General features: G+C 29.9%; 5 protein-coding genes, 1 long non-coding RNA gene and 2 pseudogenes across 8 annotated transcripts in view; 5 read left to right on the forward strand and 3 right to left on the reverse strand.

Moving 5' to 3' along the window:
• The first annotated feature begins 17,260 nt into the window (after positions 1 to 17,260).
• LOC129320786 (putative calcium-transporting ATPase 13, plasma membrane-type) lies at positions 17,261 to 20,754 on the forward strand. Its single transcript, XM_054966386.1, has one exon. The coding sequence runs from the start codon at positions 17,487 to 17,489 to the stop codon at positions 20,568 to 20,570; it is 3,084 nt and encodes a 1,027-aa protein (XP_054822361.1). The 5' UTR covers positions 17,261 to 17,486; the 3' UTR covers positions 20,571 to 20,754.
• Positions 20,755 to 24,131: 3,377 nt separating this feature from the next.
• Positions 24,132 to 28,692, reverse strand: LOC129320439 (uncharacterized). Of its 2 annotated transcripts, XR_008595780.1 has the most exons (5): positions 28,324 to 28,692; positions 27,904 to 28,189; positions 27,209 to 27,314; positions 26,495 to 27,098; positions 24,132 to 26,349 (listed from the first exon to the last, which is right to left on the reverse strand). It is a non-coding gene; the product is annotated as an uncharacterized LOC129320439 (long non-coding RNA). The 2 variants fall into 2 exon arrangements; XR_008595779.1 differs by having other exon boundaries at positions 24,132 to 27,098.
• Positions 28,693 to 49,941: 21,249 nt separating this feature from the next.
• LOC129319645 (putative calcium-transporting ATPase 13, plasma membrane-type) lies at positions 49,942 to 51,795 on the forward strand (annotated as a pseudogene).
• A 10,828-nt stretch (positions 51,796 to 62,623) lies between these two features.
• Positions 62,624 to 66,166, forward strand: LOC129319927 (putative calcium-transporting ATPase 13, plasma membrane-type; annotated as a pseudogene).
• Positions 66,167 to 68,774: 2,608 nt separating this feature from the next.
• On the reverse strand, positions 68,775 to 73,267 carry LOC129320816 (ATP sulfurylase 1, chloroplastic-like). The gene is made up of 5 exons (XM_054966448.1): positions 72,634 to 73,267; positions 70,368 to 70,773; positions 69,887 to 70,147; positions 69,722 to 69,808; positions 68,775 to 69,158 (listed from the first exon to the last, which is right to left on the reverse strand). The coding sequence occupies exons 1-5, from the start codon at positions 73,137 to 73,139 to the stop codon at positions 69,021 to 69,023; spliced, it is 1,398 nt and encodes a 465-aa protein (XP_054822423.1). The 5' UTR covers positions 73,140 to 73,267; the 3' UTR covers positions 68,775 to 69,020.
• An 11,157-nt stretch (positions 73,268 to 84,424) lies between these two features.
• On the reverse strand, positions 84,425 to 84,943 carry LOC129319646 (glycine-rich protein DOT1-like). Its single transcript, XM_054964738.1, has 2 exons — positions 84,637 to 84,943; positions 84,425 to 84,507 (listed from the first exon to the last, which is right to left on the reverse strand). Exons 1-2 carry the CDS (start codon positions 84,941 to 84,943, stop codon positions 84,425 to 84,427), a joined length of 390 nt encoding a protein of 129 aa, XP_054820713.1.
• Positions 84,944 to 98,607: 13,664 nt separating this feature from the next.
• Positions 98,608 to 106,614, forward strand: LOC129320521 (cell division control protein 48 homolog C-like). 2 transcript variants are annotated; one of them, XM_054966016.1, is made up of 11 exons: positions 98,608 to 98,741; positions 99,892 to 100,793; positions 102,323 to 102,927; positions 103,283 to 103,435; positions 103,788 to 103,904; positions 104,025 to 104,129; positions 104,722 to 104,787; positions 104,898 to 104,962; positions 105,264 to 105,465; positions 105,846 to 105,977; positions 106,103 to 106,614. In XM_054966016.1, the coding sequence occupies exons 2-11, from the start codon at positions 100,151 to 100,153 to the stop codon at positions 106,148 to 106,150; spliced, it is 2,136 nt and encodes a 711-aa protein (XP_054821991.1). In that variant the 5' UTR covers positions 98,608 to 98,741; positions 99,892 to 100,150; the 3' UTR covers positions 106,151 to 106,614. The 2 variants fall into 2 exon arrangements, with proteins under 2 accessions (XP_054821991.1, XP_054821990.1); XM_054966015.1 differs by having other exon boundaries at positions 98,617 to 98,741; positions 99,778 to 100,793.
• Positions 106,615 to 136,407: 29,793 nt separating this feature from the next.
• LOC129320532 (protein argonaute 10-like) overlaps positions 136,408 to 144,179 on the forward strand; it is a 10,449-nt gene continuing 2,677 nt past the window's right edge. Inside the window, 18 exon segments of the mRNA XM_054966037.1 lie at positions 136,408 to 136,720; positions 137,726 to 138,120; positions 138,123 to 138,388; positions 138,656 to 138,864; positions 139,104 to 139,253; positions 139,362 to 139,495; positions 139,640 to 139,749; positions 139,849 to 139,955; positions 140,054 to 140,192; positions 140,277 to 140,393; positions 141,354 to 141,461; positions 141,561 to 141,632; positions 142,450 to 142,572; positions 142,667 to 142,826; positions 142,933 to 143,054; positions 143,315 to 143,452; positions 143,545 to 143,687; positions 143,802 to 143,864. Of these exon segments, the coding sequence (XP_054822012.1) occupies positions 137,886 to 138,120; positions 138,123 to 138,388; positions 138,656 to 138,864; positions 139,104 to 139,253; positions 139,362 to 139,495; positions 139,640 to 139,749; positions 139,849 to 139,955; positions 140,054 to 140,192; positions 140,277 to 140,393; positions 141,354 to 141,461; positions 141,561 to 141,632; positions 142,450 to 142,572; positions 142,667 to 142,826; positions 142,933 to 143,054; positions 143,315 to 143,452; positions 143,545 to 143,687; positions 143,802 to 143,864 (2,396 nt within the window). The 5' untranslated portion in view covers positions 136,408 to 136,720; positions 137,726 to 137,885.

Consider the following 144,179-nt stretch of genomic DNA (forward strand, 5'->3'; position numbering starts at 1 on the left):
AATTACAATTGCTTTGATTTATGATTATCATAAGCTATTACCATTAATAGATAATGATTACCAAATTTTTAATCTTAAAACTGTTTTTAAATTAACACAACCAAATAAATTTTTTATTTTATTTTAAAAAATAATGTTAAAAATTATATTGTAAAACAATTTATAAAATAAAAAATAGAAATAGAAATCAAACATGCCATAAAAAATGAGTGATCGCCACAAAATATTCAGACCTGTAATGTCACGAGTGCACGGACGTATCAAGTGTAGTAAAAGAGTAGCATATGGTGAGTCTCTGCCTTTATTTTAAGGAAAACTTACACTTAGGTTTCACAAAAAAAATTTAATTATCAAAAGGCCACATAAAATATATAAAATACTTTTAAATTTTAAATTTTATGCATTTATAATTTGATAAAGGGTATTTATAATTAGACAAAGAGTATTTATAACTTGAATATGAGTTTAATATTAAGTTTTTTTTTGTCCAGTTATAAATGTTCTTTGTCAGGTTATAAATATATAGAATTTGAGATTTATAAATATTTTATACATTTTATAAAACATCTTGATAATTAGATCTGTTATGTGAAACTCAGGTGTGATTTTCCCTTACTTCAAGCATGAGCCATTAATTTCACACCCTCTTTCCGTGTATTTTTAGCGTCTTAGCCACTTGTGAGGATTTTTGTTGGGAAAACTACAATTAAGTTTTAAAATATTAAATTAATAACAATTGAGTTTTTAATAAGTTTTTTTTGGAAAATTAGCTTAAAATATGATCCAGATAATTATAAATCAAATAATTTTAATTATAAATAAGTATTTAAGTAGCAAATGTAAATTTTAAATTTAATAAAAAAATTTATTTGTAACTGTTTGAATTGATATTTATAATTTATTTTATAAAATTTTTTTTCAAAGATCTAACTACTATTAATTCAGTATTTTAGGACCTAGCTATTATTTTCTCTTTTATTAAACAGACAATTACATACTTTGTGAAGGAATTTATAATAATTGAAGGCCATGAATTTTTAAAATGTACTGTCATGAAAGAATTATAGTCTTTATATGCAGTTAAAAATAAATAGTTATTAAAATAATTTGTAGAATGTGGCTTGTGAATTAATGTAAATTAAGTTGTGAATTTAAATAATTTTACTTGTGAATTAATGAAAAGTCAAATATAAATGAATATATAAATTTTATGAAATTATGTATTGTCACTTATGAATTAAAAATACTCACTTGTAAATTTTAAAAAGATCACTAATAAATTTATAAAAATCTAGTTATGAATGAATATATAATATCATGAATTTTTGCATAATTACTTGTGATTTAGAGATAGCCAATTTTGAATTTAAGGCATGTTACTTGTAAGTATATGAAATATTAGTTGTAAATGAATATAAAAAGTTTTAATTGTAAATTAATAATTTTAATTTCATGTTTTTGAATATCCACTCAAAATTAATTTTCTATAAATTTACAAGTAATTTTCATGTATTTACAAACAATTATCCTTAAATTCACAAGTAATGATATATTATATATTTATGAAACTATTTATCTATTCACATTGACTTTCTATAAATTCTCTTTCTTAAAGTTACAATTCACTTTTCATTAGTTATTTTAATAATTAAAACTATTTTAATTATAAATGAAGACCATGATTTTTTTATAATATTTGAATAATTTAAAGTCTTTAATTATCGCTAATATCTTCACAAAGTTTAGGATTGTCGTTTTCCATTTTTATTTAATTTATTTTGGATAAAATCACCCGTTCTGCGCCAACTTATCTCCCGTCTCTTTTTCTTTGGCTAAAATTACCTTTTAGGGTCCCTAACCTCATGATAACATCACTCTCTTCTTTTATGTTGGGACTCACGACTTCTTCTATGATCTATCTCTTCTTTATTTTATTTTCCAATTCCTTTTTCTTCCTCCTCTTTATGGAGAAATTTTATGGAAAAAAAATTAAGTGAATTTTACATTAAAATTTCTGCTGCAATTATATATGAGAAGATAAGATAAAGAATCAATCAATTAATACAATATTTATAAATCATACCAATGAAATCCAAAACTCACAATCATTTAAATGAATACATATTTATTAAAAAGACAAATATAACTATTAATCCTCCAGATTAATAAAATTAACATTGAATATATTTACTACAGTGATGGCATGTTCTAGGAAGCAAATGGGGGATTAGTAATGAGGTTGCCTAACATTTTGTCGTTGTGTGGTGTGATTTTCTATCAATTAATTTTAATTCATTTAATCCAAGTTATCCGAGTTATGTCTTGCTCAAATTAAGCGAAAGTATTAAATTAATGTTCAACAGAATTAGTGGCATATATAGTTGTTGGTATACCAAGTTCTCGTAAGAACGATACTCTATTAACTTATTATTTTCAAAATCGTTGGTGTAAACACATTTTATGATTATCATTAACCTAAATAATTAAAAACGGGTGGATCCCACTGTATTGAAATGAATGGCTCCTTAATTTACTTGGAAAATAACATAATTACCACTAAAAATTGGAATTCATCAATAAGTGAGCAACCTAGAAATTTTAGGATGGGAAAGCAAACTAAATATGCTTGCATTTTATGGGGCATCAGAAATAATATTGTTAAATTTCGTGGTCCCAAAAAGGAACAGAAATATTTACATTTTTTTTTAAAAAGTCACTACAACATTTTTGTTTGTGGCAACGATCAGAGAGTGAAAAATCAGGGAACAGTTTTTAGACGTGGAGCCTACCCTCATTACTTATCGTCTAAGGCAACGGTTTTTCATATTTTAAGTCACAAATCATAAAACTGTTGCCTATAGTAAGATGTTAGCCAACGGTTTTGGGATGTTGAAATAAACAATGATTTTTGCCTATTACCTATTATATGTGCATAGGCAACACTTAAAAATTATTGTAAAAATATTAAATAATTAAAATTTAATTTTTTTTTTTCACTTTGGATCCAAACCCTGATCTGCTTTCAACATGACTTTTTAGTTATTAAAATTCAAAACATTATATATATATATATAGATAATTGTTATATTAAATTTTAAAATTTTCTAATTCATAAATAATAAATTAATAAAATAAAAGAATATAGATAAGCTATAAAAATGAAAATAATTTTTTATTAATATAAAAATGATAGGCAACAGTTTTTAAATGTTGCCAAAAGAAATATTTACAGGCAACCTTCATTTTTTTTGTTGCCTATTTTTAATAGGAAATAACTTTAAAATGTTGTGATAAAAGTGCCATTATATGCAACATTCTTTCATGTTGCCCATTTGAAAAATTTATTACAGCACTTAAAAATTATTGTCTATTTTACTTTAGATAACAGTTTTTAAATATTGCCAAATATTTATTACTTAAAGTAGGTATCAATAGTAATACATAAAAAATGTTGTTTATATCTACATTAGGCAACACTTTTAAAACTGTTGCAACTATAACTATTGCCTGAAGCAAAAAATGTTGTAGTGAGTACACCATGAGCTTTTTTAATTTATTAGTATTATTAACATACCATGCATACATATTCTTTGTGATTTCTTGCATCACTTTCATAAGAAATTGCAGTTGGAACCACATTTCATTTCTTGGAAAGAAATAGCTGATCCGAAAAGCTTGAATTTTGGCTACCTGAGTGTCATCAATTTTTTTTTTGGCTTTAAACAGACATTTATATTCTAGAAAAATGTTTATAGAAAAATGCTCAATGGTGGTTTATACTCTGGTAATTGGTGCATAATTGTGTTTTATGGCCTTTAATTTGGCATTTTAAATGTCCAATGTTCATGTCCAAATCGCAGTCTATGCAAAGGCCTGCATGCAAACAGAATGACTTGCACCAGCCTTCAAGTTTTCAAACAAACTTTCCTCTCTAATACTGCCTAGTTGTTGTTGTGTACTTGAATTTATTCCTATTAGTTTTTTCTATTCTATTCCCTTGACTAATAGCGCAGGATGAATTTGCTTAATCTTGTGGGCTGTCATGTGACCGATTTGGTGTAGTGGAATAGTTATTAAGAAAAGTGTTATTTAACACGACTTAGACTTAAAAGTACTACTTGCTGCCAACACGGATGAAGGATGTTACACCCTAACATTAAAGGTATGATTGGCATGAAATATGAGATAAACTCATATTCCATAAGCCTTAATTGGTCCGAAATTTAGCTAAATGATTAATATATAAGTTATATACAATCATAAAGATTGTGAACTTTTACACGTTTTGTAAAAATTTTGATAGAATCTCTCCTGTAAGTTGGACCTCTCGAAATTTCTACAATAATAAAGCCTGTCAACCAAACCAGTAAAGGAGACTAGCTCTATAATAGCAAGCCACTTACAGAAAAAATAAAAATATGACCTAACTATAATGTACATGGAGCTTTAATTTACGATTACAAAATAAAGTACATAATTTTACTAAAAAAAAGATAAATGTGCTTTCTCTTTCCAAAAAGTAACAAGGTCCCTCAATGATTTGTAGAAGAAGTAAAGTTAGCTACTATATCTAAGATCAAGAACGTTTTCGGTGAGTAATGTCCCAATTTATAATTGAAAGAATTAATAGAAAGTAACCAATAAGTCAAACATCAAAGACTAGATAAATCTATAAACCATGACTATATAAATTCAAATAGAATTATAAGAAGTTCAATTTTTCATTCCTTCTTTTAAATTTCTATGCATGTTTAAACATCTTCGAGATATATGTATATATTGCTCAATATAAAATCAATATATAGTAAAAAGAGAAGTTTTCTTTTCGAAATCAAATTTAAAGAAAATAAGTTTCAAAACTCTTTCTTTAGCGGGACTTAATCAGAACGATTAACAAGCATGGACACACAGTCCACGAGGATAACTAACCAACAAGTGTGAATACACAGTTCATGAGGATAAATAAGCAACAAGCATGGCTAAAAGCATGAAATAATCAAGTGTGGCTAGAAGTCACGAAACAAACGTAGGCACGAAGCCCACGAAACAAGCGTGAGTACGACGTACATGAATATCCATCCCTTTATTTCATGTGCATTGGCTTATGCACAAGGCTAGTACCTCTTATAAGTACCCTACTAGTTAGGTATACCATGACGTGCTAAAAATTAGCGAGACTGTCATTAACAACCAATGTTTTGAAACAAGTCCCCCAATTTAAAACAAGAATGCATGGGTTATAAAGATAAACATTTTTGCTCTTTTCAATACAATCATTATAAAATAGTATCTTTAATACTTTCTCATGCATGAATCATAATACATAATCATTTTCTAATTATAAGATTAATCATTATTAACATAATAAATACTTACAAACTTTCATTCAAAAGATTAATTTCAATTCTTTTCATAAAATTTAATGGAATGCTAGAATTTTCAAATATAGTAGTTGATAACAAGTTTAAATCATAACATCAAATATGTATGTTAAATATGAATATGTGTAATCAAAACTTCAAGGAAAGTAAAGTATTTGCATTTATTGAAAAAAAAAAACAAAATTACCAAAGCTAATAAAAATAAATTCACAAGAGAAAGAAATTTAAATTACAAAATATTTCATACTTAACAAGGTTGTTATTAAAATCATCTCTATAAAAAATATAATATTTTAGAAAAATAATTTTATGAATAAATTAGTTGGGATGTACTCACTCACTTGAGAGATTCTTAGCAATTATTAAGTTTGTCTTCTTAACTTTACAGTTTAATTTAATAATATCCTTAATTTCCTAACAACTAAATCATAAAAAAATCATTTATCAAGTAATTTAATTTAATTTTTCTCTCTTTTCTTCTTCTTATGTTTTTTTTCCCAAGCAATTAGTGAACATTTATATTCAATCCAAACAATATTTAAAGATAATACTCTAATCCATCATACTCAAATACCTTAAAAACCCAATACAAATTAAGTTATAAGCAACTCCATATCTCTCAAGACAATAACCAATTTGATTTATTTCTTTTTTTACCAAAAAATATTAAAAATATTACTATAATTAATTACATTCCAAGTAAACTTGAGTCAATTAATCCATTTGACAAATTTCAATCTATCCTCATACCTCCTTATAGCACATCCTCAATCAAGTACCAACCATCATTTAAAATTTGAAGACTAAAATTTATGCTTTAGAATTTGTCCAAGTATCAACATTTATATCACTAATTTTGCTCCTTAATACTTTAACCACGTCAATCTACTTATGTAAGATAAAATTTTCTCTCAAGCTTTACATCAAACACTTTAGGTGCATCATCTCCAACCATATGATTGAAATTTCCTAACCTTCCATCTATTATCCAACAATTTATCAATAATTATACAATTCTCAAGAATTCAAGTAGTTACATATAATTTCATAATTAATTTGCAACCTATAATTTAAATTCATGAATCAATAACACCAAAACTAACTATACTTCTTACAAGAATTAATGAGATTTCAGAACAATAGAGGCATTTTATCAAACATCTTATGAGCATTAACCATTAAACTAACACCAAACTTCTTTTTCCTATCTACTTTCATCCCTAAAAATTCTATAACATCAACATTTAAGTAAATCAACTTTCCAAGTTCCATTCCTCTAATAGATAAATCAATCTTAAATTAAGAAAATTAAATTCCCATTCTCCACAGTAATCACGACAGTAGTAGAGAAAGGAAGAAAATAAATCACAACCTCAACTACTTAAATACACAACCCATACAGAATAACGAGGAGAAGGGAGAGGGTTGGACATACATGAAGTAAGAGGAGATGATGATGATGAATAAAAACCTGATGACAGAAGTGAAAGAAGAATGACGGTGATGCAGGGGAGAAGAACGATCATCAAGTTGAATCTCTTTCAGGAACCGAGCTCCTTCGTGCCTCACCACTAACAAACAAATGAAATGAGGGAAGAGGGAGAAAGTTTGACAGCTTTGACAATGAAGAAGGATGTAGAGATCGACGGAAACAGAAACAGAGATGAGCAGGTCGACCTTCAACAAAATCTTTATGGCAGCAAACTCACGGTGAACTAATGATGAATGCTGGCAACCAAATCAGAATGGAAAGGGCGAGTAGAAGACAAAGGTTGATCGAAGCTTCTCTCCACTTGGGTTCTGGAGCATTTGATGATGGAGGAGAAGGAAAATGTTAGTTAAGAGGAAAGAGAAATGCAAACGCTCTGTTTTCACGCATGGAGGAGAGAAATAAAATTCAAACATATGATTAAGGGAAAATGACAATCAAGTTTTAAAGGACCACTTTTATGCTAGTTAAGTCCTAAGTAATTGTAAAAAGCCAATAAAGTCATGTGCTGTTTTTCACAAATCAGAGTTATGATAGAAATGACAAAAATGCTCCTATGATTAAATATAACATGTACACTCATTAGCTCCAGCATTTCCCTCTTGATGTGTCTCTTTCCCTCCATTAATGAGAGTTGTATGTAAGTGGTGGAGCTGCAAGTTGAAGAATACCGATTCCTAAAACAGGGTTACGCTTGGAAGAGGTTGAGTTGCCTTAATTATTAATTCAAGGAAGCTTTTATTCTTTGCTGAGTTTGTTTGGTTGGTGCGTTTAGACAATTTTTTTTTTTGCAAATCCTTGCATCTAAACAAAAAGGTTGAGTCTATTAAGGTCTAATTTCTTGCAAAATGGCTCTCATAAGGAAAAAGATGGAAAGCTTTTTTGCAACTGAACATAAAAGATTTTTTTTATTTCACATTTCTAAAGATTTGGCATGAAAATTTAATATTTTGCAACTGAAAGTGTAAGAATTTATTATCGAGTGTCCATATTTTAAGATGGAATGTTGTCACTGTCTTACTGATGCAAAAATTACTTATGTCAAAAGTAACTTATTTCTAAGTGATATATTATTATATTTTATTTTATTTATTATAAGTTGATATTATTAGGTACGATGGAAAGTAGTTATTTAAAAAAAAATTTTTGTTATTTTCATTTTAGTGGAGATATTGTAAAAGATATGCATGGGACAATGCATTATGATGGGGGGAGTTGTAATAGAAGAATGATTAGAGAAGGAATGTCTCTTGAAAGACTTGTTAGATTGATTTCACCATGCTTGAATTGTGATTTAAATGGAATAGAGTTGAAGTACATAGTAAAGTTTGATTGTAATGCTCTTTTAGACCTTAAGGATGATGAAAGGATAAATTAATTAATAAAATTAAATGATAATTTTGCTCATGTGTATATCATTGGGAAGATACAGCAAAGTACAGAGGCAATAAGAGATTTAATTGATGGGTAAGTTTTTTTAATAGTTGCATGATTAATATTATGCTAATATGAATATGAATGGTAGTAATAAACATGATTTGAATGGAAATGCAAAGCAGGATGTTCAACTGGAAATTCACATGCTACACAAGATCTTGAAGTTCTACCATGTGCAATACAAAGTATCCTAACACCAATGCCTAAGTTAAATGCAACAAAGTGGAAGGATTTGCTAGTAAGACCTGGGCAAATTTTTACGAGTGTTGATGATTGTAGAAAGCAATCTATAAGTATAGTATTGCATATAGGTTTGAATATAAATTTGTGAAGAACAACACAAATAAAATAATTACAGTTTGCAAGGCAAAAGGATATCAATGAAAGATAACAGCATATTTATTAAGGAAGTCAATGCCCTTGCTTCATGTAACAACTTTCAAGAATGAGCACTTACATTCTACCGAAGAAGACCTTAAAGTTTCTTACAATATAAGGTGCATACTGACTTCGTATATAATTAATGACGTAGTAAGGTCTAATGTGAAAAAAAGACCCAATGAAATCAAAGCTGACATATATAAAGACTATGGCATAAGTCTAACTTATCATCAAGCTTTAAGAGTGAAAGAGAGGGCATTAGTGAAAATAAATGGGCTTCTTGACCAATCATATATGGTTGTTCCTTAATTGTGTAATAGACTAATGGAGATTGATGCTAACACTGTAGCAAAATGGGTGGCTTTTGAGAACAATAGATTTGAACAATTATTTATTGCATATGATTGTTCCATCAAATGATTCTTGCTTAGGGCTAGGCTTATTTTATATATGGATGGATGTTTCCTTAGTGGTCCTTATTGAGGCACCTTACTAGTAGCTTCAACATATGATGCCAATAATGAGTTGTTTCCATTAGCTTTTGCAATAGTTGGTAGTGAAACTCACGATGATTGGACTTGGTTTTTGCAAAATATTAAAAATATCATTGGTTCACTACAGGTAACTATTGTTTCTGATAGAAATAATGCTATTATTGGTGCTGTTAAAGCCATATTTGGTGGCAATAGACATGCATTTTGCTATCGACATGTCAAGGAGAATTATAGCTTTCAGTTTAACAAAGTTTGTAGGAGAATGGGAAGGAATAGTAAGGAAGAGGCACCAAAGTTGCTTGATCACATTGCCTATGCAAGGCATGAGCATGAATTTCGTATAGCCATGAAAAATTTGAGGATATTCTCTCCATAATTAGCAAGATGGGTTGAAAATCAAGGCGATGTTAATTGGTGGGCACTATCATTGTTCCCATTTTGAAGATAAGATAAGATCACAACCAACTTAGTTGAATCATTTAATGCATGGATTCTTGAGGAGATGAGGCATAATATATGTGTTCTTATAAACGAGCATAGAGACAAGTTGAGCAAGAAATTTTTTACAAGTAAGGCAATCATGAGTAAGTAAAAAAGCATAGTTGGCCTAAATGTTGAAGCAAAGTTGAAGGAAAATATTTTCAGGGAAAAAGTTAGATAGTTCAATTGCATGGCTCACATATTGCATTGGTTTGGATACTATGTAGAGATGTATGTGTGAATTTGATACTAAGGGAATGCATATGCAAAGTTTGGCAAATGTCTGGCATTCCTTACCCATATACTTGTGCATCCATTAAAGAAGTATATGGTAATGTGTATAACTATGTCAAGAAATGTTATCTTCGTAGCGTACAGGAGAAAATATACAATGGCACTATACATCCTATTGAGACCCATGACATGCCAAAACCAAATGCGTTGACAGTGTCTGAGCTCATGAACCAAACATTTTTACTGCCTCTTAGAACATCTTGACTAGTTGGCAGACCTCATCATGTGAGGATCAAGTCTCAACATCAACAAAAGAAGGTTTATCATTGTTTTTTACTGCCATGAAGCAGGTCATACGTGGAAGAGGTGTAGAAATCCAAATCCAAGTTGATGTTACTATAAATGGATTACCACATGAACTTTGATTTGGGTGACATACATATATCGGTAGTTTTAGAGGTTTTTTTGGTATATAGCAGCTCCTCTTTTGTAAATTCAAGTTCATGCTTTTGTGTATGTGGACAACTGATATGTGCAGATGCATTAGATGAATTAATACATGTAGCTTATATGTATAGTTCATATCTTCTGTAATCATTAAAAGTGTGTTGTCTTAAAATTTTGAACAAAGGTTGCAAATTATTCATAAGGAAGTTGCAAAATTTGGTATGTCAATTACAAATTATTAGAGCCATGTCCTAAAATAATTTGGTAGCTTTGCAAGTTCAAGAATTCAATAGTTATATCACTTAAAATTTTGAGAAGGAGTTGGAAATTATTTGTAAGACAGTTACAAAATTTGGTATATCAATTGCAAATTATTAGAGCCATGTCCTAAAATAACTTAGTAGCTTTACAAGTTTAAGAATTTAAAAGTTATTCCACCCAAAATTTTGAGAATGAGTTGCAAATTATTCGTAAGGAAGTTATAAAATTTAATATGTCAGTTACAAATTACTGAAGCCATATTCTAAAATAATTTGGTAGCTTTACAAGTTCAAGAATTCAAAAGTTATTTCACCCAAAATTTCGAGAAGGAGTTGCAAATTATTCATAAGGCAATTGCAAAGTACTGGAGCCATGTCCTAAAATAATTTGGTAGCTTTACAAGTTTAAAAATTCAAAAGTTATTCCACCTAAATTTTGAGAAGGAGTTGCCAATTATTTATAATGAAGTTGTAAAATTTGGTATGTTAGTTGTAAATTATTAGAGCATTGTCCTGGTAGTTTTGCAAGTTCAAGAATTCAAAAGTTATTCCACCTAAAATTTTGAGAAGGAGTTATAAATTATTCATAAGAAAGTTGCAAAATTTGATATGTCAGTTGTAAATTACTGGAGCCATGTTCTAAAATAATTTGATAGCTTTGCAAGTTCAAGAATTTAATAGTTCTTCCACCCAAAATTTTGAGAAGGAGTTGCAAATTATTTGTAAGAAAGTTATAAAATCTGGTGTCTCAATTGCAAATTACTGAAGCATTATCCTAGAATAATAACTTTAAGAATTTAATAGTTCTTCCACCCAAAATTTTAAAAAGAAGTTGCAAATTATTCGTAAGGAAGTTGCAAAATTTGGTGCCTTAGTTACAAATTATTGGAGCATTATCTTAAAATAATAACTTTTTTAAGAATTCAATAGTTTTTCCATCCAAAATTTTGAAAAGGAGTTGCAAATTATTTATAAGAAAGTTGCAAAATCTAGTGTTTAAATTACAAATTAATAAAGCGTTATTTTAGAACATTAACTTTTTTAAGAAATCAATAGTTCTCCTACCCAAAATTTTGACAAGCAGTGAAAAATTTGTCTCGAGATAGTTGCAAAATTAGATACCTAAGTTGTTTGGCAACTTGATCGATTTGGTACAATGTATAACTTGAACATTACAAATACATTTTAATATTAGAAGTTGGGAATAAAATTGTGAAAACAAATTAAGAAGTTACAAAATTGCAAACTTGATTGATTGGGTATAATGTACAACTTCAAACTTAAAATTCATTTGAGTATGTCCTCACTTGTACAAATTACATAGTGCACCTTCAACTAAGACACTCAAGAAAAAAATTTGAAGAAGAAGAAATTTTTGCATAACCGGAATGGTAAATGTTGATGAGAATCAAACTCTTCAGCGAGGTAAATGCGTCACACCCATCAAAGATTAATGACCAAAACAGATTACAAATTAATGACCTAAGCAAGTGATCACTTAGGGCAGAGAAGAGATGTCAAACAAGATTAGAATAGAGATGACAGACAGCTTTACTGGACAGCTTAAGGAAGAGATGACAGAGAGCTTTACTCGCTTGCAATGAGGCAAGAAAGAGACGACGAACAAGGTAGGGAAAAGACAACGAATAAGTAATTGCAGGGCAAGGTAGAGTAGAGAATAAGCAACCTCAAATTTTCATCAGCCAAATAAGGGTGTTTCGATCATTTCTCATTATATTAAAATGCTACCCAAAGATCATGAGACTTAACTGGTATTTTAGAATGTCTTAGGACTTACATTGAATAAAATTAATCCTTTGAGACTTAATTGTCATTTTCCCTATGGATAATTGGGAAAATTACAAGAAAAAGCATAAAAAAATTATAAAAAAAAAGGCACAACAAAAATTATAACCAAGGACATAAATTTTTTTATAATTTAAAACAAAATAAAATCAAACTTTTACTTAGTAGAATTTAAACTCAAACCTTCAAAAAAATTATTAATATAAGTTTTAATAAATTACTACTCTCCACTTATTATAAAATTAAAGTAATTAAATAAAATATTAATTAAAAAAAATTTATTTAAATTTAAATTTAGGATCATTATAAAGGATGCAATCTCCTTGATCATGAGGGGTTGTGAGCATCATCATGCATTTATGGATGTCATTAAAGAAGCTAGATCTTTAACTCACCAGACTTGGAATATGTATTTCAAACATGTGCACATGGAGGAGAATAATCGAGCCGACCTCTGTGCTAATTTGTCTCACAATTTAGACTCTTGCTTTATAATCCTGGATCAACCACCATCTTTTATTACAAGAGATGGAGGATATGATGAAGGATTGTTAGTTTGTTTCTTTTTGTCTTTTTTTCTGAAAGTTACTGTTCTTATCAGTAATGGTTTTCAGTATTACTGGAAAAAAAAAAAAAAAGGATCAAATCTGAACAGTTTGAATCTCATTAAGAATGATAGCAAAAGCTGAATGAAACTAAAACCGCGTCAAGTAAAGGAAGGATCAAAGATGGCACAGTATTATCTTTCAAAACTGTTTCAGCACGTTCTCTCCTTCCAAGAACCACCTTCTGGTATATGTGGAGAACTTTCCTCCTAAAAAAATGATAAAAAAGGGGGAAATGACTGTGTGAAATTCATGAATTATATAATAATAATTTAATCTCTCAAAACAACATAATTTTATTAAAATTTTTAAAATTTTTTATGTTAATAAATTTTAAATTAAAAAAAATATTTGACTCTTATTAATAAGTTATGAATTTTTATTCAATTCTTATAATTTTTTAAATAAAAGTTGTTATCCCATTAAACAAAAGTTATGATTAAGGCTTACTATTTTGAGACCTTATTTTTTAATAGTAAAAATAAAATTTAACAAGTTTTAATTTCTCATTCAAATTTTATGATTTATAAAAAAAAAGAAGTTATGATTAGCTTGTTATTTTTAATAAGAGTAAAATAATTTTTTTACTTTAATACTTATTAACATAAAAGTCTCTAAGAGTTTCAGTAGAATTATAACATTTCAAGAAATCAAATTATCATTTATATAATTTAAAAAATTTTATTGTTATTTTTTTAAAAAAGAGAAGATTTAGATTTTATGTATTTTAAGAAATAGCTCCCTCAAAAATATTCTTTTTATATGGACTCCGTATTTAAGCAGTTAATTAACCTGTTTAACTATAATCAACACTTATTTGTAATTAATATACTTTTTTATATAAAAGACAGTGACTGATGGGCGCAAAATTCAAACCTTCAACTGACGTGGGTATCAAACAAAATTGTGATAATAAGTTTTGGGAGTCTGTAGCCGCGTATTTTCATACACACTTTCCGCGTATTGTCAGCGTGAGGATTTTTATTAAACCAATAATTACAAAGCTTGATGAAGGTATTAATAATAATTGAAGGCCATGAATTATTAAAATGTACAGTTGTAAAAAGATTATAGTTTTTATTTGCTGTTAAAAATTAATAATTATTAAAATAATTTTTAAAAGATGACTCATGTATTTAAGTAAATTAATGTTATTTATGAATTAATGAAAAGTCAATTATGAACATAGATAGCTTTTATGAAATTACACATCGTTAATTAAGAATACTCATTCATGAATTTTAAAAAAGATTATTAATAAATTTATGAAAATTCAATCATGAATGAATATCAAATCTGCTGAATCATGCATGATTGTTAATTTTCCGTTTTTATTTTGGCTAAAATCATGCATTCTGTCCCAACTTTTCTCCAGCTTCCCGTGTGCCTCTTTTTCTTCGCCCTGACTTTGTGGTGGTCCAATGCCTCTTTTACGTGGGACTTTTGTTGTTGTTGTTTTGACCACCTTTTGTGGGGACTGGTGCCTCTTTCTATGATTTGACTTGTTATGATTAATTATAAAAATAATTGATTAATATAATTAATTTTAATTTTAATTTATTATATTATAACATAATTTGTTTAAATATAAAATTAATTTTAAATATATAAATTATCATTAAAAATATTATTTTTAAAATTAAATTATTGATAAAGTTATATTTAATATTATTAAATTTGTTAAACTTTATTTAAAAAATAAAATATATTATTTAATAGTAAAATTGAATCTATAAATAATCTTTCAGAATTTATTTTAAAATGTAATTCTAACTCAATAATTAATTATTAACTTTGATAGCTGCTTAGATAAATTTTGTAAAAATTAATTATTTTGACTCGATAATTGATTTTTGCCCAAAAAGACTAAATATCTATTCCATCTTTTTTTTTTTATTGAAAGTGATTTTATTCAAATACAGTTGAATACTAATGTAAACATATCTTTTAATTAAGATTCAAACTTCTTTTTTTCCTCCTTCATTGTTAAGAAATTGTCTAAAGAAAAACATAGGTGAATTTTACAATAAATTTCACCTACAATTATATATGAGAAGAAAAGATATGAAATTAATTAAATATTTATAAAATATTTATAAAGTATACCAATTAAATCTCAAAGGAAAAAACTTATATACTTAGTTTTATATATTTAAAGTGTTTGTTTTTAATTAAATCATGATATTTGTATGGGTCTTTTATATATTATTTATTTTATTACAAACTCACATATCTTTTTTCGTGCCCATCCCTAACCTAAATAACTGAAGATGGATTCCATTGAAATGAATGTGGCCCCTTAATTTGTTTCGCAAATAACATACTAAAATTTGGAACTCATCAATAAGTGAGCAGCTTGAAATTTTAGGATGTGGAGGCAACTTACATATACTTATATTTTACGGGGCATCAGAAATAATATTGTTAAATTTCGTGGTCCCAAAAACTAATAGAAATGTTCATTTTTTCTTTAAAGAAAAAAGTGCATCATGGGCTCTTCTAATTTACTAGTATATCATCAACTTACCATGCACATTCTTTATGATTTCTTGCAACACTTTCGTGAGAAATTGTATTTGGAACCAGATTCATTTCTTGGGAAGATGATATGCGCGCGCGCGCACTCACACACGCGAAGTCTTTGGAGTACCCTTTAAGTTCTTCCTCAAGTCAAATGGGAACAAATTCGAATGAATTTGATAAATAATTTTCTATGAGGCTCTAGCCCGTGGTTTTTGATTACTTACCAGAACTTTTACCTCACCTTCAAGATTCTTAATTAGTCTTTTTCTGTAATAATAGCGGCTTTTTCTTTCCTCTTTTTAGTTGAAAATTGTATTTTTTTTCATTTTCTTACCACAGGAAATTTTAAAAATTTTAAAATAAAAATACAAATGTGATCGATCTTCCGAACTAACAAATGTATTATATTATTGTTATATAATTAAAATCATCTTTAATTTAGTATATTATATTTTTGTGTGTGAAAAAGTTTAATTAGACGAGTTGAGTTTTGGTATTTCTTCAAGCTCACAAAACACTTGGATATTTATGAGTCGTATATTAACAAGGTCCTCACATTGTTAACATAATTTAAATTAACAATCTTTTAGGTTACCTTACCAACTGAACTAATTTTTTTGGTTATATTATATTATATCTTATTAATAATGACAATTAAAATAATTGTTTTGACATATTTTATTATTAATAATTATTATTCATAATATTTATTCTACGTGTATAATAACAGTTTACTCCTCTTTCTTTCATATATGATCTCAATATTTTCATTCAACCAAATATAAACTCAACCCTCAAACTTTTTTGTGTCTATACGTATACCAACTACCTAAATGTTGATTTCTTTTCCTTTCTTTTATCCTTTTTTGTTAATAGTCACATTCTGCAAGCCAAATGAGCCCTACTTAATTTGTCAAAAAAGTGTATAAAAATGGGATAAATGACAACTGGGTCCTTTGTTCGAAAATTAATGGCACACAAGTCCTTCAAATTTGCAAAATAATTATATGCTAGGGGAAGTGTGGATTGCGTTGAATGATCTCAACGATTTTGTCTTTAATTTGTTGTGTCATAAAAATGACCTTATGTACAGGCATTTGTTTTATGTTAAAGTGGAAGTGCATAAATTATTAATTTTAATGAATTATATTAAAACATGTTAGGAGGTTGGCCAAAAAAAAAAAAGCATGTAGGAGGATAACATGACAGTACCTAACGCGTTTGAGTGAAAGCAATATAAAATATTAGCACCAAATATGTAAAATAATAATCATAGTACTATCAAACTTATGCATAGCGCATTTCTGGTAAATCTTTTAAAATCCAGCTTAAACTTTCGTTTATTCAAAAAAAAAAAAATATATATATATATATATATATATATAAGAATCATTAGTTTAAGTATAGTAATCGCACTTGAGACAAGTTGGGTGTTTTTATATTTTTTAAATTTTTGGATGACCGACATTTTTCCGGCTACACACGAAGACAATTCTATTTAAACCACAATTAGACTTGATGGAAAATATTTTTATATTTAATGACAAATAACAATTGTTTTCTAACTCTCATTAACTTGTCAAGCAAGCTGGGCCTCCAGTCCATAATTAAAGCGACAAAGTACAGGCCCATTTTCTAAGAAACTCCCGCGCCGCGTTAGGGTCCTTTGTGTGTGTACGTATGTATATATATATAAGCTCTCAGTTCATCATCTCACAGCGAATACAAGTTTACGTGATCTCCCTGGTACGTCTTGTTAACCTTTCTGTTCTTCATCTCACTGCGTATACAAGTTTCGGCTATTGCTCGCTGTGTTCTTCAGTTACAGCATCTTCATAATCCTTCATTCATATTTCAGTACCTAGACATCTATAATACATTGTTCAGCTCTGATCTTTTCCTTAACAAGCTCACTGCATATTTTTGAGTTTATTGCTTCTGAAGTAAACATGTCTATGCCCTTCGTCACCAATATGGAGCGTATACAGACACTTTTGAATGTCCCTCACAACCTTAGAAAACCCAAAAGAAAATGGCAATCGGCTTTTTTTAGCATCTATTGCTGTAGAGCTCTCTTTTCTCACTTCACTTCCAATGTTCTTACCACCACCAAGAAGAACAAGAACAGGTCCAAGTTATCACCTTCTTTCTCCTACACTGTTATCGATTTAAACACTGATCTTTCATTCGGTGTTAGCCAAACCACCCTCACCAATCTCGTGAAGGAGAAAAATTCTGAGACACTTCAGAGTCTTGGTGGTGTCAGTGGCGTGGTCTCTGCTCTAAAGATCGACATAGATTATGGAGTCAATGGCGGTGGTGGTGATGATGATGATACCAATGGCGTCAATCGACGACGTGAAGCGTTTGGTTCCAACACTTACCCGAAACCACCTGCAAGAGGCTTCTTTCATTTTGTGATTGAAGGCTTCAAGGACCCCACCATTCTCATTCTCTTGGCTTGTGCTGCTCTGTCTCTTGGCTTTGGGATCAAAGAGAATGGAATCAAAGAAGGATGGTACGATGGAGGAAGTATATTCGTTGCTGTTTTTCTAGTCATTGCTGTGTCTTCCATCAGTAACTTCAGACAGAATAGACAGTTCGACAAGCTGTCTCAGGTTAGCAACAACATCCAAGTCGATGTTCTACGAAGTGGTCGGCGGCAACAAGTTTCTATATACGACATTGTGGTCGGCGATGTTGTGTTGCTGAAGATTGGAGACCAAGTTCCTGCTGATGGCTTATTCTTGGAAGGCCATTCTTTGAAAGTTGATGAGTCAAGCATGACAGGTGAGAGCGACCTCGTTGAGATTAACGGCGACAAAAACCCATTTTTGTTCTCTGGCACGAAAGTGGCAGATGGGTTCGCCAAAATGCTCGTTACTTCTGTTGGTACGAACACAACATGGGGTCAAATGATGTCTACAATAAGCAGAGACAACAATGAAGAAACCCCTTTGCAAGCTCGCCTCAATAAGCTTACTTCTGCTATAGGCAAGGTTGGTTTGGCTGTGGCTTTTCTTGTTCTTGTTGTGCTATTAGTCCGCTACTTCACAGGGAACACAACAGATGAGAATGGGAACAAAGAGTTCAATGGGAGCAAAACCAAGTTTGACGACGTAGTTAATGGAGTTGTGGGAATTATTGCTGATGCAGTCACTATTGTTGTTGTTGCGATACCAGAAGGGCTTCCATTGGCTGTGACTTTGACTCTAGCCTATTCCATGAAGAAGATGATGGCTGATATGGCTATGGTGAGGAAGCTCTCCGCTTGTGAGACTATGGGGTCTACTACAACCATTTGTACTGATAAGACTGGGACTCTCACGCTCAATCAAATGAAGGTAACTAAGTTTTGGTTTGGACAACAACTAATAGAAGAGAAACCTCATAAATCATCAGTCAATTCAGATGTTCTTCAATTGATCCAAGAAGGAGTTGCCCTTAACACAACAGGTAGTATTTACAAGTCTAAATCATTAACAGATTCTGAATACGAGTTTTCAGGTAGTCCAACAGAAAAGGCTATTCTATCATGGGCTGTTCTTGATTTGGACATGAACATGGAGCAGTTAATGCAAAATTGCACCATCCTTTATGTGGAAGCTTTCAATTCAAAGAAGAAAAGAAGTGGGGTTTTGATTCAAAGGAAAGCAGACAATAAAATTCATGCACATTGGAAAGGAGCAGCTGAGATTGTACTCAATTTGTGTTCAAAGTACTACGATGCTTCTGGCAATATCAAAAATCTTGACAATGACAAAAAGTTGGTGTTTGAGCAAATTATTCAAGGAATGGCGGCCAGCAGCCTCAGGTGCATTGCTTTTGCACATTCAGAAGTGACAAAAGAAGATGAAGGAACTCAAAAGGTAAAAGAAGACGGCCTCACCCTCTTAGGACTTGTTGGTATTAAAGATCCTTGTCGTCCAGGTGTCAAGAAAGCTGTACAAGATTGCCAACAAGCAGGAGTAAATGTCAAAATGATCACAGGAGACAATGTTTTCACAGCCAAAGCCATAGCCACAGAATGTGGCATCCTTAAGCCTAATCATGACACAGAAAAAGCAGTAATTGAAGGTGAGGTATTTAGAAACTTATGTCCTGAAGAAAGACTAGAGATAGTGGAGAAAATATGTGTGATGGCACGATCCTCCCCATTTGATAAGCTCCTGATGGTTCAATGCCTCAAGCAAAAAGGTTGTGTAGTAGCAGTCACAGGAGATGGCACCAATGATGCTCCAGCATTAAAGGAAGCTGATATAGGACTTTCTATGGGGATACAAGGTACTGAAGTTGCAAAAGAGAGCTCAGATATAGTTATATTGGATGACAATTTTGCCTCAATTGTGACAGTTATGAAGTGGGGAAGATGTGTCTATAACAACATTCAAAAGTTCATTCAATTTCAACTTACGGTGAATGTTGCAGCACTTGCAATTAACTTTGTTGCTGCAGTATCAGCAGGAGAAGTGCCATTAACAGCAGTTCAACTCTTGTGGGTGAACTTAATAATGGACACTTTAGGTGCTCTAGCTCTGGCAACAGAGAAGCCTACGATGGATTTACTGGACAAACCTCCAGTAGGTAGAACTGAACCTCTCATCACGAACATCATGTGGAGAAATCTCTTAGCTCAAGCTCTGTACCAAATCACAATTCTACTAATACTACAATTTAAGGGTGAGGCTATATTTAAGGTAAGTTCAGAGGTAAATGACACATTGATTTTTAACACATTTGTGCTGTGCCAAGTGTTTAATGAGTTTAATGCAAGGAACCTCGAGCAAAAGAATGTTTTCAAGGGGATTCATAGGAACAAGTTGTTTATGGGGATTATGGGTATAACCATTGTGCTTCAAGTATTGATGGTGGAATTTTTGAAGAAATTTGCAGACACTGAAAGGTTGAATTGGGGGCAATGGGGTGCATGCATTTTAATGGCAGCTATTTCTTGGCCTATTGGTTGGGTTGTGAAGTTCCTTCCTGTCCCTGAGAGACCACTGCTCAATTTCCTAAACAAGAAGAGGCAATGAACACTTGCTTGTAGATAGTTATATGATAGTATTGTGTTGAGGTCTAATCTCCTTTGTTTCACTTTGTATTTTTTGAATTTTTAACATTTCCTTCATTGTAAAGAAAATACTCTTTATGTAGTTTTTCACTATTATTTGGATTATTGTAATTTAATAAGCAGTTAAAATTAATAAGAAGATTCATCTCTTGATCATAATCTCCATGTCCTGTTATATTTTGATTCTGTATCAACTTTATTCTTTATGTGTGAGTGCACTTGGTGTCTAATAGTTTTTTCAATGTTGATCTGTTGAATTAAACTTGTGATTTTTTTTTGGATAAAAATTAAACTTGTGTTTTACACCAAATAATTGTAGCTTGTAGGCTGCAGCAATGGTTTTGCCTCACTGACATCAGTTACCTAAATTTAAAAATTGAACTATCATTACATTTTAGTCAAAGCTAAACAGGCATTCATTATAAAAAATGACAGAATCAAATGGAAGTTGTCACAATTGCTAGACATTAGCAGAAAGGATCTTTCCTTTTTCTCAATAAAATTTGGACTTTGTAAAAAATTGCAAAATAAATACACAAAAGGTCTGTCAAAACAGAAACTCCACGACTCAGACTAAGCTTTAAGAAGCCAAATTTGATACAAAAAGAAATATCACACAACTTATTTATTGCCATGAACTAATTAGAGAAAATGACAATTAAAGACCTCCTAAAAAGTTTAATACCAAATTAAGACCTTTTAAAGATTTTAAGTGCCGGAACATAGGAAGATAAGTGCTGAATTTGTGAACTTAAGTTATAACAAGATCCTGATTCAGTATTAATTTTCTCATGAGGTTCTCAGTAGAGGCATTTCATGAACCTCTCTCAAGTTGCTTGCAGTTTTCAACTTTCATTAAGTAGGACCAGAGAATGCTCATAAATTTGGACATTGATAAGAGAAATCAAGATGGCTTTAAGGTTTTTCCCAATCAGACTCACAAATAATGTACAATAGTTTCAACTAAACTATCATAGTACTTAACCAGATTCCATCAGGAGGACTTTAATTTCCTGGTTCCTTGCAAGTCTTTGCTTCTGTAAACCAGATGGTCTTAATATGTAGTCTTCAGATACCAGGTTTCTTCAATAAACTTCAACAGATAAGTAATTTAATCATTGCCAATTCATCCAATGAGTGTTTTCACCAGTGTCATCGGTGTATGGCAATTCTTCCAAAATCAGCTTTCTTTGCCGTCAAATTACTATGGGGAAATTGCACTTCATAATGCCTTATTGTCTTGACTACAATACAACTAGAATATACTCCTTTCGATTCTTATTATAAGACACTTTCAAGTTTTAGCTGTTCCATGTCTTTTAAGAAATGTTAGTTTTTTTTACATTATTTACCTTTAGATTTAAATCATGATACAATGATATTAAAAAAAGGCTAAAATTGAAAAAAAAAAATAGTTTAATTATTATAAAGTGTCCTACATTTTAAGCCAAAAATTACTCTTGAAGAGTGTTCTACAAGTAGGACCGAAGGAAGGAAATCCTAAGAAAGTATTTATGTGAAAGGAATGAATTCCTACCAATCAAACACATCCTTTTATCTCTAATGTTTCAGTCACTGTTCCAGAATTGGTGAATGAAGTTCTACCCACAGTCCAGCATACAATTAAAGCCAATGAATTTAGAGCTTGCTTGAATTAGCATTTGCATAACTAAAGTTTGCAAACTGAAGCTGGAGGAAAAGTTCGTTACTGTGATATGATTTATATTCAAATACTCTTCTGAAAAAATTGATTTCACAAATTAAAACTTGTGAGGATGTTATAATTAAAAAGCATATTTAAATATATATTTACAGAAAAGCACAAGTTTTATGTCATACACACACATATCATATATAAACTAGATTTAATCCTGTTGCACGGTTTTTTAATCAAGAAAAATGATTGAAGTAATATGAATAACAAAATTTACAAAAAAAAAAAAACAATTTAAGTAAAAATAATCTGATGTTAAACAAAATGAAGTTTAGATCTGACATATATAAAAAATTTGAAACAAAATGTTCTAATCTAAACTGGATTCTGTGTGTTGCAAGGGTTTAAGGTCATACAAATGTAAGATAAATCTTTTAATATGATATTATTTTAAAAATTAAAAAACATTGTAATGAGAGAAGCTATTGTGTTTTATTTTAAAATGTCATTATTTACGTCCGGCCAAAAAAATTATGTAAGTTAAGAAAAACGTTAGGACAAATAAATTTTAATCTTACTTGAATAGCATGCTAATTGAAAAAGACAGATTTTTTACATCTTGAAAGATACATCTATATTTATACTAATGAAGCAATTAAAATATGAAATTTCGGCAAAAAATAAATCAAAATATGAAATTATTTAATTTTTCAGACATGTATGAAATAACTCTATACGTATTAACCGTGGACACTAATTAGCAAGATAGAGGGCAACAATCATCCATATGCATTGCATGGATGATCGGTAATACTATCTTGCGAGAATCTTGAAAAACAAAAAGGACTATGAAATAATTTAGTTAAATGGAATAATTAATAATTCAATAAATTTCAATTGTTTTAGTTATTAGAAGTAATCTCAAATCAAATCTTCGTCAAGAACGATTCTAATTACTTCATGGTTTTGAAAAGGTTGTTTTAACAGATAAAATTCATTTGTTTGTAAGTAAACAATATGCATCCATATGAAATTAACCTCCTATTTATGTGAAACAATATGCTTCAATATGAAATTACACAATATGCATCAATATGAAAAAAGTAAATGGATAAGAAAAGAATTATTCAAAATTGTGCTCATCGGTGACTGACCCTAAAATGTGGATCATCCAAAGCACATCAGGATGGCATACTTCTCCTGTTCGAACTAGGGTTTGAAACTAAATTCTCCTCAAGAGGATAGATGGGGCAATTCAAGTAAAATTCAATGTAGATCCAACTTTCTATTCAATCATGAGATAAAAATCAAAATATTACTTGATGTGAGAAAAGCTTTTCCCATGAATGGATTATTGATTTTTGTTATGAACCCTAACTATTACTCACCCTCAAATCAGCCCTTCCCATGGATTCTTGTCTGAATCCAAATGAATAAAATAACTGTAGCAGTAAAATTGCATGCACATGTGACATATGCCATCCCCATCAAATGCATCGAAGATCCCTCGAAAAAAAAAAAGAAAAAAAAAAAAGACAATTGCCTCTGCTGACAGCTCCAAGAAATAACAACTAAACTATAAGACATAAGTATCATTAGGCACCACTCTATTGATTTATTTGAATACATCTTTAAATAAGATAAGTAATGATCTCCCCCTTCTAATCTGTTTATAACGGGCAAGACGTTGGATGCTCATAGTCATAGATTGAACATGATATGCTTTGAGTTTAAAATTGATCGACCTGCGTCGGAAAGCTATTGCACAATCTGCGATTCAAATAAGCAAAGAAATACTCTTTTCACTGAGGAATGCTATTTTTTCATCTGGGATACGGGACAACACCATTCTGCAATAATTTCCCAACAAAAACAAACATAAAGTATAAATTTGAAATATATGAAAAGATATAACAAATAATTATGTGATACAGTACAGTAAAACAAGTCTATAATTCTCATTTTGCATGAGAAACATGCCCATGGTGCCACTTGACTTCTCCATCACCATAAACCCCCAAGAGTTCCAACAAAAATTCTAAGAATAAACAAAGTCTTCAGGATCATCTGCACTATTACCAGGAAATATAAGTGTCCCTTTAGAATTACAAATTTACAATGTCCCAACCATGGAAAAAGACTTCAGTGACTTGCATATACGAGACCAAATTTTTCTATTAAGAGAAGATCTTTTCCAATAGCAGAAGGATGCCAAAAAAAGTTGTAGAACGTTCTTTGTTGTGCATTGGGATTTTTAGCTGATCCCTCCAACAATGATTTTCTGGGACTTGCTCCCGATTCACTTTCAAGTAGTTCTATAACACTTCTATCACCCCCTAGCAAAATCTATGTTTCAAACGATAGAATGGCATTTAAACCCAAGATACATTGCCTATCCTAAACAGAATTCTATGCCCCAAAAAAATGAGAAAATTTGCCCAAGAAATTAAGAGAAAAGGTGAACATTATTTACTGAAATAAAAGCCCTCTATTAATGATCCTCCATTTCTTCTCAGTCTTTTCCTTCTACTTCGGTTTAACCAACTATTCCTGAATACATTCCCCAACCCCACTCCACTGAGATTCAATTGATATTATGCACCTTATTTCAACGATTTGTTTCATTTTATTTAGTCTGCTGCTATGCTAGGTAGACAAAGTTTTTAAATAACTCAAAAGGTAGACACTTGAACTTCCCAAATGCCTCAAAAAGATAAGGCGAGTTGCTTTTTTCTTTTTTTTTGGGGGGGGGGAGATGAGACCCATACTGTAATTTGAAGAAATATACTTCCCTCAATCACCTCTGCAAAACCAAAAGGAAATAATACAACAGCTATATACATTCAGACAAAACTGTAAACATTAATACTTAAGGGCCAAAGAATTATTTGCAAAAGAAAAGAAGGGGAAAAGGAGTACCAACTTACAACAGCAACACAAATTAAGCAATGACCAAAATAAATTGAAACAAAAAACAAAAATGATATGCACTGATTGAGTCACAACAGCGACACAATTTTTTTCAAGTTATACCGGTCACCAGATGCTAGCCTTAACGTCAATAATCAGAAACCTTTTGGTTGCACAAGCTAGACAAAGCCTCCACTTCTTACACTAACCAAGTAAGAAACCCTCCCAGAACACCTTGACTCATAAAACTCTCGCCGCTTCAACATGCATAGCAAAAGCCTTTTTTTTTTTTTTTTTTTCAAACTTGTCTTAACCGATGGAGAAAATATCCAATTATTAATTATCCAGAAACATTGAGAACTAATTATCAAACCAATAGCCAATGTTTGTCATTTTCACTCACAATAGCCAACCAAGACTACGAATACAAAAGAAGCAAAACAAATTTCAACAATCCCCATGCAAAACACAATCCCATGGCTTCTCAATCCCCCCTAATTAGATGTAATAAACCCATACCACTATCCAATGGGCATATAAATTAAATAGAGTAGCATCAATCTATAAGATGACGTCAATCTCAATCTAATCGTGTATGAAACTCATAATCATCACAGGTAAAGAGGTCTTCTAAATATAAGAAAAATAATACCATTCTGTCCCTTCCTCTCTGTTATCTCTTCTATTCTGATAATATTATTCTGATGAGAAAGCTAAAAGGAAAAGAAGGCAGTAAAGAACATATTAAGTTAATGGAATATGCTTAATAAAAAGAACATATAAAAAATAAATTGCTTACAGAGGCATTCCATAAATTATGAATATGAAGACATTAGCATGCCAAAATGCCATAACAATGGATTGAAAAATATGAATCACGACATGTGAAGTGCCAACAGGAAAACAAAAAATTAAAAAAAAAAAAAATACAAGTACAATAGTGACATCAAGCAAATACACGATTCTGCCCACACCTCTTCATATAGAAATGAGTAAATTGGGGGTCAAATTGTCACTATCCCCTGTTATAATACTTCTAATATCAATATTAACCTTGATTCTGCGCAACAGGCAAGGGTGATGCAGTGACAACTGCTGCTTGGACAGATGATTAAGCAAAAGCATTGACCATCCAACCAGCTATAGAATTAGAAGAAGCTACAGCAGGCGGAAAGGACTACAGCAAATAAATTAGAAGAAGCTACAAAGGTGGCAAGGACTACAGCAAATAGATAAGGACCAAATATTAATCTGAATTCTGCTGATTATTATTACTCACATAGAAATGCATAAAAATGTTCAAGTTTCATAAGATCACACACCATGAGCACCAAGTGATGAATAAACAGCAGGCTTTGCAACTGCATCAACTGGAAGATTGACAGGTGTAGGTGGAAGAGGACCATTAGGAGGTGAACATGTATGATATGTAAATAAAGTCTTAAAATCTGGGTTTGGCCTTTTTTTGCAAAGCTGATGCTGCCAGTTCAAATTGCAATCATTGATAATGGGAAAACAGGGATTGAGAAAAGAAATTGAATGTCACAACAAACCAAAATACCAAAAACAATATATATAAAAGAATACAAGAACTAAAAAATAGAGGCAATGATTGAATCATCATAATAGGAGTAAACCTTAAGCAAAATGCTAAAATACTACAACTATATATGTCAATAAAAATACTTATTCTCGTTGTGATGCAGTAGAGAGTAATAATCAAAAGCTCTCATTTCCTTGTTAATCTAACAACCAAAGCATTGCTACCTTTGGTTGATTAACGTCCTCAATCTCAATGATTTAAGAGTAGGGAGGAGAAGCTAATCACGAAATAGAGGATTTGCTTCTATCAAATTTTTCAGCTGTGTTAGCATAATGCTTTGAGCTGATTTAGTGTCACCATTCTTGGCCAGCTGATTATTCTCCCTGGTATTTTAAAACAAATGCAAACTATTGAATTTTCTTCCAGACATTGGTATCCATGATACTCTGCGTACACATTACTTCAAATAGAGGGTGAAAGTTCAACTACCAACCTACATTACTTTTCAGTATTCAGAAAGTCTGTTTGTTTCAAATGGCAAAGTTTCATTCTGCACGTGTGCCACTGCTACTTGCATAAGATTTCTTACCACCATATTTCTGCAAAAGATTAAAAGAAATGGAATTTTACCTTGAGCAAAGGATATAAAGGAAGAAAAGCTTGCTTGTGCTAGACTTTATGTTATAAAAAATAAAATGATACGGGACATCAGCACAAGGAAAAAGCTGCAAAGGAATTTTAAGCATGGGGAACTGAACTTGCTTTCCAAGGTTATGCTTGATCATGTGTGCAATTTGGCGCCTCAATGCGAGGGCAAAGAGAACAATCCAATAACAAAGTAATATAGGCAAAAAGACAGGAACATAAAAAATGGTAAAGAAGATCATGACAAATGCTATGCAGAAAGCTTTTGTGATAGAATACCTGTAACCAAAATAAAAAATTGTCATCCATATGCAAGGTTTCCACCAATCTATTTTCCATGAGAAATAGGCAATAAATTCAGTGATTCAATCCCCACAATCACATTATCTATTATCTATTTTACCAAATAGAAAGGATACACATGAATATACACTATCAATCACCATCTAAAATAAATAATAATAATAAAAAATTGGAGTGATAAATGAGAAATACTTTATAGAAAGAAAAAAACTTGTATATAAAGAGGAATGATTAAATTACTGTTTGGAGTGTGGTGCGAACAGAGTATCCAACCCTTTTTCTCTCGAGCATGGATCCGTAACAAATATCTACATGACATTTCTCCATAAGAAGAAAGAGGGGGTGAGCAAGAAAAGGGAAGAACCGACTGGAAAGGCTTAGAATGGAAGCACCACTGCAAGGATTGCTGAGCTGGGATTCGATCTTGTCAAGGAAGGAAGATGCCTCATCAAAAGGCCGAGCAAGAGCAGATTTATAACAGCACGTCCCAGTAGGTTTCCCATGAAGCCCAGCATAGACGCCCTATCTTTAATAATAATTATAATATAGTGGTCGCAGAGAAGAAACCAAAATCAGAGACACGATTTTTTAAAGAAAAAAGTAGTTTTTGCGTCCTAGATAACTTATAAAGAGTTCGAATTCACGCAGTCACGCTCTCACCTTCCGTCAATGATCGCAGGGATCCTGACCTTTCGCTTCTCTTTGGTTAATCTGCACCTCTATTTATTCTAGCATTCGAAGGAAAGAACATCAACAAAATCAAGAGATGATTTGTTATCTCACTATCGAGAATAGCAGCGAAACTCCTCTACCCGGCCGACCATCTCCACCGTCGGTAATAGAATACGAATTGAAGGAAATGAAGAATGAAGGGAATGGTTTGTGAAATGGAACAATTGCGCCAGGGGACCACGAAAGAGGGGAAGAACGAAGTACCATGGAAAACTGCAGCAGACAAGGCCACAAAGGGAGAAGACTGAATCAGTTATCCTGTCTCCGGCACGAAAGAAAAGTAACGGAAAGAGGAAAGTGATTATTTTGCCCAAAAAACAGTGGAAGGGTGAGAAAAATGAAAGAAAAATAACATGCAAAATTTATATATTTTTGTTTTTAACTTTTTTTTAAATATGAGTAAATTTTGAAAAGAAATTTTATTTTTAAATTTACTTATTAATTTTTATGAAAAAATGATAATAAAATTTTTTTGAATTATGTAAATGATATTTTGATATCTAAAAATGTCATAATTCTTTTAAAATCCCTAGGAACCTTTTTGTCATTAAGAAATTAATATAAATGATCAAATTATCTTTAATTTAAGATTTCAAATGCGAACTTGTGAATTGTCGTTACACTCTTGTGATTTTAAGAAGAAAAGTTATAAATATTGAAATAAAACTTGTAAATGGTAATTGATATTTGCAACATTTAAGGAATATCAGGATTTTAAATGTGAACTTGTTAATTGCTGTTAAATTCTTGCAATTTTAATTTGAATCTTAGAATAAAATTTGTGAATGATAATTGATATTTGAAATAAGGATAATTTAATTATTTATATTAATTTCTTAATGATAGAAAAGTCCCTAAAGACTTCATTGATATTATGGCATTTCGAGAAATTAAATTATTATTTACATATTTTAAAAAGATTTTATTATCATTTTTTTATTGTCACCTCTTGCTTCTCTTTATTTTTATCATGATATTTGTAGTGTAACTATATTTTGATCATGAATTTTTATTAAACAAGCAATATATTTAATTTTTAAATTAATTAAATAAATGCTAATTTTAAATTTTTAAATTAATTTTCAGTTAAGTGCCTTTAGTTGTAGTTTCAACTTTAAAGATTATTGTATATTTAATAATTTAATAAATAAAATTTTAAATTGGATAAAATAATTTTAAATTATGTTTTTTAATCAATAATATATGATAAAAATTATATATATAATATGTTAAATTGTTAAATTTTATTATATAAATATTTTTATAAATAATAAAGTCATTATTATCTATATAAAATTAATAATTTTTCTTTCTTTTGAGTTTTCTCTCGCTCAGCCAAACATAATGAGAAAAAATTATATCTCTCCCATTTTCTTTGCTCTTCATTCTTCCTCCTTTGCAAGTCAAGCATAGCATTAATGCTTATGTGAAAATTGATAATTACACTAGAAATTTAAAATTTGGAGACAGTGCACGAAATATACAAATTAGAGGTTTTTTTTTTAAATAAAAAGCCACGGAAACACCATACAAATGACATGTTATGTCATGTTAATGAACCAAAAAATTTCTACATACCAAAAAATTTCTACATCTAAGTGATGAAGTTTCAAAAATGTGAGCATTAAAATTATTGGTAAAAGCCTGATGTGCCAATCAATTTGCGCATTTGTCTGCCTCCCTGTAGATATGATCAAAGGTGATTATCCAATCTTTTATAATAAGATTTTTGATTTTATTGATAGTAGCAATTAAAAGATAATTTGTAAAGAACTCATTGCGTATTAATGTGAGAACTTCCATGGAGTCAACGTAGACATGAACTTTATCAATTTTTTTATCTCAACAAATGCTTAATCTTTCCAAAATGTCCAAAAATTGGAGGTGTTTTTGGAATCAGCCAATGACATTTAGATATTTACATGATATCTAAGTCCTTTGTCCGATAAGATTGTAGATTTTTTTGGGCCAATCTTCATCTATGCCATTTATAGTTAATAGTTGATTGATAATTAATAATTGATAGTTAATTGATAGGTGATAATTGATTCATTGATATGCAATTTTATAAATTTTAAAAAATAAAATTATAATTATAAAAATAATAAAGCGTTGATATATTATTGTAAAAAAATATTTGTAAATATTTAAAAATTTAATTAGATCTATTTAAAGAATAGAAATTATATAAATTAGAAATAATAAAAATTAAAATTTATAAATAAAAAAATTTCAAATTTCAAAATAAAAGGAAAGGATAAATGGGTTATTCTATAATTTTAAAATTTAAAATGCATCAAAAGTTGCCAACATCCTAACGTAACAAATGCAAATACTTTAAAATCTAGCTTTTAACCTTAATATATATACAGGACTCCTAAACACATGTATCAGCACATTAGCAAGCCAACTTAGCTCCACCTTTCTCTCCCATAGTGACACGTGGATATTCAGGCTGAATAATTGCTCAATAAGATAACATGTTTGTATATGCAATCAATTAATTTCATTATTTGATTATTAAATTTATGTAAATAATAATCATGGTATTTATGGAAATTGAAATTATGCAACGAATTCAGTTATGAAAATAATTATATATTGCTAATATTTTAAAGGAAATAAGTTGGTGGCACATATTTTTTTTTCAAGAAATTGAAATCGTGCAATGAATTCTTTTATTGAAATCATGCAATTAATCCATTGAATTTTGTTTCTACCTGAAATTTCCTAAAATTAAAAGGAAATTATGTTGTAGTATACAAGTTTATGATATAAAAAATTTAAAAAAAAACATACAAAAAAATTAATGGCTTGTGTTATAAAAAAAACACATATGTAATTGAATTTGAAAAATAAAAAACACAAAAAAATATTTTGCATACACAAATAAATCAACATTAAATTAGAAAATCAATATTATTATACTAATGTCAACTGTATTTTGGATGTATAATGTTTATTCTTAAATAAGCAATATACAAAGATGTATTATTGAAAATTTCACATTAACTCATAAATACTTTGATTGATTTGGTAGCTTTTTAGAATAAGTAATTTGTATTCAAAACACAAAATCACATTATACGGGAAAAAAAAAGTCAAAAAAGCATATAAAAACAGGTTAACTACTCATGTCATAAAAAAATCAATAATTAAATTCGATGAAAATGAATTCAAAAAATAAAAACACAAAAAAAAATCTACATAACCCAAATAAATTGGCATTAAATTAGTGAATCAATATTATTGTATTGATGGTGACTATGTTTTGAATACAGATATTTATTCTTAAAATCTACCAAATCAATCATAGGAATTTCTAAATTAATGTGTCTTAAATAATAAGCAGCATGCAAAGATGGACTATTTTATTGATTTGGTAGCTTTTCTAAGAATAAATATCCATATTTAACACGTAGTTGTCCTTGGTGTAATAATGCTGGTTCTTTAATTTAAGTGTTGAAATATTGGACAACATTTTTTCAATTTTTTTTAATTGTTTGAATTTTTTCCATCTTAATTAGTTGTTACCCACGTTAGCCTCTATTTAAATCAATTACCCACTATCCCAACTATGCCAATCAAGATTTAAATCAGTTGTGATCTCATTTGACTTACTTACTTCAATTTTATTTCGACTCTCAATTCATATTTTGATTTAATTTATTGTTTATAAAGAATTAACCATACTACAACATCCTATAAATTATGGCTCCATGATTTGATATTGTCAACACTATCAAACCACTAGAGAATTAGACTTTGAGTGGTTCACATGTGGACAATGATGGATTACAAGGTGGATTCAAAAAAAATAAATTTAAATTATCATCTTCTTATCAAATCTCTATATTCTTCAACTTTTATAAAGATATTTAAATTTTAGTTATCTTTTACTATTATTATATTGTATCTTTTTTTTATATGTAAACAAGACTTGAGGATTAGAATTTCGGCAGTTCGCATGTTGATGATGATGGGTCATGAGGTAGATTCGAGGTAGATAAATTCAAATAATCACCTTCTTCTCTGATTTCTATTGTTTTCACCTTTTGAAAAGATATCCAAATCTCAGTTGTCTCTTATTATTATCATGATACATTCTTCTCCACATCTCCTAACTTTAGTTACACGTTTTAGTTCATTTCAAGTACTACTATTGAGTAATAGTTCTCCTAGCTTTCACCTTTTATGCTTGAATAATAATTAATTAGTTAGATATGGTGGATACAATGAATATGATTGTTTAGTGAGGTTTTTTTTTTCTAAATTGGTGTTGTACACCACTTTGTGATATATTTTTGGTATAGTTTCTGACATTCTATTGAATTTTAAAAAAATATGAAATTATGAAATTGCAAATTGATTGCTCACTTAGAAACAATTAGAGGATTTAAATTCAGATTAAAATTATTTGATGCAACTTCTTTTTATTTCTATTTCTTTATTCCTTATTGTTGTTTAATTTGTTTTCTATTATATTTTGAGAATTATTTAATATGTACATGTGACCATTTCAAGTGATCATATTCATGGTGTCATGAAGAGAGCTTTCATTTAAAAGTTTTTGTCTCAATTGAAAGAAGGTAAGGTGTATGTAATTTCTCAGTTTGGTATTGGTCAAAATATTAGATTGGATAGAACTACATAAACTTGCAGTTTTCTATTTTACTACCTTTGTGACACGTGGACAATTTGCTTATTAATATTTAATTTTGGCAATTTCAGTTTCTTTCTTCATGATGTTATTCTCTATAGCCCCATTTAATAAGCCTTTTTTTTTTTGGTGTAATATATCTATTGCCTTAACTTTTCTCATCAAATTATATTTGATTCTCCATGCATTACAAAAATAATAATAGTTAATGTTGGGATGTTATTGATATCAATTTTAAATATGCACACGTTGATCCTCATAAAATCTTATTTTCCAATAATGTGTATTTTATTTGTGCATTTTTTTGCCCAAAGTTATGTGTTTTTTATATGTTTTTTTTATATATGAGAAACGTTGTTTTTAAATATGTAATTAATACTTTTTTTTACAAAATGGGTATAAATAATATATACAAAAATACTTAGATATTTAAAATTGTGATTGTATTATATGCAATCATATTAAGTTATTCATTTAAAAAAATTGATTGATTTGGTAACTTTTAAAAAAATAACTATAATTCACACAAAATATATACATAACTTGGAGGAGCATATAAAAATGCTTACTTTTTAATAACTCATGTTATTAAAAACAAAAAATTACATCATACCAAAAAAAACATGTAAAAAAATTATATAAAAACAAATTAACTACTCATGCTATAAAAAACACAAAATCTGTAGTTAAATTAAATGGAAATGAATTTAAAAAAATTGCAATATCCAAATCAATTAGCATAGAATTAAAGAATCAATATTATCATATGAATGTCAACTACCAAATCAAATAGGATGAATTTCTAAATTAATGTATCTTAAATAAGAAGCATACAAAGATGTGTTATTGCAAATTTAACATTAATTTTGGTACAATAATAAGTATTTCTTTACTAGTATTGGCACTCATGATTATGATTATTCCATATATTCATGAATTTCTCTACACTTCATTACGTTCATTGATGTGGGTGATTGTAAGACCTAAAATGAATGGTTGATAGGTTTTCCTCTTCCATATTTTTAGTTATTTTGTTTTCAATTGCTTAGACTCTATAAGTATTGTGTTTAAGCATACAATGTATCGTTTTCAAATGTCTTTAGAAAAATATATGGCTCTAATAAAATTAAAGAGTTGGATAAGCATAGAAAGTAGCAAAAGAGGGTTGATATGAAGCTTGAGGATCCCAACCATGTATATTGTTGTGCATTCATTTTTTCATATGATGATAATAAATTATTCACACTATGCAGGAAGTAACATCTTTATAGTTTGTAGGGTTGATTTTAATCTAACTAATTTTGATTGTAATATTTTATCTAAATTCAAATCAATCACTAGAGGTAGTTGGCAGGTTGCCAACCCATCAGCCAACCTTTTTTTTTTCTTTTATTTCTTTACTTTTATTTTTTAATCCAATTTTTTTAAAGTGAATGGAATCTACTTTTTCTTTGTAAATTAATTACCCACATATTAGTAAAATATTTTATAAATTACAAGAATACCTTTTAAATTAATTATATTCAATAAAATTAGTTTGTTTATTGTTAGCTTCAACAATGTGAGATTTTTAAATAAATTTAACCATTATTGATAGGGGAGACAATGTTGAGAAAACTTATTATCACAATGGTTTTCTCATTGCTCTTATAACTTAAAAAATATTGGATTGTATTAAAAAAGCAAATAATGGTTATTTATAAAAACACATATCTAGAAGAGGGAAGAGAAATAAGGCATTTGATTTTAGTAATTTTGGGAGGAGTGATCAAGAACAGAAGACTTGTGTGAGTAAAGTGAAATTTTAAACAAAAAATAAAGAAAGAAGAACAAGCTAACTCTTGCAAGTTGGCAAGTTAGTCATAACAGATTGAAAATGACTCACTCCTAATTGAGCCCCCATTTACCCAACCCAAATCTATCACTTTCTGACAAATTGATGAGCTCAACCCATATTTTCAACTCTAAAAGAGGAAGCTTGCTCTCAATTAATAATAATGTATAAACTTTAGTACCCCCACATGACATTAAATTGAAATATATAGAAGGCATGAATGATAAAACATATGGACCATGGTCAATTTAGTTGATAAAAAAGCCTGTTGATTTGTGAGATGAGTTAACAAAAATTATATGCATTGCAAAACAAATTGACAATGTCTTAAGTGTTTTTATTGTATTTTCAATTTTGACCATTATATGGGATTTTCCCATCTTATCTCGATCTCAAATAGGAGGAACGAGATAAAAATTTACTCTTTATCCTTTTTCATAATTGGATACAGGATATGGTTGTCATAATCTCATTTTGTACTATCCAGGCCACTACTTATGTCAAGTAGGTATTATACTTAAAAAGGAAAAAAGTAACCATGGGAGATATATTTTAACGTGTTTAATTATATGTTGTGTTATAAATATATTAGTAAATGGCAATTGACAAGTTTTTTTATATGATTATTTGATTGGGTCAGATTCAAGCATTATTGGTATAATTAAGGGCAACTCTCACAAATACATTTTATGCATTCATATAAATTCAAACTCAATATCTTATGCTTAAGTGGCAATATAGCCCATTTTATTGGGATCAATGCCTGTTATTAACAATTGGAGGTTACAATATCCCAATTGCATAACATATTTGTACTAAATTTACTATTTAAGGATTATATATATTGCACAATATTTAAATTTTTATTTAATATTAATTTATATAAAAATGAAGAATATCGCCCGCATTACATGGGTGTATTGCTAATTATAAGTGAGAACAAAAGTTCATTTATTGACTACTCTTAAATATATTTTTTACCCTTAAATAGCTTTCAGGTCTACAGATTACAATTTGAGCTTCTTCTTTTTCTTTTTTATACAAACTACAATTCGAGCTAGCAGAATGGAATTCCAAACAGCCACTTAATGAACTTTTGAATCATCATTAGAATAGCTAGTATTTATTGTTTATAGTATATCAAGTCAAAAAATATTGTAATTGTAATATAGTAAAGGTCAATGAACTCTTTTACTCTGTTTAATCATACTATTTCAAGGTAAGAAAAATAATTTTTTTAAGTGTTATAAAAATATTCATATGAATTCCTTTTGGAATAATCACAGTGTAATCTAACAAAAATAAATTAATGAGAGTTAAATTTTTAATATATTTTTTAAAAAAGAGTTGCAAATATTAGTTCAAAGAGTTGTAAATTCAAAAATTTTAATTATAAATAAAATATTTAAATTCTTAATGTAACTCAAATTTCAATTCTTATGTACAATTATTTGAATTGCACTTACAACTCATTTAAAAAAAAAAACAGATCTCAATATCTTAACTATCATTATTTTTATATATAAATACTGTCATTAATTTAATGTCTCGAGATTTTAGTTTTTACTGCCATCCTCCCATTCTTCTTTGTTTAAAAAATACTCCGAAACTATATCATCTAGAAAATAGAGCTTATTTATTATTCAGGTTAATTCTAATTAATATATATATATATATATATATAATTTGCAATACTCTTAAAAAACTATGAAAGCCTAGAAGGTGCAAGTGACACACACGGTTTCATTTGATGGAATAAAAGTAATAAAGGGAATATAAATTCGGACGCGTTTTTTATTCACCCAAAAAAAAAAAAAATAATAAGCCGCGTTTCATTGGAACATGGATTCGATTATTTGAAGCAGAATCGCCAGAGCTCCGCGAAAATTCGCCTTTCCTTCCCTCTCTAGGCATATTAAGGTTGAATAGGTTGTTGAATGCCAAAAAAAAAAAATTGTTAAATAGGTAGTATTTATTTTTTTTATAGTACCTTAGCTTGGTACCTATTTGTAAATTTTTAGAACTGCTTTTGTGATTGCGAAAATAATAAATAAGGATGAATATCGCAAATAAACAATTATTAAGACTAAAAAAATTATGTTTTGTTTGTAGTTTTAAAAATAATACTTTTATTAAAAGGTCCAGACTAGCGTATTTTAGTCAAAATATTATTTTTGAAATTATAAAAAAAATGACCATGTTCCTACAATTCAATTTCATAATTTGGTTGTTCTAATTGGTTATTTGCAATATTCAGAAATCCTTATTTGGTGATTTTTCCTTTGTAATTTGTTTTGAATAATGAATGTATTCTTTCATTAAAAAAAATATTGCAATTGTAATTTAATAAAGGTAGTTGATGAATTCTTTTATTATTTTTAATCGTACTCTACAGCATTTTAGTTGTTGTTATAAGTATTTTATATATTCCTTATCTGATCTCTTTTAAGCTGAGTAATTTCAAGGTAAAAAAATCATAAAATAAATTTGTAAGTGTTATAAAAATATTCATACTAATTCTTTTGAAAGTATCACAGTTAAGTCTAATTTTTTTTGAAAAAAATTACAAATATCGATTCAAGGAATTGTATATTTGAAAATTTTAATTGTAAATAGGACATTTAAGTTGTAAATATAACTCCTAAGTTGAAACTAAAATTCTTATTTATAACTATATAAATTGATATTTACAATTTATTGTTTAAAAAAATTTATCAATGATCTAATTATCATTAATGAAATGTTTTAGGATTTTACTCTCATTCTCTCATTCCTTTTTGGCTAAAAAATAATCAGAAACTATATCATCTAGAAAATATAGCAATTTTATTATTTAAATTAATTATAATTAATATATATATATATATATATATATAATTTGCACTACTCTTAAAAAACAATGGAAGCCCGGAAGGTGAAAGTGACACATTCGTTTGAAGGAATAAAAGTAAGTAATAAAGAGAATATAAATTAAGACGCGTTTCATTGGAACGTGGAAGCTTTCACACACATGGAAGCCATTTTTAAGCATTATTGATTAAATAAATTAGTTCGACGTTCTCGTTGGGGCAAAAAATGGCAAAGCCAAACGCGAAATGGCTTTGCCGCGTTTACTTGCAATTGCCTTCGCCTCGTAGTTATCCTGAAGGGGAAGTCACGCGGAAAGCTGAAGAATGGCCTCAAGGGTCTGGTTTTGAGTGCTCATAAGTCATAAGGTGAAGTGCATTTGAACCGCCCAGTTTAATTTGGATAATTACTTAGACACTCTAAATTTTTTACAGGTTTTAATTTATATTTATTAAAATAAAAGTTATAAAATTTTGACAAATTTATTTTATTATTGGACAATATAAATTTAATTTGAATGATTCAATTTAATATTTTAATTTTTTATAAATTTTATAAATTAACTATTTAAATGTATTTTGGGTAGTTTAAATTTAAAATTTTTAACTTGCAACTTTTTTTTAAATACTTTTAAAATTTTGGACAATTAATTAACTAAAAAATGATAGATATGACCTCAAAAATTATATAGAACGACTAATAAACTTTTTTTTGTCATTATTTTTAATTTTGGGTCATTTATTATAATTTTTTCTACTTTATGTGATTTCTAGGTCATGTTGTATCATTTTTTAAATGATCAATAAAATTAATGTTTGCCAATAATAGGAATCAAATTACATTAGTTTTAAAAGTTGACGGAAAACATTACATAAAATATGAGCCAGACGCTCCTAAACCTATAATTCAAGGGTTAATTTGTGCAATTACCATTAAAGTTTTGTAACTTTTATTTTAATAAATACAAAATAAAACCTATAAATCTGTACCCTTAAATTAAAAATATGGACAGATGTGGTTCTCATCACCTGACGAGCACAGAACGCTTGAAGAGCTTGAAGAATTGGATGCAATGCACTTGCAAGTAAACGCGGCAATGCAATTACAAGAACACCAAATCGGATACACACGATTCGTACGCGTTTTTTTTTTTAGCCATTTTTCCTGGTAAAAAATATCGAACTTTCCCTTTGTTTTTAACTAATGATTAATTTATACCTTCAATTTTCTAATATTTCGTGCTCAACAAAATTGATAGTATAATTATTTACTTTTTTTTTTATTTTTTAACATAACATGCCAACTATTAAACAACTTATTAAAAACATAAGACAACCAATTCGAAATGTCACGAAATTCCCTGCCCTTTGGGGATGCCTCAACATCGAGGAACATGTACTAGGGTGTATGTGTGACTCATTTCAATCATGGACTAAGACAAAATAGAGGAAATAAATTATTCTGATATCAGTGATCGGTTAGGGTAGAATGGAAAAACTCCATTCACTATCTTAAAACTTAAAAAAAAAAAGAATCTATTAATAATAATAAATATCTTTTTATTGTGTATCAAATTTATGGTTTCGTTGGTGCAAATCTAATCACCTCAATTTGAAATTTCAAATGAGAAAGACTTTTTCACTAGTAGCAAATGCTTATCCATTAAGCAAGGAAGATTCTATTTCAAAATTAAAAAGCAAAAAAATTATGCCCTTATTCTTGCAAGAACGGACTAAGAGGGTTAGCTACCATTAAGTAATTCAGCAATTTCTAATGTTACAAAACAATTCAACAATTACCAATGTTCTAGCACCCTAAACTCAAAACAAAAAATTATTCTTCAATTAGATCATAAATTTAGCTATCATTATATTTCAAGTACTCTATATCCTCATAATGCTACACAATAAATTAAAATAGGATGTCTTAAACAATTAAAAATTATCAAACCTGAATAAAATAAAATAAACTAAAATTTTTATACCTCAAATGGGACAAAAATTTGACCATGAGTCATCACGTCTTTCATAAATTTCATTATGTAGTACCAACAATTATTGTTATATGCTTGGAAGGGGCACCAAAAAATTATCAAAAAGTCATGTAAATTTATGAATCACAAAGTTATTTTTAATAATTCAATAAATTCTGTTAAATATAAATATACTATAATCTTTGTATATTAATAACTCTTAGAGACATCTTTATTTATGAAAAGGGGGATCTCTTTATGATCCCAACAAGTGTTCAATGCCTTACCAAAAAAGAAAAAAAATTAATTAACCATAATTGATACAAATATATATATATATATATATATATGAAATTATAGTGTACAAATATTTTGCACCAAAATATATATGAAAGTGCTGAGGATAACCTATAAATACAGTCAAAGCAAGCACTGTGTATTTATTATATTAAATTGCGCACAAATATTTTGTTCCAAAAACATTATGCGCGAATATCCTCTTGTTAAAACTTAAAAGCAATTATATTTGAATCATGACAGTCTTGTTTGAATTAAACTTCAGTAAATAAATTTTATTGAAGGTAATTTTTCAAAATTTAAAAGTATCAACTAATATTCTAAATAAAAAATTTTTTAATCTTGATATATGTAAAGTTGTTAAAGCGTCATTATAATAAGAAAAAGAGAAAGAGTATAATGCTTACTATGTACAATTGTTTTGATAATAATCCCATGTTCTATCAATATGCTATCTCCGATTTCTATTATAAAGTATCTATGTTTATGTGATCGGAATTAAAAAGAAGTAATTTAGTGATTAATTTCTTTAAAAATGAATTAAATTTTTAATTTTATTTATATTTAAATAAAAAATTTAATTCTATATTAAATTTTTTTAATAGTTAATGACCTTGAATATAATTAATATTAAAAAATTAATTAATAACTAATCAAGTAACTTGAGTACCTTATACTCTCTCCCTTCAAAAATGTAAGGTATTTTTTAAAGAGTTAGATGTTAAAAAATATAAGACATTTTTAATCTTTTAAAGTGTAATCATTATTTTTTTAAAAAAATGCCCTCATTGATAATGACTTTATATTTATTGTAAGATGTTTGATAGAGGTAAATATAAAACGATAAGGTTAGTTGAAAAATAAATAACTACTTTATTAGGAGTGAGATTCGGTTAAAAGGGGATATATAAATAAGAAATAACTTGCCTTGTGTTTTTTTAAAAAATAAAAATGCAATATTTATTAATTAGGATACTGGAATTATCTTTTCATCACAGGCACACAATCACTAATTGAAACAAAATAATATCTACGCGTTGACTGTTTGACCGTATCTTCGAGTTGATTGTTCGACCGTATCTTCGGTACAAACATTGTATCGTACGTGGCGGAAATTGTTTAGATTGGGAATGACGAATGAGTTGCATTAAGTTTCTATCTTTTTTGTGTCGGCCAAGTATCACAATAAATTTTTGGATAGGTACCACATTATTTATAAATTATTTAATTTAATGAAACCATGCCATATCATATGCCACATCATCTATAATTTATTAAATAAAAATATAACATTCAAATAATATTAAATATAAATTAATTATAATATTAATGATAATAAAAAAAATGCAAGAAAATAATAGGCATTCTATTATAAAAATAATTATAAAAATAAATTCATTAAAAATAATGATATACAAGATTTTATTTAATTGAATCAGTACAATTTTATTAAATAGACTATCATTATTACAGGATAGGATTTTAACAATAAGTAAAACATTATTTTAACAATAGTTACAAGATCGATGTTGTTTCAAGGACTGTTAAAAGTACAGGACTTTTAATAGTTGTTGTCTGACTACTGTTAACAATAAATTTTCAATAATAGTTCAAAGTTTGCTGTTAAAAGTTTCATATTGATTTAATTTTTTAAAAAAATGGGGACTTTTAACATTGATTATGACTATAACTGATGTTAAAAGTTGTTTTTTAAAAAAATTAATTCTATTTCTACTTATTTCCTCAATTCTTGCAAATAATAGAAATTACACAAAACTCAAAAGGTATATGCAATTTTAAAAAAAAAACTATGTAAACCTTACATACATCCACAAAATATTGTGCTCAACGTATGAAGATATTGTCAACTTCTTCCTCAAAAAATGGATCTGTAATGTCAAACATCTAAATTAAAGTATAAAATTATAATTAAAACATTAACTAATTCAAATAATAATAAATTATCTTTTAAAAACTATAGTTATCTCATTTATAAATTCAGTCATCCCCAATGTGATAACGTTAAGTATGTGCCTAATCACATATACACTGCACAACCTAGTCTTTTTTGATTGTTTACGACTCTATATAAAAACATATATATAACCAATCGGGAATCAGTAATAAATATTGATAATTGAATAAGTTAATAAAATATTAGTTTAACTTACCTTTGGCTGGATTCTCCTAGGATCCTTTAGTTCATGTGCGTGCTTTTTCAAGACAATTGTTTGATATATTTTCATTACCTTATGATCAACATCACGAGATTTATAACTAATATATCCATAAAAATTAATAGTTTTTGTATAAGTATACTTACGAGTTTATCGTCTTCTTTATGTCCCTATTTGGTTTGTAATAAAGGGAGCATAAGAAGAGGACTATGCTACTTTTTGATGAAAGAACAATCAGCTGCCAGTGGTCCCTACATAATAAGGTGAGTTATTAGAAGAAATTCACATTTAACAAAAACTATCAATCATAAATTGATCCTTATGAGTGCAAATATGGAGTCATGAAAACATCCTTTTTGACTTCACTTATTCATTGCTGGAGGTACTGGGGTCTTATTTTTGAAGTATTCCCTTTCTCTGTCATGTGATAAGGGCAAAGAAATCCAAAATTATCACATTTGCCTGATGTAATGCACAAATGATGGAGGTACCTGTGATAATGCAATCATGTTAGTTAACCAAACTTGATAAGTTAATTATATTCAAGTAAAACATACTTATAGCATAAATAGCTCAACTGATGTTGTGGTAAGTTGACTTTTTAAAAGGAGCTGATTCAAATCTTCCCATTCAATCATCACTGAATTCTCCATACTTACAATATCCTTTTCCTTTGCAAAATTTTTTTCTTGGAATGATTTACTATAAGCCAATAAAATTATCTGTTGCAAAGGAGTCAACTGCAGTGGCTATGGTTACAACAGGGGTTATAGAAGTTTCAACAAGGGATCATTTGGCAAAGGAAGCTAAAAGGGCAAGAGATTGTTAATTAAAAATAATATAAGAAAGAAATATTTAATAAATTGTATGAAACGTTCTCCTTTTAATTTGCATCAAACACATCTACACTTACCTCCCACATCCCTTTCAAGTCTTCAATCAAAAGTCTTAAGTAAATATCAATATCATTTTTAAGTTGTTTTGGTCCTAAAATCAACATGGATAGCATCATATACTTCTATTTCATGCATAGCCGAGGTGATGGGTTATAAATCACTAAAAGAACAAGCCATGAGCTATATACACTGCTAAGGCTACCATAAGGATTCATTATATTGATAAAAAGTCCAAGTCTCAAGTTCCTTGGTTCATTGCCAAATTCAGGAAATAATTGATCGATTTTCTTCCAATAAGGAGAATTAACTGGATGTTAAAGTTTTCCATCAAATATCCTCTTATCTGCATGCCACCTCAAATTCTTCACATCATTAGTATTTGCAAACAAGAGCTTGAAACTTGGTATAATCAAAAAATACCAAAAGACCTTTATAGCAGCCCCCTTCTCTTTGTACCGTGGTGCCTTACATTTTGGACACTTCTCCTTCCCTTCAAGCTCTTCTCTATACAACACACAATCATTAGGGCATGCATGTATCTTTTTAAAATTCATACCAATTAGGCATAAGATCTTCTTAGCATTAGAATAGCAATTTGATAGTACATTTTCTTTTGAAAATATTATTTGGAGTAACTCTAACAACCATGTAAAACTCTTGTCACTCCACCCAACTCTTGCCTTCAATGTAACTAATTGTAGACAACAGACTAAAATTAGTACACCCTAGATATAAAGGCTCATCTGTATCAGTGCACAAATTATCATACACAAGCACTCATTTAAAGGCCTCTTTCCCAATATTACGAATCATGTCCTCTAATTGATCTTCATCCATATCTACTTCATCATTAAGATTATGATCAACTTTCATATATTGAGACATATCATTACGACTTTCCAATAGTTCACCACACCAAATCCATACCGTATAATTCTTGCAAATTCCATCGCAAATCAAATGTTTTCTTATTTTAGCAACCCTTAATCTCCTCTCATTCAAGCAATTAACACAAGGACAATAGAACCTCTTACTATTGTCAACAATATTTTTCTCAGCAAATTTCAAAAACTCTTTCACCCCATTATCATACACATCATTTGTTCGTTTAGCATTCATCCAACTACGATCTATATGTCACTACATAAAGCAGAATAAAATTAATGTGCATGGTATTGTCTTCAAACTATTTCAAAAATGTAAATTCCTAATTAATCTATGATTTTAAGTAATTTAGGAAAAATAATAAATTTAAAAAAATTTAGCAGAGTCTTCCCTAAAAGTTGAACTTCCCAAAAAATGTAACAAATTTTACAAGAAAAAATTTATAATTTTACACCAAATAAATAATCATATGTAACAACCTAAGGCTTTATGAAATCACTAACGGCACTCCCAGCAATAATTAATATCAAGAAAATTTTGGCATATTTTTCTTAAACATTAGACATTAAATAACAACAACAACAATTTAACATAACAATAATAATAAAAGTAATTCAACAATAATTAATTAAATAATAAAAAAAATAAAACTACAATTGAATAATACTTAATGTATATAAATTAATAATTAAAAAAGAAAAGAATAATTACCTAGAGAAATGAAAGAGAACGAGCAGAGAGGGATGCCAAGGAGCATCGACGGAGGGAGAGAGAGGGAGGGGGTGTCGAGAAGGGGGAGCAAAAGGAAAGGGGGGAAGGGAGGCTGAGATAAGGGAGTTGGGGGTAGGGGTGCCGACGAAGGGAGGGGAAGGGGGCCGAGACGAGGGAGAGGATTAAGGAAGAAGATGAAGGGATGATGGAGAGGATAAAAGTAAGGAGGCTAGTTTTTTTTAATATTTTTAAAAACTTTTAACAACAGGTGACATGGCACCCATTATTGAAAGAGTTAACATTTATTTATTTTTATTTTTGTGTAGCACCTGCTGTTGAAAGTTTTAACATTTATTTTTTTATTTCTTGACTTTCAATAGCGAGTAACGTGGACCCATTCACTTTCAACAGTGAGTGACATGTCACTTGAAATAACCTTCACTACTAATTACAGTTAACTAATCAAATTCATGATAAAAAAGGATTAACCTATTTAAGAGATTACTAAGTTTTAATTTTTAAAATTAAGGGATCCCAAGTTTTTTTAAGCTAAAACATGTCCAAAAAAATATCTTAGAGGAGTGAAAAAGATTGAAAATAGTTAAAAAACATCAAGTTTGCTGAAATACAGGGCAATGTGCCATGGCTTGTGCACATTGCGCTGCGGCTCATTTGCCCATTCTCCGCAACATGTTGCATGTTTTCTTGATAGCTGATTCTACTATCATTTGACAGCAAAATCGAACAATTTTTGAAGCACCCCAATTCTTCATCCAACATCCGAATGACATGATCTAGGTGTTTATAGAAAGCTCTTTTCATAAACTAGCTAATAGTATAAGTTTCACTTTCAAAACAAGTCACACCATGAAATTGGACATCCAAACACAATTTGACCATTTTTCACAACTTTTCATAAACAAAGGATGTTCAAAACCCCCAACAAGTATCAATAGCCATTCCTTACACTTAGACTATACTTATTGAATCTAAGACTACTAGTATAACACATCACATGCACACAATTATTAGTATAACATAAAATCATTCTTCAACCCTTTAATAATAAAAAATAGAAAGGAGAGGTAATTTATTTGCATTACCTAAAAAATCATTCATTTCATGATCAAAACAACATTTCTACACTTGCACTGTATTTTAGCCTATCAACACATATAACTTAACATACACAACCACTCAGGGCCTAAAATACAAACCAAATATTTAAAAAATTAATTACTGCAAGTGTAAACGAAATGCAATCGAGAATTTGCAACAATATTCTATTACGCAAAATAAATATATATTAGAGGCATACAATAGGAATATACTAATTCCTAAGCCTCTTGAGCTAGAGCCTGTAAAATGTTAAATAAAGAGGAGTAAGTCTAGCCACTCAATAACTAAGGTAAAACATACCCTATACAGTTATATATTAATTGTAATCAAACATGTGCATAAGAAATCAAATTCTTAAAACATGATTGAACACATATCGTAATTTATTATTCCAGTTAATATATTTTCATCTCATACATGCTAGGTTCATAATCACAAGACACTCAAACATGTGACCATGACTCGATATATCACATGACTTGACACAACTCAAAACATATGGCACATCATATAAATTCATAGGCAATGATCAACCAACCTTATACCCTCCTTACTTTCTCCGATTGAAACTGTGGGCTACAACATTAAATAGGGCTTCATTTGCATGACTGGGCTACCCAAACTTACCAATTGTGAGGTGTGACCCAACCAAAGATCACAGTACTCACTCTTAGACCATAGCTTCCCCCGCTCTCGAATCTCTAGGGTGTCGTATACCCTAAGCTATTCTCCTTGATAAACTGGTGGAGAAAGTTAGGTTCTAGTTTCTCAACAAACTATAGGACAATCTCTTAACAAACGGTGGGATAAGGATATACCCCATGCACCAGAGGCAACCTAAATACCATATAGGTTTTCTTTACTCTCAATCTCTAGGCGAATTCCCACCTACTGATCATGCTATAAATGATGGTCACTCTTTTTTCACATTATTGTTTATTGATTATTACAATCAACATGTTGGGTTCATGACCATGCGTTACCCAAGTGAGCATCCAATACATTCACAACATTATTCTCACTTATCACAATAATTCATTTTATCATTAACACACATTTATCTCAACACAATATCACATTTATCTTCTCAAAAATATATACATATTCATTGTTTGAAAACCATATTGATTTCACATTTTACATTTCAAGTCAAATATGACATTGTCCACAATCATACTGTCAAACATTTATCGAAACTCATACCATGCTTTCGCATTGAAAATCCATTCATACATATAACGTTCACAATTTTACAATAAACAATTAATTAACAGATAACTACCTAAAGTAGAGTTCCCCCAGTTACCTCAAACCTTTAAAAGGTCAAATTTACCACTCAATAATATAGCTTTCAAGTTTAATTTTTCAAGCCTCAATGGTGCTCAAGAGCTAAATCTACAATCAATCAAGTTGGATTTCATCAGCAATGTCAATGACACATGACTCTCAACTCATTTCCTATTTCTAACTTACCTAACTACCACATTGCTTATACTTGGGTCTACTCATTGAGTTTATCAACTCTTTTTAGTCTTGAATAGCATTAATGAGTTATTAAATTTTCATTTATACCATCACAACTCCCCCAACAACCATCATTAATGAAATTTTTTGATATTTATGAGGTTAACCAACTAAAAATCCTAAAATTTATTTTTTATGTTTAGACATTTTAATCTACTCACATTAACTTTATTTGAGTCAATGAATTTAGATCCATAACCTATATGGACCGAAAATCATCTCTCATTATCAAACCCTAACCAAAAACTCATAAATATGGAAGAGATAAGGAGGAATAGAGTAGAGGATACTTACCTTAAGTGTTTATTAGCACCAAAAGGATCCAAATACCATCCAAATACAAACCCTAGCACAGCAACCCGTCTGCTCTTCATTTTCTCCTTTTTCTCTTCTTCTATTTTTGGTTTATTCACAATTTAAAATTGCAAAAAAGGAATTGTGCACCTCAACAGACGCTGCACAAGCCACAGTGCATGGTACAAAAAGGTCTCCTTTCATTCCAATATTTGTCTGTGCACCGTAATGGACGTGATTCACACAGTGGTATATGGCACATTAATAATAAATCTTTATTTTCTTCTCCTTTCGATGCTCGCTTAGCCTAACTCCACACCAAACTCATAAGTAGGGCTGAAACAGAACCCAAAGGAAGTTATTAGACCTCCCTAACCACACATCACATCAAATTGCTCAATTATCATAATTAAGCTTAGTAAATTAAGGGATTAAAATCGGAGATGTTATATCACCCACTGATGAAAGTCAAAAATTTTATTTTATTTTTAATTTTTTTAACTTTTTAACATTAGGTTAAATTATACCCAATGTTAAAAGTTTTTCTACAGTGATTTAATTTTAAACTAATATTAAAAGTCCTACATTGTCTATTAATATTACAAAAATGTCACCACCTCTACTTTTAACAATGGGTGCCTTTTAACTAATGTTAAAAGTCCCTTGTAAAAGACAAATTCTATATTAGTATATGGATGACATGATACACTCAGTCGATCTAAAAATTTCTCATTAAAAATGTAAATTAATTTTGTTATTGATAATGATAAAAAGAGGAAAACAAAAAATTAGGTCTCGTTTGATTATAAGAATGAAATGAAATAGAATGAATTAAAAAAGTAAAGATAAAAATGAGATGATCAAAATATATGGGGAGCCACAATTATAAAGGAGATTGGTAATTTAATTTATGAAATTAGGAATCATGATTTATGAAATTTTTTAAGAATGCGATAATTCTTACATTTGAAGTATATATTTATAAGTTTTATTGTGCTTACTATAAGGGAAAAAAGTGATTTAGTCTATTTTTGTATTGATTTTTTTAATTTATTTTATTATATTCCTTTCTAATGACCAAGCATGACCCTAAAGAGACACCTATTTTAAAAATAAAATCATTAGAAATAATGACATATAAAATTTTATTTGATTAAAATGACACAATTTTAATTATTAGACAGTTTCCAAATACGGTAATGTGTATGCAAAAATCGCTCAACTATCACCCGTGTTAAATACGCAATGAATTCCAGGTTTAAGGGAAAATGATGAGAAAATTGAAGACCTTATAAAAAATTAATAAAAAAACATTTGAAGAGATTCCAATTGTAGATTCCTGAAATATTAAAACTTAAAAATGTCAAGTTGTGCAAACGAAAAATATCTTTTGTAAGTCGTGGAAGATAAATGAGAAGAAATTAACTCGTGTAAATGAATAAGATAGCTATAAACAATTTTTTCTCTCTTTTGCATGCAAAACAATTTGGCCACTTATTGAGTAAAAAAAAATTGAAATTTCCTTTTAATGAAAAAAAAATTATTACTACTAAAAATTTTTTTCTAAAAAGATTTGAACATAATTTTAAATTATATTAAATAATTTTATAAAAATATTTTTATAAGATTTAAAAATTAAAATTGAAAAATATAAAATTAAAAATAAAGCATATAAATTTAAAAGTAGTTAAAAATTAATATAATTTAATTTTAAATCAATTTAAATTAAATAATATATTATAAAATTACTGAGTAAATTATTAAAAAATTTGAAATTATTTTTTGAGGTCAAATAAATTGAAATAATTTATTATAAATTAAGTTTTTAAATAAAATAATATAAACTTTATAAAAGTATATAATTTTGTTAATTTAAGACGTCAAATTCATTATAGCTCAATTGGCAAAAAGGTAAGCACTAAAGGTAGAGCCAAAGTCATGGGTTCTACTTCAAAGTAAGACATATATTTGTAAAATAAATACAAGCATGACATGACATACGTACAGCAAGTGATATGGCATGATGTGGATGCTCATATAATAGATGACATGGCATGATGTGGCACATAGGAGGGAATTGGAGGGGATAAAATTTAATTTTTAATATGTTATCTAAATTTCTCACGAAATTTCTCTTGATATATTCCGTGAGAAATGTCTCTCAGAACATTTCTGAGAGAAAGTTCTCATGAAAAATTTTAAGAGAATATTTATCTTGAATAAAAATTCTTGTGAATTTTAACTCACTACAATTTTTTCAAAGAAAATCTAAGAGAAATATCATTTCTCACAATTTTTATATGTTTTCTCTTAGAATAATTTTGAGAGAAATGTGCTATTTTGTTGCAGTGGTTGTTGCAATACCAGAAGGGCTTCCCTTGGCTATGACTTTGACTCTGGCTTATTCCATGAAGAAGATGGTTGCTAACATGGCTATGGTGAGAAAGCTCTCTACTTGCAAGACTATGGGATCTACTACGACTATCTGTACTGAGAAGATCGGGACTCTCATGCTTAATCAAATGAAGGTGATAAAGTTTTGGCCTGGATAGAAACCAATGGAAGAGAAAGCTCATAAATCATTAGTCAATTCAGATGTTCTTTAATTGATCCAAGAAAGGGTTGTCCTTAACACAATAAGTAGTGTTTACAAGTCTAAATCAATAGATTTTGAATATAAGTTTTCAGGTAGTCTAACAGAGAAGACTATTATATCCTGGGCTATTCTTGATTTGGACATGAACATGAAGCAATTCACACAAAATTGTACCATCCTTCATGTGGAAGCTTTTAATTTAAAGAAGAAAAAAAGTGGGGTTTTGATTTAAAGGAAAGCAGGTAGCAAAATTCATGCACATTGGAAAGAAGCAGCTAAGGTGGTAGTATTATGATGCTTCTGGCAATATCAAAGATCTTGACAGTGACAAAAAGTTGGTGTTTGAGCAAATTATTTAAGGAATAGCAGCCAACAATCTCAGGTGTATTGCTTTTGCACATTCAAAACTGATAAAAGAAGATGAAGAAGAAGGAGCTCAAAATGCAAAAGAAAAAGGCCTTACCCTCATAGGACTTATTGGTATTAAGGATCCATGTCATCTTCGTGTCAAGAAAGCTGTACGAGATTGCCAATAAGCAAAATTAAGTGTGAAGATGATCACTGGAGACAATGTTTTCACAGCTAAGACTATAGCCACAGAATGTGGCATCCTGAAGCCTACTCATGATGTATAAAAAGCAGTGATACAAGGTAAGGTATTTCAAAACTTGTCTCCTAAAAAAAGAATAGAGAGAGTTGAGAAAATAGATGTGATGGCACGATCCTCCCCATTTTACAAGCTCCTCATGGTTCAATGCCTCAAACAAAAAGGTCATGTAGTTGCAATCACAGGAGATGGCACCAATGATGCTCTAGCATTAAAGGAAGTTGATATACAAGATATTAAAGTTGCAAAAGAGAGCTCAAATATAATTATACTGGATGATAATTTTGCCTCAATTGCTAAAGTTCTAAAGTGGGGAAGATGTCTCTATAACAACATCCAAAAGTTCATTCAATTTCAACTAATAGTGAATGTTGCAGCACTTGTAATTAACTTTGTGGCTGCAATTTCAATAGGAAAAGTGACATTAACAGCAGTTCAACTCTTATGGGTGAACTTGATAATAGATACTTTAAGTGCTTTAGCTTTAGCAATAGAGAAACCTCCAATGGGTTTATTAGACAAACCTCCAATGGGTAGAACTAAGCCTCTCATCACTAACATCATGTAGAGAAATCTCTTAGCTCAAGCTTTGTACTAGATTTCAATTCTAGTGACACTACAATTCAAGGGTGAGGCTTTATTTGGGGTGAGTTTAGAGGTAAATGACATATTGATTTTCAACACATTTGTACTATGCCAAGTATTTAATAAGTTTAATGCAAGGAAGCTAGAGCATAAGAAAGTATTCAAGGGGATTCACAAGAACAAGTTGTTTTGGGGGATCATAGGAATAACCATGGTGCTTCAGGTGTTGATGATGGAATTTTTGAAAAAATTTACTAACACTAAAAGTTTGAATTGAAGGCATAGGGTGCTTGCATTTCAATGGCAGTTATTTCTTGGCCTATTGGTTGGATTGTGATGTTCATTCCTGTCTCAAAAAGGCCACTGCTCAATTTCTCGAGCATGAAGAGGCAATGAACACTTGCTTTTAGATAGTTATCTGATAGTACTATGTTAGGGTTTGATATCTCTGTATTTTTGGAATTTTTAGCATTTCCTTCATTGTAAAAGAAAATATTCTTTATTTAGTTTTTCTTGCTATTATTTGGATGATTGTAATTTAATAAGCAGTTGAAGTTAATAAATAGATTCATATCTTGATCATTGCAACTATGCCCCGTAATATTTCGCTACTGTATCAACTTTTTATCATGGTGTCGAATAATTTTTTCAATGTTGGTGAATTTATACTTATTACCTTCATTTATACTGTATTGGCATTTTCTATAATACAACGTAATTGAGATTTTTATTTTTTTTTGCCAACCAGCTAATTCAGATATAATACAATGTGGAAATATCATAAAAAGTCTAGTGATTATATCCTTTTCATTCTCTGAATTAAAATTAATATTTAAACAGCAGGAACTGACAAGTCAGAGCTCTAGCCATACATTTCATATTAAAAAATATGACAGAAGCAAATGGAAGTAGTCACAATCGCAGACAAAAGATTGAAAGACAATACATAATTATACATCTCCCGTTATAATAATAATAATAATAATAACAATAATAATAATGCACATTTCACCCATTTTTTGTCACTCACATTTTTTCAGTGCAATTGATATTAAGTTGAGAGGATTTTAATGGCCCCAAATTAATTCAAATCGAGTTGGATCGTGATCGTTTCGGGTGAAACTACTATTATCAATGCTGCTTAAAAAAAATACATATTTATAAGAGTATGGTGTTGTGTTGCTTCAATATGTGTGTGTGTGTGTGGGGTATGGTTTTAAGACCTATTTGACAATTTCCAAGCATTTTTATAAGTGCTATTTGTATCATAAGATCCATCAAATTTTGGATCATACTCACATAAATTGTTTTTCATTTGAGAAAATGCATCCGGGTGAATACCTTCTTTGTCACCAACTTTTAAAAGATAATTTAAATTTGAAATTCTTTAGTTGTTTTTTTTTTTCATAAACTTCAAGTCCTTAAGTTTCAAAATTGGAATTGTAATTTAATAGAATTATATATGGCACCCGGGAAATGATTCTTTTTTACTTTTCTTTTTGTGTACAACGTAGAGAATATTTGTCTTGAGGTTTTGATAAAAAATAAAAAAAGGTAAAAATCTCTCCCAACGTAATTACTACAGCTAAATTATTATATATATAAGGTTGGAATTCAATCTCCAATTACTTATTTGAGTTATAAAAGCTCCTATCACTCAATTCAATTTTACTCATTTTTTTACTCTTTTTAATCATAATATATAGCATTATTTTATTTATTGTGATCAGTAATTCAGTTTTTTTTTGCCAAAGTTATCAGTATTTTATTAACTCTTATAAGCTAAGTAATCTCATTCCTTCTAGCTCTAATCTATCAAACAAATTTAATTTCAAGGTAAATGAAATCATAAAATAATTTTAAGTGTCATAAAAATATATATATGAATTATTTTTGGAGAAAATACTTGGAAACTATATCATCTAGAATATTCGCAATACTCTTGAAAAGCTATGAAAGGTGAAAATGATCAGTAAAGTTAATTAAATCAAAACACGTTCACATGTAACCAGAAGCGCGTTTCAACGCGAGTTCGGGAAAAACACCCCCTCGCGTCTCTCTCCCCCCAAACCCCTTCTATATATCTATATATATATATATATATAAACTACGTATAGGTTTTAAAAGAAAAAAAAAAGGAAAAGAAACATAACTTTAACGCCTGTACTTTTGCACGTGATTTGTTATTGATTTTTATATATAAACTACGTATAGGTTTTAAAAGAAAAAAAAAAGAAAAGAAACAAAACTTTCACGCCTGTACTTTTGCACGTGATTTATTATTGATTTTTATACTTTATGATGGACCCTATGGCACGGGTGACATAGCATTAATGACAACGAAGCCTGAGGATGGTAATCATGAGCATGGTGACATAGAAGGAGCCCAATACTTCCAATCCAACGTACCTAAAGACCCATTGCAACATATTGGAGGTCCAATGACAAGAGCCCGAACCAAAGCCATGAAGCAAGCCTTGTTCAGTCTTGTGCAAGAAGTTCAAGAGCTTGGAGAGCATTGGGGCACTCCGCTCAAGTCCAAAGGAGAGCATCTATACGTGTATAATGTATTTAAGATCCAAACTCATGAAGAGTCAAGCCCAAGAGATGCAGACCTTAGCCCAATGCAAGGAAGACTACAAGTTGAGCCTCTTGCATGCAAGGAGGCATGAAACCCTAGTAAAGAAGTCAAGGGTGGCGTGATTTCAAATCCTTTATGATCCCTTGATTGTCTCCTAAATTATTTCCTATTTTAATGGTCCTTTGATTTGATTTTCTATTTTGAGTCTAGTCAAAGATTAGAATTAATTATAATATTAATTTCTAATTTTTGTAATCCCATAATTTTAGGATCACATCTCCTAAATTATGTGGCTGAATATTTTATCATTATTTCTCCTTTTAGTATTAGGAAATTAGGGTTTTAATTTTAGAAAATATTTTTCTATGAGCCTATATAAATTAGGCATGCTCCCTATTGTAAACAACACAGAAGTTGAATGAAATTATTCATTTTAGAGTTTATAACTCTTGTGAGCCTTAGTGCTTTGTGGTGGTATCCCGTGTGAGAAACCGACGTGATCAAGAGCGTGATCAACTCTTGTGGTGTCTTCGAAGGTTGAGGTTCTTAGAGGCAGGTGCTCTAGAGGATCTTCTCCTTGATCATTATCCTATTGTTTACTTCATACCTTTCTTTATTTCCGTCATAAATTTCGTCCCTTTCTTTTTGTTCTTGTGTTTTTGTTGTTTCAGGGTTCTGTCCCTAAACTAGCACGATTCTGCTTCCGCGTCCCTATCAGATTGGCATCAGAGCTTTGGTTGCTAGTTTTGGTTTAAATTCTTGTCCTTCCTTCTTCTTTTTCATCTTGAGTTATTTCTTTTTGTGATTATCTCTTATCTACCCCATATACTTCTATCTTTTGGTTTTTCTCTTCTTCATCTTTGTGACTTTTTATCTTATGTGAGTTTTCATTTTATTAGCCTTCTCAAAAAAAAAAGAAAAAAAATACCTAGAAATTCGTGCAAAAAAAGGCAAAAAAAAAAGTGTTAGTGTGTTGAGAAAAAAAAGAGAAAAAAAAATCCGAAAATTCAAAAAAAAATTTTACAAAAAAAAATATATTGCTGTGAGTTATGACTGTAGAAAAAGGCTATTCTTGAACTCCAAGTCACCAAGAGGTTGCTTAAAGAGAAAAGTCAACTTGGGTGATAAGAAAGTCTTTTACGTTGATCACTTTCTTATTTTTTATTTTTTGGTAGCACTTTTCAAATTCTCTACTCTCTTATTTGCTATTTGTGCTACTCTCTTATTTTATTTAGTTTTTTTTTATTTTTGTCTTTGAGTGTTTGACTCTTTGACTTTTATTTCTTTCTTTCTTATTTTTTGTTGTCACGTGTGGTTTTTCCTTTAACAAGCTTAATTTTATTTGAAAATTTTGCTTTCCTATTTGTTTCAAAATTGCAAAAAAAAAAAAATCCTCTTTTCACCTTGTGCTTGTTTTCTAGTTTCCTTAATTTAGAAGATATTCACTTGATTGTTCCTTAGTTTCTTGATTTGTGGGTTTCACCATTGGATTCTATCCACAAGCTTAGTGAGTGGTAAAAGGCAAGTGTGTTTTTTATCATTAAAAAAAAAAGCCATTACTTTTTTTTTTTGTGAAACACGAGTGACTTTATCTTGAGAGTAAACACGTGAGTTTGTGTGTGTGAGGACCTATTTTTATTTTATATGGTTTCTAGTGCTTCTGTGAACATGAGTAACAAGGATGAATCCCCTAGTATTGATATGAACTCTGTTTTAGAACTTATCAAAACACAGTTGTAGCAGTTTCGCTTGGAACTTGATCATAGGTTCCATAAAGAGGATAAAGATGAGCCGGAGACTTCCTCTTCTAAAGGAAAGAAGCATAAGATCCCCAGTGATGATGAGGAGTATGAAGAACCCCCTTCTCCTAAGGGAAAGAAATCCTTAAAGTGTGGTGTTGACTTACCGAACCAAAAAGTAAAGTATCCTTCATTCAAGGGAAGCAACAATCCAGAAAAATACCTTGATTGGGAAATGAAGATGGACCAAATCTTCATGACTCTTGATTTGTCTGAGTCAAGGAAGGTAAAAACTGCTTCTTTGAATTTCACTGACTATGCTGTTTATTGGTGGCAAGATTTACAGTACAAAAGAAGCCAACTTGGGAAAAAGCCCATTAAAACGTGGGAGAAGCTTAAAAGGTACTTGAGAAAGGCTTATGTCCCCAGCTACTACTATACAGAGCTGAATAGAAAATTGAGAATGTTTTCTCAAGGATCTATGACAGTGGAGGAGTATGTGCACGAGTTGAATATCTTGAAGTTTCGTGCAAACATTCAAGAAAATGAACGTGAAGCAATGTCAAGAATTATGGATGGCTTGAGGCCAGAGTTGAGAGATAAGCTTGACTTGTACACTTTTGTGGACAAGGAAGAGCTCATACACAAGGCTATAAAGTTGGAGCAGAGAAATAAGAACAAACGTTCCAAGTCCTCTTGGAAAGACTCCAAGACAACTTCCAAATGGAAGGATTCCAAAGCCAAAGATACATCCCAAGCCAAGGAAGAAATAAAGACCAAGTATGAGGGTAAAACTTCTAACCCTAAACCTTCTTCTTATTATCTAACACTTCTCCTATTAAGTGTTTCAAATGTCATGGTGTGGGCCACATGGCGAGAGATTGTAGCAATAAAAGGGTTATGATCTTGAGAGATGATGGTGGCTATGATAGTGTGCATGAAAGTGATAAAGATGATGCTGATAATGTTGATGATGATTCTACCTCCCATGAATCAAATGATGAGCTTGAATGCAATGGTGTAGTTGACTCTATCTTGGTGGCAAGAAGAGCTCTCAATATTCAACCAAAGGAGGATGATGAACATGAGCAACGCGAGCATATTTTTCACACTAGATGCTTCATCAAAGAGAAAGTGTGTAGCATGGTAATTGATGGTGGTAGTTGCACTAACGTCGCTAGCACTTTACTTGTAGATAAATTATCTTTACCTTTAATCCCACACCCTAAGCCCTACAAATTGCAATGGTTGAATGATTCTGCTGAAATTAGGGTTTCTAAGCAAGTGTTGATTACTTTCTCTGTTGGAGTTTATACTTGTGATGTATTATGTGATGTAGCCCCTATGCTTGCTGGACACTTGTTATTAGGTAGGCCTTGGCAGTTTGATAGTAAGGCTACTCATGATGGTTTTAGAAATTGTTACAAGGTGCCTTTTAAAGGCAAGACTGTTGTATTAAATCCTCTTAGGCCCATCCAAGCCTATGAAGATCAACTAAAGATTACTCAAGATTACAAGCAAAGGAGAGATCTCCTTGATTGTGGCATGAGTGAGAGAGAAAAGAAAGAGAGTATTATTTTACTTGAAAATCAATCAAAAGAGAGGAAAAAGAGTGGTGAGAAGGTGAGAAAAGAAAAATAGAATGGTGGGAGTGAAGGAAAATAGTGAAAAAAAAATATTATTGTGTGGGAAAAGTAAGATTCAAGAGGCTTTGATGAGTGAGCAAGCTCTTATTGTAATTCCCAAGAATATTTATTTTTCTACTAATACTTTTGACCCCACTTTGCCTTCTAGTGCTGTCTCTTTGTTGCAGGATTATAGAGATCTATTCCCTGATGAAATTCCTGATGGACTTCCTCCCTTAAGAGGAATTGAGCATAGATAGATTTCTTGCCTGGAGCTGCTATTCCAAACAAGCCTGCTTATAGGGCTAACCCTGAAGAGACTAAGGAGATCCAGCGCCAAGTAGAGGAATTGATGATGAAAGGCTTTGTGCGTGAGAGCCTTAGCCCTTGTGCTGTCCCTGTTATCTTGGTGCCAAAAAAAGATGGATCTTGGAGGATGTGTGTTGATTGTAGAGCAATCAACAAAATCACTGTAAAGTATCGTTACCCTATCCCTAGACTTGATGATATGCTTGATGAATTACATGGTGCTTCTATCTTTTCTAAAATTGATCTTAGAAGTGGTTATCATCAAATTCGTATGAAAGAGGGTGATGAATGGAAAACTGCCTTTAAAACTAAATTTGGATTATACGAATGGTTAGTTATGCCTTTTGGTTTGACTAATGCTCCTAGCACTTTTATGGCATTAATGAATCATGTTTTTAGAAAGTTTATAGGCAAGTTTGTTGTGGTTTACTTTGATGATATTTTGATTTATAGTAAATCTTTGACTGATCATATGAATCATCTTAAAAATGTGTTTGACATCTTGAGGGAATATAAATTATATGCTAATTTTCAAAAGTGTTTCTTTTGCATGGACTCTGTTATCTTTTTGGGATTTGTTGTTGGATCACAGGGAATTCGTGTAGATGAGGAGAAAGTTAAGGCTATTCGTGAATGGCCAACCCCTAAGAATGCAAGTGAAGTGAGAAGCTTCCATGGCTTAGCAAGCTTCTATAGGAGATTTGTTAGGGATTTCTCTAGCATTGCTGCCCCTCTTAATGAACTTGTTAAGAAGAATGCGACCTTTAAATGGGATAAAACACAAGAAAGGGCCTTCCAAACCCTAAAGGATAAATTGACTAATGCCCCTTTACTTGTTTTGCCTAATTCTCTAAAGCATTTGAAATTCAATGTGATGCTTCTGGTATTGGTATAGGTGCTGTTTTAATGCAGGATTCTAAGCCCATAGCTTACTTCAGTGAAAAGCTTCACGGCCCAGCTTTGAATTATTCCACCTATGACAAAGAGCTTTATGCTCTAAAGAGGGCCTTAGAAACATGGCAACATTATTTGTGGCCCAAGGAATTCATCATTCATTCTGATCATGAAAGTTTAAAGTTTCTCAAGTCTCAAGGTAAGTTAAACAAGAGACATGCTCGCTGGATGGAATTTATTGAAACCTTTCCTTATGTGATTAAGCATAAGCAAGGTAAAGAAAATATCGTTGCTGATGCCTTATCTCGAAGGTATACATTACTTTCCTATTTGCATGCTCAATTACTTGGTTTTGAGATTCTAAAAGATCTTTATAAAACTGATCCTGATTTTGAAAATATTTGAAAATCTTGTGAAAATCATGGATCTGGTGATTTCTTTAAATTTGATGGATTTCTTTTTAAGAAAAATAAATTATGCATTCCTATTTGTTCTATGCGTGAGTTGCTTACTAAGAAGCACATAGTGGTGGTTTGATGGGACACTTTGGTGTAGATAAAACTTTGGCTATTTTGTCTGATCATTTCTTTTGGCCTCACATGCGGAAAGATGTCATATCTGTTTGTGATAAATGCATTAAATGTAGACAGGCAAAATCTAAGATCCAACCTCATGGACTTTACTCTCCTTTACCCGTCCCCTCTACCCTTGGGAACATATCTCTATGGATTTTGTAATTGGATTGCCTAAATCTTCTGCAGGCAAAGATTCCATATTTGTTGTTGTTGATAGGTTCTCTAAGATGGCACACTTTATTGCTTGTGCTAAGACTAATGATGCTGTTAACATTGCTGACTTATTCTTTAAAGAGATTGTTCGTTTGCATGGTTTACCTAAGACTATTGTGAGTGACAGAGATGTGAAGTTTCTTAGTCATTTCTGGCGTACCCTATGGCATAAATTAGGGACTAAGTTACTTTTTTCCACTACTGCCCATCCACAAACTGATGGTCAAACTGAGGTAGTTAACAGAACTATGACTACATTATTAAGAGCAATAATTCAGAAGAATTTGAAGAATTGGGTGAATTGTTTACCTCATATTGAATTTGCTTACAACAGGGCTGTTCATTCTTCTACTTCTTATTCTCCATTTGAAATTGTTTATGGTTTCAATCCATTATCTCCTATTGATATTTTACCTTTGCCTTTCTCTGAGCATGCTAACACTGATGGCAAGGAAAAAGCTAAGTTTGTGCAGGACTTACATGCTAAGGTTAAAGCAAATATAGAGCGAAAGAATGAGCAATATGCCAAGCAAGCTAATAAAGGCAGGAGACGTGTGATCTTTGAGCCTGGAGATTGGGTTTGGTTACATTTAAGGAAAGAGAGATTTCCTAATCAAAGGAAGTCCAAACTTCAAGCTCGAGAGATGGACCTTTTCAAGTTTTGGAAAGAATTAATGATAATGCTTACAAGATTGATTTGCCTAGCTCTTATGGCAATGTTAGTGCCACATTTAATGTTTTTGATTTATCTTTATATGATTCTGCAGATTCGAGGACGAATCCTTTCCAACTGGGAGGGAATGATGGACCCCATGGCACGGGTGACATAGCATTAATGACAACGAAGCCTGAGGATGGTAATCATGAGCATGGTGACATAGAAGGAGCCCAATACTTCCAATCCAACGTACCTAAAGACCCATTGCAACATATTGGAGGTCCAATGACAAGAGCCCGAACCAAAGCCATGAAGCAAGCCTTGTTCAGTCTTGTGCAAGAAGTTCAAGAGCTTAGAGAGCATTGGGGCACTCCGCTCAAGTCCAAAGGAGAGCATCTATACGTGTATAATGTATTTAAGATCCAAACTCATGAAGAGTCAAGCCCAAGAGATGCAGACCTTAGCCCAATGCAAGGAAGACTACAAGTTGAGCCTCTTGCATGCAAGGAGGCATGAAACCCTAGTAAAGAAGTCAAGGGTGGCGTGATTTCAAATCCTTTATGATCCCTTGATTGTCTCCTAAATTATTTCCTATTTTAATGGTCCTTTGATTTGATTTTCTATTTTGAGTCTAGTCAAAGATTAGAATTAATTATAATATTAATTTCTAATTTTTGTAATCCCATAATTTTAGGATCACATCTCCTAAATTATGTGGCTGAATATTTTATCATTATTTCTCCTTTTAGTATTAGGAAATTAGGGTTTTAATTTTAGAAAATATTTTTCTATGAGCCTATATAAATTAGGCATGCTCCCTATTGTAAACAACACAGAAGTTGAATGAAATTATTCATTTTAGAATTTATAACTCTTGTGAGCCTTAGTGCTTTGTGGTGGTATCCCGTGTGAGAAACCGACGTGATCAAGAGCGTGATCAACTCTTGTGGTGTCTTCGAAGGTTGAGGTTCTTAGAGGCAGGTGCTCTAGAGGATCTTCTCCTTGATCATTATCCTATTGTTTACTTCATACCTTTCTTTATTTCCGTCATAAATTTCGTCCCTTTCTTTTTGTTCTTGTGTTTTTGTTGTTTCAGGATTCTGTCCCTAAACTAGCACGATTCTGCTTCCGCGTCCCTATCACTTTATTTTTGATACTTTGAGTTACTATAATTTTTTTCATCTATAATTTAAGTCTCTACATTTTTATAAAAGTGCTAACATGACATTAATAGTATTAATTATATTGATATAGACAATAATACCATTAATTATGTGGTGACATGTCAATGGTTGATTTGTATTTTTTTTAAGAAAAAAAATAGAAAGAAAAGCTTATGTGTATTTTTTAATAATTATTATATATATAACGTATTTATTTTTAGGTTTGTTACAATTCTATACTTTAAGGTGCCTTTCCTATAATTATGTGCTCTAAAGGTGTGTTTAGTTGGGGGGAGGGGTTGGTTAGGAGGATAGGAGTCCCCTTCTCTCCCTTTCCCTCCAAAGTCTCCCCTTCAAATGAGGGGGGAGGGGAGCCCCTCCCCTCACCTCACCTCCCTTTAAACTAAATAAATTTTAAAGTTAGATTTGAGGTTAGGTTTGAAATGATTTATTATTTTTTTAATATATATAAAATATATTATATATGTTTAAAGTTAGGACAATTTTTTTTCACTTTTTGATTATTAAAAAATACTCCCTCGGGTCTTATTTACAAGACATTATAAAACACTTTGTAATAATTAAATTATTTTTTAAGTTTACACTTTCTTGATTAACGTAAAAGTATTTAATATACTTATATCATTATTTAGTGCCAAAAGTAAAAATAAAAGTATATATCGTTATTTTATAATATTAAGAAAAAAACTAATTTTTTTAAAATATGTGAAATGGTTAAAAATATCTTATAATAAGGATCAAATAGAGTACACATAAGCTTTTCTTTCCTTTTTTTTTAAGAAAAAAATACATATCAATCACTAACTGACACGTTACCATATAATTAATGGTGTTGTTGGTCGCATCAACATAATTAACATCATTAATGTCACATCAGCACTCTTATAAAAGTATAAGGACCTAAAGTGCAGATAGAAAAAACTGCAAGAATTAGAAACACCAAAAATAAAATGTAAGGACTAATAATAAATTACGTACAAAGTGTAAAAATTAAAAGTTATATTTTCCTTAAAACAAATTAATTATCTAAAAGTCCCATTCACTTATATTTTAAATGTTTGAAGAAAAATTTTAAAAGAAAAAGTAAACAACTATACAATAAATTTTATTGAGCGACTAAATATTACAAAATTTATGGTATAAATTAATCATTCATTTTTTTATTAAAATCTATCGTTCATTATTTTTAAATGAAAAATTATTTTTCATTGGGCGATAGTTTAAAAAAATATTTTTATGCACCTATTAAAAATATAAAAATAAAATCATATTAAATCTGTACAATTCAATTTTGATATGGATGGTTTAGCTTTAATTGCCATCACACCCCGGCTGAGTCCTCCTTTTATTTGAAAAGGATTTGCAGATACTTCATGCGAGTTTCTGCGAAACCTCCGAGAAATATCAGACTTTTCATGTTTCGCGGTCCTTTCGGGGCAAAGTGAAAAACGCGTTTATTGGCATCCAATTCTTCCTTTCCACGTGACTTCCCCTTCATAGAATGTAATTATGTATGTATATTCAGTGTCTTCTTCGCAACGGAAACTAAATATTTCCACGCTTTGTCTTCATTCATATTATTCAGTTCTCCAAAGCCCTCCACTTCTCTCACTGTCTGTATTCTTCAGTCACAGAAGCTCGATCTTCCTGTTTTCATATTTCAATGGCTTGATTTATATATTCTTAGGCTTCCAGTTCTTTAATCATCAGCAGCAGCCCGTTGCGTTTGCTGCTAGTTTCTTTCATTTCCCGAACTGTGTTCAAAGTTTCTCGGTTTCAAACCAGTCGTCATCATGTCGGAGCACGTCGGCGGCGGCGACGTAGAGCTACTGACGAAGCCTTTTCTGCGTCATAACGAACGCTATCGTCCCAAAACCTACCAAAGATCTCAGCCTTCATTTGGCACCAATTTGGAGACAATACAAACACTCTTGACCGCTCCAAAGAATCTTAAGAGACCCTACAAAAGATGGCGTTCTGCATTTGTTAGCATCTATTGTTCGAGAGCTCTCTCGTCGTTGTCATCATCTAGTACTGTTAGCCAAACCATCCTCACCCTTCTCATGAAGAAGAAGAATGTAGAAACCCTACAGAATCTTGGAGGCATCCATGGTGTGGCTTCTGCTCTAAAAACCAACGTTGACTATGGAGTCAGCGACGTCAAGGGACGACGAAAAGCTTTTGGTTCCAACACTTACCAAACACGACCTTCAAAAGGTTTCTTTCATTTCGTGGCAAGATCGTTCGTGGACCCCACCATTCTGATTTTCTTGGCTTGTGCTGCTTTGTCTCTTGGATTTGGAATCAAAAGGAACGGAGTCAAAGGAGGATGCTACGATGGTGGTAGCATTTTCGTCGCTATCTCCTTCATCATTGCTGTGTCTTCTATAAGCAATTTCAGACACAACAGGCTGTTAGACAAGCTGTCGCGAGATAGCAATGACATCGTCCAAGTCGAAGCCATACGCAGTGGTCGGCGACAAGTAGTTTCGATAAGTGACATCGTTGTCGGTGATGTTGTGGTGTTGAAGATCGGAGACCAGGTTCCTGCTGATGGCTTATTCTTGGAAGGCTATTCCCTGCAGGTTGATGACAGCTTGACAAATACTGAGAGCCACCTCGTTGAAATTAATGGCGACAAGAACCCATTTTTGTTCTCTGGGACCAAAGTGACTGATGGATTTGCCAAGATGCTCGTTACTTCCGTTGGTATGAACACGACATGGGGTCAAATGAAGAGTCCCATAAGCGGAGAAAATGATGAAGAAACCCCTCTGCAATCACGCCTGAGAAAGCTTACTTCAACTATAGGCAAGGTTGGTTTGGCTGTGAATGTTCTGTTAGTTCTCTACTTCACAGACCACACAAAAGATCATGAGAATGGGAATAAAGAGTTCCATGGAGGCAAGACTAAGTTTAATGACATTGTGAATGGAGTTGTTGGAATTGTTGCAGCTAATATTGCTATTATTGTGGCTGCGATCCCATACGAGCTTCCTTTGGTTGTGACTTCAACTTTGGCTTATTCTGTGAAGAGGATGGCTAACATGGCTATGGTGAGAAAGCTCTCTGCTTGCGAGACAATGGGATCTGTTACAACCACTTGCACTGATAAAATTGGGACTCTTACACTTAATCAGATGAAGGTGACTAAATTATGGCTTGGACAAGAACCTATAGAAGGGAGAGCTCATGAATCATTAGCGCATTCAAAAGTACTTCGACTAATCCAAGAAGGGGTTGCCCTTAACACAACAGGTAATGTTTACAAGTCAAGATCATTATGCTCTAAGCATGAATTTTCAGGTAGTTCAATAGAAAAGGCCATTCTTTCATGAGCTGTTCTTGATTTGGCCATGAATATGGAGGAATTGACACAAAATTGTGCCATCCTTCATGTTGAAACCTTCAATTCAAAGAAGAAAAGAAGTGGTGTTCTGATTAGAAGAAAAGTTGAAAACAACATTCATGCACATTGGAAAGGAGCAGTTGAGGTGGTATTAAACTTGTGTTCGAAATACTATGATGCTTTTGGCAATATAAAAGATCTTGACAATGACAATCAGTTAGTGTTTGAGAAAATCATTCAAGGAATAGCAGCTAAAAACCATAAGTGTATTGCTTTTGCACATTTAGAAGTGACAGAAGATGATGAAGAAAGAATCAAGAAAGTAAAAGAAGATGACCTCGTCCTCTTAGGACTTGTTGGTATTAAGGATTCATGTCATCTTGGTGTCCAAAAAGCTATACAAGATTGCCAACAAGCAGGTGTAAATGTAAAAATGATAACAGGAGATAATATTTTCACAGCCAAAGCCATAGCCACAGAATGTGGCATCCTTAAGCCTGATCATGACATGGCAGAAGTAGTAATTGAAGGAAAGGTGTTTTGCAACTTGTCTCTAGAAGAAAGACTAGAGAGAGTGGAGAAAATATGTGTGATGGCACAATCCTCCCCCATGGACAAGCTTCTCATGGTTCAATGCCTCAAACAAAAAGGTCATGTAGTTGCAATAATAGGGGATAGTGCAAATGATGCAATGTCATTAAAGAAAGCTGATGTAGGACTTTTCAAGAATATTCAAGGCACTGAAGCTGCAAAAGAAAGCTCAGATATAAGTATCTTGAATGATAGTTTTGCCTCTGTGATCACAATTCTAATGTGGGAAAGATGTGTCTATCATAACATCCAAAAGTTCATTCAATTTCAACTGATAGTAAACATTGTTGCACTAGCAATTAATTTTGTGGTTGTTGCATCAACAGGTAAAGTGGCATTAACAACAATTAAACTATTATGGGTGAACTTCATAACAGACACTTTGGGTGCTCTAACTCTAACAATAGAGAAGCCTACAATAGAGTTATTGAACAAACCCCCAGTAGATAGAACTGAGCCTCTCATCACTAACATCATGTGAAGAAATCTCTTAGCTCAAACTCTATACCAAATCACGGTCCTATTGATATTACAGTTCAAAGGTGATACTTTATTTGGGGTAGGCCCTGAGGTTGATGACACTTTGATTTTCAACACATTTGTGTTCTGTCAAGTGTTTAATGAGTTTAATGCAAGGAAGCTAGAGGAAAAGAATGTGTTCAAGGGAATTCACAAGAACAAGTTGTTTCTAGGGATGATAGGGATAACCATTGCGCTTCAAGTGATGATAGTGGAGTTTCTGAAGAAATTTACAAATACTAAGAGATTGAATCTAGGGCAGTGGAGAGCATGCATTATAATGGCAGCTATTTCATGGCCTGTTGGATGGATTGTGAAGTTCATTCATGTCCCAAAGCGGAACAGATCCTCTTCGGCTATTCAATTGACAGGGAACAATCAACATACATCCTCTCTGTTCAGTATATTTTGATTGTTGACTGCTCTGTCTGATCTTCCTTGTTTCACTTTTGTATAGTGTATTCTTCTTCTCTTGTTTTTGGGTCTGAATAGACCAAGTACCAACAATGAGTTACCCCACAAAAAGGCAAAGGGGGGGGGGGTGGGATATCCCATAATGTGTATTCGGTACAGTGTATTGGAGGGTTACTCTCATGTTTGGTTCTTCTTTTTATATAATGCAATTATTGTTGCTGTTAAATATGGGGCCTCTTACCATTACTGGTGCTCTCAGATTTCAGATGTGGCAATACTATACAATTAAGCTTTCACAAGTATAACATGAAATAGAATTTATAATTGTTTTGTATAAAGAAAAATTTATAATTGTAAAGAAAATATCATTAAAAAGTCCTTGGTAGAATCTTTACAAGGTGTTGGTGAAAAGACTTGTATGATCTCGAGGTGTAACCCAACTTCTAATTAAACAAATGGGTTCTTGGAGTCTCATGCCGCAGTTTTCCCAGATGCTAACGTTTGAGTCAGGCACGATGAGGAAAAAGATAAATTGCATTAAATGAAAATGGTGCACAGGTGAAGAATAAAATGAATTGCTAGTAAATGCATTAGATAAAAAGCAAATTTTTTACCAAAAAAAGAGCTAATTTTATTAATCACCAAAAAAAGTTACAACACACACACCAATAGTCTAAGTCAACAAATACTCAAAAAATCTAGAATATAACATAACGCAACTCCCAAAAGCAATAAAGCAATAAACCAAGTAAAGATAGCAATCAACCAACTAAATTAACCAATACCCTCGTTATTCCCAAAAAAAGCAAATTTAATTGCTAGAAAATGTAAAATATAAAGTGTCAGATGCTAGGTCTAAAAATTGATAATTTTTTGTTCTATCCTGACTTAGCCATCCAAATTTAATAATGTTTACTTTTATTGATCTTAAGAAGCAACTCCCCCAGATATCCATCTTTGCCCCTCTTTGCACTCCCACATTTTGAGTAGAGTTGGTAAACGGGCGGGCCTAGCCCATATAGGCTCGACCCTTATGAGCCCGGCCCTTATGGACCTAGGTCCTAAAGCCCGGTTGCCTCAATTTTATTTTAAAATTGAAGCCCGGCCCTTATTCATAGGGCTCAGAGCCTGGCCCGTAAGCCCAGATAAGAATAAAATAAAATAAAATAAAATTCAACATTAAAATTTATTTAAAATATTTTAAAATTTAACATATATCAAACCAAAGTCTCACATAATCTAAAAAATGAACAAAAAATTTAAAAGTCCAAATAAGATGAAGGCAAACATCATCATCAATCCTAATCAAAATCTCCCTCATTATCATCCATAAATAAAATATTAAAACCCTCGAATATAGGTCCACTTGTGAAAGATGGAGGCGGAGGCTCAATATTAATTATTTCTGCAGCTTCTTCATCATCACCTACAATAATTATTAATTAAACTGTTTTATTATCAAATATATATCTATACATATATCACAAGATAAAATATAAAAATTACTATAAAATGGCACAAAACAATTCAACCAATTGCTGGTACAAAATACAAATCAATATTTGCACATTATCTAAAAAAAAGTGAAAACAATACTTTGTGAATAGTAAAACGGGCTTCACGGGTCGCCCAAGCCCGAGTCCGTTTTTCTAGGGCTTAAAAGGGCCGGGCTTCGAAGCCTGGTTATCCTAAAAAGTGTCAAATTTTTAAACCCGAACCCTTATTAAAACGGGCTTAAACGGGCGGCCCGTCAAGCCCGGGCCTTATTCCCGACTCTAATTTTGAGCATCATGAGTAAAGTGTATAGGTATTGGTCTTAATTTAATCTTTGATTTAATGGCTAAGGCTTTCAAATTTTTCTTCATTAATATCATTTTAATGCCTTATAATTTTACAAAATTTTAGTAATTAATATTTTTTCTAAAAAAATTCCCCTTACAAATAAAGTGTTTTTAATTAATTCAGAGAAAAAAAAATATTTAGTCAAGAATAATTTTGAAAATATGATATAATTTTAATTTTTTATTTAGTTATTTCTTTATGTGAAACAGGTAAATTTATATTCTAAAAAGAAAGGGAAAACACAATCCAATCCCTATAATTTTATTAAGTTCTATTTTTAGTTCCTATAATTTTTCTAGTATTTTCAGTCATTATAATTTCAGCAAGATAAAGTGACGTTTGTTACCTTGATCTTTATAGTTTTAGTACCTCCAGTGGTTTCAGTACTTAAAAAGACAAAAAAACACTAAAAAAATTTATAAGAAATAAAAGTAAAATTCAATAAAAATATAAAAACCAATTATTATGTTTTCCCAAAATGAAATGAAGGGAGTAATGATTTACCACATTCCTTGTACAAAGGCATTTGAACGTTACTAAAAAGCACTTGATTTAATTGGCAAGATATTAGCTTAACCAAGGATTTCAAATTTAAGCCCTCCCAATGCGGCAACTGAGCAACATTTGGTGATAGAGATTCCACCTAAAAGAGTCCCAACCTGGCCCACTCTAAGATTAATTGGAGTCGTAGATATTCTAACATTGAATGATTTACTAAAAAAAACGACAGAACGTTGAATTAAACTTGTGATTGACACTTGGGGCACTTCTATACAAAAATGCAAAGATCAATACACAAAAGATCTATCAGAAGTCAGAATAGAAACTCCACAATCCAGACTAACTTTTAGAAAGCCACATTACGATACAAAGAGAAAGATCTAACAGCTAAAGAAGCTTCTTCATTACTTATTTATTATACATGGAAGTACCCTACTTAGAGCTGGAGGCATAGTATGAGACTATGAGTCTCTCTCAGCCAATGCCTCCCTGTACTTTTCAACTTTATTAAGTAGGGCCAGAGAGAAAGTGTTGAGAAATTTGGACTCGAACATAGGAGAAATAAAAGATGGCTTTAAGGTTTCTCCCAAACAAACTTGCAAATAATGTACACCAGTTCCAACTAAACTAAGCAGAAGCAGTTTCATGGACTCTGCCACCGCTTAAGGGAGCAAAACAATCATAGTACTCAACCAGCACCTTCCACCCACCAGGACACATGAACCCATCAGGAGGACTTTCTTTGTTCCTTGCAAGTGTTCGCATCTGTAAAACGAAGTGGTTTCAATACAGTCTTAAGATACCAGAGTTATGCAAAGAAACAAACAGAAAAGAAAAAGCAGACATCAAGTTACTAAAAAGCACAAGTTTACAAGAAGGATAAAACCGGATTGCAAATTATTTGTAATTTTTTACTTAGATTGTGGGTGTGGTTTTAATAAAAAAAGAAAAGAAAGAAAGAAAGTAAATAATGAATCTGGTTCCAGTTCAAAAGAGAAGCATTTAGATGCAGTATTATGCCTTCAAAATTTAAAAAAAAAATGTTTAATAAAATAAGCAAATATTATTCCATAACCAGGTGTTAGTCTTAACTCTTACCCTGGTTTGGATGAGGAGAAAAATAGGGAGGGGGAAACTCCTAAAAAAGTTTTGGAAAAAAAAATACCATTTTTGGAAAATTTTCTCTCCTCCTTATTTTCTTTCCACTCCCCCCTCCATCCAAACCTAGTTTTAAGGTAACAAACATTTTCTAAGAAACAAAAGGGGGAAATGACAGATAGGTATTATCATTACTTTTTTCTCAGTCACCGAGCAAACACTCTGCATACCTTGGTGCCTGATATGAAGAGGAAATCTTGAGGTCTTGAGGGGTCAAAGAATGCCATTTTACCCTGAGTCTTGTCATAAGCAGCAACCTGCAAATGAATTCATCAGCATATCACGTCAAAACACCACCAAACCTTATTGCTTAAGAACGCAAGCTTTTAAAATACCTTAAAAGGAAGGATATTTAGACGCTCCAGTCCAGGTGCCATCCCCAGCACTTTCTTCCCATGGTCAGCATCATAAAGATCTCTTTTCTCAATTGGGTGGCCCATGCCTGCCGGGTCCCGGCCAACAATGTAGAAGTTAGCCCCTGCATTAATCCTAGCCTTTGCATGCCACTGTACCTCGGTCGGTCCAGCATAGTGCATGGGAGAAGGGAATATAGACACCACAGTTGTCTCAGGGTCAAGAACACCATCCTCAAGCACCTATGGAAAGATCAAGGCAATGTAAGTTAGTTTTTGTGTCCAAAAATCATAACCTAAAATTTGGTGGAGATCAAATTAACTTTGCAGCAAGCAGATAAGCTACTCTCCTTAGCAAATACCGTGCCGGGGCAATTTAAGTTATACAAGTGAGGGGCACCTTTGGATAGACCTAATGAATCAGGGACCAATTTATTAGTTTACAAGTTTTTAGCACCCAAACCTTCTCATGCTGTCTCATCCGCCATTCAAGCGGGACATCATCGGCCTTGGTATAGCCTCCCAGTGGATGAAGAAGAAGGACGGGATTCTTGTAACCCATATCAAGCAGCCGCCTGCGAGTATCAGTCATCAGCAAAGCATGACCATTGTGCACAGGATTTCGGAGCTGGAAAGCAAACACAGCATCAGCATTGCGCCTAGTGAACTCTTCACGGAGCTCTGCTGGAGAGAGCCGAAAGTGATCAAGGCTGTCATGGTACTTGATAGGTTCAATAACCTCTAGGTCACCCCCAATCAGCCAATTTCCGGCAGGTGTTATAGCTTCTTCAACATAAGGCAGGCCAGGAGCAGTTGTTCCCCAAGTTCGGGCAATTCTTTCTTCTTTTGGGTGCTTATAAATTTCAATACTAAAGCAAATAAAACAGCAAATTTATAAGCCATAGAAAAGAAAGGCAGCTAAACAATAAAAAAGAAAGACTGAATTATAATTCAGGAATGAAGGATACAAGGTGTATCTCAACGAATGATTACCATTTATTCACTTAGATCAGGTAGTGTTCAACAAAATAGACAGGGACACACCTCATAATGATAAATATATCACGCAGCAGATGAATAAATAAATAAATAAAAATTGAAATGCTAAGCTCCAAATAGGATAGACTTTCCAATTTAAAAAAATGCATCATACCAACACAAATACAAATTGGAACACCAATTCTCCTCATATTTTGTGAGAAAAAACATAGTGGATGCAAAATTCACCAAAACCGCAGGTTGTACCAATAATTAAATAGGGTAAGATGACTTGACAACTTATTCTAATGCTTTTTTTTTTTCAATAAGCAGAGGCCGCAAGGAGCAGGCTCCACCGACAGCAAAGATTATCTCCTCAAATGTAACAAAGGCAAAGGGTAAACCCCTCCTAACTAAGTTGCTACAAACACAAGAATTGAAATTCAAACCCCTAGTCACTTGCTTAAGTGATGAAAGCCCCTACTACCCATGCCAACTTTAATTGATAACTTATTCTAATGCTTTTAAGATTGCCGCTAAAAATAGAGTTCTCCTATGCATTGGTCAAACCATATTATCCAAGTCAACAATGAATCGTGTCGTTAATTCTTATATGAGTTACGCCTATGCTAGGTCAACATAATGATGATACAATCCATCTCTCACGATTACGTATTCCATGCCCATATGCCATTTTGCCAATCAAATATGATCAAACAGGTCAAATTAGCAATATATCTACAATGGGATTGTCAAAGACAATCTAATTGTCTTGTGGGACCAACAACAATAATAAGAAGCCTTATCCCACAAGATAGGGTCAGTTACATGGATTATACAATGTTATTGTGCTTTATCATTTATTAAGCTTTAAAAAATATTGTTAATTAAGAGGATTTGATCAATAAGTTTCAAAAATGTTCTCTCTAACCTTCCAAAAGTACCCTGTGGGACCAAATGGATGAAATAAATTACATAAGACATAGACAACATTAAACATGTAAAAACTACAAATAAATCAAATATCCATCTGACAATGCTTTTTACAGAACACCTAACCATCAGAATATTTTCTTCCACCCTCTTTTTCTCCCTTATTTTTTAAGGAAAATCGCATGAGGGGAAGTGCTGAGGAGAATTTGATATGTGTTAATAGAACTAGAAAAACAAATATAATGGTTTCCATAATAGTTAAGCTAAAAGAACAGCAAGAAGAGGCGTGTGGGTTCAAAAGCCAAAAACAATGCATATTAATTTAGTAGCAGTCATATTATGATAAGCTTTAGTCCAATCATAGTCTTTTCCACAGCTCCAAGTGCTATAAGATGGTTGTCTTGTTTCACATCCTTTAAAGAACAACATGCCGCTATGGTATTGAATTGAGGGCGATTGAATATCAAACAAAATCATCATATCATTAAAATGCGTAAAGGAAAAGAATTCAGGAAAGAAACTTGAAAAAGAAAATATCTGCGAAGCTTCTTTAGACAATAGACGATCTCAACAAAATGAGGCATAAAAATTAAAGTCTTTATCTCTAATTGACGACTCCGGAAACTTCAAAAATTACTGTAATCGAAAGATGTCAATAAGAGCTGTACGACTGTATAAGTGAAAATCACTCAGGTCAGAACAAAATCCCGATTTTGCAACAAGAAATCAAAAAGTGATCAGACGCGCATGAAACATGCTATAATTAACATAGAATTTAATTCAGATTTTAAGAGAGAAAGCAAGGGGGGGAGCATTACTCATTCAAAATAGCAACCGGGTTGCCCTGCTGATCAAACAGAGCCACCTTCTTGGACTCGCCGATCCGTAGCTTCTGCGCATCGTCAATGGCAAGCACGATCGGGAGTGACATATTCACGACCGACCCGTCATCAAGTCGGAGCGAATTGAAATGAAGCGTTTGGAGGAACTCGGATTCTCTCATGAACCCGCGAAGCGGTGAAGCCCAGCCTTCGCTGAGCACATGAACCCACTCAACATCGATCCGAGAGAGCTTGACCCTAGGCAAAGACAAAGCCTCCCTCTTCTTCAAATCCCTCTGGGACTCCTCCACGAGGAGCTCCACCAGCTTCCCGCCATCGGGTTCGATCAACCCGGAAGAAACTCTCAGCCTCCGGAGAGCCCTTGGCTTCGGGTTAAGGGCAAGCTTTATTTTGAAGGCGGGAACGAAATGGGAATCGAAGGTTTTAGAGACAATATGAGAAGGGAACGAGGGTTTGGTGAATAGAGTCGCCATGGACGCCATTGCAGGTGGAGACGAAGGCGTCGCCTTAGCAAAAGGGTCGATTCATATCATGGTCTATATAAACAAATGGAAGAAGGGATGCAATGGAGAAGGGTAAAATAGTAAATGCATAGAAAAGGCAGTATGCTCATTTTGAATCTTCCGATAATCATCAATATACGGGACTACAGGAACAAACGGGCGAAGAATACATGTTATTTTAAGGGACATGAATTACATGTTATTTATTTATTTAAATTAAAAGTTGCTTTCTGGTCCCCAAAAAAATTTCATGTTATTTTAACTTTGAAGGGACATGTAGATCAACGTCGAAGCCGGATCTGTCATCTGGATATTCTTTTTTTTTCTCTTTATTTCATTGTCATTTTTGGACCAAAAATTAATTATTAAATTTATTTATTTATTTAATATTAATTTCCAACTACTATCATGTTATAAACTATTCAAGCCAAATTTTAACAATTTAGATTTATTCATTTGTTTGTATTTTTATTATAATAATTTTATATATATGAAATATTAAACTTGAATTTTTTTTTTCAAAGAGATTAAATACAAATACCACATACGTTTGCTTGTCTATCATTTATCCTATATTACATGGGATGTCACACTTCACTGTAATCACACTCAATCCTTTATTACATGGAATATACAACTCATGACCTTCTCTTAAAAAAAACATGGGATATGATTTAGGAGTGTCAACAGAACAAGACAAGATTGAGATAATTGTATCTTATGTTCTGTACTGAAAAATGAATGGGATTAGATTTTTGTCACATATCTTGTCTCATCCCAAAAATTATCTCATCCCATTTGGGATCAAAACTAGTATATTCCAGTAAAATAAACAAAACATAAAAAAGAGATTTGGATAACAATATTTATTAAATTATTTAACTTACTATAACTAAAACAAGACCAAGTACATAAATCTATCTTTGAGTTACAACTACTCACTCTAATCTTATTTATAAATCACTTTTAATATATTTTACTAGATTTAAGAAAAATTTTAAATCTCATTAACTTTATTTTAAAATTTAATAAGTTTTCATGTTTACTCCTGATAAATATGTTTAAATTTTATTATTGATATTTTTATTCAAAGCATTTAATAAAAATAAAAATATAAAGAGGAGTATTGAAAATTAACAAATACTTTATAAATAAAATTAATTTTTTTCTTCTCTCTTTGCCATATAAATAGAAGAAGAGGGTTAGAGACAAAATCTGGTCCATTGAAATGGGGATACTTCTGATGGAGCCTCTTGGCAACCCTTAAATATTTATTTTAAAAGTAAGGATAAAATGAGGGGGGAAACAAGAAAAGTGATGAGAGGGGGATGCAAATCCAAAAATTCGAAAAAGAAGGAGGGGGTCAAACACAAGGAAGCGGAGAGAAGAACATGGAGATAGCGACGCCTTGATGAACGTGAACCTGGACACTTTTCTGTATCATGTAATTTGTACGGTTCTTTAATCCTCTAAAGTTTCAGTGTGAGATCATCATGATGTCATCTTGGTCGAAAAGTAATTCTGCTTTCGTATTTTTCGCATATCGCTTCTTCAAAAATTATTTTTATATATTTGTCACGATGTTAACTATTTTTTTAACTTTTATCCTTGTCTTTCCTTAAGCATAATTTTCAATGAATGAAAACAAGTTACATTTTTTTTTGCCAACAGATAAGTTACATTTAAGTAGAGCGTGCTAAAAAAGTTAGAAAAAGTTTTATTTTATTAATTATATATTTTAGTCTATGTGTAAAAACCATTGTTTTAAATATCAAATGGGTTAGATTGTTGACCGAAATCATTAACAGTTCATTTTGGATAAAAAAAACTATTTTCACAATTGATCCAGATTGAAGCAGAGTTGAGCCGTTGTTCGTAGAAATTGAAGTTGAATTAAAAATTGAAATGGTTTTTTAAAAAACCATGCAATTCTAAATATAATATAAAAAGCTTTTAAAAAATTAAGAAACTAAAAAATTCAAAAATTACACTCCTACTAAAAGCTAATTTCATTTTTGAACTATTTACATATATATAATATGATCTGAGCCTCTCTTTTAGGAAGATGTTAATAGTTATTGGTGCAAATATAGATATTTTTAAATCTACTCATTTTTTATTTAACCAAGATTGACCAGTATTTGATAAGTTATAAAATTATACTTAATTCCTCCAATCCTATCAGTAGGACATCTTCTATAAATAATTTTTAAGCCAAAATATATAACACCTTGTAATAATTAAATTACTTTTTTAAACTTTATCATTTCTTGATTAATATAAAAGTATTTAATATAATTGTATCATGATTTAAAACTGAAGATAAAAATAGAAGTACATAATATTTGTTTATAATATAAAAAAATTAATTTTTTTAGATGTATGAAACTATTAAAAATATCTTACAATAAAGACCAGAGAAAGTAATTTATAATATTATTGATTCATGATCACGTTGCGTTATTTTATTAACAACTATACGTATCATAACTTCATTTCTTATATATATTTTACATATGTATTTAATATTTTTTATTTAATTATTACATTATTAGTTCGACTATCAACCTAACTAATTAAATAATAAAAGTGAGATCTGAAAATTTTTTTTATTTAACATCTGATCCGCTTTTTAAAACATTAATAAAACCATATATAAAAGGAAATGGAGTGGATAAAAACATGAATAATGTTAGAAAATTTATAAATAAACTTTTTTTCCTTTCACAAAGGTCATAGTTTATTGACATCTTCATGCGTGGAAGTGAATATAAAATTTGTAAAATTAGATTCGTAAGGTGAGAAAATTTTTAAAACAATAACCAACTAAAAAAATATTAAGAAATTATATTATAATATTTATAAATTGCAAATAGAATGATTTAGTCCTTAAATTTTGTTTAATATGCGGGAGCCATTATTTAATTTAATTTAAAGGATAAATTGCCCCTTCATATGGATGGTGTGGTCATTCTTATGAAATGCTTGGCCGTATGGTTTTATTGGTTTCATGGAAATTAAGAAAATAAAAAAAAATTGGGCGAGTTAGGTATCAACGCTTAGCAGAGCCAAGACATAAAAACAATTTTTTTGGTCCAACGGAATTGAGAAAATTAATTTAAGCTGAGTATATAGAAAATTGGTTGGGCCTTGTGTTCGAAGAATCATTGAATTATGATAATATCATGCAAATTATATATGGAACATATTTTTTTCACGTATTATATAGATTTAATTTGACAAATGAATGATAGTCATTATAATCAATACATAATTCATTTTAATATATAGTAAACAAAGATTTTATACTCCTATTTGTTTTTTTATATTTTATAAAAGAATTGGTAAGTTCAATCCCAAAAGCTCACTGGGGATATGCCTCAAAGCTCAATATCAATAAAATCAATAAACTATTATAATGTTTTATGTAGATAATCTTTTCAGGTATTAGATCATGTATAAGTATCATTTTCAGATCATATGTGATGTGCAAATACTAGTCTTAACGCATAATATTCCATTTGTAAAATGATAATTTAATTAATAGTAGAATAGTTATTCCTTTAAATTTAAAAGTTTTAGAGGGATTAGTTTTGAAGTTTTGATTTTTTTTTAAACATGCATGCCTAATCATATTGACACCTGTAGTAACATCATTAAAAGCCATTCCATAACATTTCCACATCGGTATTATTTCTTTAAATATTTTTGTTGTTGAATGAGTTTATTGTAATTAAAATTCAATTTAGAATTTCTTTATAATTGTCCCTTAGAATTATTGGAGTTATAAGATTCTAATTAATTGATATCCAATGTCTTGTCTTCACCACCAACCCACTTATAAAAAAAAAAAAAATTAGATGGTGACTGCTTACACATACCAAATTTCAATTTAATAAACAACTTAAATCTATTCACTCAATAAATGTCTCAATTATAATTATTGACTTTCGTTAAATTTAAAAATTATTAAAATATATTTCTCTATAAAAATTCAAAACAATAATTATAATTTAGATACTCCTTATATACTTTGTTTTTTTAAAAAAAGTAAGATTTGATACTTTTTTAGTATTACAAGTTAAAATCATTGACAACTGTTTGAATAAATTTAGTTACTATTGTGGCACCTCATGATACACTCATTGAGCTTGGATCCAAATCCACACCACCCAACAAATAGTAACATTTTTCTCCTAAATATTAAAATATAACACATAGTAACATATAAATAAGAATTATTTGTAATTTACAAAAGTATAGGTTTGAATCATTTGTGAGATTTTTATTGATAAAATGAAATTAACATATATATTGTAACACAAATTATTTTTTATTGTTAATAAAATTAAATTAATCTTCACTTGCCATTTGTCACTTGCAACTTCTCTTTCAAACATCCAACTCGCACGCTTCATATTTGTAAATGAAATTTTAATGTTTTAATAACTATTTGTTTTGAATTTTTTTAAATATCAAAGAAAAATGAACACAAAAGGTTATTTTATATATTTTTATTTTTACTCTTTTAACACTAATTGATCTTACATTAGTAAAAGTAGAAAAAAGATGCGCTTTATAGTGTTATTTATTGAAAAAAATTCTTATTTTTAAAATTAAAATTAAAATTAGCTCAGAAAATAAAATATATTCTCTCTATTTAAAAATATAAGACATTTTTAATCAAATATCACATTTAATAAAATAGTTATATACTTTTAAATTAACTATATTTTTATATTTATCTCTATTAAACATTACAATAAATATAAAGTCATTCATTAATAAGAGTATTTTTTAAAAAAATAATGATTATATTTTAAAAGATTAAAAATATTTTATATTTTTATATATTTAATTTTTTTTAGACGGAGAGAGTAATAAATTTTAACAAATCAAATATTTGAACCCTTTCAAATAAATATGAGGTGTTAGAGTTGGCTCGATTATATAATTTTTTTATATATATTTAAATATTTTAAGTTCAATCTTCGCCGTCCAAATCGCTGGCCCTGGTCGTTTCCCACCAAGAAATCTGGGAGCTGCTAACCTGTCCCATAGAAGCACGGCACGCGTTGTGCACTTATTTGATGCTGACGGATACTTTTATGTGCAAGATATGAAGAATAGATTGCCAGAAATAAAATATACTTGATCGATCATAACTTATTTAATAGCAGTCAATTTGCTTTTTCTTCAAGCAACATATTGAAAATTTTATAAAATAAATTACTATCAAAACTTTGTAAAATTATTGTTTTTAAATTTATAATAATGTATTTAATATCTTACAAAATCATTTTAGATTTTAATTATAAATTATAAATAGTAGTATGTCTTCGTCTAAGCTGCATATTATGTATGCATATATATAAATAGATACTTTGGTCAACTTTTAAGACCTTCGAATATCCAAAATGCATTTCAATCATGAACAATTCGAATTCGAATATGATCTGTACCTCGCGGAATTCAATGCCAATATGATATAATACCTTGGAGTCAATTCTTAGATTTTGTTTAATATATTTGGGATCCATTATTATATTTCATTCAATTTAAATGACAAGTTGTCATTTTCATACATTTGATATGGATGGGCCATTTGTATATGGGGAAATGACTATAAAATCTCTCTAAATTATATAAATAATAATTTAATTTTTTAAAATGTCATAATTTCATTAAAAATTTTTTAGATATTTTTTTATCATTAATAAATTTATATAAATGACTAAGTTGTCTTTATAACAATATCAAGAACTTGACATGCAAAGTCGTAATTTGCCATTACATTATTACAAATATAAAAAGAAAAGTTATGATTATTTAAATAAAAATTATGATTATTACTTATCATTTATAATATTTATAGTAATATTAAAAATTTAACATGTGAAGTTGTGATTTACTGTTGCATTATTACGAATATAAGAAGGAAAGTTATAATTATTTAAATAAAAGTTATGATCATTTTATTTTAACAAGGACAATTTAATTATTTATATAAATTTATTAATGACAAAAAATTTCAAAGAACTTTAATGAAATTATGACATTTGAATGACTAACTTATCATTTATATAATTTAAAAAAATTATTATTATTATTTTGTTTTATAATAAACACATCAGCTTATGGTTTAATTGGTATCGTTGAAATTTTTTAAAAAAAATCAATTTAAGTGCAATAAAAAATTGGTTTAATCTATAATCTATACGTGTGTTGTGCACGGAGACATTATTTTTACTTTTGGCCAGAATATGGAGACATTGTTAAATCATGTTGAAATCATGAAAATTATTTATACAACGTGTTCGGTACGTACTATTATATACGAGAGTTTAAAGAATCACATTGTTTATAACTAATAAATACTGTACCATGTCTTCTCAAGTATTATGCATTATAATATAGGGTTATGTACTGTGTTTAGAGGAGCATTTGGCACACTACTAATAGGTATGGTATATTTTTTCCTAAACCATTTTTTAGAGTAGTGAAAATCTCTCTCTGTTAATGATCTATTTAACTCTTTTGTTTTTTGCTAATGTAGCATGTCTTTTGATACTAATTAATTCCTAAACTTTTTTTCTGAAGTTTTGTTAAAAATAATTTTTAATAAATGTTAAATATTTTAATAATATTTATTAAATTTTATTTTTGCTTGAAGGGGGACTTTTGCTCATTTGAAAAATAAGTTAAAGAAAAAATATCTTATCCATCAATGTAAAGTACCTAGCACTCTTTTAAAAACAATATAAAAAATAAAAATGTATTTTAACCCTGTAATATATATTGCTTTCCTTTAGGGGGAAAAAAATGAATCATGCATTATATAGAATCTAACATTGGGCGACACTATTTTTCAGAACTACTTTTCTGAAATTACCTTTATATTGTGTCTAGATATATGAAAATTTAGATTTGAATTTAAATGAAATCTCTTACTATACTTTAGGTGCATAAATTTTTATGGGCTTGAATTTGATCCAACTCTAAATTCATGTTCTATCATAATTTTTTGTAATTTTAAATTTTCTCTAAATCTTAATTATTTAAAATTTTAACTATTTCAACTTTCATTTTCTTTATGTTTTTATTATTGGTGTTTATGTTACTTTTACTTCTTTTCTTAGCTGACATCTTCATGTTTTACCGATTGAAAAATAAAAACAAACTTGTTGCTTTCAATAACCTCTTTGTTTTTCCCTTGAATTTTAGTTCATATTTCTTGTACCTTTAAAAAATTTTACATTATATTTAAACAGAAAATTTTAAATATATCAAATTTAGACGTAAAATTTAAAATATGAGATTTTTTTGCCAAAGATTTTAAATATAATATTTAAATTCAATTCCATCAATCAAAACTCTACCTTAATTTAATATTTGAACTTATGTATTTAATATTTTTTATTACTACTCTCATTCCCATAATGAAAGGTATGTGTAATGTAACTAATGCATGTCACATATAAGTTCTTTGTTTAATTTCTTATAATTTGGACTAAAATAAATATTTTAAATTTCCTTTATATTCAAGACAATACATAGTAATAGCATTTTTATATGCAGCATTCATAAAAGTGTTTTTGAGATTATTTAGAGATATGAGCCCATGGCCTCCTATATGATTTGATGAGTTATGCTGTGTGCATGATTTATAAATAATATAATTTTTTATGAAGTAAATAATAATACCATTTTTATATACCTCGTATAATATGTCGATAAGGACAAAGCTATGTATATGTGGTAACATCCTTAACATTAAAAGTCTTATAACATTTCAGTGTGGATGTTACTATGTAAATTATTTTTTATTTTAATTAATGTTGAGTTCGAGTCTCTCTTTATAATTGTCCTCATCTTGTATTTGAAGAATTCCTTTTGAGTCAGTACTTTTTTTTTTATTAAGCAAATTGGCCTCGAAAGTATAAATTTAGGAGTTCTGAAATTCTAAACTTATTTTTTATATAATATTCTCTTTCAACTTATAAAGTGATGCAATATAGCCATTGCCGTTAATAAAAATTAATTTCAACTATTAGTTGATCAAAAAATTATAAAACGTGACGTCAAAAATTATAGAAAATGAAAATAATTATAGTAAAAAATTTAAAAATTACAAACAAAACCCAAAAAAATTTAGTGTGACATTTTTTTGTAATTTTTGATATCCTTTATTGTTATTTTTTAGTCAACCAACAGTTAAAGCTAACTTTTATTAATAATTAAAGTTAAACTTAAATTGCACTATTGATGAGGAATATTATAAAAAAAATAAGTTGAAAGTTCCAAACACTTTTAAATATATAATGTAGGGGTCAATAAACTTATTTTTATCTCTTTTAAAGTATAAGGAGTGAAGAGTCCACAGACAACAGAAAATATCCCCCCAAAATTTTGAAAGCGTTGAATCGATATCTTTCAACTAAATTGTTACAAATATATGTTAAAATTAAAATATAAAATTAATAATAATTAGATTTCCAACATGTTAAAAAAACAAATGACAAACAAAAATCTTAAATACAATTTGATAGTTACATTTAAAATTTAAATATTTTATATGCTATCAAAACTTCTAAATTTGCATTCAATTGAATCGATATTTATAATTATTTTTAAGAAAATTTTATCATTGGCTAAATGCAGTGACAGACCTAAAAAATTAGGTAGCGGGGCAAAAACTTTTCCATAATAAATACTAGTTATTTTTAAAATATTTAAAATTTAAATATTCATTGTTTAAATTATTACCCCATCCATTAATTTAAGATTATAACATATACATAAGATTTGAGGTAAATAAAAATTTTTAAGGAAATAAATTTCTTTTCTTTATCAGAGGGGGCAATTGAAATTTTGTGGGAGAGACAGTTAAAATATTTAGAATTATTATATATTATTTTTTCTAGCCTTGTGGGACAATTGCTCCCATATGCTCTAACTTAGGACGCCCAAGACTAAATGTCATTAATCTAATTTTTTTTTTTTTTGTTTTTGAAATCTAACTGTTCTGATCCGACAAGAATTTAAAATATATTCTATGTACGCAAATATTTTTTTTAAATATATATAGAGAGTTGGGGGTCACGGCCGACAAAATAGAGAGAGAGAGAGAGAGGAAGAGAGGGGGATAATGCCGTGGATATTTTTGTCAATTTACAGTGAGACATTATTCTATGCGGAATCTGTGAGCTGATATCCCATTGGATCACGGCACGCCTCGTGTAATCTCTGACGTTGACGGATACTTTTATGTTTTATGTGCTACACAAGATGCCGGAAGAAAGAAAATATTCCTTGTCCACGGGCCACGGCCAACACCATTGTTTCTTTTTTGTTTTCCTATTGAAACACAAGGCCTATACATACTCGTCGATAATAGAACTCGTAATTCAGACAAATCAAATTTATTTAAATTAGGTTTAATTTAAGTTGGATCTATTCAAATCAAATTTAAAATATTATATCTTTTTAAATGAGTTTAGATTAACTCATTAGACTTAACTTGAATTATTAACTTTATATACACAGAGAGAGTTGATAATTTTGATAACCAGACTTATTAAAGTCAAACCTAAATTATTTTATTTTTTTTAAATTTATATAATTAAACTTGACTTTGATTTTTTTCAAACTTAACCAAAATTATTGGCTCTAATTAATAGTAGTTTTTTTAAAAAAAATAGTGCAGACTATTTTTCTAATTAGTAAATCCTTGCAGTTCAATTTGAGGCAAAATGAGGAATGTAAATCAAACTACAAACAATTACGATGCTATACTTATAAGTGATTTCTAACAATTTTATTGAAATTAAAGAATATCTTGATGTTTATTTAATAAATTTTTAATTTGCTCCTATTTAATATACATATTTCAATAAGGCACTTAATTAAATGATGACATGCTTTATAAATATGATAAAAAAAAATCACTCTGCTTATAGGATTGGAGGAAGTACTTAATTAAATGATGAAAAGTGAAAACCCTTATTACTCAAACCAACATAAATATTTCATATGCTTTTAAAAAATATAAATTATAATGTTTAAAAATTTAAAATAAATAATAGAAATTCTAATTTTAAAGTATAAACATATATTCTAAATTTTAAATTTAATTTTAAAATTAAAAATATTTTTTAATGAAAAAACAAAAAAGACTTAAAAGGCCATCCTAGCTCGAGTTCATTTTTTCAAAGCCTATCAAGGCCTGACTTAAGAACCTGATTTTCTTAAAAGATGTTTTTTTTTAAACTCAAACCCTTATAAAAATGAGTTTAAATGGACGGCATTCCAGGTCCAACCTTTATTCTTGACTCTACTTATAGGTTGAGTTTTTTTTTCTTTGGTCCTTTTCATAACACATCATACAAAATATTTACTACATTTTCCCCATATAAAATATTGTTATTCAATGTTGATTTATGTTTATGAAACTTAGGTTTCTAGCTTCTCACTTGATGAGTTAAATTTTATATAAAATTAATGAATGTTATGCCTTCCCTTAATTCTAGTAAAAATAATAAAAGTGACAATAATATACTATAAAAATAAATTAAAGTTAATATACTTTGTAAAAGCGAGCGCCTCGTTGCGTTGGCATCCATGTTGTCGAGAAACTGAACCTTCCCTGGTTTCCATCCCCATTCATTTTCTCCCATTTTCAATCGTCTTTTACAATCAGGCCAAACTTGCCTCTCTTGTTTTTCTTTTCAACCCATGTGTGATGAGGCTTTTAGTTTAATGTTTATAAGTAAAAACGAAGGTGAGAAATAAGGTGGGACATTGTAAGGAAAATTATTAAAACGCAAACATTGTTAATTATGACAAAGGTAAGAGAAAAATGAGAGCAAAGATAATAGATCCTCTCATTTCTAAATATCATACTCCTTTCGTTTAAAAATATAAGATATTTTTAAGTGAACCTCATTCTCAATAAAATAATTACTTACTTTTCAGCTAACTCTATCTTTTCATATTTATTTTTATTAATTACCCTACAATAAATATAAAGTAATTATCAATTGGGACACTCACTACTACAAAATGTGAAATTTAAGGGGTACTTTCTACATCGGTTGGAGAGCAAACGCTGTAGAAAGTTAAGGCGGTAGCATTTTTCTAATAATGGCAACGCATATTATAGTTTTTACAACGGGTGAAAAGCGAACCGCTGTAAAAAAAGGATTTCTACAGCGGGTGACTAAACGCCCACTGTAGGAAGTCAAGCTTTCTACACCGGGTGATACTCACCCGTTATAGAAACTCGACTTTCTACAGCGGGTGACCAAGAACCCACTGTAGAAACTTTCTACAGCAGGTTCTTGGTCACCTGTTGTAGAAAGTAATTTAAATTTCCCTTTTTCTCTCCCTTCATTTTCTCTTCTTCTTTCTCTTTTTCTTCCCACTCTCCTTCTTTGCCTCCCACTCTCTTTTTGATTTCTCTTTTTGATCTCGCTACCTCCCCCCTGCCTCCTCGGAATCCGCTCACGCCCTCGCCCCCTGTCCCTCCTCTTCCTTTTTCGAGCCCCCTCCCTTTTTATCTTTCCCCCATCTCGCACTGCCTCAGCCCCTTGTTGTCCCCCCCCGCCCTTCGCCCCCGCCCCCTGCCCCATCCCCCATCCCCTTGGCCCCCTCCCCTTCCCCTTGCCCCCCCCACCTCCGCACCCCCCTGCCTTCCCTATCCCGCCCTTCCCCCTCCCCTTCCCCTTCCTCGCGCCCCCTCCACCTCCCCCTGCGACTCCACCCCTTCCCCTTTTTGCCACCATTTCCTTCGCATTCCCTCCTCCTGCCTCTTCCTCCTCCTCCTCCCGTGGCTTGCTCCTCCTCTTGTTGTTGTCGCCACTCTTAATTAAGTAGGTATGGCTCTTAATTTTTATAAAGATAATTTTTTATTTGATTGTATTTTTTATTAATTTTTTAATTTATGAGGCTGATATGTGTGTGTGTATATATGATGATAATGATATTGATTATTGTTGAGATTGCTGTTAATGGCTTCATAAAGCCTTAAGTTGTTGCATGTGATCATTAATTTAGTTTAAAATTATCAATTTTCTTTATGAAAATCTTTTAAAAGTCTTGGGAGGTCCAATTTTTAGGGGAGGTTCTGTAGAAATTTTTTAAAATTTATTCTTTTCCCTAAATTATTTAAATTTAATTGTTATTAATATTGATTGTTATTGGAAGTACTGTTAATGGCTTCATAAAGCCTTAGATTGTTGCATGTGATCATTAATTTGATTTAAAATTATCAATTTTTTCTATTAAAATCTTCTAAAAGAAGACGATAGACTTGTACGTATATTTGTGCAAAAATATTAATATAATTTTCATTAGATATTTTAGTTACTAACTTTGTGATCTCGAACATAGAGCAATAAAAACATATTAAAATGTGATCTTGCAAAAACACGAACATGAGCTCAAGGATCCTACATGGATCGAGCCAAAAGTAATGCTATACTTTATGAATATATTCAATTACTAAGATTTTTTATTGATTTCTTATTATTTATTCTTATACAGAGCTGTAGACAGCCAATGAAGACGAATTTGTGTGGCCTATATGTGATGAGACATATGCTCAACATTATCACATTGGGTATGACTGAATTTACAAAAGAGGTATATATATTTTTAAGAGTTTTATTTTGTTATGTTATTTGAGAGCACATAATAAGTCTCTTTTACAAATTAAATTTTAGATGTTTGACAATTCGGATCCATTCCCCTAAGCTAAAATTGAAGATATTTGCATACGTTAGGTAACTTATTTTGGGGGAAAATTTGTGAGTTTTGTAGAAAGTTTCATACAATTTAAAAGTTTATTAGTTGTAGATAACTTTTGAAAATATTTGTTAACACAATGTTTTGGATAGCTCAATATATAATTTTTAGATAGTTTATAGATAATTTTAGTTTTAGATAGTTGTTAATTTAATTTTATATTAAAAATTATAAATAAATTGTGCTGTCTGATGTGGCTGTGGTAATTTTTTTATACAGAGTAGGAAAAATTTTAAAATATGAACATTTATTTAAAAAAATGCACGTTTTATAGCAGTTATTACTATAACCGGTATAGAATAGTAATTTTTACACCAGTTATGATAATAATTGGTGTAAAATAACAAACTTTCTACACCGGTTGAAAGTGAAACCGGTGTAAAAAGTAAACGGTGTAGAAAGTTGACTTTCGAACTTTCTACACCGGTTGCACTTCCGACCGGTGTAGAAAGTACTTCAGTTTTTAATTTTTCAATCGTTGATTCATTTTCTACATCGATTATGGTTGGTTGATGTAGAATATGTATTTTTTACAGCGGTCCTATAAATAATGTAGAAAATCTAACTTTCTACATCCCCTGTAATAATATCGCCTATTTAACCATTATAAAAAGTTATTTTTAACCGCTATAAAAAATTATTTTTGTAATAGTGACTTTTGAAAAAAAAGGCAATGATTACACCTCAAAAGATTAAAAATACCTTATATTGTTGAACATCTAACTCCTCAAAAAACACCTTATATTTTTGAATGGAAGAAGTATGTACTTTTATTGGCATTGCCTTTTTTTTACATTACATGATACAGTATTTTTTTTTGTCCTAGTTATAAGATAAAATTTTAAAGCCATGTTTGATCTAAAATATAAAATAAAAATGCACTGGTTAATTTTTTAATATTATCACTCCTTAATTGCATCAAGTTGTAATTTATAGGTATACCTTGTCACTTTTTAATGGTAACAAAATTAGGAAGTCAAATAATATTTTTTATAAATTTAAGAATGTTAACTATCATTTCTTAACTCTAATATTGTTATAAATTTTTTTTATGCTTTAAAAGATCTTTTTCAAAAATATCCATATTTAATGTACTTTTCCCAAAACTCAAGTTCTTTTTTCAAAAATACTCCAATTTAACAAGGGGCAGATTTGGAGAGAACAAAAAACAAAATTTCAGATATAAACATGCTCCTTGGTCTGCATCATTTTGGCAACTAATCCATTGGATTCTAATCATAATTATAAGTTAATTTCAACATATTTTTTTAAATCAAGAAAAAAATTTGAAATGAATTAAATATATCTAATAATTTGATAAGTTTTTAAATTTGTTCTTATCAAAAAAATATATATATATATATATATATTAATAATGTACTTTCTTTAACTAACATTTAATGGAGGCAAAATGAGAAATTTGTGATAAAAAATTGAAAGGATGATGTAACTTTTAATTTCTCAAGTTTGTTTCAATTATCAATTCAGTTCCTTCATTTTAATTTTTATTAATTTAGTCTTTTAAGTTTACTTCGATTATTAATTTTGTTCTCATTGTTTAAAAAAGAGATCACACTATTAAAATTTACTAACTTGAATAATAGAATATTGATAATAGCCATACAAATTAATGAAAAGAGTATAATTATTTAGGTAGAAAAATAGGCAATGAAATTTTAAAAAAATAAAAAAATACATTATAAGGGATTATATTGATAAAAATTAAACTTATTTATGAATTAATTTTTTCTCATTTAAATAAATATACATGCCAAAATCATCAACATAATATACATACTAGATTATTTTGACTGTTAAATTGTATTTTAATATTTAAAAGACTTACATGATAATTTTAAGAATATAAGATATCAAATTGATAATGATTAAAATTAAGAGATTAAATCAATAACTGAAAAAAATTTGAGAAATTAAAATTTTCATTATTCCAAAAATTTAATGATGAGACTTATAAAAAAAATAAAAAATCTTCTCTCTCTTTAAAATAAATAAGATTAGAAGGGATATGCATTACTTGTACATTGACATTTAAAAATGATGGGAGTAATAAATATACATATATTTTTTATTTTTAATATTTATAATGAAATTTTCTTTAAAATGACTTTACAATATAATTTTTTTAAAAGTATGTAAAATAATTAAAAGTGTGAGAAAGTATACAACTGCAAACTACTATAGTTTCTAGAGCATGGCATGAACAAATAAAATTATACAAAAGTGAAAATAAGAATAGTCATCTATCAATATATTAATTTAACGTGTGTTGCTCTGTCCTAACCTATGCAGAAAAGCAATGGGCCCCATCCCCATCTATAGTACGGATAAAGAGAAACTGACCCTGCCCGGCATTCCGTCCAGTTTCATTTTTCTCTTATTCTCCACGTCCTTTCCTTGTCAGGCCAAACATACCACTCTTGGCATTCTTTTCAAACAAAGTTTATGACTTGATTTAAATTTAAATTTACATATAGAAAGGGAGGGAAATACGAGAAGCGTCCGTGGACACTGACGGCAAAATGATTGACGTTGTTTTAATCAGAGTATATTTTATTACTCCCTTATTTAAAAATATAAAATATTTTTAAAAAATTTATAAATATAATCAAAAAAATAAAAATATTTATAAATATAAATATAAAGAGTTAAAATAAAGAAAATAAAAAATTAATTTTTTAATTGGGCTACATCTTTATCCCAATTGAGTAATTTAGAAATACATAATAAAATTAAATAAAATCATTCTATAATCCTCAATCATAAAAAATAATCATAAAGAAAATTAAAGAGTAGAAAATAAATAATTATAATTTGTGAAACTTTTTAATGATTTCGCTTTCAGTCTTTAGAATGTTTCTGCGAGCTCCAAATATTTCAAGAGAGAATTTTTGGGATACTCAGATAAGTGATTCGATGCCTTTTCTCTGGATGTAGGAGTATTTATAGTTAAAGTGGAGACTCCTTCTTTTATTCCTTGTCGACGTGAGACTTTAATATATATATATATATATATATATTTCTCTTTTTCTTCTTTCCTTTTATTTGATTTATTATTTTTCTCTGCAAAATATAAAGATAAAAAGATATGAATGGATTTTGTATTAAAATTCCTTTTTATCTTATAACTAAGTAATGAGGAAAAAATATATAAATATAAATTAAATAGATATAAAATATTAATAAATATAATCAAATTCAAACTAAAATCTATACATATTTAATTATAAAATATGCACTTACCGAATTCCTCCACACTTAGCTTGTTGCTTGTCCTCAAGCAAATACTTCTGCGTTTAGCCTTATTCCTTAAATAAGTATATTAAATATAAGAACTTTACTCGAAGTACTAGTAAAATTTAACTGTATAACCAATCTACAGAGCTTCAATGTGAGAGAGAAAGCTAATAATTATACTAGTACTATCATAGGGAGTGAATTAAATTCTAATTAAGCACTTATCTGTAAAATAAATTTGTCTATACCCTTAGACCTTACCTGTTTCTTTTTCTGAGTTAGTGCAATGAGGTCACCATCCTTAACTATTCATAAATTGCCTTTCTTCTTAAATACTCTTTTGGTCCTTTTGACACGAAACCTCATATTAGTGATGTAAGAGCCCGTTACTCAGATTTTAGGAGCTTTATTGGCACACTCTTGATACTTACTAAGTTGTTAAGGCCAATATTAGTGATGAAGGTCCTCGATTACTGGGCCCAGTTGGCATCAGCGGAGTGGGTACTCAGCAATTTTTTTTCTCTCTGTTTTTTTTGATAGAATCATTTTCCTTTTTAACTATTTTACAAGGTGTTAGCTTTTTAGGTATAGACATAAATAATTAAGACATGTAATTCATGCATTAAGTATATTATTGATAAACTCCTATAGGGTATTGACAGTTTTAAATTCTTTCTCAAACACATAGTTGCCCTCAATAGTTATATAGTTAAATAAAATAGTACAAAAGAGCAAAAAGTTTTAAAAAAATTCAAAAATTTTTAAAATTAAGGCCAATTATAGCATGTAAAGTAGTAAGGAAATTATAACAGCATAAGTAATAGAAAATTATCATGATATTTCCTTCTCCATACTTAAATTTCACATTGACCTCAATGTTTGCAGAAAAGAAAAAAGATAAAGGAACTGAAACTCTCCTGATTTAATTTGTTTTGATGTGACTTTGATAATATTTAAGAAGCTCCCTTTTAAGCATTGTAATCCTACAATTCATCTTAGAGGAGGTCTTAGTGATCAAATAAAATTTTATGGGGATAACAAACGGTAAAAAGAAATTAAAACAAATTAAAATAACAAAGAAAATGAAATAAAAACAAAATTAGGTTACCTTCCAACAAGCGCTACATTTAATATCTATAGCTAGACATTGCTGTAAAAATTAAGAGATATATGGTAGAAATTCTTGTCCTCTTAAAGTAAAAGACACCTTATCCCAACTAATATTCATTTTCCCTTTGGAGAGGGTTCTTGTTAATAAGCAAGGAACTTTCCAATTTGATTTCAATATATGAGTGCTAGGGCTTTTGTGAGGACTAGTGAGTAGATCTTTAGGTTGCCTTTGTAGCTCCCTCCCTTCTCCGTTGCTAATTTCCTCCTCTTTATTTTCTAAAGTATGTAAGGGAGGGTCTTTTGGGTGTTTCTCCTCTTCCTGTGTCACCTGTATGCTGCATAAAGATTTTTCAAGAATAAGAAGGTTAGTAGCTTTAGTAAATTTAAATATCTCTTTTTTCTCATCTACTTTGAATATTAATTCTCCTTTAGGCACATTAATTAAGGCATCTCTAATGGCTAAAAATGATCTTCCTAATATAAGTGAGACATTCAAATTATTTTCAATGTTTAAAATAATAAAATCTGCAAGAATATAAACTTTATCGACTTTAACTATGACATACTCAACTACACCATATGGATATCTGAGTGATCTATCTGCGAGTTGAAGAGTCACATTGATCAACTAAATATCTATTACCCCAAGTTTCTTGCATAGAGAATAAGGCATTAAGTTAACACTGGCACCCAAATCACACAAACATTTTTTAATAATATTACAATCAATATCACAAAGAATAGTGAAACTTCTTGGATTTGTCAATTTGGGTGCCATTGTTATTAGTCTTTTGAGATGTAATCATTATTTTTTTTTCAAAAGTGCTCTTATTGATAATGACTTTATATTTATTGTAGAGTATTTAATAGGGGTAAATATGAAAAGATAGGGTTAGTTAAAAAGTAGGTAACTACTTTATTGGTGGGTGAAATTTAATTAAAAATGCCTTATATTTTTTAATGGAAGGAGTATATATACACATGTATATTATGTTCTTGCTATTATTAACAATTACTCCCTCCATTAAAAAATATAAGATAATATTTTTTGATGAGTTGGATGTTAAAAAATGTAAGACATTTTTAATCTTTTGAGGTGTAATCATTGTTTTTTTTTTCAGAAGTACCCATATTAATAATGACTTTATATTTATTATAGGATGTTTAACAGGTATAACTATGAAAAGACAAGTTAGTTTAAAAGTAGATAACTACTTTATTAAAAAGTAAGATTCAATTAAAAATATTTTATATTTTTTAAATGGAGGGAGTACCTCATGACAAGAATGTTTTTAGCATCTTGAATGTGATCGTATATTTTAATACTTAAATTCAAGATTTTAGAATAAATTGATTTAATTTTTTTTTCATTAGTTAAACCAAACAGCCATAAATAAATATATTTTTTTATTATGCTTGATTGAATAAAGAAAACAAATATGAAAGAAGTTGACTAGTTCTGCAAGAACAGTTGTTTCCAATTTTCTTTAAAAATTGGATCTCATGGCCCTTTTGTTCCACCTGGAGAAAATGTGGACAGTAGGGCTGCATAAAAGACTGAACGAGACTGGACTTTAGCCTAACCTGAAGTCTAGTCCTTTTCATGAAAAGGACTGGGTTAGGTAACCCGTAGTCCGGTCTGGTCCTGTGAAAATACGAAGATTAACAAGACTGGACTTGGTCCATAGGACTAGGAGACTGGTCCTATTAGTCCAATACTCACTTGGCCTTTTTTTTTTCTTTTTTTTCTCTATGATGACCAATAATCTATTTCAACTTAACAAACTCAATTAAGATAATAAAAACACTTATAATCATAATAAATCCATAATAATTTCTAACACCAAGAAAATAATATTTTAATTACAGTCCAAACTTCAAATGATTTAAATACATAACTTCGATAAAAAATCAGAGGAAAGACCAAAAATAGACCAGAGGAAAAAAATTAGCAAGAACAGAAGTAACAAAAATTAACCCACAGACATGTTCCTTCAAAGTTCGAACAGATCAAGATCAGAGTGCAAGTGCAAGGCAGGAGCTAGGGCTTTGGCGCACTGAAGAAATTGAGAATAAGAGCAAAGTTGAGTGAGAGGCTGAGACGCTAAGTGCTGTTGAGTAACAGTGTTGAGGTTTTTTTTTCGATCAGAGTGCAAAGTGCAAGGTAGGATTAAGACTTTTTTTTAAGGCTTATTAATTAATAATTTATAAATTAATTTTAATTATATTAAAATAATTATATAGGACCAAACCAAACCACTTAGTCCAGATGCTTGGTCTCTAGTCTGGTCTTACCCGAAAAATCAGTCCAGTCTTTTTGGTCCTATAGGACTAGCATTTTACAGGACTGGACAGGACCGGATTTTCATGAGTCGGACCAGACCGAACGAGACCAGGAGACTTTTGCACAGCCCTAGTAGACAGTCTATATTTAATATTTTAATTTTAATTTTATATTTATTAAAATATAAAAATTTATAAAAATTTTAATAAATTGGCTCATTAATATGAAAAGTCTAAATTTAATATAAATAATTTAAATTTAATATTAAAAATTTTTATAAATTGACTATCAAAATATACTTTAAATAATATAAATTTAATATTATTTTTTTATAATTTTTATAAACCCTTATTTTAATAATAAAATATTAAAATAAAGATGATCACAAGATAAAAATTTTAATTTGAACCATGCATTTGAAAATTTAATTTATAAAAATTTTAAAAAAATTATTCAGATCATTTTTTAAATTTGGACTATTTATATTAGATAGCATATTTATTAAATAAAGTTTATAATTTTATAATGTGTAATTTAAATAAATATAAAATAAAAACATTTAATCTGAACTGTTTAAATTAAATTTGGATGGTTTATATTTCCTTTAAGTACAACGAAAGGGCGAAGGAGGGAGATTGTGGAGAAGAGAAGCTAAGTCCTTCATTTAATTATTTATATTATATTATTATCAACATAATTTATAAATCATACAAGAATAGAATTATAAGGGTAGTTTGTGTTGGGGGAAACATGATAAATATAGGATAAATCTTACGTTTGAAACAAAAATAAAACCTCTCAACTAACTCTTATATTTTGAATTTTAAGAAGTATTTTTTCCCCAAAATCTCTCCCTTTTGAGTTTTTGATGAGAAAAATAAAAAAAAAATGTATGAACCAGCTACATCCTCTCTTTTCACTCCTTTTTTTTTTTATTTCTTCTCACTATTTATATAGGAAAACAGTATTTTTCCTTTTGTTTTTCTCCCCTGTAGTTTTATCTTATCTTAACTTTTCTTTCCATTGAAAAGCTTGAGCTTAAGGTCATTTAAGTTTCTATTTGAAAAAATTTGGGCTAAGATATTGGAGAAATACTTAGGTAGATTAAGTGCATCATGTCATTTGTAATCTGTATAACAAAAAAATAATATTTAGATGATATTAAATATAAATTTATTCTGATATTAATGATGGTAGAGAAAAAAAGATAAGAAATTAAATATGTATTTTGTTGTAAAAATTAAATTAATTTAAAAAATGTTATACAAGATTTTATTTAAATTACTTGAAATATTTTAATTAGATAAATTATAAATGACGTGATGCACTTGATCTATCGGAGTATTTTTTAAGATATCATTAACCAATTAAAAGTGTTACCAATCAAAGCTTAGCTATAATCATAAAAAATTCATTTCTAAACAATTGGGCTTTTATGATTTACAAATGGTTTACATAAAACTTCTAACTATCCTTCTAGATCTTAAAACTAAGATACCACGGATGTTTTAAAATGAAATTTTAAATAATTTTAAGATAAATATTGAGCTTAACGGAAGAAGCTAGTTCCTTATAATATAATGAATTAAAATTTAAATTTTTACTAAAAGAGATACTTATATTTAGTGCTTGATCATACTTTAAATAAAATTGTCTTCAATAAAAAAAACACTTGTGCACAATAAAAAAAAGAAAAAATAAGCAATGTGAAGGGCGAAGGAGGTTGGGTTTCACTTACTTTTCTTGCATTATTGATATTTAGCACTGACCCTCACTTTAATTTAATGTTTAATCTAATCACACTCCATTATCTTTTCTCAAAACCCAATTAATAACAAATAACGACAAATCGCAGCTTGTAGTGACGAATCTTTTCCCTCAACTAATCCATCGTGTTCCTTCTGATTTTCCTCCTTCATTATTTTTATTATGTTTATTTTATAATAAATTAATCTTTCCTTCTTTAGAGACATCTATACCAATGACGTTGTTATAAAAGGTAATGATGATTGTTATAAAAAGTAATGATGATTGCCATAAAATAAGTAATAATGGAGTATAGAAAACCATGCACTACCTTATTATAAAATGACATTTGTTGGTACTTAGCCTCCTGTTTTGAAAACGGATCAACTTCGTTTTGTTAGATTAAGGGTTAGTTGTCTCTATACTATACATAAAAAATTATAAATGTTTTTAATTTAATTTTAGATTAATTATATCTTTTAATTTTAAAAAATTTTTTCGTTATCACCTTAACATTAGTAAATCTCAATATTTTTTAGTATTTTTATTAGATTAATGATTGTCATCTCTCAACTTCTATTTAAAAAGTTATTTTTGCCCAATAACTCAAATATTTTATAATAAAAAAATATAATGTAGGATTCATCAACGATCAACTAGTGAGAAAACGGTAGGGTGATGAAAAAAAATTTAAAATTGAAGGACAAATTTAACATAATTAAATTTAGAATTATTTGTGACTTTTTGTGTATAGTTTAGGAATAAAAAATGATCCTTAACCGTTTTTTTAGGCGTCAAGCTTTACCAATGTCCGCACTTGGATTGGGCCAAGATAACACAAGCCCATTATGAGCAAGGGCTTTTAGCCAACTACCCTAAAGGATATCATACTGTATACTGGGTTTTGGGTTCGATTGATTTCGTTGGATGCTTTAGATCAATAAAATAAACTGGGACAGTTAAAGATAAGTCTCGAGCAATGAAATTAATTATTAATAAATTATAAATTCTTTGAATTTGACTTGTTATCACTAGGTCCCTTAAATAATTTGTGTAAAAAATCATAAATATTGCAGGTGAATGGGTAACAAATTCTAAATTAAACTCCTAACAGTGGAATAGGGAAAAAAAATAATTTTATAAGTCATCATATGTCATTTATGAGTCAGATTCTAAAAATTTACCTGTTATTTTGAATGTTTTTAGTTTTTACGCACTCTTTTTAGGTATTTATCAGTAACAAGTCAAATTTAGGAGACTTACTGGTAATTAATTTTTTTACCGGAAGCTCAATTGTAATTTTCCTAAAGAAATTTTCAAATACTATATATGTTTACTGTACATTACAATAATTACATTGAATCTGAAGAATGTTTGATAATATTTATTACTTTATAGATAATATAATATAATTCGTTATATATATATTAGTATAATTATATGTTAATTTTTATAATAGCATATGCTTTATATTCTCTTCAATAAAAAGCAATTGAAATCTATATTATCCCGAATGTCGTACCTAAAAGCTCAAGAATAAGTCAGGGTTCAATAAGCTACAAAGCCCGATTAATCTCGAATTTCTAAAGTGCGTCAATCCATCAAGGACAAAATTATAAGTTAAAAAGTGTTTCTAGGTTAAAAGCATAATATCTTTAAAAACTTTAAAGAAATGTTCATAATTGAGGAACGAGCAAATTAAAGTTTAAAAGAGTCTAAGTTAAGATAAAAGAAATGAATAATGCCTAGGAGGATAATAAAGATATCTAATATTAATAATGGAGAATAACCAGTGAAGTTGTCAAATAAAACAGAGGTAAATTTATTTAATAATTTTATCTTTATGTTCCAAGTTTTTTAGGGAAGAGTTGCAGTTAGACCTTAAGAATTGTAATAGATTTAAAAAAGACTCAATAACATTGCAGCTAGATCATCTTGGTTATAGTTAGATCTTATGGCCATAGTAGACTTATAATAGAAAGTTAGTTAGCCACATAATTTATGATAGTTTTTAGGAAGGTGATAGTTTGGAATAAGTTTAGAATACAAAGACCTCTTAAGTTTGGTTAATTATTACAGAAAGAGCATCCTTGACTTTTTTTTTGTAATATCTCAACTACTATTAAAGCTAAGAAAGGAAAGATAATAAAAGTGAGTAAAGGTAATAGCCTATCTAAGATCAAATGATAATTATTAATATTCAAGGATAATTATATGTAATCAAATATAATGAGATTATGAGATAGTATCTAGAGTTAAAAATGAACAACAGTGAATATTAATCCTAAAATATCAACTGCAACCGGGTTTGGTCTCAAAGTGTAATTAAAAAATTACGTGAAATTTTTTCTATAATTAAAGAAAATTAGTACATAAAAAGAAGAAATATTTGGCTAATAATTTTTCAAGGAATTAATTATAGAAATTAATTCATTTTGGTCAAAAAATGTCAAAAATTCCCGCGCAACATTAAAAGTTTAATAAGAGGACACTTAAGCCCATTAAATTGTGCGAATGGCGTAGCTGTTGGGCAGAATTGGAGGTGCATCTAAATTAATTCACTTGGTCCAAGCATTAAAGGGGAATTTGAATTTCTTTGGTGCAGAACGAAAATGAAAATAATGAGAGGAGGATGAGAGAGAGAGAGAGTTTTTATCTTCAAGCATGCGAAAATGGTGACAAGAGAGAGAGAGAGAGAACCAAGTTAAATCTCTCACTAGACCATTTCAAATCCCAAAACACTCTTCACAAAGTTATTCCTCTCATCAAGTGCAACATTCTTATGGTTTGATTTTCAAGAAGATGAGTTTGGATTGGCAAAGATGAAGGAAGTGGTGAAGAAAGCAAGAACAAGCTTTTTTTTTTTTTGGTCAAAAGAAATTCATTTATCAAAACAAGTCAAGGCAAAAAGGCAAATCTCAACCAATATTAGTGTGGGAATTTAGAGCATTTAAGCGCAAAATGCTATTAAAAAGGGGTGGGGGAACAAGGGCCCAACCAAAGGGGCACACCTCCTTGTGCAACCTATTAGCAAGCTAGTGTGCCACTAGGTTAATAGATCTAGAAATCTAATGAAAAACAATAGCAAAAAGTTTAGACTTAAGCTCTAAAATATTAGAAAGTAAATAGCTAGATTTCTATTCAGGACCAAGATTATTGCCATTAAGTGCATCCACTGGCAACTTGCAGTCAAATTCAAATTCCACACAGTGAAAACTGTGATTCAGAGCCATTTGCATCCCTTTCCTCAAAGCTTTAGCTTCTAGCATCAAATGAGAGACAGCCTTATAGGAACTAAACATCCAATCTACAAGCTTTCCAAAGGAGTCTTGGAAGATAACACCAACCCTATATGAAAAGCAAGAACAAGTTAGTGCATGAAGAAGGATTACGAAATAACTTCATTTTAAGCTATGTTTTCCAATTTTTATTTGAGTATTCCTTAAGTTTTGAGGTTGCCCTGTTTTTTTAGAAGCAATAAGGTTTGTTATTTTGATAATTACATAGTAGGGAAGGGCTTACAAATACTTATAAAGATGTTACTTATTTATTGTTGATTGATACTATTATACAAAGTTATTGACAATGATATGTACTTCTTGAAGGCAAAATCAAAACAAACGGCATTGGATGAAAATCAAATAACCAGAATAATACTTAAAAAAAATTAAAAAAATTAATCTTTTAGTCCTCTAATTTTTAAGTCACTTATAACTCAGTTCCTCAACTATGATTTACTGTGATTCAATTACTCAATTATAACTCACCTATGACTCAGTTTCTCAATTTTTGTATCACTTATAAATTAGTTCCTTAACCTTTGTTAATTTTTTTTCATGTTAGCTTATATCTCACATTAATGAATAAGAAGAGGGTATTTTAAAATAATATATGAGCATTTTTTTATCCTTCTTATTTGATAAATTTTTTTAAAAAAATTAAAAAATAAGGACCGAGTTATAGGTAAATGAAAAGTTAAGAGACTGAGTTGCAGTGAGTCATAATTGAGGGACTGAGTTACAAGTGAGTTAAAAGTTGAAGGACTAAAAGATTAATTTTTTTAAAATAATTTAAAATAAATGATAAAGTATAAAATTTTAAAAATAGAAAATTTATCAACATAATTTTTTTATTAAAAAAAAATTACAAATGGGAATGCGAATTAAAGACTTTTCAATATTGAAAGGTTGAATATTTAATCAAAACCTTCGTTAAAACGCATGGATCCCTGCGTTTAATCGCATCAAATTACTTTTCAGTGGGCTCTGTTCCTCGCGCTCAGATCCTCTCTTCTGTTCTGCTTGATTTCGAAGCTTCATCTCCTCTCAAGCTAAGCTAACCCTAACCCTCCTTATCCTCCTATTCTTCCATGTCCAGTACAGGTGAGCTCTTCCTCCTTACTTCTTTTATTTGCTTGTCGCTTTCGGATGGTACCAGTACTTTTGGTGATCTTTTATAGTTTATCGGTGTTATTAGATAACTATAGATGATGAATTTATTCCGTTTTATTTGTCTTGTATGGATGGAGTTGATCCTGACTGGTTCTTACATTGTTATTTACTTTTCAGGAAAAGAAAACAATGATAATTTAAATAAGATATAGATGTGGTTGAATGAATCTATTCGTTTTATTATAATGGAATTCAGATGATTTTCTCGTTTTTAATTTATGAATCATGTTAAACTCTGGCCTAGTTAACTTCCGCAATTCTTTTTGAAAAATTCAGTTTAATGCAATTGAGTAATGTAGTTGAAGATTAAAAGAAGAATAAATATGGAAGTTAACGCATACTTCAAAAACATGTCTTCTCTGGCAATGAGGATAGGGTGTTCTTAGAGTTGAAAGTAAAGCTTTTCGTTGGATTGGGATGAGGGTTTTATCAGTATGATGTATGAACCCCTCACACTTTCAAATAACACTATACCATGAAGCATTTGGATCCTCTCACTGGAGAGGATCCCTTTTTCTGTCATTCAGCGATCTCCATACATGTTCTCAAGTGGCTAGGGGAGGGGCCTGAAAATTTCCTACTCAAAGTGCACCATTTTGACAATGGTACCTTTTTGTTAATTGGCGTTTGAGATTACCATCTTGCTTGAGTTATGTTAGATGGTCAAAATCCTTTTTTACCCTTTCTGGATGTTAGAATCAAATTCTCTTCCCACAAATATGGAATTGGTGACTACTCTAAGTTTGATATGTGATTGTAGTTGTTTTAGTGGATATGACGTTTGGATTTGAATATTAACTCACATTATATGGAATTAGGTTCTTGATATTTGTTATCTGAGAATTTTATCTATGTGTGTATATATATATAGTTGCCATCAATTCAATTATGGTCAAACCCATGAACTGTGGATCATTACCTCCACTGTTTGCAGTTAGTAATGATTTCTTTAAAATATTGGTTTTAGAGGTAGATTAGAGAAAAAAAATTAAGGAAGGGCAAGTAGGTGCTTCACAAAATCTATGAAGATGGGTAGGAATCATATAATTCTTCGCCGTCGTGTTGAGTCTTGCAAATCCAGGTACTCAACTATTGATGAAATCGTGAACCATCTTCGCTCAAATTACCCTGATTATCGGCGAACGAGGCAGCAAGTTTTGACTCGATCTGTTCAAGAAGCTTTGGAGTCATTTAAGCGTGGGAACAAGCAATCAAACAAAAGGCCTAGCACTTCCATTTTTAAGTATGATACATCAGAAGATGACAATGAAGAAGAGAGTCGGAGTGCATCTCAAAAGAGGCGTAAGAAAAATAATGAGAGTGAAGAAAAGTTGCAAAAAATGGAGACTTTACACCTTAGAAAGTTACGGAGGGATCAGGGTCATGCATCAATCTCTTCTTCTTCAACTTCTAGTCCATCATTGTCATCAGAGTCTAAAGAGAGTGATGGTGAAGATGGGGCTGTGTCCACATCAGAGGATGCGATTTATGGGGAGGAAGTGGAGCCATCTGTTGACTTGATGAAGACAATGCTGCGGACTTCATATTCAGAATCAAAGCAAGTAAAATCCAAGATGGAAGAGAAAAATGTAGAATTGGAGGTGGCCAATAATAGTAAGGCAACTAAAATTGATGTTATGAATGGGACTGGAGGTGGGATGGGATCAGATTTGGAATCCAAAAGGCAATCAAAGGGTTCAATTTCAAATGGCAATGGTGATTTTGAGGTTAAAGGGAAGGGTGGACCTAGATTCAAAGATTTGGGTGGGATGAAGAGGGTCCTGGAGGAATTGAAGATGGAAGTAATTGTGCCACTTTATCATCCGCAGTTACCAAGAAGGTTAGGTGTAAGGCCAATAGCTGGAATTTTGTTGCATGGACCACCTGGATGTGGTAAAACTACACTGGCTCATGCTATAGCTAATGAGACTGGTTTTCCATTCTATCAGATATCAGCCACAGAGGTAGTTTCTGGAGTTTCAGGTATGAATGTTACTCTTGCAATCTTTTTTATTGAAATTTTGTTTTTGTTCTGTGGTTATCCTGATATTTTCCCTGCTTGACTAGCTTATATCTATAATGTTACTTGTTAAGAGAAATATAGAAGTTTATATTGATTAGAGCTGTCTAAGATAGTTGATATTATAGTTGATATTAGGAGTAAAACGTGAAAAAAATGTAGTTTGGTGCTTTATAATTGCTAATAATGGATGGTACTGATTGGAATAAGCTGAGTCAGGTATGACATAAATTCTGTACTCCATTTTTTCCTCATTGGAGAATGAAAAAGACACTTTAAACTCCGGACTCTGTTAAGAACTAAAGAAAGCAAATAAATCTATTAAATAAATTAGAGCAAGAATCTCACTCTAAAAATATTTAATAGCCAAAGTAGGAGAATCTCCAGGAGAAATCGTATTTTATTTTCTCAATGTCTAGCTATGATAGAAGCTAGTCCATTTATAATGCAGAAATTACAGCAAAATAATAAATAAATAATAAGAAAATATCCCAACATATCTGAGATAATAACTGACTCAAACAGAAATTGACTCAACAAATTAAACATGATCAAAAGTTGATCCACTTATTTAGCCAACTACTGAAAATGAATTAATTAAATAAAAAGCAACTTAATTCTGCTCTAACTTCCTCCCCTTTCTTCTCTGATACGTCAATAGTGGATATTGACGTTGATGCAGCATGCTATCAGACTCCAATTTGCAACTTTGTATTAATTTGAGATTACTGGTGCAGCTGTGCAGTCTGTAGGGTTGATTTTAAGTAGTGATTGGGATCTTGGGAGCATGATTTAAGCTTGGTGTTATTTCAGTAATCCTGAATCCTTATATTGATATGGATATTTAGAATGAGTTATTATTTGTGGGATGTTAGATTTACACATCAGGTTGTTAAAGTTGTGGATTTTTAGGGCTTATTTGATTCCTGGTTTAAAAATAATTCCTAAGAGCGAAGCTTTTTGGATAGCTATTTTCTATTTACTTGTTCTCAAAACTTGTTATTATTTTTTGTTTTTAAAAGCATAAAAAACAAGTATAATTTGCAGCATGTTTTCATCACCAAGAAAAAAAAAGTCTATTTGGTAATATTAATTTGAAAAGTTTTAGAGGTGAGAAGACAAAAAACTTGGTTGGTAAAATTTGTTGTGAGAACATGCTTTGAAAAAACAAAGAAAGAAAGAAAACTCATCTGATTGTATTTCAACATCTTTTTTATGAATTTCTTGAATCAAATGGAATGGCTCAGATATATGTTCTTTGTAAAAAAAAAAAAATATATATTTTGAAAAAGACTTAGTCAATCATATCACAAACTTTTTGTAAATAATGTTTGAAAATAAACACAATAATATTTAGGATGAGTATAATTACAACTTAATTAATAAAGTTATATTATCATAAAGAATTAAATTGATTTAACTAGTTGTTATGTTCATTAGACCCAATTTCTTTGATTCTTTTAACTAATCATTTGACATATAAATTCTTTAGGAGCATCGGAAGAAAATATTAGAGAGCTTTTCTCTAAAGCCTATAAGACTGCTCCATCAATTGTCTTTATTGACGAGATTGATGCAATTGCTTCAAAAAGAGAGAATTTACAGCGTGAGATGGAGAAACGTATTGTGACACAATTAATGACTTCGATGGATCAAACAAACAGGCTTCTTCAACCAGCTGATAGTTCAGAAAGTTCTGATGCTCATCCTGGCTATATTCTTGTTATTGGAGCTACAAATAGGCCTGATGCTGTTGACCCTGCCCTGAGAAGGCCTGGGCGGTTTGATCGTGAAATTGTCCTTGGTGTTCCCAATGAATGTGGGAGGGAGGAGATCTTGTCTGTGCTTACTCACAATCTAAAACTAGAGGGCTCCTTTGATCTTAGGAAAATAGCCAGGTCTACACCAGGTTTTGTTGGAGCAGATTTGGCAGCTCTGGTTAACAAGGCAGGTAACCTTGCAATGAGAAGAATTATTGTTGAGAGGAAATGTGAGTTATCCCAAGATCTTTTAGATGAGCATTCTGAAGAATGGTGGAGGGAACCTTGGTTACCTGAAGAAATGGATAAGCTTGTCATCAAAATGTCTGATTTTGAGGTGTGTTAGATTTATGTCCTTATATTCTTATTTGTCACTTTTCTAAATGCCTCAAAGGATTTTAGGCCTCTATATTTATGCCCCATATTGTCAAATCTATCATTAACACCAAACTGTTATAGTCAGGATTTTTGCACTATGGCGAGGTACTTGTACGTTCCCATTTATTTGTGGTTGTGAATAATTGAATATTATTTCAGTGGTTTGATAATTTTGTCTGGGAATTTCCTTACCAATATGATTTTTTTTCCAATTTCAATGAATTAACCAGTGATGTTTAGAAAGATTTTCCTTTATGATATATCTGTAAAGAAAGAATGTGGAAACCATTATATTCGTCTGGGTATTTTTGCAGGAAGCAGTCAAATTGGTACAACCTTCATCAAGAAGAGAAGGATTTTCTTCCATTCCTAATGTAAAATGGGAAGATATTGGGGGGCTTGATCTTCTAAGACAAGAGTTTGAACGTTATATAGTTAGACGCGTAAAATATCCAGAGGATTATGAGGTAGTTATTAACTGAAACTATTTTATTACGTTGTGGTATTGATTAAGTTAAAGTAGATATGTGAATTAAGCAGCTTTGAATAGGGAAAAATCATTAGATCTGATGAACTTGATGTGCCTTTACCTCCTTTAGGATGATATGTTTTATCGGTCTTTTCCACCCTAAGATTTTGGGACAACTAGTTAGTTGTATGGGCTTCCATAACTAAGTATATTGTGTTTATAAAACCCTGATTATATCACTGCTCAATGATATACTATTGTCTTTCATTTTCTCTTTCAAAATTCCACTGAATTCATTTTAGGCTGCACATTTCACAGGATGGTTAATTTCCTGTAATCATATTTTTCAGGAATTTGGGGTGAATCTTGAGACAGGATTTTTGCTTTATGGACCACCAGGTTGTGGTAAAACACTGATAGCCAAAGCTGTTGCCAATGAAGCAGGAGCTAATTTTATTCATATTAAGGTGTGTCCAACTACAGTACCACTATCTCTTCAGTTCAGGTTTAGTACTTGAGTTTTATGGAATTCTCCGCCGTCTGAAATAATGTATCTTAATGAATTGTCTTAAACACTTCTGTGACAGGGCCCCGAACTTTTAAATAAATACGTTGGAGAAAGTGAACTAGCAGTACGGACATTGTTTAGTCGTGCAAGGACATGTTCACCGTGCATTCTTTTCTTTGATGAGGTTTGTGATCTCACCTTTGTGTAGCGTTTATCATGAACCCAGTTTCTGTCCTTCTGAGTGGAGCCATAGAGAAACAATTCAACTCTGAATGGTCTGGATTTTAAATTTTTTACTTTAAATCATTAATTTTGAAGTTAGCTGTCCGAAGTATTTTTTTTCCGTTCTGCATTTGCTTCTTTTAAAATTAAAAAAATAAATTATTATTATTTTTTTAAAGATCTGGTTCAGATCAGGAAAAGCGCACTGGAGAAGACCTCCACGTTTACTACCAACCGTTCATATGGCCAAGATGTTTGCACGGACTTTTCTTTTTAGTTTGAAGAATTACACTGTACTCTACAATTGCAAACCTTTTATTGTCTTCTCTCTCTAGATCTTTGTATTTGTGTTTGTCAAATATATTATATACCCTACTCAGCAAGACAAAAACGCGGAAGGCTCATGTATTTATCCTTTGTTAGTTTTCTTGGCCTGCAAAGAGAATATATGGTATGTTTAGTTGTTTACTAATTAAACTGAATTTGTTTTAGAAAAGTAAAGCTTTCAGTTTATCTGCAATTTGTAAGGCTCATATGTTTCAAATCATCTTTAGGTGGATGCTTTGACAACCAATCGGGGTAAAGAAGGTGGATGGGTTGTTGAACGACTATTGAACCAGGTCAAAAAATTTCTTCAATCTTTGGAAGAAATAATTTAATGCTACCAATATATAAGAGAAAATCTTAATTTCAGCCTGGACAAAAAATTGACAATTATTTACAATTGCAGTTACTTATTGAATTAGACGGTGCAGAGCAAAGGCAAGGTGTTTTTGTTATTGGTGCTACAAACAGGTAGCTTGTCCAACATATCTATTTAGTTATGTTAATATATTCACGTCACATTTCATTTAAACTCGCTTGGATGATTGAACGAAAAGGAATTGGGCAATGAAAGCACAAAGAACAAGATTACTTTTTTAATGTAATGTTTTCATGTTCTGTTTTTCATCATTTTATTTGCTAGCGTCCCTCTTTTTTTTATTATTTTTCTGGTGAAAATACAAATTATGTTCTTTTACATCCTCATTTCTTGTCTATCTCTATACAAAACAATTCTATGCACCAAATAAGTGCTTAAGCTTCCCTTGTGCAGGCCTGAGGTGATGGACCGTGCTCTCCTTCGGCCTGGTCGGCTTGGCAAACTCCTCTACGTTCCTCTTCCAAGCGCAGATGAGCGAGGTTTGATCTTAAAAGCTCTTGCAAGAAAGAAGCCAATTGATGACACTGTGGATTTGTGTGCCATTGGAAGAATGCAAGCTTGTGAAAGCCTCAGTGGCGCCGATCTCGCTGCATTGGTATGTCTGCAATTTTATGTTCATGCACTCCCTTCACTCTTTATTACAAGGGATATTCTGGAAGGCTTTTTTTTTGGGGGGGGGGGGGTCCATGATATCAAGGGTAATGTAATATTCTCTTTTGGTTGGACATTTTTATCCCTAATCCTATTAATGGGTTTTCTTGGTAAATATAAAAAGAAGTGGATGTAACTGTCTTTTCAAGAGGGAAAAAACTGGAATGTTTTTTTTTTTTTTTATTTTAAGAATGCAACATTATTTTCTTAATCTATGAAAATGTTGGAAATAAGGACCAGAAGAGTATGTGTACGCGCACACGCTCAGTTTGAAAAAATGTGGGAAATATTCTGGGGAGTTTGCTGACTTTGATGAACATGCAGATGAATGAAGCAGCAGTGGCTGCTGCTGAAGAGAAATGGACATCAACAGAGAGCACTTCCAATGCGTCGACCATCAAGTTCAGCCATTTCGAGATGGCGCTGAGAAAAATCTCTCCATCAGTTTCAGAAATGGTCGGATGAATTCTCATCAATTGAATTAATTTCTTCTGTTTTTTTTCCCCCAAGAATCAGTTGAATTTTGATACCATGATTTGTGTTTGGATACTGATTTTTTTTTTTTTGGGGTGTTTGAACAGCAAAAAAAGTACTATCAACGATTGTCAGAGACTTTCAAAGCTGCATGAGAAAAATGACGATGGCCGTTGGGAGAATGTGGAGGCATTATTTTTCAGGAAAAGAAAAGAAATCTTCATTTTTATTTTTTATTTTTTTTACCAACTGTCCTGTGGAAAGACATCTTCATGTTTTTCTTTTTCTAATTTTTATCAAACGGCCGCCTTTTTTTTTCTGGTAGGAATCAAACGGCCCCTTATATTAGAGGTTGCAATACAAGATTTTTTGGGCCAAAGTGGTAATACGGGGTTGGGAATTTTCTAACCCAACCCGCCATTTTTTTTTTGGTTGGTCCGTCTAGCCTAATACATATTCCTGGCTTTACCTTGGATATATTTTTCTTCATGAGTTACGGCTAGGATTTGAATTTTGGTCAGTTTATTTATCTATCCATCTCTATTTGTTCATATCGTTAGGATTGACGGATCTGAGTTTACAAGTTACTGTAATGTAATGGGAGAAATTCTTGGATTAATTCAGTGCACCGGGTCATTTATTGTTTATTCAATAAAAATATAACATTTGAATGACATTAAATATAAATTAATTTTAACATTAATGATAATAAATAGTGATAATATAATTAAATAGGATATCTATTATAAAAATAAAATTAAAAATAATGGTGTATAAGATTTTATTCAATTAAATTGTTACAATTTTATTAAACGGGTTGTGAATGGCATGATGTACTGGGTTGTCTTACAATATAACGACTTAAAGCATTCTTCACTTTTTATCAAACCTTTATCCTTGTTTAGTTATTATATATATATATATATATATATATAATATATATATAAAATTATAAAATACTGCCAATAATGACCAAATGACACGACTCTTAATTTTCCAGTTCGGAAAAACAACCCCTCGATTCTCCAAGTAGATTAAGCCCATATGATCGTACATGAAGTGGATTGAGCCAATTTATCATAAGCCCATTCAAGCTTGGTCTAACTCACACTAAGAAATGCCATTTTTGGCTTTAGAACCCTCCCTAAAAAAAAAAAAAGCTAAGGCATAAAAATGTTCAGAATTTTTTTTTTTGGTCACGAGCTTTTAGTATACCTCAAGATAAGAGAATGTTGGTCTTTTTTATAAAATTAGTGGGTATTCATGCATCATTATTTACTTAAAAATACTAAGTTTTTAGAGAAAAAGCTTATGACTACTTTTACATCTTAAAAAAAAAAATTGGGCGTTGTGTAATTAGAAATGTTTATTACTCTGCTGGGAAAATGTCTAAACGTTCCAAAAGAAACACATTAGTCAAATGAGTAAATAATATTTGTGGATTTTCAATAGATATTAAACATTTGAATGAAGAGCTAAAAATAATGGGAAATGTTTTTAATTTTGTATATCATATTAATTCTTAAAAACAAAAGTTAAACACTATGTATCTTGTCCATAGCTGGATTGTAGATTGCCATCCCCTTCTTTTGTTAAGTAAAAATTCATACTCAATTCATAATGAGGAAAAATCACTTAAAAGTTGAATTGGATCCATGTTTATTTGGTTCTACATAGGGTTTTATTCAAAATTTAAGTGGAAAATACCTTAGTTTAATTATTTTTAATCCTTTTAAAATCACTCAGTTTTTCGGAAAAACTAAGTGGTAGAATATTTTCTAAGTAGTCTTAATTTTATCTCGTTTGCATTATTTAAAAAAAACAAAATTCATAAGGTGAAAAATTAAAAATAAATAAATAAAAGTTCATTGGAGTTAGATTTGAGTACGAGCAAAGCCCGATCACATGCTCAAATTAATTACAAAAGATGCCATACTATAGAACTGTGCAATCTTAATTGTATGTGTGATAATAGGAAAGCCAAAGGTGATTCCAATATGCTATCTCTTGTTTATCTATAATATTATAATAAGATGACACCTGTACAATTTTTTCTTTTTTTGTAAAAGCAGCTTAGTATTGCATTCTTGTAGTGAACAAAGCATCAGAACTACAATAGCTCAAATATTTCCATATTTGAGAATTTCACTTTAATTAATTGTGCCTGAAGTTTTATCCTTTCATTGAAACCTTTCAAACTACAATAATTCATTCCCTTAAAAAGGAGGGGCCAAACAAAACTCTTGAAAATTGCCCAAACTAAATTAGTAAATGTACTGCACAAAACTCAAAAATGAAATTATATTATTTCTAACTCCCAAATATAGCTGGTCGTTATAGTTTCTGTAGATTTATAAATACAAATTGCACTATTCAATAAAATCTTGAACTTCAGCCATCCAAATCTAGTTTAAAATTATGAGTATGGAATGGAATATAAGTAAAGACTAAAGACTTTAATAACAACCAAAATAAATCTTTCGATTGACAACTAATTTTTTTTTTTTAATAACAAAGAAACAAAGCCTTAAGATGATGATATAGTTAGGTAGCCAGCAAAGTCCATATCACCATTGGAAGTTCTGATTTAAATATTCATACATTTAGAAGGTGATATCGTCATAACTCTCATTTCCTCGTTCATACTATAAGCATTATGTGAAACCAATTTGTATAGTTGTTCGTGCATTCACGTCCTTATTACTCAAAATGAATTACCATATCTCATTTGTAAAAACAGGTTCATTGTAGTTAAAATAAATAAACCATAAAAGAGATAAAAAATATGATTCCAAGTTTGCAATGGTTAAAGTAAAGTTAAACCAATAAAAACTAATGTAAATTAGAATATAAACAATTTTGAAAGCGTCTGCTGTGGTAATTTTGCAAAGAAGGCATGCTCACATTTTTCACCCACGTTGGACCCAAATAGCTCAATTTGGCTCTAGACTCGATCCAAAGGCTTATAACCATCATCAACTCATTACACTTAAATTTACTTAATTGATCTTATTAATTTAATTAATTCAAGAGTTAAATTTAAGATGTTACCATTTGTCTCCCTAGAGACGTGATCATAAGATATCTCATAATCTTTCACAATCAATTATGCCTCTTATTTCATGAGTAAAAGCAGGGTAGTCTCTATCATGCAAATGCAATATGCTGTAGATTGCTTCCATGAAGTTAGAAAACATTCTTATTTTTTTTCAAATCTTTTTCCCAACAGAAGTAATTTCAAGCCTCCTCGAATACCCAGCATCTCTATAGTAATATTAGGGTAATATATCCCAACTTTTTCTTGAATTCGTGTCTCCAACAACCATCTTCATTTTGTATAAAGCCTATATAAGTAGTTTCATTGTTCATATATTTACATATCCCAACAGAAAATCTAACCCTTTCAGGTTTTGGTTTGCCTCCAATTATTGGATCATTCCTATTCCTTTATTATTTATTCAATTTATCTCTTAACATTTCAATGTTCATAACTTCATATCCTCTTAAAAAAGTTGAGAGAGAATGGACATGGAGATTGAAAAAGGTGTTGTCCTTTTTTTTTTTTAATATAAAGCCACAAAAAACCATGCAAAATTAGGTCAAGTGTATAAGAATGTGACATTCTGGTAGAGGGTCATCAAAAATAAGATGTTGTTATCGTCGTTCGATGCTTGATGAGCAAGCCAGTCCGCACACTTGTTGGCATCTCTAAACACTTATTGTCCTTTGTTTATATGAAAAGCTTATAATGTATAGATAAACCTAATAATAATTAATAAATATCACAATAATATTTAATGAATACAAAATATTTTTTGAATCTCAACAGAATAAATCTTAATAAATAATATATATTAAAAAAATAAATATTTATTTCAACACTCCCTCTCAAACTCAAGATGATCATGAGTTTGTAACAATTTGTATCGCTTAATTTAAAAATGTATGATCGAGAGAAGCTTCAAAGAATTTTCTTATGCATAAATAACAAATCATCATTGGACAAAATCTTGAAGTGATTCTTGAAAGATGAATAAGTAAGCAGAAATTTAAAAGTAATTTTTTAAAAATGAATCACTAGGCAAGAAACTTCAATAATGATTTTAAAGAGATGAATCACTATACAAAAAACTTGAGAATAATTCTCGAAAGCATGAATCACGAAGTAAAATCTCAAATTAAATCATTAAAATGTTGAAATATAGATAAAGAGGGAATGAGGGCTGAAACCTTCCAAGATAAAACGAAGCTCTATACGGCATAAAATATAAACTTGATTAACTTGATTCCTGAGACCTATGGGTTATAGGCCCATCATGCTCCTTTAATTCTGTCCTTACCTCTTTCATCATCCAACATATCTGAGCAACCAAGGCAATTTTCAACATGACACTACATCAACATTGCCTAAAAAAAAATCAAACCTTTCTCATCAAAAGAATTTTAATGGTAACGAGCTAGATTCTTCCCCATGATTGTTCTTCTTTATTTTTTATGTCGTTGCCTGACTAATGAATTATTACTCTGTGAGCAACTTTTGCAGAAAAATCGAGTGGTTTTTTCTGATCATACGAATGATAAAAGCAACGAAAATATTTATGAAAGCAATGATGGATGAATTGGGTATTATTAGGGGCACAATAATAATAAGTGGATACTGTGAGTATCAACAATTGCATCATGAGGAACAAAGCAACTGAATCTTCATTTTTCATTCCATAAACTACAAAACCACTAATCGCCAATCATGCCACTATGTGTATTGTCCCTGAAATTATTAAAAAAACAAGACACTGATTAGATATTAAAAAAAAATTCATGTACGAAATGGACCAGTAAAATAACCCAATGCCTCTGTGAGACAATTGTATTGAGCCCTAACCATAAAAAGATAGAGATGTTAGGTTTGCGCTCCCTTTATATCTAAAAAAAAAGTCCAATATTAAAATTTATTATGAGTTTTAACTAACTAAAGTAGAGAGAATTCATATTAGGTCATGAGAGCAAAATCATACTCATAATTGAGGTGTAGCCATTTGAAAGGGAAGAAGAGAAAAAATTATTTTCACATATTTATAGGGCAATCTTAATAAATTAACATTTGTGGATTATTAACTGTTGGATCAGTTTGAAATTTGGTCAATTGATTTAAAACATTTAATGTGCCATTTTCAATGATTGGATTGTTGATTCTTTACTTGGTGTAAAAGTTATTCTATTTGAACTACCACATTTGGTTTGGGTGTTTTTTCATGTTCTTCATTTTCTTTCGTGAGCTTATTATTTTGATGCTTTGGCGGATCGTTTGCACTTATTTGTACATCTAATTGAGACTCTTTGTACATTATTTTAATCATGGTAAAGCTGATTTTCATTGGCCTGGACTGACTTGCATTTCACGTTAATAATTTCTGGTGTCTCTGATTTAATTGTGCTATTTATTTTTGTCATATATTTGTTTATTTGTTCCTCTGTAATTGTTAGCAAGTGATAAAAATTTATTTCTAATACATATTAATTATTGAGTCATGTTTTTCTCATCATAAAAGTTGCCTATCTCAACTCTAATAAGTGGTATGAGAGTATGTGTGTAGATAAACAATGCATATGTTTTCCTTTCCTATAAGAAAAAGAGGTCAAAATAGGTGTTAAAAGAAAAGAATATGAACAAAACTAGTCTAAGACCAATTAAAATTAGGATAATTAATAGTTCAACCTGTTCAAGCTATAATCTATATGGATCTACGCTTAATAAGCTCAAGAACAAGACTATTAGGTGAAAAAATATATTTATGTAATAAAATTTAAAATTGTTAAATAAACATGTCTTATAGATATGTTACATATCATGTCATAATTATTTTATCGTTACAAATTATAAAACAATTATTGTTCTCCATCAATTGGTTTGCAATTGCTTCCCTAAACACAATTTTAATAGTGAGTTTCCAATCATCCAACAAAATAATTCAATTAGCCTTTTCCACTACATCTTCAAACAAATTTTGTAAAACATTGATTGCTTCAACACAATTTATATAGATTATAATTATAATCCTGTGAAAGCCTATGTCTCATCAAAATGTTATGACATGTTTGGAAACATATTCAACATAGTCAAAACAAACAATAAAATTTTTCCATAAAATTAAATTAGATTGGCAAGTTAAAAGTTACACTAAATCTATATATACCACATATAAACCTCCTTTTTTTTTTTTGTTAAAGATATTCATCATTAGTGACGAATTTAGACTCATCTTCGTGGGGGTAAAATTTAAAGCCATCAAGAATGGGGTAAAATTTGTTCAAAAACTATGAACATTAAAATTGATCTTTAAGCTATAAACCTAGGATTATTTGAAATTTTAAACTTTTTTTTTTCGTGAATTTTCATTCCTAAACATTTAAAATCATAGCAATCTTTTCCTTTCAGTTAACTTTAACTATTAGTTAACTAAAAAATTTTAAAAAAAATCAAAATCACAAAAAAAAGTCCATTTTTTTATTTTATGTCATTTTCTATAATTTTTGGGTCATTTTTATGATTCTTTTGGTTTTTTTTTTAATAATTTTTTATGTCCTAATATGATATTTTCTTGTCAACTCACTGTAAATTAATTGTAAGGGGAGATTGCTACAATTTCAAATATTTAGGAGTGAAAATATATCAAAATAAAGTTTAGGTTTTCATATGTTATTAACATATAGGTTAAGGGCTTTTTTTTTTTCCTTTGATACTTTAAAAGTTAAATTACCCAATTATCCAAAATGATTTATTGAACTTAGTCCGAAGTCGTCATTAAAAAGAAGTTTACTAACAACGGTAAGATAAACAAGAAATTGACTACTTACAAAGAAAAATAAACCCTTTTGATGTAATTAAAAAATATATAGTGAAACTTATGTACTAAACTTAATTGAAATCAAAGTTAAAAAAGCTGTCTTTTATTCAAAAAAAATATGCGAACAAAATATAACTTTTGAAAACATATAAAATAACTAAATTATTGAAGTTAACAACACAAATCATAATTTGTTATTAACTGGATTCCCAATAAAAAATTTTGTACGAGAAAGATGAAGGTAATATCATACTAATTAAATCCTTTATACATAAAAATGACAAAGTGCAGCTTTTATATATGAAATGTTTAACCTTTAATTTCCTTGACCGACGAGAAAAATTAGGTACATAGGCTATATTAAAAACTCTGCAAAGTGCAAACTTGTCTCTAATTATCAATTAAGTTAAAATAAAAAAAGAAAAAGAGATTCTTCAGAGTTTCACTTTTACAGCCTCTTTTACACTTTACTTTATGTTGTCAGATTTTTCTTTTTCTCTTTTCTTTTTTTAAAATTATGTATAAATTTTTGCTCCCTTTTATTGGGCCAAATTTGTTGCTTTCTAATTTTGGCTATATGGAAAATTTTAAGTTAATAGCCGCGAGTCCTCCTATTCAAATATTAATTTTATAGTAGTTATTAATAATGGACGTAGTAATTTTTTTTCCTTGTTGATAATTTGATGTGTGTGATAATTAGGAACCAAGCATCTAATTAGTTCCCCTCTTTAATATGGATTAATTCTATTGCATTTTTCTTAAAAATGAAAAAAGTGGGTTAATCATAAGTCTCTCCTTAAAATCATTTTTAATTACTTATAAGAAATTAAACTTGAAATATGATAATTGTTTATAAAAAATAAAATCTTATTTTTTATTGAGAGATAATTTCAACAATAATTGTTTCAATTAAAAAAAAAACGGCTAAATGCAATGTACGATTTGATTTGCGCTTTTACAATCAATGAAAGTAGAGATCGTAAAATGAATCTAATTATATAATTAAAAATTGGCCAAAAATTAAGTAATAAAGGCAGATACTGCATTGAAAATTATTTAACCCTAAAGATTTAATGATGAATTTTTAAATCATCAAGATTAAATTGAAAATAGAGCGAAACAACGAGGATTAAAGGATAAAAATTGAGTATTAGTCTAAGAACTTGAAATTCATTGTATTTGTCCCCCCTACACTTTTTAACATTCATGTTTATCCCTTCAAAAATTGATATTCATCTTTTCTTTTCCCACCTTTTTCTCTATATATTGAAAAGAAAAGTAGGAAAAAGGAGTGGTGGCCATGAATAATCAAAAGCAACAATATCTCTATCATATTGCCAATTGGGGCTACTACAAATGGTCAAGACTAAGGAAACAAAAACAAAACAAAAAAAAAAACTCTAACAATAAATGCATTTTTTTAAGTTATCTAAAAAGTGTTACTTGCTGAGCATTTTTTTCCTAAAGAGATCCCTAACTAATACTGAGAGGTTAGGAGATAGTTGAGGAGTTGTAATCCTGTAAAACAATTTGCAACATAGACTTATCATCTAATGTTTGGTAGATAAAAAAAATAATTTCTAAAAACGAAATGAGAAATACATATTTCATTTCTTTTTTTTTAAATACTCTTTCATATATATATATATATATATATCAAACATTGTCTTAAAGTAATCCTCGTAGTTGCATTATGCCAACAAGGTAAAACAAACTAATTCAAATTCACATATATAATCAAATTCTTTTCATCATCTGCTGCTTTAATTTCTTGCAGAAGGGTGGTTGTTAATCAAAAGTGAGAAAGTTTTGTTTACTATCCAAAGCATACTTAGCAAGATTGTGGCCACAAAAAGATGCCTCTCTACACATAAACTTGAATGAAGCAAAACTAGAAATATTTAGGCAATTCCTTGCATGATCAATAATGTCTCTAATAGGGACGTCTCTCAAACAAACTCCATGGGAGGGCCAAAATGCAAAACTATATAATTAATTTTAATTTTAACATTTTTAACAAATAAAAAACATGTAAATTTAACAATTTTTTTTTTTAGGTGAATCCGTCTCTGGTCTCTGAACAAGCGTAGGCTCATATCATCTCCAATAATTAAGTTGATAGCTTCAACATAATCTGTGAGGATGTTAACGTTATGAAGGCCTAATTTGCAGCAAAGGTCAAAACCCTTATCATGCCAACAACTTCAGCAATAGTGATTGGAATTGGCCAACATTAGAATTAAAGCCAATACTTGTAAAGTGTGTTTTCTCGATCATCAAACAAGTACTCTTATGAAATCTCCTTCTTATCAATGAATTCACCAATATAGGTTGATCAATGTTGTTCCTTTCTCTAGGATTTTTGCCTCATATTGTATTAAAAGATATAAAAAAATAATTAAAGTAGAGGTAAGAGATAATGTATGTTTGATGTTTGAGGTTGGAGGAGAAGGGAGACAGAGTGGCAGTCAAAGTGAAGGAAAAGAAAGGGACGCTGTCTTAGCCTTTAATCTTACAACAAACAAACACACGCAGCTTTCACTAACCGCCTCATCGGTCCCATCATTCCTTAAAGTCTTTTGTTTTGTTTTTGTTTCTGTTTTTTTTTTTTAAATTTACTTTGTTTTCTTTTTTATTTTAAAATATAAAAAAGTGCCTTTTGTTTTCTCCAATAAAATCTCTTCTTACAATAAAGTGACATGAATGAATCAAACAGTCCCGTTCCCTATTTCTCTCCCTTTCAAAAGTTTCTTGCACTTTTTACGAAAAATCATCTTTCTATTCTATCCTTAAACCTTTTTTTTGCCTTTTTCTTTCTTTATTATTACTATTATTATTATTATTATTTGTAGGGTTCCTCTCTTTTATGTATCAACCTCTTCTTCTTCATCTTTGCTTTCATGCCAAAACTCCCATGTGCAATTCTCTCTCTCTCTCTTTCTCCCCCCATTTCACAACATTCAAATGCTTCTCTCATTTTATTAACTGCAAGTTGTTTTTCTTATTTAAAATAAGTCTCTAATTTAAATTTGGCATTGATATATTTGAGTGGACTTTAATTTGACTATACTCAAAAAATTCTCTCACCTCCGAATTTCTATATAAAAAAACTTATATACTTAACCTTACATATTTAAAGTATTTATTTTTAAATAAATTAATACATGGATATTTGTTATAGATTATTTATTTTATAATAAATTTTTGTTATTAATATTATTAACATATTAAAATTTACATGTCTTGATATGATTGGATAAAAGTATATTAAATATATAAAGATAAGCATATAAGTCTTGCCCTTTCCATTTGTTTACCGACAAGATATTTGCACGATTATTGGCAAATTCATATTTTGTATTTTTATATTAGAAGTATGAAAATTGTACCTAATTTTAAAATTAGTTTATTTAGTTGTTTTATATATATAGTAAATTAAATGATTTCTAGGTAAGTCACTTATCATTGATTTATTTTCACCGAAAATTAGAAGGGTTAAAAAATGATAATTATTTCAACATTATTTGTTTTTCTTTTCAAGGTTAAAAAAGATTTAATTAGGATTGCCAACGGCGCATGAAGTAGGAGCCCAGATCATAGTACGGAAGAGGAATACGGGGCCCACACCAAAATACTCACAGCCCATGGACATTCGGGATGCGAGTGGGGCCCAAATAGGGTAGACAACTTGAAAGATAATGGGAAGACGAAAATGCCCCTGAGGAGTTTTTTTTTTTTAAATGGAAAAAGTTCAGATGAGTTAAAACAGAGACCAAGGCAAAAAATGCATTCAAACTCCGAGAACTTGTCTAAGTGATTAGAAATTTGGATAACTTAACTTAAAGATTTTTGTTCAAGTCTTACGGTATGCAATCATGCAGCTAAACATGTTTGAGAATACAAAGCATGCTTAGCCAGCAATACTTGCAAAATCTCTCAAAGAGAGCCCCACCTATATAGGGATTTGAATTAGTTCAAAGCGGATTGGGTGACAATAAACCTGGCATACCCAATGCTTCAAGATACCAGGTGGATCTACAAAAAAAAAAAGCTTACAAAAATACCTGCAAATAGCTCATAACAAAATACTTACATTGACAATAGAATTTGATACAACGATCTTGTAAATTATAAATTAAATTTTTACCAACTGGATTAACCATTATCGGTGTCCTTGATGAGCTTTTTATTTAGAAAATATATAATCATTCATCCTTATAATTTTATTAAATTTTACTTTTAATTCTTATATTTTTTCAGTGTTTTTAATCTTTATAATTTTGATAATATTTGGTAACGTTTGTTCTTTAAGTATATGATAATATTGAATTATAAGGATTATAAAAATTAAAAATATTACAATAGATTATAAGAATTAAAAGCAAAATTTGTAAAATTATAAAAATAAATGTTATATTTTTTCTTTTATTTATTGATAAAAATGATTAAAAAAACGGAGGGAAGAGAGAGAGTAAATAAAACTTTGCTTTTTGAATGAATGATGAAAGGAGAGGGAAGGGGGAGGGGGGGCCATAGGGGTGTGTTTGGGTGAGTGGTGTCTGAGACTGACATCATCAGTTGTCTGTCGCTTGGCTCAAAGTTGGAAACCAAACACTGAAACGGCATCTGCTTCTCTCCCTCACACACACATTCTTTTAGAATCTCTCTCTCTCTCATCCTTCATCAGCATTGTGAATATTCTTCACCCCTAATGTTTGTGTACTACTCTGCTCTGTTCCACAAATCTCTGTTTGATTTTTTTTTTTTTAATTATCAGTGTACCCAACTTTGCTTCTGCATGTTTTTAACATGCTTTTCTTCCCTTTTCATTCAAACGAAATGTTTTGGACAATTTCTTTTGCACCGGTTTATATATATATATATATATATCTAATAAGTAGACTGAATTATGAGAACTCAATATTATCATGTCATATGCCTCAAGGTTTAAAAAGAATTCACCCGAGCTAGTGTAACTTACAACTCAGATAACATTTATAAACATGTTTATATATTATCTACTGACAAAATTTCCATATTCGCAAGGAATTAAAACACATGTTTATTTTAGTAAGAAGAAAACTTTCATTAACTCATGTTCTTTTTAAGAAACGAGTTGCATCCTTGCTAACTATGTTAATTATTGTTAGCTTTTTTTGGTTCAATTTAATTGGGTACAAGGAGAATAATGTGATTAAAAGAGATTATTCCATGAGCAGCATATATATATATATATATATATTTGGGTGAAGAACATGGCCATGCCTTTTTTCCCTTATACGATAATTTTATTTAAATATTGTGTTTATTTTTAAAACATCAATTAAAAAATTGAAGATTTTTTTTCAAAAATTATTAAAATATCAATAATGTAAGGTTTAGTATAAGAGGTTAGTCCAACACAATGTGATGAATCAATGTTTAAATCTTCTTCAAAAGAAATACTAGTATTTAATATTCAATTATACTTCGAACATAGTTTTTTTGAAAGGACATATACGCATAGCAAAAAAGTACATATTAAACTATGCAAAAGCATATTAATTTTTGAAAAAATTAATTACTTGGTCTTTGAAATCTTGGCTTCATTATAACTTAATTTTTAAACTTTGACTTATTATAACTTAATCCTTAAGTTTTGACTTGATTATAATTCAATTTCTCAACTTTGATTCTTACAACCTAGTTCCTATAATTTTTACCATTTAAAATATCGGTATCTATATTTTAAAAAATAAAATTATAAAGATTAATATTATGTTAAAATTTAGGAATAATATTTTAAATTGCTAAACCTTTTCAATCTTTATAAATATTATAAAGATTGAAATTTTAAAATAATTTTAATTCTTATACTTTTATTTTTAAAAATATAGGGACTATTATTTTTAAAATTTAGGAATTGAGTTGCAATTGAATTAAAACTATAAAAATTACATGATTAATTTTATCTTAATTTTCACTAATATTTTTATGAAATTTCCACAAATAGAAAAATTAAATTTACTTATTTTTTTTTTTAACTTTTGTGTCACCCGAGAAGAGGAGGAGGAGGAGGAGGAGAAATCAAGTGATTCCTTCCTCGTTTTGCTTTGTTTGGGCTTCTTTATTTTAACTATAAAAGTATTGTCAAACATGGTCAAGGAATAGACATTTTGATAGTTGGTTGAATAAAGTGAATCCACGTGAATACTATTAAGCATTAAGCATTAACCAATGTGGAAAATGAAATAACCATAGAAAGTTAATAGGGAAATATGATATTTTAATATTAATAAAATTATGATAAATTTATGATATGCCCCAGAGGAAAGTGACATTGGACTAATACCAGGGAAAGAGGGACAAGGTTGTTGACCAGACAGGAAAATGAGAGACTATATATGGGAAAAAAAACTGACACAAGCAAAATTAAAAAGCAAAAGGGTCATGCTACTACGTTTCTGAACTTGCAGCCTTGCCCATTACTCAAACATGTCTCTGCAAAAATATCAAAACCCTAAAAATATATATTTTTTTTCTTGGGAATCCTGATGTGATATTCAACCAAACCCTCTTTTCAATCTTTCTTTCTTTCTCTCTGATTCTGGTACTTTTTTTTTTTGGCCAGAGATTTTGGTACATTTTGATTGACATCTTGTCTTGGACTTTCATCATTTAATTCTTCCCTTGCTTCTTCATGTAACTAAACTCAGTTTTGCTTCTTCGTGTAACTAAACTCATTATATATATATATATATAGAGAGAGAGAGAGAGAGAGAGAGTGGAGTTTGACGGTATTGTAAAAAATAAAAATGGGTTCAGTGTTTACGACAGTGTGGATACGATGGAAATATATGGGTTTTTTAAATTAGGCTATTTTTATTTAGAAAGCTTTCTAAGCTCAACCTGTTTAAGACTTAAGTACTGGAAAAAACGAACTCCAGCTCATATTACTTGTTTAGGCTTGTATTTAATTTGATATTTTTTTTTTGAATTAAATAACAACTACAAATAGTTCAAATCAGAAAATAAAGACTATTACAGCTAAAAGAAGAAGAGGAAATAAAATTCCACCACCGTGTTCAAGATTCAGGTAATAATTCTATACAAGAGTACTGAAAGAAGTTGAGAAGAACTTGAATATCATCACCCCATAAAATATTGTCGTAGGATCTTTGAGTGTCCTGCTGGTAATGTTTCTGAATAACTTTCTCTTGATGATAACCATAGCGATGTCAGTAAATCCTCGAGGACCAAAACCATCAACATTTAGTTTTATTTGAGTTTGAAAAATGAGCTTTTTTAAAAAAATAAATATGATTTTAAATCCTTGCATGTTTTTTCTCCATTTTTAAATCCTTATATTTTTATTTTTTTAATGTTCTATGTCTCTCCATAAATGGTGTTATAAAGACTTAGAACAATAAAAAATAAAATTATTGGGATTTAGAATATCAAAAAAAGTGTAGGGACCTATAATAAAATTTAAGCAAAATACATGGACTCAAATTTATATTTTTCTTATTTTTTATTATTAAATAATATTTAAACTATAGAATATATATTTATTCTTTAAAATTAAAATTTATATTACTTTTTTTAATTTTTAAATATTATAATTTATATTTTAGAAAACGAATATATAATATTACAATGTAAAAATTAAATTTTAAAAATAAAAAATTTAAATAAATAAATAAGTGCTCGGGATCCTGCCTGAGCTCAATCAACAAGGGAGACAAATTTGAAGGAATGGTCAATTTTAATATAATAGGGCTCATATGGATCAAATCTGCTTGTTTACCAGCTCTAAGCAAATGGATATGATTGGTTGGTAAAAAAAACTCATAACATGGATGATGAGGAGATTATAATGAGAGAATCAATTTGATTTGGAATGAGTTAGCCTTTACGAATTGATCTTTTTTTTTTCCTTTCCTTCTTAAGACTATGCCTTCTTTTGTATTAAAAGAAAATAAAAGAAAAGAATGATAGTTAGATCCAGAATATTAAACTAATAATGGTCATGTCGATAAAATTTTTACAAAATAAATTGTAAATTTTAATTCAAAAGGTTAAAACAAAAACTTTTGTTTTAATTTAAGAGTTATATTTAATACTGAAATACTTATTTGTAATTAAACTCTTGAATTCGTAATATATTCCATTCCTTATTTATCCATGTGAAATAAGATACATTGTTCATATATTAGATTTATGATTTAATATTAATATTAAATAATAAATCCAATCTAATTATAGTATTCACATGAGTAAAAAAGGAAAAATACAATTATTAGTTCCATTAATTTTATCAAATTTTACTTTTAATTTTTATATTTTTTTTTTGAGTTTTCTATCCTTATAGTCTCTATAATTTAACATTATCAAAGACTCAAGGAACAAATGCTGCCTAATCTTGCTGAAATTATGAGAACACAAAATATTAAAAAAAATACATGGATTGAAAAAAAATTAATGAAATTATAGGGATCAATAATTATGTTTTTTCTTTTGTTTAAATATGGTGTAAGACAAGTAAATCTAATTATGTTCTCTAATAAGAAATTGTAAGAAAGAAGTCATGGTTCATTTATTGAATATTTAAAAACCACTTGTTGTTTCAGACAATAACAAACTTTCTCCTTCCACTTTTGAATTGCCATGGATCGTGGAACCTGGCAACTTGCACCTGTTCTCGTATTTACATAAAAGTATGTTCGTTAAAATATTTATTTATATATATTACGTAATATTTATAGATAATCGTACTAACATTAGTAGTAACTGGGTTGAAGGGAAGAAACTCAATTTTTTAAATAATATTCAATATCATTACATCAGGTATTGAGCTTGAATTTTATTTTAAAAAAGCTTGAATTTTATTTTAAAAAAGCAAAAAATATATACTCCAGGAGTTATAGCTCAAAATTACTGTAATTCAAATTAATTTCTTAAAAAAATTATAATTGTTGGTTCATATACCTTTAGTGTGTTTTGATATTAATTTCTATACTTTTTTTCATTACTCCTAATATCTTAAATTTCATCCATTTGCAACATTAATTGATATATTTTTAAATACCACCACAAGGACTTAATGTTAACTAACATGTGCATAAATTTGGTTAATTTTTATGTTAACTATTTAAAATAATGATGGGTTGTAAGAAAAAAAAGACTAAAAGACAAACAAAAAAAAACACATTAAATCAGAACATTTAAGTGCACGATGGAAGAGCAACAGTTATATTTTTTTCTAGTTTTTTTTTCACTTTCAAAATTTGAATTAGCTGAAAGTATACAAAATTGTCACAAAAAACATATCATCAAATTTGAAGACAATATGCATATTAGTGATGTACTATATTTAAATTTTTCTTATACTACCAAGGTCTGAACTCTTTATTGTTAAATATAAGACCCGAATCTACTTTATCTCTAATATTTATTATTTTTCTCTCAAACCATCCCTATAAAGAATTTTCTTAAATGTAAATAATTAAAAGGAGGGATATTTGTAGTGAAACCAACGCATTTTTTTTTAATAAAATAACAAAATTAATTAATTTTCTTGACTAGTATAAATTAGTTACTTAACTCCAACATTTAGGATCAAAAGAAGTGGTAGTAAATTCTCTTAAACTATCATTTCATAGAAGTGGTTTTTAATACAGAAATTATTATTTTCGTTATGAAATTTTTTTACATGTTTTCGAGACTTACAATATTCACATATAAATGCAGTTAAAGCTCATAAAGTATGACTTCTTTGTTAAAGCAACAATTTACAATTGAAAGAAAACACTGACCAAAGGGCAAAGACCCATCATGATGTGGGATTACAGGCGTGCATTGGCGGACACAAAACCATCGATGATAGAACCTTAAATAAATAAATAAATTAGGAGGATTACTTAAGTTTCGTTGCAATTAATAATTAATTAATTAATCAATATGATGATGAAAGATGAAATAATTTAATTAGACTCTGTGTGGTGCATGTGTTATGTGGTATGGCCAATCCTGCTTCATCATGGGGAGAATTTCATAAACATTAATTAATTATTTTATTTTATTCTTTTTACCATAACCTTCACACACTTACACGCACGCACGTGTATGTGACTATCCATCCGCCCTTGTCTTTCCTAATATTTCAATTCCAACTCCAACATCTGCACTTGTCGTTTCTAAAACGGTTTAAAAAGCAATTTCATAAAAAAATATAATTTTTAATTTTTACACTACGAACGTTTTTTATTATAAATTTTTATATTTTTTTAATATTTTAAGTTTTTATATTTTTATTTTTTAATGTTCATTTAAGGATCTAAAATATTAAAAAATAAAAATATAAGGATTTATAATATTAAAAAAGTGTAAGGACTTATAACAAAACACAAGTAAAGTATAGGAATCAAAAGTTATATTTTTCTCAATTTTATCTTTAAATTATATGTTTAGAGCGTTTGAAATTTTAAATTTATTTTTTATGTAATATTTTTCTTCAATTTTTAAAAATAGTGTAATGCCACTTTTGCTACCAACAAAAATTAACTTTCACAGTTAATTGACTAGGAAAATATAAAAATTGATCTCAAAATTGCAAAAAAATGACAAAAAAGTTATAAAAAATAACTCAAAATTATAGACCATGACTTCTTGGTCATTTTTTCATTTTTTTCAAATAATGGTCAAATTTAATATTGGTTAACTACAGGGGTAATATTACACTGCTTTTAAAAATTAAAAGAAAATATTGTATAAAAAATAAATTTAAGATATTAAACGCTCTTGGATCTATAATTTAAAGGGTAAATTTTCTATTAACCTTTTCTCGAATAAATTCATTTTAAAATCTATTGGTATTTTTATACATCTAAATGAATAATTAGTTAAATTATTGAAATAGTCTTCATTAACCTATATTATATACACACACATATATATTAGATTCAAATATAAACAAATAAATAAATATATATATATATATATATATATTAAATGGAACTTTTGATTTTTTTAGAAATTCAACACACCAAAATGATAAATAAAATACTATTTCTTTCTTTCTTTCAATATTGCTCATTTTTTGAAAAATTGCATTAGATCCCAAATAGTTAATCCAAGTCAACACACAGTTGTGTAATTTTTTTTTCACTAAAAAAATCATATTTATTTACGAGATTTAGACTCGACGCTTTCCTTTTTCCTTTTTTTTTAATTTAATACCTTCTTGTTTTGGATAATTACACTATATCTCAAGTCATTCAAAATCTAAAAGGTCGAATTATATGGGTGCAAAAATCTTTTAGCAATAGTTTATCTTTTGTCACATTGTTTAAAGAAAACAAGCATGGAACCACCAGAAGTAATCATAGCTGATTTGAATATTATGTTGAAGAGAACTACATATATCAAACCACTTGAAGCAATTGTGGCTGAGAATCATCATACGAAAAACATATAATTGTCAAAACTAAAAAAGCAGGTGAGACATCAGAAGCTAATGTCCTTTTCAGATATGCACCGCTATAAGAAATTATTGTTTTGCTTGATGCAGTGATGGTGATATTCATGGCAGAGACAATGTGTGTGTGTGTGTGTGTGTGTCTATATATAAATGTATTTTGGATAGTTCAACTTCAATTGGGAATCAATATGGTATCACCATTGAAGACGCTCCATATTAAATGATGCCTTTAAATGTCAAAGCATCACTAATGCCAGGTCAATATTTTTTCTTTCTTTGCGTAGAACATCTATATCCTGAGCCTATCTATATTGAGTTGGAGGGATCTTAACAGAGTTCAAACTAATTCAAATTGAGTTGGGATAAAATCTTTTTGGACAAAAATTATATCACCAATAATGCTACTACATTCTTAGAGCTACTAAAGATTTTATAATTAAGATGAGACAATTCTTTTATCAACTGCACCAAACATCCGGCGATAATGACATGTGAATATTGAATACTCTCTCTAGTTTTATCTATAAATTATTTTTAAAATGTTTTGTTATAACAAAAAAAACTTTAAATTTTATTAACTCTATTTAAAATTTAATAAATTCCTACCCTTATCCCATAATAAAGATAAAAAGAATTATTTTTAATAATTTTTCTAGCATTGAATAAGAGTAGAAAGATAAAGATGAACATACAAAATAATAAAATGCTTTAAACTAAAATTAATATTCTTTATCCATCTTATAAATAAAATAAAAGGAGTAGTTCCAAATTAAGTGTTTTTTCCCAGGGGCTAGAGCTTGAATCTTCAATTGGCTTTCACATGGTATCAAACGGGAAAAAAAAAAAAGAGAATCACATTTAAGGATCACTCAAAAAAATTATTTATAGATAAGAACTAGCAATAAGTCATATTAAAAAAATCATATTTTTATTTTAATAATAATTCTTTTTATATTGATCATTATTTATAAATAATTTTTTTGAGTGAACCTTGAATGTGATTCTCCCAACAAAAAAAAGATGAGAAAGTTAATGGATTATGTTTATCATTAAACAAGAAAGTTCAAAGCTTTGGTAATTAGTCAAACGCAAGTACACTTATCTATACATAATTACATGTATATATTCTGTGATGTCTGCCTTTTATGCCTCTTGTATGATTAGTTTGGATTGACATTGAATAATCATATTGTCTGTTTGAACTCAATGTAACATAATTTTAGGAGCAAGATTAGATTAATTTTTTAATTTGTCAATTTTATCTTTTTCATATTATAAATATAACTAAAAAAATTAAAATTAGTGTTAGTGGCAGGGACTTCTCTACTACCAGCAAAGAATATTGATGGTAGAATATTAGCAGAAGTCAATGTTTATTAACATCGGAGCTTCACATTTCATTCATGCATGAGTTTGGCTAGAAGGTTATTTTTGCGAACAAATACACATTAATTTAATACTTCGTAAATAAATTTTTATGACATCAAATATACGTGGAACTTGTCATAGATTTTAGTTAATAATGATTTTATCAAGTAACATAAAAATATCAAAAGAACTTGGTATCCAGTTCGAAGGATTCAAATTTATACCTTAGGAAGAAAATGATTGGATTTGGATTCTGATTGTCCAAATCCTTACGCAATGAGTGTTGACATTATGATTTCATCAACACTTAAATTTTTTTCTTAATTAAAAATAAATGAAAACGGTGAGTTAAATAATAATTACTTGAGAATTCATTTCAACCATTTTTCTACAAGTCATAGATGCCGCTGGATCAACTTATATAGCACAATAAAAGGCAGATATGTAATTTGGCGTTGTCTTTGTATCTTGTGCTTACATATTTAATAACTATTCGATTAAATTGATAATCTATATACTCTATGGTATCACATGGAACATTCACTAAGTGAATTGAATGGTAGTATAAAGATAAATCTAGCATAAAAATTTAGATCAATTACTCGATTTTAATGTCTTAAATAGTTTAATAAAATATTTTATCTGTGATTGATTTGTTTATAATTTGATTATAATTTTAACTATTAATTCTTAATTTTTAAAACACTTTAGTCATTTTAATAATCGATCTAATTTTTAATATATTTATATAAAAATATTTTATTTAAAAAATACTTTTTTGAAAAAAAAAAACAAAAGAGACGTGGAGTGGAATGGAATCATGGGCGGCAGACGGCATGTGTGGCATATTGGGATGTATTGCTTGGTGGGCCCCACCACTACTCTTCCTTTGCTTCGGAACTCCCACACCCTCCCTTCCTTCACCACTTCCAACTATCATCCCCTCCCTCGTGTGGGGGAACCAAATATATTTCTCAATATTAATTTATTAAGATTATTAAATTTATGAACATGCCCACTTCAATTCAAAATATAAAATAATTACCCAGCTTTTGGAGTTGTAGATGATATTAGACAAATATTTATGCAAGAGTGAGAGGTTTTTGATGGTCACATATTTAATGAAGCAAACACATACCCAAATTGATTAGCACGAAATATTCTATCCTTACATTACCAACAACTTATTATTATGGGATCACCTTCTGAATGTTTAGCTATCATGAGCTCTAATTTTACATACACGAGTTGATTACCTTCTTGATCCTCTATTTTTTAAAATTAATGTTCAGCTAAAATCAATCTAGCTATCTTAATTGTGTTCAATTTCTATCTTATGGAATAAATCTCTGTTCACAATACAATTAATAAGAATATTTGTGAAAAAAAGAATTTAATATTATTGACATTTTGTTATACTCTCTTCGTTAAAAAAATATAAAATATTTTTGAGAAGTTGAATGTTTAAAAATGTGAGGAATTTTTAGTCTTTTGATGTGCAATCATTATTTTTTAAAAAAAAAGTGCCCTTATTGATGAATGACTTTATATTTATTATATAATATTTAATAGGATAAATATGAAAATATAGAGTTAATTAAAAATAGATAACTATTTTATTAGGTGTGAGATTCGATTAAAAATACCTTATATTTTTAAATGGAGGGAGTATTTTGTTTATTTTGTTGCATTTTTTTTAGATGTGTGTTAGTTAGTAACCATAGGTTTTTTTTGAGTAATTTTTTTTTTCACTTCAACTATCAATGTGTGTAATTTCTTTGTTTTGGTATTAATAAAATTGACTTTTTTGGCTAAAAAATATAATTGATATTTTGCATAGTGTTATTTATTTTGAATCAATACTAGAACATGTCTCATATTTATCTGCACATATATATGTGTGAAAAGAAAATTTCATTAATGTAGATGTCTTTTTTAGATTTGAGAGAATGCATGATATGTGAACCCCATAAAAATGTACTTCTCTCTTATAGAAAGGACACGTATCCAACAAATATCTTAAGAGTTGATAACAATATTGATTCCTAAATAAATTTTTATATTAAAAGCATTTTAACTTAAAAATTAGACAAATTTTCTCATTAAAGTGCCAGTGATGTCACTAGTGTCTTGCACAGATCATTATAGCGTACTATTTACATGGATGTGGGTTTGTAACGTCCATCTCTTTAAATATGTAAATATATATTATAATATTTTTAATATATTTCAATCATCATAAAAAAAAAAAATTAAAAATTCATTAACGTCATCTAAAAAGTTGACATTTTTTCCTATTTTGCCCCATTTAATACACATATTTCAACAACGTACCTTCTCTCACCATATTTAATGGAGGATAAAATGAAAATTTTGTGATAAAAATTTTATACATGACCTACATGACCTATAAACACAACTAAAATATTTCACTATATAAATAAGATCAAAAGGAGTGTGTACACACGTGCACATATTTTTTATTATATTTAAAGTTATTCTAACATATTTTAGCAAAATTAATAAAAACATGAAACCTTATAAATCTATTTAAAAATTAATAAGTTTATAGCTTTACCTTTATTAATTATATATATATATATATAAAAATAAAATTTTCCATCATTTAATGTATGACCTACAAACAAAACTAAAAAATTTTCACCATATAAATAGAATTGGAGGGAGTGTGTCACACTCTCTTTAATTCTATTTACACATTACTTTCAATATATTTTAAAAAAATTAAAAAAAATCTTAAACCTAATCGATTCTATCAAAAAAATTAATAAGCATCTACTTTATTTTTGTAAATATAACTATATAAATTTTAAAAAAATAAAATACTTCATCATTTAATGACCTTCCTAGAATTTAATACGAACAAAGGTAAAGATTGACAAAAAAATTATAGAGGTGTCTTATAAATATAATCAAAGTAAATACTTTTTTTTTGTTTTATAAATAAGATTAAAAAATATATGTGGGTGTATTTTTTTAATGTCCTTAATAAAGAAATTATTTTATATTTACTTTTAAGTAAAATATCTTATTAAATAAGAATAAATATAAATAATAATATTAATTTAAAGAGAGTAAACTGATTTATTAAAAATAAATTTGATAAAAATATTTTACATTTTTTAATTAACAAAATGTGTGCGCGTGTGTATACTATATAAATGGTCATGAAAGATGCCCTGTATGTGGCCTTGTGTTGTATAGTAGAGCTCATATTCGAGATTTCACGAAACTAATATTAAAATAAAGGAATGCTGGAGGAAGCACTGAGAATGGCAAATCCCTAAGACAAACAAACCCATCCATCCATCTATCCCCTTCTTGTCCCTAATCTAATCCATCCACTTTCATTTTTTGGGTGAAACTTGGGGATTTTTCTATTCTTCTTTCCCAATGCCCCTCCAAAACACCCCCATGCTTCCTTAATTTAATCAAAAACAATTCCCCCCCCCCCTCTCTCCTCTTTCTCTCTCTACACACACTCACAACACGTGTGTGTTTGTGTGTTGTGTGTATGTGTGGAGGTAATGATTTGGTGCATTCATTGTTTTTTGTGGAATCTTGTGAGCATGCACTCAAGGTCTAGCCCTTGTTCTTGTTTAAATTTTTTTTCCTATGTAAAAAGGGATCGAAATTGTTTCTTTTTAAATGACAAAATAAGGACCTCTTCAAAAATTAATACTAAATTAATATCTCTTCACAATTATAGTTCTCAAATTTGACACTTCTCCTTTCATGTTTTGGCATTAGAAATCTTTAAAATTTTGATTTGACAATAATCTTAAGGAGAATAATAATAAATTCCACAATAATCTTGAAACTTATGATAGTTAAATACTCGACAAAATATTTTAAAAATTAAATTATAAATATTAATTTAAATAGTTATAAACAAGAATCCAACTACGAACTAATAGTTATATATAAAATTTAAATGTCTTATCTATAGTTAAAACTCTTAAGTTTGTGATTATTTAAATTAATATTTATAATTAAGTTTTAGAAAAATTTATTAGGGACTTCAACGTCATGAGTTCTAAAGTTGGAGATTTTAATATCATTTTTCCATAACCTTACTTTGAGATCCTCAATTGTCATTTTTGTTTTTTTTTAGAAAATAACATTTAAATATCACTTAAGTAAATTATTTATAAATAACTATTAGCAACAAGTTCTATTGAAAAAATAAGCTATACTCTTACTCTAATAATAATTTACTCTATAGGGATTCTTATTTGTAAATAAAGTTTTTGGGTAGTCATTAGCTAAGATTCTTTCCCTTTTTCTTTTTTTTGGGAATGATTTGTTTGTGATTCGAAGTCCCATTGCTTAGGATGTGGCTTTTGTGTTAGAGTCTATGAAAGGAGAGTGGTCCCACCGCTATTATGCCCTCGAGGACTAAAGTCCTCATGCATATGTGTCGTTGGCCTGTTGGGGTCAAACATGCAGGGTTATGTACTTTTACTTCCAACTTCTGATTTCTCTGGGGAGTTGGGAGCATACAAATTCGAATGCATTAAAAAGTTATACCAAATATGATAAGAAAAACTGGTGAAAAGTACCTTATTAAAAGAAAAATTAATCTCAATAACTAATTACAATTCAAGAATCAAATATAATATTTTATTTATTAAATAATATGTATAAATGATCAAAATATTCCTATTTTAAAAACTAATGAAATTGAAAAAAAAAGAGTAAGGATTATTTATTCAACATATGCATCTCAAGTTAGAAGCCTTATATCTAACCTAGCAGCCTTACATCTCAAGTCAAAAGCCTTGCACCTCTAACTAGAAGCGTCTTGTGTCTAATCCAAAAGCTTTACACTCCAACTTAAAGCCTTACACCTTTAGTCAGAAGTACCTTGCATCTCAAGCCAAAAACCTTGCACCCCCAGTCAAAAGTTTTGCACCCAAGTCAGAATCATTGGTGCAATACTTCTGGCTTGAGGTGCAAGGCTTCTGATTGGAGGTGGACTGAGGGTGTAAGGCTTCTGATTGGAGGTGTAAGACTTTTAGGTATAAGAGTTTTGGTTTGGGTGCAATGCTTTTGGGTGGGGTGTAAGATTTCTAACTAAGGGTGCAAAGCTTGTGGCTTGGGCCTTGAGATGCATGTGTTGAATAGATAGCTTTTACATTTTTTTTTTCATTTCATTGGTTTAAAGAGAGGAGAATTTTGATTATTTGCACATATTTTTTAATGAATAAAATATTACTTTTGGTTCTTGAATTGCATTTGATCATTTCACTAATTTTTCTTTCAACAAGGTCTTTTTCATCAATTTTCTAATATAGTATGAAATTTATATATATATATATATATATATATTTGATATTTTAGTTTATTTGTAAGTCATAAGTAATGAAACCTGCTTCAAACATCATGTGATAGTTGTGATAGTGACACTACCGTGTCTGGCTTTTTTTTATATATTAAAAATGAATTATATCAGTCAATCAAAAAAATTGAATTATATTCCTTCTATTTAAAAATATAAAGTATTTTTTAAAAATTAGATGTTTAAAAATATAAAGTATTTTTAGTCTTTTGAGGTGTAATCATTATTTTTTTAAAAAAAATATCTCTATTAATATTGACTCTATATTTATCGTAAGGTGTTTAATAGGAATAAGTATAAAAATATAAAATTAGTTTGAAAATAGATAACTACTTTATTAATGATGAGATTTGATTAAAAATGCCTTATATTTTTAAATGGAGGAAGTAATAATTATTGCACATGAATCGTGTTACTGTGTATCAGTACTTATTATAAGATTTATATTTTAGGTCGAATGATCTTGGCCATTATTGAGTGTTGTTTTTTATTGATTAATTATGTTAAAACTAAAAAATATATGCTATATTATAATTTAACTCTACACCTTTTTCATACACAATACGTTGTATAAAGTTTGAGAAAAGCGAATACTCCCACAAGCCACTCGGTATAAATTTTACTCACTTCAATTCTAAATATAGGGCTTAGTTATTTAATTTACATAGACTACTCAAATTAAATAAGCTAATTCATTATAAAAAATGTGTTCGGGTTTTCATAAAATACACAGCCTTTTAATCATTTACATGCATTGGAAAATTATGAATGTAACTTACATATTATATAAGAATTTTACTGTATGGGTAGTTCGGAGGAAAATAATGAAGATGGGGGACAAGATAATAAGGTTCTATATTTAGGATCAAGCTTCTGTATGTATGATTGATCGAGCATTAATGTGTATATCGATATTGATACTATGCTTTATTTTAAATTTTAAATTAACTTTTTAATAAACTAAATATAGTAATTTAACTAATTGTGGTTGGGTCGAGTGGGATGGGCTTAATTATACGCCAATAAGGTTAATGATTCAATTATTGTTAAAAAATATAAGGGGAGAGCGATACTTAAGTGTGTTAAATATGGTCACTTAAATGATGATGCATCATTGATTCATTGGTTTGAGTGAAATAACAAACTTGATAGCAATGATTAAAAAATCGGACTGAGTAGTTGGATTAGATTGAATTTCAGCTCGATCAATGTGTAAGAACCGTTTTGGGAGATTAAGCTGAGTTGGGCTGTTTTGAATCGACGGTTGGATCAAGAACCAAAATCAAGTTGAAGAGTGGATTTGGTTTTCAAAAACCAAACTGTTTAAACAAATCTTTTTTAATTTTTTATCAAACTTTTTTAGGAAATGACATCAATTTTTTTAATCATTTAATATTATGTTGTATCATGTGGCCTATTGAGTTATGATAAACTTAAAATATTTAATTTTATTTTTAAGTTAAGTAGTAATTTTATATTTATTTTTTATATTTAGATTATTATATACATATATTTTTTTAAATTTAATTATTATATCATCGATTTAACCATTGATCTAACCTGATTAAATTATGCAAATTGTGAACTACTGACCTTCTTAATCTAGTATTTGATTCGGTTCTAAAAACATTACTTGATAGTGCGAATATCATGAGTGAAAAAGTTACATTGAAAAACTACTCTTAATTCTAGTCGATTGACAGCGCTCAATTTTGGCCTAATAATACCAAATACTAGGTAGTTGTAAAAATACATACATACATATATATATATATATATATATGGTAATTTAATAAATTATTGTCAATTCTAATGAGGATTTTTTTCCATACAAAAAAATTTAGATAAGTTAGATTCGAAGAGCTTACCAGAGTTAAGATATGCCTTCAAACTCAAAGAATATTTATAAAAGTATATACAAATTATTTATTAATAAATTCTTTACATCGAGAATAAGATTTGAACTTAAAACTTTAATAAAGTAATTATGTCAAATATCAAAGAGAGAAGACATGTTTTTATTTTTTTACTTTTTTGTTAAAAAAAAAGTTTGGTCAAGCATGACCTTGTTAAGCAGATTCTAATCTCTCCAACGCTAACTATTCATGAATGTAAAGACTCATACCTTAAAATAAAGTACAAATCTATTAATTATTGAAAATTATTATAACATCAATAGTGACTCCACTTCACTCATCGTTGTCCCTTTTAGTTCCAAAACCCTAACATTCATACAAATCCAATAATGCCACCTCAAAAGAAAGCAGCATTGAGAAGTGAAACATGGGATAGTGAAATGAACGAGGATTGAATTGAATTACTTTTTGCTTAGCCTTTAAAGGCAATACTCAAAAAAAAAAAAAAAAGCATAGTGTGCCTTGTTGGATCTTTTGAGTCAACAAGTAATGATCCTCACACCTCATTCCCAATCACTATCTTCCAATTTACAATTGATTGCCCTTTGATCATGTCTTGTTGATTTTTTTCCCCACCTTTGATATCATTTTTTTCGTGGGTCCCAATTATATGGTCCAAGTCTAATTTGTTATCATACACAATTAAGCCATTTATGAAACTTTTGAACAAAAATCAAAAGCTATTTCATCAAACTTGACTTCTTGCCTCTTTTACTTTCCTGCCTGGTTTTCACATTGTTCATATTCATTGTTTCTAATGATCTTTCTAACCTTAATTCAATTTTAATGGTTGAAAATTAATTTTTATGATAAAAAAATTGATATTTTATTTGAGAATTTAGTTGAAAAGAATTGAATCATCAAATTTTGACCTAAACAAAAATTGAGTTGTCATTTTTGTAAATAACAATATTATACTATACCAAATTGAATTCACAAGCATTCTGTAATAAACGTTGTCCACGTTTTTTCTGCATTTTTTATTTTATAGTTTATTTTCAAATTTAAAATAATTTGTTAATTTCATAACAAGAATATGTTGTATACAAAAAATTTCTAACACTGTTTTTAGTTTTTTTTAAAAGAAAAAACACAACCATCTATCTCTATAGTTTTATTAAGTTTTGCTTTTACTTCTATAATTTTTTTTAATATTTTCAATCCTTAAATTCAAAACAATTGTGTGACTTTTGTTTTCCAGACTCTTATAATTTTAGTATTTTTAGTTTATATGAATTAAAAATATTAAAAAATTATAAGGATTAAAAATAAAATTTGATGAAATTATAAAAATAAAAAATTTTTTTTTCTTTTTGAAAAATGTGATAAGTTATATTTCAGATAGTCTCAACTCTCATTCTAATATATTTTCACATTTAGTTCTGTGAACACAGATTTTTTGTCCATTTCACCCAAAAAAATTATCCAAACAGTGTCTTTTTTCTTTTTTTTTCTTTTCTTTTAGAGGAAGTGTCCTTGTTGTCCCTTACCCCATAATCCAATGATTACTATTAGTGTAAGCCGCAACCCACACTATAAAAGCCAAGTTTCGTGATCATGACCCCACTTTGTCATGATCACCTCAACAGTGTGGGTCCCTCCAACGCCCCCATCATAAGGTCGACGACCGCGAAGTACTTAATCATCGCTGTAGTCCAAAAAACCTCGAAAGTTTTTTTTTTTTTAACAAAAAAACAACACGAGGGAAGGAGGGAGTGTGGGCCCCAGTAGCTCACGGTCTATTGAATCGACCGTTACAACTTACAAGGCTTACCAAAGCAAAGCAGTGCCTGACTGGATGGGCAGAGACCACACTCGCCACCACTAAAACACTGTACAATTTTTTTTTTTGTTTTCTTAAAAATTCATTCACATTACAAATTTTATAAAATCAACATCAATCAATATATGTAATTAGTAATACTAAATGGTATTATTTATAAGATAAAAACAATACGATTCATTTCCTTTTCTTTTTCAGAAAAATATAACTCTTTTTTAACTTTACTTCAAAAATTAAATTATAAATTCGCAATCTTTTTATGATCAAAATGTATGATAAATTGACTTATTGAGTTCATAGTAATCATTATCTATGCTTTACATTTCAAAGTTATATATGTATATTGAAACGCCAAAAACAAATAATTTTTATTTATATGATTTATTTTTATTTTATTATGTTCAAAGACCAACTAGAGCTAAAGTATAGTGGAAGATATTAATTTTTTACAAAATCAATATTTAATCTCTATTAAGAGGTATTTATATTTAATGCACTACCTCGAATGGGTGATTTAAATAATGAGATATTTAAAAACACATACTCTCTCTATGTTATATTATAAAAACATATTTAACCACTTTACTTGAGTTAAAGAGAGGTAGCTGAGTCATTAATTTATTTAAAAATTAAATAAATTTTAGTTTTACTTATATTTAAATGATTTTTTTTAAATTTTCACTACATTTTCATTCATTGTTAATGACTTTAAATAATATTAATATAAAAAATTAATTAATACCACATTAAACAATCAAGTAACTTATAATAAAGACAATCAATTTCTTGAACATCTCATAATACAAGTCGAAGTATATTTTAAATCATAATATAAGTCATTGTTAATTATTTTATATTTAAAAAATTTGGTTAAAATTTTGATTTTTTTTTAAAATTTTCACATATTTCCAATCATGTGCTCAAGTGTATAAATATAACATTTAATTTATTTAAAACAAGTTTATCAACTACTACTTCAATTTTAAATTATAAGACACTTTTTTTTAAAAAAATTCAGTATTCTAAAATATTAAACTTTGAGAAAAATAAAGTTGTATTAATTATGTTTTTTAATATTATCTTTCTTGTTATATTCTTCTTCTTTAATATTCTTTCCTAAATTTAGAAGTTTATATTTGTATTTTTTAAAAAATAAAGTTATAAAGTGAATTTAATAAATTTTATTAATACATATGATTTTATCTAAAAGTATTTTATAATTTGAGAAATGGAGTACTCAATGAATTAAATATTTATCCAATCCTTTATATTTTGGATGACATACAATTTTTATAAAATAATTTATATTGTCTCACTATGTATAAAAATTTATTAGTCTTGACTTTATGTATTAAATTCATTCAATGCATCACCGGATTTCAATACAAATTTGGATTGGGATTCTTTGGTGCGCACGAAAAAGACCCCTATAAGAAGAAAGAAATTCTACCTGGAATTTACTTCATGGAAAAAAAGAGAGAAAATGTTAGAGACATTTACATTGGGAGGTGAGAAAATTGCCGAGAAAATTTCCAGGGAGAGAAAGAGAGAGAGGCGAAGCCTGCAAGGTAGAGGACTGCAAGTTCGAATTATTCTTCTTCCTTGTATGATTGCTTTTACAAATACTCAGTAGCTCTTTTGGACTCATTACCCTCATCACCACTTTCTCTCTCTCTCTCTGTGGTTCGCACAGTGTTAAATTTTAGATTTTCTTTTTTGCTTATGAGGTTATGGTACGTCCCCGAGGCTGCGCGATCTGTGAGAGAGAGAGAGAGAGAGAGTGTAGGTAATTTAAAAGCATAGAGCAGGGCCTCACAAGCTTTTACACGTGATAAAGAAAACACCAAAAGCTTTTGCATGCGTGTATAAGATTCATCATCATCATCATCTCTCTTTTCTCACCTCTCTCGCCTTCTTCCTTTTTCTTCTTCTCTGAAAAATCTGAATCCTCCATGCTTTTCAAACTTCTTCCTTCTTGACTAATCCAAATAGGGTGAGTTTTGCGGTTACACTGCTTGTTTCACACTCTCGGTGTTGTTTTTGGTTGATGAGATTTCGATCTTTTTTTGCCTGGTTTGACTTGTTTAGACTTCGCGGCATTTAATAGAGCAATTTGCGGTATGCAACAGCATTAATTTCTTCTTCTTTTCCTGCAAATCCTCCAGATAGTGATTTTTCCTGCCCTTTTCAATGTTCATTCCTTCACTTGGGATATTGTTCCTGATTTTTGTTTTCTTCTGGCTGTTTTATTCACTTTTGGAGGCTGTCTTGTTGGTTTCAAATCCGTCTTCGTGATCAATTCTTTGTTCTGATGTTTTTTCCGTGTGTTTTTATCTGGCTTCATTTGTTCCTCCTCTTTGCGATTTTCGTTCTTTTGTAGGGGACAAGCCTACGGCACTGGCTTTGTCTTCTGTTTTTTTTTTTTCCTTCCCATTTTCTGGATTTCCATGTGCCTAATGACAATTTATTTTCACTTCTTTCATTTCTGATTCATAGTGATTGGTTTGCTAGCCGAAGAATCGAGATGTTTTATCTTTTTCCGGTCATTTTGTCTCTAGCGCCTGTAATGTTTTGTGTCAGATAGCTTATTATGTTGCTGCAATTTCACATTGGGGTTTTATATCCGCTGGTTTCGAGATTTCAAGCAAAGGGCACAAGAAAATGTAGTCAAAGTTTGTTTTTTGTTTCCTTATCTCACCCTGCGATTTTCGGTAGCTTTGTTCTCGACTTTGGTCGAACCGTTTTTTTATTTGTTTGTTTTTGTTTTGTTGTTTATGCTTGCTGAAACTGAGGTGAATAGTTAGACATTCAGTTTTGCAAGGAAATAGTAACGCTTGTAACCTTGAACAATGTTAGCCTCTTCATCTTTACTCTTTAACTTAGCGTGTCGAACCATTGAGCAATCTCATCGTTAAGTCCTTCCTTCTGCAATTTACTGTTATTACTGCTTATTTTGCTGACCTGCATTTTCTATATTTGGTTTTTCTTGTATACTCAGCTGAAGCAACGGCACTGTGTGGCGGATACAAGTAGAAACAGGAAAAAAAACTGAACGAGAAATTGCTTCTGTGCAATTGGCATTTGCCAACGCTTTTGTCACCTTCGACGAGTGTGTTTTTGAGTATCCATTCGCGTCATCACTCAACAAGCCAACCAACATGCCGGTGAGGCAAATGAAAGAAAGCTCGGAGCAGCATCTTGTGATCAAAACCCACTTGCAGAACTCCATAAATCCAGCGAAGAAAGCACCCAAAACAGTCCAAAATGGCAAAGGTCCCCCGCCTCAAGAACCTCACAACGCTAAACCCCATAGCCAGAGCCAACCTCCGCCTCCGGCGAAGAACAGAGGAAGAAGAAGGAGTCGGGGAGGCCGAAAGTCCGATCAAGGCGATGTTCGATGCGACCTGCTTGTCGACCCTGCACTGTGGCTAATAAACCGCTATCAGGAAACCCGGGTCAAATTTTGGTATCAAGTACTGTAAATGGATCTGTTGAAAATGGCGGCAACAACTCTTGTGATGTTGCGATGGGGTTTCCTACCTCAAGTAAATCTTTGAGCTTTGCTCAAAGACCCGGATACGGACAAGTTGGGACAAAATGCATAGTGAAGGCTAACCATTTCTTTGCAGAGTTACCGGACAAGGACTTGAACCAGTATGATGTAAGTTAGCAGCTTTCTACTGTAAAAAATTAATTGGGTTTTTGGTATATCACCCTTAATAATGATATTTAACTCATCATGTGATTTCCTCTTATGAGTGTGCTGTTCAGTTGCATATGGCAATTGAATGGGCATCTGTTTTTTTTGGCTCTGTGCTATTATTGATGAGCCATTTATTATTAGTCTTTCAATTTGGCCTCTGAGGTTTTGTTCTTAATGTTTCATCGTTGCTATAATAAAACCGTCTGTGGTTACTGTATTTTACAGGTCACTATTACCCCCGAAGTGTCATCTAGAACAGTAAACAGGGCCATCATGGCGGAACTTGTGAGACTGTACAAAGAGTCTGACTTAGGGATGAGACTCCCTGCTTATGATGGCAGAAAAGGTCTGTACACAGCAGGGGAGCTTCCCTTTGCTTGGAGAGAGTTTAAAATTAAGCTTGTAGATGAAGACGATGGAGTTAATGGTCCCAAGTATGGATTTCGATGCATCATCACTCGGCAATTTTCTTTTTCCTCTCTCCCCTCCCCCACTTGGGCTCTAACAGGCCAGAAGCCTATTTTCTAACGTCACCAGTTACATGTCTTATTCCAAACAACAGCAGAGACGAAGATATGAAATTACATATAAATCAGAACGATATTTCATTTGACTTCGATGCATGATTGCTCAACTTGATATGCGGTTGAACAATTTCTATTGCGTTTTTCAGAAGGGAAAGAGAATACAAAGTGGTGATTAAGTTTGTTGCTCGGGCAAACTTGCATCACTTGGGCCAGTTTCTAGCTGGAAAGCGCGCTGATGCTCCCCAGGAGGCACTTCAGATTCTTGATATTGTACTAAGAGAGCTATCAACGAAGAGGTAGCGAGCAATAGTCACATCACAAGTTTCGGAGTTGTTAAACTTCATGAATTATATTTGAGTGAGACTACTTATTGTGAATCTCACAAAGGGCTGCATTTTCTAAAGGTTTTGCCCCATCGGGAGGTCCTTCTTTTCACCTGATATCAGGACTCCTCAAAGGCTGGGAGAGGGATTGGAGTCATGGTGTGGATTTTACCAGAGCATAAGGCCTACTCAGATGGGCCTTTCCCTCAATATTGGTATGTTATTATTGATTATCTAATGAATGCGCAAAGTACATATAAGCTATTGTTATTAAAAAAAGTAGATGTGTTATTGATTATTGGTTATCTAATCTTAGTTCAATTATCCTTTTGCTTGTTCTTACCATATTGATATTGTAGATATGGCCTCTGCTGCATTTATTGAGCCTCTTCCAGTAGTGGAATTTGTCGGCCAGCTGTTAGGGAAAGACGTGTTGTCAAGGCCATTGTATGACGCCGATCGTGTAAAGGTACCTAGTTTATTAGGCCAAAGGACGCTTCATACTTTCTCATTTTTCAATTTAGATTGCAATGAATTGTTTACAGAGCTATTTTAAGATATCTAACAGATTAAGAAAGCCCTTAGAGGAGTTAAAGTTGAGGTAACACACAGAGGGAGTGTGCGAAGAAAATATCGTGTTTCAGGGTTGACTTCTCAACCAACAAGAGAACTTGTGTAAGTTCTCTGTCTTTTTGTTTTTTACCCACGGTTTTGGTAGTTTCTATTTCTAATGATATCTGTAAGTTGTTTACAACAGAGATATGTATCTTCAGGTTTCCTGTTGATGACAACTCAACTATGAAATCAGTAGTTGAGTATTTCCAAGAGATGTATGGTTTCACCATTCAGTATACTCACCTACCTTGCCTTCAAGTAGGAAACCAAAAGAAGGCAAACTATTTGCCTATGGAGGTAAGGAAATTTCCTAGCAATTGAAGATGCTATATTCTTCCTTATCGAAAAATTTGTAGACCCTATTTGCTTCTGGTTTTGCAGGCATGCAAAATTGTTGAGGGGCAACGGTATACGAAAAGGCTGAATGAGAAGCAAATTACTGCCTTGCTGAAAGTTACTTGCCAGAGACCCCGGGATCGGGAAAATGACATTTTGCGGGTATTCATTATTGAGCTTCTATTATGGGAAAGAATTTTCTACTGCCTTCCTTTTGGTTTGAAAATATAATGTGATGATACTTGGTTACATAATCATTACCAAATAAGGATATAAATGATTAAGGGCCTATTTGTTAAAGCTTAAAAAATTGATTTTCTGTTTTTTTAAAAATTAAGGGTCTATTTAAAAGTATGACGGTTGTTTAGCTCAATTTATAAAATCTTTAAACAATAAAGGGGCATAAAAAACACTTCTTAATAACGTGATTGTTTTGAAAAGTTAATCCAAGTAGCTTATTAAAATAAGCTGAAAACAGATATTTTTTTCTCTCTCCTGAAAGTGATTATTTTGAAAAGCTCAAGCAAACAAATCCCTCATGTTTAGTCTAATTAAAATCACTTTTTTTTTAAAGCTTAAACAAACGGGCTCTAAATTTAGACAAATGTTATTCCAAAGTCCAGTGCTTATTAAATTCATTAGAGAGCTACTTTGCAGGGATTTTTTCCTTGTAATTTAAGAATGTATATGGAGATGCCATTCTCTATGCTGATTAGTTAGTGAAACATTCTCTGAATTCTTTTGTAAGGTTTGATGATATATCAAACCCCCTACAAACTGTTACCATTTTTTGTATGAGGATGCCTTGATGGCTAACCACCCAGCTCATATGCATTTCGGACGCCAGTAATATATGATGCATTTTGTGGGGGAAAAACCTTCCAGTCAAAATGTGTGTGATTTCTATAAAGTAGAAGGATAACACAACTCTATTTGATATTGAAATATAGTCACTGCAAATTTGATTGTAACGGTTTCATCATAATGCTTATGAAATTTATGTAATAAAATGACAGTTATATGGCCAACTTTGAAGACAAAATGAAATCATGTGATACTAAAGAAGCTAATGGTGAAGTTGAACGACAATGTTAATTTTTTCTTTTCCTGACATGCAAGCAGACCATTCAACATAATGCTTATGATCAAGATCCTTATGCAAAGGAATTTGGGATTAAGATCAGTGAAAAACTAGCTTCTGTTGAAGCACGAATTCTTCCTGCCCCATGGGTAATGTTCTCTCCTTCAAAAGATATTTTTGTAATAAACTGAAACATTTAATAACGCCTTTTTGTCTTATTGCTAATTGATCTGCTGCTCTTACTGCAGCTGAAATATCATGACACTGGGAAAGAAAAGAACTGCTTACCCCAAGTTGGTCAGTGGAATATGATGAACAAGGTAGACATCTATGTTTCTTTTCAGTTATTTTCAACCAACATTAGCTATAGCGGCTTCTCTTTCAGATTTATTAGTTCTTTGGGAAGGACCTTTTGACATATGGGATTTAGACTGGGTCTAACTCTTGCCATGTGGTATTTTTTACTTTAATCATGTGAAGGTCATGTTGAAAAATATGGTGATATAATCCTCTACAAAAGTAGCGGGGGAAAGGGTAGAGAGATTACATTGCCACTCCATTTGGAAATGACATTTCCAATTGTCAAGGCTTTATTACTAATTAGACCATGGGCTTGTGTTTTGCGCATAGTTAGGGGTGTGCAGCACTATTCATGGCTTATGAATAGTGAGGATTTTTATAGCGTTTATATTATATATAGATTATAGATATATATATATTAGATTGCGGCTTGTGAATAGTGCAATTTTTTTAAAAAAGTTTTATATTTTTTTGATAGAATTTATAGATTTTATAGTAAATATACAGATATATGGGATTATTGTCACTATATTGAGTGTCATTATCATTCATATTACGACTAACTTTATTAGGAAATGACATTTCCAAATGTGATATCACTTTCTATAGCATGATTACCATTCATGTTCCAAACACAGAAAGAGGAAAAGAAGAAAATAGGGGAATGATGTTAATATTAAATAATCCTTCATACCTGGATATTTTATGAAATGGCTTTGATCCAATTTAATGTTGATTTTAAATTTCTTATGATATTTGCTATACTTGTGTCGTCAAAAAAATTCTGTTATTGTCCTTAATCACTATTTTTTTTGTCACCTGACACTTGAATGACAGAAAATGATTAATGGGATGACTGTTAGCCGTTGGGCATGCATAAACTTTTCACGAAACGTGCAAGATAGTGTTGCTCGCAGTTTTTGTTGTGAACTTGCTCAGATGTGTCAAGTATCTGGCATGGTAATTTTCCATCTGTTCAGTTCTTCTGTTATTTTTTTAGCATGGGAACAGAGTGGATTTTTTTTTGTTTTTATTAATACGAATTTTCTGGCAGGAATTTAATCCAGAGCCTGTTATCCCAATATATAATGCCAAGCCTGAGCAGGTGGAGAAGGCTTTGAAGCATGTTTTTCATGTTTCAATGAACAAAACTAAGGGAAAGGAATTAGAGCTTCTATTAGCAATATTGCCTGACAACAATGGGTCTCTTTATGGCAAGTCAATAACCTAAATTGATAATATATTTGATTGTTGTTTCATTCAACAGAGGACATATAATGCCAAATAATGAATTTCCTTTTAAACGTCTTTTGTTTTCAGGTGATCTCAAGCGAATTTGTGAAACCGACCTTGGTTTAATTTCCCAATGCTGCCTGACGAAGCATGTCTTTAAGATCACTAAACAATATCTGGCTAATGTGTCCCTGAAGATCAATGTTAAGGTTTGTGTCCATTCAATCTCATGAAAGTGAGTGTTCTCAGAATTTAATTTGTTAGAAGTCTGCTATCATGCCTTTAAGATCACTGAACAGTAACAACCTTCTAAATATCTGGTCTGGTCCTTTTATTCTTTGATCATTTATGCATTTATACATCTCACTTTTATCTATGACTTTATAGGATCTAGTGAGAAATTCCTATCTTTCATTACTTTTCATTTATTGCAGTGACCACGTAATATTTTACTATTTTCCTGCTGCAGATGGGAGGTAGAAACACTGTTCTTCTTGATGCTATAAGCTGCAGAATACCATTGGTCAGTGACATTCCAACCATAATATTTGGAGCAGATGTCACACACCCTGAAAATGGAGAAGATTCCAGTCCCTCAATAGCAGCTGTATGTTTAGCCAGTCTGTTTATCTCCTCCCCCCTTCCATTGCAGTGGTTTTTGAGGATTTCAGTAACTAACATCTCTTGTGCAATCTCTAGGTAGTAGCCTCCCAAGACTGGCCTGAGGTGACAAAATATGCTGGTTTAGTGTGTGCTCAAGCTCACAGACAGGAACTCATTCAAGATCTGTACAAAACTTGGCATGACCCTGTTCGTGGCGTAGTTAGTGGTGGCATGATCCGGTAAACAATACTTGATGATTTTCATACTCACGTTGTGAATGCCATAGTTGGTTTTTCTGTGATGAAATTCTTTGCATTAGGTCTCAATTTTCTTTTTCACGTGTCATTGTGCAGAGACTTGTTGATTGCCTTTAGAAAGGCAACAGGACAGAAGCCACTAAGGATAATATTTTACAGGTTTGTATCTTTTATGTATGAAGGCTTCGTATGTGATGACTGATTGAAAATTAGTTTGAATTGTTCATGTCAATTTCTTGTCTAAGAGTTAATTAATAATGCAAACACCTCATATTATGTTCTGGTTAAAATAAGAACTTTTCTTTCTTGGCTATTCTATGGAATGTAAATTAAGTATAATACAATGTGTACAAACACAGAATGAACATGCCCTGGGAAACTCAACATAATTGAATGCATTAAACATGTTAAGGCTCCAATCAACAGGATCCAATTTATTAAAGCCTTCAAGTCGTTATAATCTTATACGTATGT

Source organism: Prosopis cineraria, unplaced genomic scaffold (assembly GCF_029017545.1).
Source record: "Prosopis cineraria cultivar Desert tree isolate PC_DT_omini unplaced genomic scaffold, ASM2901754v1 PC9, whole genome shotgun sequence".
NCBI classification, from domain to species: domain Eukaryota; kingdom Viridiplantae; phylum Streptophyta; class Magnoliopsida; order Fabales; family Fabaceae; genus Prosopis; species Prosopis cineraria.

Bases quoted from the DNA above. Each gene is read 5' to 3' on its own strand.
- LOC129320786 (XM_054966386.1), top strand. From the start codon at position 17,487: ATGTCTATGCCCTTCGTCACCAATATGGAGCGTATACAGACACTTTTG.
- LOC129320816 (XM_054966448.1), bottom strand. From the start codon at position 73,139: ATGGCGTCCATGGCGACTCTATTCACCAAACCCTCGTTCCCTTCTCAT. The intron at 69,809-69,886 runs GTATTTTAAAAG...ATTCATTTGCAG, and splicing joins TAAATATCCTTCCTTTTAAG to GTTGCTGCTTATGACAAGAC. The intron at 69,159-69,721 runs GTATGCAGAGTG...TTCGTTTTACAG, and splicing joins TCTTCATATCAGGCACCAAG to ATGCGAACACTTGCAAGGAA.
- LOC129319646 (XM_054964738.1), bottom strand. From the start codon at position 84,943: ATGGTGGCAAAAAGGGGAAGGGGTGGAGTCGCAGGGGGAGGTGGAGGG. The intron at 84,508-84,636 runs GTAGCGAGATCA...TTTCTACAACAG, and splicing joins TCCGAGGAGGCAGGGGGGAG to GTGACCAAGAACCTGCTGTA.
- LOC129320521 (XM_054966015.1), top strand. From the start codon at position 99,833: ATGAAGATGGGTAGGAATCATATAATTCTTCGCCGTCGTGTTGAGTCT. The intron at 102,928-103,282 runs GTGTGTTAGATT...GTATTTTTGCAG, and splicing joins TCAAAATGTCTGATTTTGAG to GAAGCAGTCAAATTGGTACA. The intron at 103,436-103,787 runs GTAGTTATTAAC...CATATTTTTCAG, and splicing joins AATATCCAGAGGATTATGAG to GAATTTGGGGTGAATCTTGA.